Source organism: Pomacea canaliculata, linkage group LG14 (genome assembly GCF_003073045.1).
Source record: "Pomacea canaliculata isolate SZHN2017 linkage group LG14, ASM307304v1, whole genome shotgun sequence".
Lineage (NCBI taxonomy): Eukaryota > Metazoa > Mollusca > Gastropoda > Architaenioglossa > Ampullariidae > Pomacea > Pomacea canaliculata.
The window spans coordinates 6450154-6552118 of NC_037603.1; the positions used below are offsets into that span (position 1 = coordinate 6450154).

At 41.1% G+C, this 101965-nt stretch overlaps 9 protein-coding genes and 2 long non-coding RNA genes across 12 annotated transcripts; 6 read left to right on the forward strand and 5 right to left on the reverse strand.

Moving 5' to 3' along the window:
* Window positions 1–8314: 8314 nt before the first annotated feature.
* LOC112555385 lies at window positions 8315–9038 on the forward strand. Its single transcript, XR_003097461.1, has 2 exons — window positions 8315–8454; window positions 8791–9038. It is a non-coding gene; the product is annotated as an uncharacterized LOC112555385 (long non-coding RNA).
* Window positions 9039–13517: 4479 nt separating this feature from the next.
* Window positions 13518–14250, forward strand: LOC112555384. The gene is made up of 2 exons (XR_003097460.1): window positions 13518–13656; window positions 13998–14250. It is a non-coding gene; the product is annotated as an uncharacterized LOC112555384 (long non-coding RNA).
* A 7000-nt stretch (window positions 14251–21250) lies between these two features.
* On the reverse strand, window positions 21251–25166 carry LOC112555617. Its single transcript, XM_025224047.1, has 3 exons — window positions 23126–25166; window positions 22148–22452; window positions 21251–21461 (listed from the first exon to the last, which is right to left on the reverse strand). The coding sequence occupies exons 1-3, from the start codon at window positions 24924–24926 to the stop codon at window positions 21315–21317; spliced, it is 2253 nt and encodes a 750-aa protein (XP_025079832.1). The 5' UTR covers window positions 24927–25166; the 3' UTR covers window positions 21251–21314.
* Window positions 25167–25168: 2 nt separating this feature from the next.
* LOC112555565 (tropomyosin-like) lies at window positions 25169–25675 on the reverse strand. The gene has a single exon (XM_025224000.1). The coding sequence runs from the start codon at window positions 25673–25675 to the stop codon at window positions 25169–25171; it is 507 nt and encodes a 168-aa protein (XP_025079785.1).
* A 32-nt stretch (window positions 25676–25707) lies between these two features.
* LOC112555618 lies at window positions 25708–29741 on the reverse strand. The gene is made up of 9 exons (XM_025224048.1): window positions 29727–29741; window positions 29277–29398; window positions 28860–28894; window positions 28084–28140; window positions 27661–27733; window positions 27193–27223; window positions 26877–26951; window positions 26424–26502; window positions 25708–26053 (listed from the first exon to the last, which is right to left on the reverse strand). The coding sequence occupies exons 5-9, from the start codon at window positions 27690–27692 to the stop codon at window positions 25848–25850; spliced, it is 423 nt and encodes a 140-aa protein (XP_025079833.1). The 5' UTR covers window positions 27693–27733; window positions 28084–28140; window positions 28860–28894; window positions 29277–29398; window positions 29727–29741; the 3' UTR covers window positions 25708–25847.
* A 14995-nt stretch (window positions 29742–44736) lies between these two features.
* On the forward strand, window positions 44737–64043 carry LOC112555358. 2 transcript variants are annotated; one of them, XR_003097452.1, is made up of 3 exons: window positions 54565–54670; window positions 55572–59565; window positions 63904–64043. XR_003097452.1 is itself a non-coding variant. In XM_025223723.1 (2 exons), exon 2 carries the CDS (start codon window positions 56848–56850, stop codon window positions 58210–58212), a length of 1365 nt encoding a protein of 454 aa, XP_025079508.1. In that variant the 5' UTR covers window positions 44737–45184; window positions 55572–56847; the 3' UTR covers window positions 58213–60160. The 2 variants fall into 2 exon arrangements, 1 of the variants encoding a protein (XP_025079508.1); XM_025223723.1 differs by lacking the exons at window positions 54565–54670; window positions 63904–64043 and adding an exon at window positions 44737–45184 and having other exon boundaries at window positions 55572–60160.
* LOC112555359 lies at window positions 47710–53491 on the forward strand. Its single transcript, XM_025223724.1, is given in 3 exon segments — window positions 47710–47801; window positions 50532–51808; window positions 51810–53491. Coding segments are annotated over 2 exon segments (1827 nt in total). The 5' UTR covers window positions 47710–47801; window positions 50532–51043; the 3' UTR covers window positions 52872–53491.
* A 243-nt stretch (window positions 64044–64286) lies between the features above and the next one.
* LOC112555567 lies at window positions 64287–66199 on the forward strand (the record flags this gene model as incomplete). Its single annotated transcript, XM_025224001.1, is given in 3 exon segments — window positions 64287–64837; window positions 64840–65469; window positions 65471–66199. Coding segments are annotated over 3 exon segments (1764 nt in total), but the record flags the coding sequence as incomplete, so codon positions are not given.
* A 3608-nt stretch (window positions 66200–69807) lies between these two features.
* On the forward strand, window positions 69808–87162 carry LOC112555568 (filamin-B-like). The gene is given in 37 exon segments (XM_025224002.1): window positions 69808–70230; window positions 72184–72343; window positions 74024–74218; window positions 74442–74562; window positions 74745–74876; window positions 74997–75020; window positions 75022–75174; window positions 75489–75590; window positions 75810–75929; window positions 76042–76215; window positions 76587–76730; window positions 76843–76968; window positions 77130–77192; window positions 77195–77275; window positions 77546–77650; window positions 77840–77975; window positions 78293–78390; window positions 78658–78762; window positions 79114–79234; window positions 79526–79619; window positions 80356–80471; window positions 80656–80750; window positions 81009–81113; window positions 81472–81610; window positions 81964–82055; window positions 82425–82529; window positions 82959–82989; window positions 83384–83475; window positions 83710–83847; window positions 83930–84074; window positions 84213–84394; window positions 84515–84612; window positions 84835–84967; window positions 85427–85579; window positions 85977–86144; window positions 86356–86463; window positions 86466–87162. Coding segments are annotated over 36 exon segments (4251 nt in total). The 5' UTR covers window positions 69808–70230; window positions 72184–72238; the 3' UTR covers window positions 86618–87162.
* A 2038-nt stretch (window positions 87163–89200) lies between these two features.
* Window positions 89201–92895, reverse strand: LOC112555163. Its single transcript, XM_025223416.1, has 2 exons — window positions 92625–92895; window positions 89201–89993 (listed from the first exon to the last, which is right to left on the reverse strand). The coding sequence occupies exons 1-2, from the start codon at window positions 92680–92682 to the stop codon at window positions 89683–89685; spliced, it is 369 nt and encodes a 122-aa protein (XP_025079201.1). The 5' UTR covers window positions 92683–92895; the 3' UTR covers window positions 89201–89682.
* A 1984-nt stretch (window positions 92896–94879) lies between these two features.
* LOC112555614 lies at window positions 94880–99996 on the reverse strand. Its single transcript, XM_025224042.1, has 5 exons — window positions 99753–99996; window positions 97908–98270; window positions 97109–97254; window positions 96642–96966; window positions 94880–96281 (listed from the first exon to the last, which is right to left on the reverse strand). The coding sequence occupies exons 1-5, from the start codon at window positions 99799–99801 to the stop codon at window positions 96052–96054; spliced, it is 1113 nt and encodes a 370-aa protein (XP_025079827.1). The 5' UTR covers window positions 99802–99996; the 3' UTR covers window positions 94880–96051.
* Window positions 99997–101965: the final 1969 nt, after the last annotated feature.

Here is a 101965-nt window from a genome sequence, read left to right on the forward strand (position 1 = left end):
TATTATTTAACATTAACAACCACGTGTTTGTTGGCGTCTTTTGAATGTCTCGAATTTAATTATCTTGTCATGCGGTAGAATAAATTAATCTATATTAATGAAAAAATAAATATCAAGCATCCTGTAAAACACACAAATATTAAATGTAACCTAATTTTATAATGAGATGACGAAACATGTGGTAGTAATACCGCTGCAATAGAAAACAACAACAAAGGCTGAATATTGCAAAGTCTGTGTACAACAGTTGTGTTCATCGTGAGGCCGATGTGACTGTACATAATGTCTGTATACTGACACCGTGATAGGGGCGACTAATGAGAGGAAGAGGGGCTTTATGGTGAACAGCGGGATTTTAATTGTCTTTCAGTTCTTTGTAATATTAACCAGTAGTATTCCTAAAGGTGTATAATTATTCCAGCACCAGGCGATAATGAAATAAGATAATGAGACAGTCAACATCCCGCTGTGGTCACATGACAAGGACTTTACAATGCTACTGTTTACTTTAGGACAAAATGAATCCATAGCAGTCAAGGTGTAATTAAAAGTAAGAAGCATAAATGCTGCAGACCCTGGGAGTAACTGACATTGGACTTCCACAACGACCTGCAGGTTATCTACTAACATCGTTGTCGTCTTCGAAGAAAGATGAAGGCCAGTGTCTACGTCCTTCTGGCGCTCTTTAGCGTCGTCATGGTGACAGCAAATCTTGTGAGAAAAGGTAAAAGTCGACTATTCTAAAACTATTTGTCTACCTAGTTGCACTTAAATCCAATCCGAGACGGAAAACTTACAATGATATTCTAATGAGTAAGTAATTTCGTTCTGTATGTCTTGTGGGCGGCAAATACACGTGGGATGCATATTTTCTCTCGCGAACATAATAATGATGTAGAGTTTTGTTGTATCAGTATTTTTATTTCGAAAAAACTTTAAGTTTTTGTAAAGCAATCGTTTAATTCAGACACCGTCATAATTTGTGTGTATGTGTGTCGTTGAAGTTGTTTAACAGCGACTGGTGGTGGGATGATGGTCGGTAATGATGTGTTATTTCAGACAAGATTCCTGGATGGGTGTCAGAGCTGCAACAGTTGGGTCAGCGAGCAGCAGCCATCACAGGAAGCAGCAGTGAGAGGTCAGACCCCGCAGAACGTGCCCTCACCCCTGAGGATCTTCACACATATTTAATGTGGTTGCCTCTGTAGACAACTCTCAATCAATCCTCCTTCGCTAGAGTCGACGGCTGAACATCGTCCAATGGTGACATCACCAAATAAGTGAAAGAAATAAATACTTCTGAGAAATTGTATGTCAGTAGTTTGTAAAAGTGTCAGTAGTCTATGAATGATTTCTATGTGTGAATGATGAGTTTTCTACTGTGTAGTATGTCGATGTAGGGGAATAGCAGACTACAGGTAGAGGCGGAGAATCACACACTCGGTCAGTGACACATGGTAGGTGTCAGCAGGTAAACACTCAATGCAATCATATTATGTGTGTATTTTAAACAATACATTTCAGGAGTGATCTTTAATTTCAAGGAGGGACAACAAACTAGCCTTGGTACTTTTCCCCCAACCTTCTCGTATAGAAAACATTTTTATTGAAAAATCAGACCACATTGTATAAAACCCTTGCCACAACTGCTCCTGCAAGTATAGAACAGGGACTTACTAAGCACATGACACACAATTGAATCAATTTTATGTCAAATAATTAAAACATGTTTTTATATCTGGCTGACTGAACTGAACTCACGAGTAAGATCTTTTGTTCATCGTAGGAACTTAATCGTGGGAAAGATATTAGAGCTGAGTTTTATAACCCTGAAAATGTTACTATGTTATTTGTTTGTATGTTTCGTATCTTTCGAGCTCAGTTATCCTTTGATGCTATGGAATGAAGTGAACATCCAGGATTGGTAAGGCTACTTGAACAGTAATGTAATATAACCAATATCGTACTTGACAATTCTGTTTATTCGTTTATTTGTAACGGAAATGAAAAGTATGAAGGGCGTGAGCGGTCCTGTAAAAACACGTGAATAAAATGTCAGCTAATCTTCTGGTTAAATGAAGAAAAATTTGTTAGTAACACGTGGAAAATTAAAAGGAAACAATCGTCCTGCTGTACTTTTTAAAGACCCTACATGAATAACATTTTATTATAAACAGCAGACCTGATGGGACACAAAGTCTGTACAATAGGTCAGTGATAGGGGCGGCTGATGAAAGGTAGCGGCGCTTGATGATCAACACCTGGATGTTGACTGGCTGATTGTCTTGTTCCGGTATTTGGTTCTGGTGGACACAAGTGTTTGACTTGCACATAGACACCGCGAGTAGTAATGATATACCACTAGATACACTGTTAAACATTGAAACAAAAAGGATAAAGCCTTTTCAATGTTACTATTTAAGTTAGGGATTTGAAATTCATGGCAGTCAAACTATAATTAAAAGTCAGAGCTATAAATGCTGTAAGTTCTGGTAGTAACTGACATCGGACTTCAACAGCGACCTGAAGGTTATCTACTAACATCATTCTCCACTTTGAAGAGAGATGAAGGCCAGTGTCTATGTCCTTCTTGCACTCTTGGCCGTGGGCGTGGTGACAGGAAGTCTTGTTAAAAAAGGTAAATTTCCCCAATTTTAGTATTTTTTATCTAATTGTGTTAAACAGATATTTAAAACAGAAAACTTAGAAGTGCCATTGTTATGAGGAAATAATTCCGTTCTTTATGCTTTGGTGGAGCAAAGACAGATATAGCGCGTATTTCCTCTTGGTAAATCCTAGGTAAATAAAGAAGAAATGATGAAGGCCAGTGTCTACGTCTTCCTTGCGCTCCTGACCGTGGGCCTGGTGACGGGAAATCTTGGTAGGGAAGGTAAATGTCGACATTTTTAGAAGTTTTATCTAACTGAGTTTAAAAGAAATCTGAAACAGAAAACTTACAAATGATATTCTAATGGGGAAATAAGTTTGTTCTGAATGCTTTGGTTTGACAAACTACAGATATAGGGCATATTTCTTCTCGCTGAAGATTAATTATATAGAGTTTTGCTGTATCAATATTTTTAGTTTTGATTTTTTCAAATTTTTGTTGTTTTCTTCAGAAACTCTAATTTGTCTGTATGTGTCATGGACTTGTTGGAGGTCCACTGTTGCTGAGATGATGTTTGGTGATGATGTGGTTATTTCAGACACTGACCTTCATCTCTCTTCGAAGACGACAATGATGTTAGTAGATAACCTGCAGGTCGCTGTGGAAGTTCGATGTTAATTACTCCCAGGGTCTGTAGCATTTATAGCTCTTACTTTTAATTACACCTTGACTGCTTAAATTCATTTTGTTCAAAAATAAACAAAAACATTGAAAAGGCCTTGTCTTCTGATATACAGCAGAATGTTGATGGTCTCATTATCTTATTCCAGTATCACCTGCTGCTGGCTTCATTATACACATGTTGGAATACTACTGGCTAACATTACAACCAAAATGAGAGACAGTTAACATCCCGCTGTTCATCACAAAGCCACTCTTCCTTTCATTAGTCGCTCCTTGCAATTCTCCTTTGAAAACAAACATTTAGTTTCATCGGCGTTTTATGATGAAGCACAACTGTTGAATACAGTCTTTGCAATATGCAGCATTTGTTGTTGTCTTTTCATTGCCGCAGTATTCCAACAATATTATTTTTCATCTGATCAGTAGATTAGATTTTATTTAATATGTGTGTGTGTTTTCACAGGATGGCTGATATATTTTTTATTAATGCAGATTAATTCGTGCATACTAGGTATGGGATAGATTATTTCTATATTTTATGCAAACGTATTGTGAGACATTTTTTTTTTTTGAATAGACTTTAGCATTGAAAAATTACTTTTTTGTAATTCGCAGTTGTTTGACTACATGTATCGAACTGAGTAACCCGCAACCACTGCAAAACTGGCGCTAAGTCATCTTAAACTAAACTTTAATACTAATACTATTTTGAAGCATTAAAAAACACCTGATTGGTTCATATTTGTTCACCTGCTAAAGGGAAGTAATCAATGCTGAACAAAACCTGAATGTACCAGGAGTTTTTGCCCTTTCATATTTGTTCATTAAATCACAGCGCGATGTGTGGTACGACACGACACTAGTAGGACAGCTTCACACCTCCGCGAGGAGAGAGTGAGACGGACTCTGTGACAGACTGTGTGACAGGACAAATCACTGACACAAAACTCAGGTTGAGAGCAATTTTGGTAATTTCCCAGAAGAAACACCGATTTATGTCAGGTCTCTAGTATTCTGCTTCGTGTAACCCGGGTAGTCAATAGTCCCCTGACAGGTGAGAGGGAGGAAGGAAGAAAATGTAGTTCCACTGTGTCCGTGTGCTATGACAACTCTGTGCTGTATTTTAAGTGTTTCTTAAGCTAAGCAAAGTTCAAGTTGTGTTGTAAACAATCATGTGTTTGTTCTTTTATATTTGCGGACACCTCACAAACTTTATAAATATACATCAAAATGTTTGTCAATACGGATCTACGAAGTGTTAACTTGCATTGCTTAAATGATCAGTCAAGTTGGAAATACTTTTATATTTGTTGTAATGTCAATAGAAGAAGTATTAAAGAATAAAAATCACGATATTATCTTAAGGTGAACAACACAAATTATTGCACTAATACTATCCTGCAATTTTAACATAGATATTTTAAAGGTACCTGCAAAAACAATATTTTTTATTTAAGAAGGTTTGGATAAAAGTACCAACCCTTGTTTGCTGTCCCTTCTTGAAATTAAAGATCACTCCTGAGATGTGTTGTTTAAAATACACACATAATATGATTGTTTTGAGTGTTTTACTGCTGACACCTACCATGTGTCACTGACCGAGTGTGGGATTCTCCGCTTCTACCTGTAGTCTGCTATTCCCCTACATCGACATACTACACGGTAGAAAAATCATCATTCACACATAGAAACCATTCTTACACGACTGGCACTTTTAAAAACTACTGACATAGAATTTCTCAGAAGTATTTATTTCTCTCACTTATTTGGTGATATCACCATTGGACGACGTTCAGCCGTCGACTCAAGCGAAGGAGGATTGATTGAGAGTTGTCAACCCATCTGTATTATTGCCCACTCAAGACTATCATAGTCGATCGCACGTTCTGCGGGGTCTGACCCCTCAGCTGCTGCTTCCTGTGATGACTGCTGCTCGCTGACCAACTGTTTCAGCTTTGACACCCAACCAACATTCTCGTCTGAAATAACCACAGTATTACCGACCATCATCTCACCACGAGTCACTGTTAAACAACTTCAACGACACACATACAATTATTACGGTGTATGAATTAAACGTTTGCTTTACAACAAACATTTAAAAAAACTTTCGAAATTAGAAATACTTTTGCAACAAAACTGTACATCCTTATGATGTTAGCGCCAGGAAATATGCCCCACATCTGTACTTTGTCCCCCTCAAGACATACAGAACGAAATTACTTACTCATTAGAATAGCATTTGTAAGTTTTCCGTCTCAGATTGGATTTAATTGCAACTAGGTAGACAAATAGTTTTAGAATAGTCGACTTTTACCTTTTTTCTCACGATTTCCTGTCACCATGACGACGCTAAGGAGCGCCAGAAGGACGTAGACACTGGCCTTCATCTTTCTTCGAAGACGACAATGATGTTAGTAGATAACCGTCAGGTCGCTGTTGAAGTCCGATGTCAGATACTCTCAGGGTCTGCAGTATTTATACCTCCAACTTTTAATTACACCTTGATTTCCCTGGATTGCTATTGTTCTAAAATAAACAGTAGCATTGAAAGTCCTTGTCATGTGATATAAAGCGGGATGTTGACTGTCTCATTATCTTATTTCATTATTGCCCGGTGCTGGAATAATTATACACCTTTAAGAATACTACTGGTTAATATTACAAAATTACAGAAAAATTCTGATCAGAAGATTAGGGTCATTTAATATTTGTGGGTGTTTCACAGAATGGCTGATATATTTTTTATTTAAATGCAGATTAATTTATTCTACCGCATGACAAGATAATTGAATTCGAGAGATACAAAGACATCAACACACATGGTTTCAGGGTTAAATAATATTGATCAAAACTCTTTCTGAGTTGATAAATAAATAAAAGATGGTTAGTTCATAGAAAAATCGCTACAAGTTAATGGCAAGTCATCATGGTCAGTGCGGCAGAATTACTATCATTAATGTTGGTGTTAAAGAAAAGATGTATTCTCGCAGTGAATCAGACCGCTTTGAGAAAATGTAAGTATAAACAAGTCAGCAAGACACAAAACATGAAGCTTGATTTTTTTACGTTCAATGTCTTTCTTGTTTGTATGAAAAAGACTGATGAGAGGGCTATCATGTACCGAGACGATGTCTTGACCTGTGACCTGATCCTTTTTAACGTTTAAAATATCCACTCACACATACACACATATACGCAACAATAGCAATCGAGGGAAGGTTATCTACTAACATCATTGTCGTCTTCGAAGAAAGATTTCTGGAGAAAAGCACCAGCTGTCTGGTCTTTTAACTTGTACTTGGCGGATATATCTTAACCAAAATATATTATAGAATGTAGGACTACAGGACAATAACTGCAATGTAAACAAGAATACGAGGTTGTTGTCACACGCTTCTAAAAGGCAGTTGTCCTTGTCCTCAAATTTATTTCTTTTGTCCATTTGTTTTATTTCTTAAACTTTTACTACTTTTTTTCTATATACTTTTTTGTTTTCTGACTCTTATTAATAATTCTTCTTTTATTTTTTGTGCAATTCTGTTCATGTTACTTTCTTACTGTTCTGATGACGTGGTGTGTGTTGTAGCTAACAGAAATCTGTATACGGTCTTGCAGCATTGTCCTCCGGAATACAATATCTCACAAAAGCAATAAACTGCTCATCATAAAACAACGGTACCTGCTATCAACTGTCATCAGCACTGACTTATTGTACAGACATTGATATCCATGCTTGAATTTTAATAAAATTTGCATTCTAGCTGTCAGACTTTAGAAACACCAGCAGAATGTTCGTTGGCGCGTAACTGTTCTTGTTGACTTTTAATTTATCCGAAACTGAAACCAGCAGGTACAGCATCTGAATAGGTAGAAGCAAAGGTTTGTATAAAATATGCATATTTTTATCTGATAACTGATATATATATATATGCAATTTTTTAATATATCAAAGTGAATAGAACTGTATAGGCCATGACGAATGTTAAAAATTACGGAAAGAAAGATTCCCAGTTTACATAGTCCACATAAACCCATACAAAAACTCATACAAATTTTAAAAATGACAGAGAAAAACAGTTTGCTAGATCTTTCCCCATATTAATTAATAATTGTGTAGTTAAAAAGGATCAGGTCACAGGTCAAGACATCGTCTCGGTACATGATAACCCTCTCATCACTCTTTTTCAAACACAAGAGAAAGATATTGACTGTAAAAATTGAAAGTATCATGTTGTATGTCTTGCTGACTTGTTTATACCTACATTTTCTCAAAATCCATCTGATTCACTGCCAGAATACATTTTTCCTTTTACTCTTACATTAATAACAGTACTTCTGCCACACTGACCATTCTGATGACATGCCATTAGTTTGTAGCAATTTTTCTATGAACTCATCATCTTTTATCATAGAAACTAAGAGAGAGTATTGATCAATATTATTTAACACTAACAACCACGTGTTTGTTGGCGTCTTTTGAATGTCTCGAATTTAATTATCTCGTCATGCGGTAAAATATATTAATCTATATTAATAAAAAAATAAATATCAAGCATCCTGTAAAACACACAAATATTAAATGTAACCTAATTTTATAATGAGATGACGAAACATGTGGTAGTACTACCGCTGCAATAGAAAACAACAACAAAGGCTGAATATTGCAAAGTCTGTGTACAACAGTTGTGTTCATCATGAGGCCGATGTGACTGTACATAATGTCTGTATACTGACACCATGCTAGGGGCGACTAATGAGAGGAAGAGGGGCTTTATGGTGAACAGCGGGATTTTAATTGTCTTTTAGTTCTTTGTAATATTAAAAAGTAGTATTCCTAAGGTGTATAATTATTCCAGCACCAGGCGATAATGAAATAAGATAATGAGACAGTCAACATCCCGCTGTGGTCACATGACAAGGACTTTACAATGTTACTGTTTACTTTAGGACAAAATGAATCCATAGCAGTCAAGGTGTAATTAAAAGTAAGAAGCATAAATGCTGCAGACCCTGGGAGTAACTGACATTGGACTTCAACAGCGACCTGCAGGTTATCTACTAACATCATTGTCGTCTTCGAAGAAAGATGAAGGCCAGTGTCTACGTCCTTCTGGCGCTCTTTAGCGTCGTCATGGTGACAGCAAATCTTGTGAGAAAAGGTAAAAGTCGACTATTCTAAAACTATTTGTCTACCTAGTTGCACTTAAATCAAATCCGAGACGGAAAACTTACAAATGATATTCTAATGAGTAAGTAATTTCGTTCTGTATGCCTTGTGGGCGGCTAATACAGGTGGGATGCATATTTCCTCTCGCGAACATAATAATGATGTAGAGTTTTGTTGTATCAGTATTTTTTATTTCGAAAAAAACTTTTTTTTGTAAAGCAATCGTTTAATTCAGACACCGTCATAATTTGTGTGTATGTGTGTCGTTGAAGTTGTTTAACAGCGACTGGTGGTGAGATGATGGTTGGTAATAATGTGGTTATTTCAGACGAGATTCCTGGATGGGTGTCAGAGCTGGAACAGTTGGGCAGTGAGCAGCAGCCACCCCAGGAAGCAGCAGCTGAGGGGTCAGACCCAGCAGAACGTAACCTCACCCCTGAGGAAATTCACAATCTTTTATTGTGGTTGCCTGGGTAGACAACTCTCAATCAATCCTCCTTCGCTTAAGTCGACGGCTGAACATCGTCCAATGCTGACATCACCAAATAAGTGAAAGAAATAAATACTTCTGAGTAATTCTTTGTCAGTAGTTTGTAAAAGTGTCAGTAGTCTATGAATGGTTTCTATGTGTGAATGATGAGTTTTCTACTGTATAGCATGTCGATGTAGGGGAATAGCAGACTACAGGTAGAAGCTGAGAATCACACACTCAGTCAGTGACACATGGTAGGTGTCAGCAGTAAAACACTCAATGCAATCATATTATGTGTGTATTTTAAACGACACATAGCAGGAGTGATCTTTAATTTCAAGGAAGGACAGCAAACAATCATTGGTACTTTTATCCAAAGCTTCTTAAATAAAAAAATATTGTTTTTGCAGGTACCTTTAAAATATTTATTTTCAAATTGCAGGATAGTATTAGTGCAATAATTTGTGTTGTTCACCTTAAGATAATATCGTGATTGTTATTCTTTAATACTTTTTCTATTGACATTACTACAAATATAAAAGTATTTCCAACTTGACTGATCATTTAAGCAATGCAAGTTAACACTTCGTAGATCCGTATTGACAAACATACTGATGTATATTTATAAAGTTTGTGAGGTGTCCGCAAATATGAAAGAACAAACACATGATTGTGTACAACACAACTTGAACTTTGCCTAGCATAAGAAACACTTAAAATACAGCACAGAGTTGTCATAGCACACGGACACAGTGCAACTACATTTTCTTTCTTCCCCCCCCCCCACTGTCAGGTGACTATTCACTACCCGGGTTACACGAAGCAGACTACTAGAGAGACCTGACATAAATTAGTGTTTCTTCTGGGAAATTACCAAAATTTCTCTCAATCTGAGTGTTCTCTCGTTGATTTGTCCTGTCATACAGTCTGTCACAGAGTCCGTCTAACTCTCTCCTCGCGGAGGTGTGAAGCTGTCCTACTAGTGTCGTGTCGTACAGCACATCGCGCTGTGATTTAAGGAATAAATATGAAAGGGCAAAAACTCCTGGTACATTCAGGTTTTGTTCAGCATTGATTACTTCCCTTTAACCGCTGAACAAATATATAACAATCAGATGCTTTTTAATGCTTCAAAATAGTATTAGAATTAAAGTTTAGTTTAAGTTGACTTAGCGCCAGTTTTGCAGTAGTTGCGGGTTACTCAGTTCGATACATGTAGTCAAACAACTGCGAGTTACAAAAAAACTAATTTTTAATTGCTAACGTCTATTAAAAAAAATAATAATAAATAAATAAAAAATAAATGTCTCACAATACGTTTCCATAAAATATAGAAATAATTTTTTTTCAAAACTTTTTATTTTTCGACATATTTCCCGATTTTCTCTCTATCCCATACCTAGTATGCACGAATTAATCTGCATTAATAAAGAAATATATCAGCCATCCTGTGAAAACACACACATATTAAATAAAATCTAATCTACAGATGAAAAATAATATTGTAGTAATACTGCGGCAGTGAAAAGACAACAACAAATGCTGCATATTGCAAAGACTGTATTCAACAGTTGTGTTTCATCATAAAACGAGGATGAAACTAAATGTTTGTTTTCACGATTTGCTGTCACCATGACGACGCTAAAGAGCGCCAGAAGGACGTAGACACTGGCCTTCATCTTTCTTCGAAGACGACAATGATGTTAGTAGATAACCTGCAGGTCGCTGTGGAAGTCCGATGTCAGTTACTCCCAGGGTCTGCAGCATTTATACCTCTTACTTTTAATTACACCTTGACTGCTATGGATTCATTTTGTCCTAAAGTAAACAGTAACATTGTAAAGTCCTTGTCATGTGACCACAGCGGGATGTTGACTGTCTCATTATCTTATTTCATTATCGCCTGGTGCTGGAATAATTATACACCTTAGGAATACTACTTTTTAATATTACAAAGAACTAAAAGACAATTAAAATCCCGCTGTTCACCATAAAGCCCCTCTTCCCTTTATTAGTCGCCCCTAGCATGGTGTCAGTATACAGACATTATGTACAGTCACATCGGCCTCATGATGAACACAACTGTTGTAGACAGACTTTGCAATATGCAGCCTTTGTTGTTGTTTTCTATTGCAGCTGTAGTACTACCACATGTTTGGTCATCTCATTATAAAATTAGGTTACATTTAATATTTGTGTGTTTTACAGGATGTTTGATATTTATTTTTTTATTAATTTAGATTATTTTATTCTACCACATGACAAGATAATTAAATTCGAGACATTCAAAAGACGCCAACAAACACGTGGTTGTTAGTGTTAAATAATATTGATCAATACTCTCTCTTAGTTTCTATGATAAAAGATGATGAGTTCATAGAAAAATTGCTACAAACTAATGGCATGTCATCAGAATTGTCAGTGTGGCAGAAGTACTGTTATTAATGTACGAGTAAAAGAAAAAATGTATTCTGGCAGTGAATCAGATGGATTTTGAGAAAATGTAGGTATAAACAAGTCAGCAAGACGTACAACATGATGCTTGAATTTTTTACAGTCAATATCTTTCTCTTGTGTTTGAGTGATGAGAGGGTTATCATGTACCGAGACGATGTCTTGACCTGTGACCTGATCCTTTTTAACTACACAATTATTAATTAATATGGGGAAAGATCTAGCAAACTGTTTTTCTCTAAGGCTTGTTTATAAAATGTGTATGAGTTTTTGTATGGGTTTATGTGGACTATGTAAACTGGGAATCTTTCTTTCCGTAATTTTTAACATTCGTCATGGCATATACAGTTCTATTCACTTTGATATATTAAAAAATTGCATATATATATATATCAGTTATCAGATAAAAATATGCATATTTTATACAAACCTTTGCTTCTACCTATTCAGATGCTGTACCTGCTGGTTTCAGTTTCGGATAAATTAAAAGTCAACAAGAACAGTTACGCGCCAACAAACATTGTGCTGGTGTTTCTAAAGTCTGACAGCTAGAATGAAAATTTATTAAAATTCAAGCATGGATATCAATGTCTGTACAATAAGTCAGTGCTGATGACAGTTGATAGCAGGTACCGTTGTTTTATGATGAGCAGTTTATTGCTTTTGTTGACATATTGTATTCCGGAGGACAATGCTGCAATGCCGTATACAGATTTCTGTTCGCTACAATACACACCACGTCATCAGAACAGTAAGAAAGTAACATCAACAAAATTGCACAACAAAAATAAAAGAAGAATTCATTAACAAAGAGTCGGACAACAAAAAAAGTATAAAGAAAAAAAGTAGTAAAAGCTTAAGAAATAAAACAAATGGACAAAAGAAATAAATTTGAGGACAAGGACAACTGCCTTTTAGAAGCGTGTGCCAACAACCTCGTATTGGTGTTTAAATTGCAGTTATTGTCCTGTAGTCCTACATTGTATAATATATTTTGGTTAAGATATATCCGCCAAGTACAACTTAAAAAACCAGACAGCTGGTGATTTTCCCCAGAAATCTTTCTTCGAAGACGACAATGATGTTAGTAGATAACCATCGGGTGGCTGTGGAAGTCCGATGTCAGATACTCCCAGGGTCTGCAGCATTTATACCTCTTACTTTTACTTACACCTTGATTTCCTTTGATTGCTATTGTTGCGTATGTATGTGTATGTGTGTTAGTGGATTTTTTAAACGTTAAAAAGGATCAGGTCACAGGTCAAGACATGGTCTCCGTACATGATAACCCTCTCATCACTCTTTTTCAAACACAAGAGAAAGATATTGAATGTAAAAAAAATGAAAGCATCATGTTGTATGTCTGGCTGACTTGTTTATACTTACATTTTCTCTAAAACGGTCTGGTTCACTGCGAGAATACATCTTTTCCTTAACACCTACATTAATAATAGTAATTTTGCCCCACTGACCATACTGATGACTTGCCATTAACTTGTTGCAATTTTTCTATGAACTCATCATCTTGTATTTATTTATGAAAGTTTTGATCAATATTATTTAACCTGAAACCATGTGTGTTGGTGTCTTTTGTATCTCTCGAATTCAATTATCTTGTCATGCGGTAGAATAAATTAATCTCCATTTTAAAAAAAAAACCCAACATAGCCATCCTCTGAAAAACTCACAAATAGTAAATATAACCTAATCTACTGATCAGATGAAAAAACATATACCGCGGCAATAGAAAACAACAACAAAGGCTGCATATTGCAAAGTCTGTGTACAACAGTTGTGTTCATCATGAGGCCGATGTGACTGTACATAATGTCTGTACACTGACCCCATGCTAGGGGCGATTAATGAGAGGAAGAGGGGCTTTATGGTGAACAGCGGGATTTTAATTGTCTTTTAGTTCTTTGTAATATTAACCAGTAGTATTCCTAAGGTGTATAATTATTCCAGCACCAGGCGATAATGAAATAAGATAATGAGACAGTCAACATCCCGCTGTGGTCACATGACAAGGACTTTACAATGTTACTGTTTACTTTAGGACAAAATGAATCCATAGCAATCAAGGTGTAATTAAAAGTAAGAAGCATAAATGCTGCAGACCCTGGGAGTAACTGACATCAGACTTCCACAGCGACCTGCAGGTTATCTACTAACATCATTGTCGTCTTCGAAGAAAGATGAAGGCCAGTGTCTACGTCCTTCTGGCGCTCTTTAGCATCGTCATGGTGACATCAAATCCTGTGAGAAAAGGTAAAAGTCGACTATTCTAAAACTATTTGTCTACCTAGTTGCACTTAAATCCAATCCGAGACGGAAAACTTACCAATGATATTCTAATGAGTAAGTAATTTCGTTGTGTATGCCTTGTGGGAGGCTAATACAGGTGGGATGCATATTTTCTCTCGCGAACATAATAATGATGTAGAGTTTTGTTGTATAAGTATTTCTAATTTTGAAAAAAACTTTTTTAAGTGTTGGTTGTAAAGCAATCGTTTAATTCAGACACCGTCATAATTTGTATGTGTGTCGTTGAAGTTGTTTAACAGCGACTGGTGGTGAGATGATGGTCGGTAATGATGTGGTTATTTCAGACGAGATTCCTGGATGGGTGTCAGCGCTTAAAGGGTTGGTCAGCGAGCAGCAGTCATCACAGGAAGCAGCAGGTGAGGGGTCAGACCCCGCAGAACGTGCCCTCTCCCCTGAGGATCTTCACACAATTTTAATGTGGATACCTCTGTAGACAACTCTCAATCAATCCTCCTTCGCTTAAGTCGACGGCTGAACATCGTCGTCCAATGGTGATATCGCCAAATAAGTGAAAGAAATAAATACTTCTGAGAAATTGTATGTCAGTAGTTTGTAAAAGTGTCAGTAGTCTATGAATGATATCTGTGTGTGAATGATGAGTTTTCTACTGTATAGCATGTCGATGTAGGGGAATAGCAGACTACAGGTAGAAGCTGAGAATCACACACTCAGTCAGTGACACATGGTAGGTGTCAGCAGTCAAACACTCAATGCAATCATATTATGTGTGTATTTTAAACGACACATAGCAGGAGTGATCTTTAATTTCAAGGAAGGACAGCAAACAAGGGTTGGTACTTTTCTCCCTACCTTCTCGAATAGAAAACATTGTTTTTGCAGACACCTTGAAAAAAATCTTTTTTAATATTGCTGGATAGGCTTAGTGTAAAATGTTCTGTTGTCTGCTTTAAGCTAAACATTCTAAATTGCACAAAGTTGACTTGAAGTTATCATTAAAGTTTCAAATAAATGAAATTTTCAGCTAATGAGCAAAGTTTGGTTGGGTTGACATTGTGTTTAACGAAACTTTAACTTTGGTCAATGTTCATCTTTTGCAAAAATGTACAACAGCTCTACAACAATGTTGTAACAACATGTTATTTTATATATCATGATTGCGGAATGAAAACACAATTGAAAAGGAGGACAGTAATTTAATGTAAGCTCACATTTGAAAACGACTTTAAACATTTATTGTAATGGTATGCATATATGCAAAGATTATAAAATCGGACTACTTTATGTGAAAGACAAAAAATATATATCACATTTACCAAACACTAATGTATTTCACTGTCAGGAATACTGTTTGCTGTTCCCGTAGGACGTAGACACTGGCCTTCATCTCTCTTCAAAGTGGAGAATGATGTTAGTAGATAACCTGCAGGTCGCTGTTGAAGTCTGATATCAGTTATAACCAGAACCTGCAGCATTTATACCTCCTGCTTTTAATTATATTTTGACTGCCATGAATTTCAAAACCCTAACATAAACAGTCAGATTGAAAAGGCTTTATTCTTTTTGTTTTAATGTTCAACAGTAGATGTAGTGGAATGTCATCATTACGCGCAGCCACTACATACAAGTAATAAAACACTTGTGTCCACCACAAACACATGTACTTTTATCCACACCTTCTCAAATAAAAAACATTGTTTTTGCAGGTACCTTTAAAAAATCTTTTTTAGCATTGCAGGATAGGCTTAGTTTAAAATGTTCTGTTGTCTAACTTAAGTTAATGTCATGATTATTCTAAATACTTCTTCTATTGTTATTAATTTAAATATATTTCCATTTGGTTGATCCTCTAAGCAATGCATGTTAGAACTTGGTAGATCCTTAGTGACAAACATACTGATGTATATTTATAAAGTTTGTGAGGTGTCCGCAAATATAAAAGAACAAACACATGCTTGTGTACAAGACAACTTGAACTTTGCTTAGCTTAAGAAACACTTAAAATACAGCACAGAGTTGTCATAGCACACCGATATATTGTAACTACATGTTCTTCCATCCTCCCTGCCTCAGCTCTTACCTGTCAGGTGACTATTCGCTACCCGGGTTACAGAAAGCAGAGCAGCACGTATAATGTAGAAGAAAAATGTGTTAGTAACACTGGAAAATTAAAAGAAAACAATCGTGCTGCTGCACTTTTTAAATACCCTACATGAGTAACATTTTATTATAAACAGCAGACCTAGTGGTACACAAAGTCTGTACAATAGTCCAGTGATAGGGTTGCACTCCTGACCGTGGGCCTGGTGACAGAAAATCTTGTTAAAAAAGGTAAATTTCCACAATTTTAGAAGTTTTAACCCATATAACTGCGCTTAAAAAACTTTAAAACAGAAAACTTACAAATGGTATTCTAATAAAGAAATAATTTCGTTCTTTATGCTTTGGTTGAACAAAGCCTAGTTGTTTAAAGGTTAGTTAGAAAAGTATTTAAATTGCTGTGGTAAAACAATCGTTTAATTAAAAAATTACCATCTCTTGTTTGTCGTCTGTACTTTAAATTAAAGCTCACCTGATATGTGTTGTTTAAAATACACACATGATATGATAGTGATGAGTGCTTGACTGCTGACACCTACGATGTGTCGTTGAACGAAAGTGTAATTCTCTGGTAGTCAGGTAGTCCCGCTAGGTTATGTACTACAACTACAACTACATGCTACATGCTACACAGTAAAAAAATCATTTTTCACACATAGAGAACAAGCTTAGACAACTAGCACTTTTACAGACTGATCATATAAGCTTATTCTTCAGTATTTATTTATTACGGTTATTTGGTGACGTCACCATGAGAGGAGGTCCAATCGTCTACTCAAAGGAAGAAACTTTGCTTCAGAGTTGTCTACCCTCCCCTTAGATTTTTGAAGGGACGTGTGACTATAAGTTATAGGATGCCTGAAACCTCACCTGCTGCTTCCTGTGAATTCCAGGAATCTCATCTGAAAAAAAAAACATTATTACCAACAACTATCTCAGCAGGAGTGGCTCTCAAACAAATTCACACACATACAGACAAATTATTATGGTTTCTGAATTCATCGATTGCTTTACAACAAAAATTTAGCTATCAACATAATGAAAAATACTTATCCAAAAAACCTTTACATAACTAGGCTTTAGCAAGAGGCGCTATATTTGTAGTTTGCTCCACCAAAGTATACAGAACAAACTTATTACTTCATTAGAATACCATTTGTAAGTTTTCTGTTTTAAATTTATGTTAAGCGTAATTAGATAAAACTTCAATTGTTGATGTAGACACTAACCTTTATCTCTGTTCCAGGACGACAATGATGTTAGTAGATAACCTTCAGGTCGCTGTTGATGTCTGATGTCGGTTACTACCAGAACCTGCAGCATTTATACCTCCTGCTTTTAATTATATTTCGAGTGCTATGAATTTCCAAACCCTAACCTAAATAGTGACATTGAAAAGGCTTTATCCTCTTTGTTTTAATGTTCAACAGTAGATGTAGCGGTCTGTTATTATTACTCGCAGCGACTATGTGCAAGTAATTAAACACGTGTGTCCACCACAAGCCAATGTGGAACAAGACAATGAGACCATCAACATCCCGGTGTTCATCATCAAGAGCCTCTCCCTGTCATCTACCGCATCTATCACTGTCCTATTGTACAGACACTGAGTGCAGTAAGGTCTGCTTTTTATGATAAAATGACAGTAATAGACGGTCTTTGAAAAGTGAATCACGACGATTGTTGTTGCCTTTTAATTGTCCCGGTATTAATACTGTTCTTCATTTGATCAGAAGATTAGCTGACATTTTTATTCATGTGTTTTACAGGACGGCTGACGCGCTACATACATTTTATTTCGGTTCAAATAAACGAATAAATAGAATTGTCAAGTACGATATTGGTTATATTAAATTACTGTTTAGAGAGCCTTACGAATCCTGATGATTTTTTCATTTCACAGAACCAAATCGAAATTGAGCTCGAAAGATACAAAACATACAAACACATATCTTATCAACATTTTCAGGGTATAAAATTCGGCTCAAACATTTTTCTGAAGAATAAATTTCTAAGATAAGCAAAAGATCTTGCTCGTGAGTTCAGTTCAGTCAGCTAGATATAAAAACATGTGTTTGTCTGTGTGTACGTGCGCCTTTAAATTGTCTGTGTGTGTGAAGAGAAAGTGCGGGGAATGTGGGTACTTTTATACTTCTTTACATTCATTGCTATGTTTTTAATAAACATTGAAAACGAACAATTCCTACAGAAAGTATAACTGATAGGACACTTGTGACGACATAAGTGTTGAGTATTTGTGTCTGCGTCTGAAGGGTGGATGAGCCATCGCATCCCTGAGTTACAGGTCCACATATCGTCTGGGTACGTGACACACCCTTCAGTCAGATTTATTTCAAATGAATGAACATGTTTTTATATGTGGATGACTGAACTGAACTCACGAGCAAGATCTTTTGTTCATCTTACATTTTTGAGGCTTATTTTAAAGCCCTAAAAATCTTAATTAGTCGTGTGTTTGTATGTTTTGTATCTGTCGAACTTAATTATCATTTGTTTGTATGGAAGTTAAAAATCAGGATTGCTAAGGTTTTCTAAACAGTAATTTAATATAACCAATATCGTACTTGACAATTCTATTCATTCCTTTACTTTTAACGGAAATTAAATGTATGTAACTCGTTAGCCGTCCTGTAAAACACACGAAGGAAAATGTGTTAGTAATACCGGGACAATTAAAAGGCAACAACAATCGTCCTGCTGCACTTTTGAAAGACCGTATATTACTGTCGTTTTATCATAAACAGCAGACCTTACTGTACTCAGTGTCTGTACAATAGGACAGTAATACCCGGCTGATGACAGGGAGCGGTGCTTTATGATGAACAGCGGGATGTTGACTGGCTCATTGTCTTGTTCCAACAAGGGTTTGTGGTGGACACAAGTGTTTTATTACTTGTATATAGTGGCTGCCAGTAATGATGATATACCACTACATCTACTGTTGAACACTAAAACAAAAAGGAATAAAGCCTTTTCAATCTGACTGTTTATGTTAGAGTTCTGAAATTCATGGCAGTCAAAATATAATTAAAAGCAGGAGCTATAAATGCTGCAGGTTCTGGTAACCGACCTCGGACTTCAGCACCGACCTGAAGGTTATCTACTAACATCGTTGTCGTCTTCGAAGAAAGATGAAGGCCAGTGTCTATGTCATCCTTGCGCTCTTGACCGTGGGTCTGGTGACAGGAAATCTTGGGCAAAAAGGTAAATGTCCATAATTTTAGAAGTTTTTATCTAATTGTGCTTAACACAAATTAAAAACAGAAAACTTACAAATGGTATTCTAATGAGGAACAACTTTTGTTCTGTATGCTTTGGTGGAGCAAAGTACAGATACAGCGCATATTTCCTCGCGCTGAAGCCTAGTTATGTAAAGGTTTGTTGTGGATAAGTATTTGTGATTATGTTCATATTTACATTTTTGTTGTAAATCAGTCGATTAATTCAGAAACCATAATAATTTGTCTGTACTGTGTCAAAGAACGTGTTTGAGAGCCACTCCGTCTGATAAAATGATTGATAATAATGTGATTATTTCAGACGAGGTTCCTGGAGTGGTGTCAGAGCAGGAACAGTTGGGCAGCGAGCAGCAGGCATCACAGGAAGCAGCTGAGGCGTCAGGCCCTGGAAAACGTCTTTGGATCCCGAGTCCCTTTAAGACAACTGGGTAGACAACTCGCAAGCAAAGCTTCTTCCTTTGAGTCGACGTCTGGACCTTGTCTAATGGTGACGTCACCATATAAGCGAAATAAATAACTACTTCTGAATAAGCTATATTAGCGGTTTGAAAAATTTCTAGTTCTGTAAGCTTGTTCTCTATGTGTGAACGATGATTGATGTTTTCCTGTGTAGCATGTAGTTGTAGTTGTAGTACATAACCTAGCGGGACTACCTGACTACCAGAGAATTACACGTTCGCTCAACAACACATCGTAGGTGTCAGCAGTCAAGCACGCATTCACAATAATATCATGTGAGTATTTTAAACAACACATGTCAGGTGAGCTTTCATTTAAAGGAGAGATGACAAACAAAAGAAGTAATTTTATTCGTAAATAAAAAAAAACAAAACAACAGAATATTGTCTTTGCAGGTACATTTAAAATAATAGTGATACCATTAAAAATTATTCTTACTTAACAGGATAAACTGAGAATGATATGTTATATTGTCTTTCTGAAATTAATAATATTATTCGCTAATACTCCTTTGCTATTGATGTTACTACAATTATTTCAGTATTGTCATTTTGACTGATCCTTTAATCAAGGATGTTAGAACTTCGTAGATCCGTATTGTCAAAAAGTATTGATGAATATTTATGAAGTTTGTAAGGTTTCCGCTAACATAAAAGAAGAAACATGCGCGTGTTGAACAACACAGACTTTAAGTTTGCTAAACATAAGTAACACTTAAAATACAGCACAGAGGGTGATACCACAAGGACACTATGTAACTACATGTTCTTCCTTTCCTCTCTGTCTCAAATCTTACCTGTCAGGTGACCAGTCACTACCCGGGTTACACGAAGCAGAGCAGTACGTGCAATACTCAACACTAGAGAGACCTGACATAAACAGATGTTATTCTGGGAAATGTATAAAACCGGCTCTCAACCTGAGTTCTCCGTCGGTGACTTGTCCTCACACAGTCTTTCACAGAGTCCGTCTGACACTCTACTCAGATTCTCAAGTGTCCAGCGCCGCCCTTTCGCCGATGAATGACGAGCACTTCACACGTGACCTGCACGCGCTGACCTCACGCATTTCCCCGAATTTACGTTGATACACTTAAAAAATCCTACTCAAAAGCATAATATAAATTGAGAGTATAACCTCTTTAACTCAGACCTTTTAGAAGTTCACACGAGCACCACTTGCATCCGCACACCGTCCAGAACACATAACGGTCTTTGTGACAAGAATGTCTTCTTCACGTGAAGTGAGGTGAACCTTCTACCTTTACAAAAAGATCGCCGCCATTACACTTCCAGACAGATCCTACTGTCCACACCTGACACAACATCTCAAGTCTCTAAACCAGGTGACCGCATGTCTTTAACGGTCTTGGGTCCAGCAGACTTTGAGCACAGACATCTTCATCCTACGTCAACATTACAACAGACAAAAAAAAATTCAGATACAACCGATCCTGTCCTTCTTCGTCTAGCCCATAATTTGGACCCATGAAGATGTTGATGATGACGACGATTACTTAATAAAATTGTTTTAAAGCTTTCTTTCATTTTATAAACCGTTATTTTCATAGGTAATGATGTTTGTTGTAGCTGAGATCACGACATCGTGCATACATGATATAAAGCATATATCAGTCCTTTAAACATACTTAGTTTTACGATGCTCGAGGAGCTACATACGTAAAGGAAATAAACAAAATTAAGTACAATCTGCATTTTTACACACATTCCCGTGAGACCATTTGATTTTCAAACAAAACATTTCAGTTAAGTCGTTTTAATTTTCCTTGGTGTTACAGCTATCAATGGTTTTCATATATTTATCTTAGTTCTTGAAAGGCGGCAATTTAGGAGAAATTGTTCGTCGTTGAGATTTGGTTTTTCTATTTTTCTGAGGATTGGCGGTGTTTTCTGAAGAAGCGCTGTTGTAGAGAAACAGGAAGTTATCCTGGAGTCTGCGCACTTCCGGGATCTGCACCACGTGAGACAGAGAGACATCAGGAGACCCCAACACAGACATTGCTAATGAGCAATTACGAGTTTTATCAGACACAACTACCAGGACATACCACAGAAGGTCGACCACAGAGTTAATTGCATCCTAATAATTAACATTATTTTTAAAATCACAAACGACAGATTTACATCTGGAGAATTCACAGTTACATCATGTGACAATCGAACTCAAGTTGTAATCATCGGTGAAAGTCAGGAGACGCCAAAGGGTTGATGTTCAAGAAACATTTGCGTGACAAACCAACAAACAAAAACAGAGAACAATAAAAAGATGTTGATGACATCCTATTTATCAAAGTAGTGTAAACACTTCGATGTCTGATGGGAGCACTATCAGGCTCGAAAAAAACAACAACAGAGGTATAAACTGACGATTTAGAAAAAGAATTGAATGTGGAATTCCACGATATCTCTCCCGTCTCTCGTGTGTGTGTTTTAGGGGGTCAGTGGGTATATTACAGGTGACAGTAAGGGAGATAAGCCAGATAAGGGTCACATGGGTGCAGGAGCGCTGATGCTTAAAGCTAAATAGCTGATAAATAAATAAACTAATAAATATTGCCCCTGCCTGTCTAATCACCCTCATTAGATAACCCCGCTACAACCTTCTAGTATTCAGAGCCAGAAGCAAACGTCGCTTACCTGATACATCAGAATGTTCTGCACCAAGTCATCACAAGAAATCTCTAAATGCTCGGGATTCCAATTACTACACTGGTTAGCCAGATGAGAGCACTCGTCCTTAGAATTGCGACATTTACAATTGTCCACACATTGCTGTATCAAGTATTGTCCCTGTCGGAGGGGCGGTAAGAGTCCTCGGCTGACTATCTTCGGCGGCGTCTTCCTCCTGATGTAGGCCGAGGCTGGTTCGTGAGGATATTGGGATTCCAGTGGTAGCTGGTTTCGTTTGAGCTGCAGTAAGGTCCTCTTCCAAGGGTTAACAGCTTAAAAAACGACATTGTTTCTTCAGAATCACAAGCTTAAAAAGAAGACTGGGTTACGTGATGAGTGGAATGTCACTGAGTACCACAAATAAGGATACGGAATGGCAATGAGTTTGAAAACAGACAGCAAGCAGGCAAAAGAGTCCAAGTAACCAGATAGTAACAGGAAAGTTGTTTTGGGTAACAGCATTGAAAATTCTACAGTTAACATTTTCTGAGTATGGTTTGCTACAATGCCTTTCAAAAAAAATTCCCTTTTGGAAAAAATCTTAACAACGATTAGGAAGACGATACTCGTTTTGTGCAAACTAACGGTATATTATGCGCTTACTTCCACTTTTAGTGGACTTTAAAAAACGAGAAAAAGATAGTGGTCAGCATGGTATGGCATGACAAATATAATAGAAAGAAAAACTACAGAATACAACAAAAAGACGACAAATACAATACAAACATCCTCTACAAAGGTAAGGTGCAACATCTCCTTACAAACGTCTTATACCAAGTTTTGAGAAGTATGAGAATAAAATTGTTCCCGTAAAATTAATTGTGCGTGTGAGTGTCAAGACATCGCATGTTAGATCGTGTTATAGACGAGTTTAAAGTTTAAAGTCAAAACATGCCAATGTGAAATGTAAAAACTTTGAAAGGCAAGTCTTTTAGGTTTACTGACCAACTTTAGGATAAATGGGATCCTCTCGTTTTCTTGGTGAAGGCGACTTGTAGAGATGAGTGACACGTAAGGTGTTCTTCGGCTCATTTCTGTGTAGACGGGAACCAGTCAGGGCAAGTATAAACTGATGACTGTAGCCAAGGTTGCGGACAAGTTCGCGTATCTCGTCAATGTAAAGATGACTGGTGTCATCAAGCAAAGTTCTGGCAGCCGATGGTCTTGCTTTGGGCATAGTTTTCTTACCTTTGCCCCCATGGACACTTGGGAGCTTCACGCCATATTGCTGCTCTCGATTGTACTCAGAAGGGTCAATCTGGTCACAGGAGCTAGGGATCGTCGATGACGTCTGCACCGTACTATGTTCAGGTTCAGAGGTTGGTTCTTCGAGAGAACTTGTGAGTTCTTTTAAAACCTGACTTTCTATCTGGCGTCTAAAGCTCGAGAGTGAGTTGGACATCTCGATCCTCCCGCACACGTGCTCCTCGGTGTCTAGAATACAGGTTTCGCCTACACTTTGCCTCGGGGACTGTTGGGATGCTTCGGCACCTTCATGTTCTTTTCTGTGCCGTGATGCTTCAACGATACTTTCTCTTTGGTCTAATGTGGTTTCACTTTTCCTTGGGAAAGTCTGAGACTCCTCAATACTTGTATCGGATCTTATGCGGGTTAAGGTTTCATCTTGGAAACTTTGTGAAACAACAGTATATTGGTCTCCTCTTTGATCTGATGGCGTTTCACTGACACGTCTTGGGAAACCCTTTGGAACATCGGTGTCTACATCTTCTCTTTCATGTGGTAGTATTTCACGTGGACTATTACTCCAGGAACCTGAGGGTTGAGTATCTATGCCATCTCCTTTTCCTGTTGAGGTTTCGTCTAGAACTTCCAATGATACACCTTTCAACACATTGGAATCTTTTGATTCTTGTCGCTGTGTTGACGATGCCGAACTTTCTTTTTCTCCTTTGGTGTCGCCTTCCATTTCTTTGTCTTTTTCTTCAATGTCACTGGGACTTTCGGTCCCAGTTTCGGACCAAGGCATCTCTATGTACTGCTCGGCGTATTTTTCGTTTGACAATGCAACTTGATCCAACTCTTTGTTCCCTTCATCTTCGCCTTCACCCTTTCCCTCGATCATATGCTTCACTCTTCCCTCGTCTTCAGTTTCATATTCAGACTCGCCCTTAAATTTGTCTTCTTCACTTTTGATGTAAACCTCAGCTTCGTCATCGATCTTGCTCTCTCGATCTACTTCTCCTTTATAGCCGGGAATATCCTCGCTTTCCTCCTCTCCTTTGCCCTTAATCTCAGCCTCAGCCTCACTTTCGTCTTCACATTTCTCTTTGTCGATCAATTCGATCTCTTTTTCGATCTCACTTTTGAGACTGACTTTACTATCAGCATCACATTCGACGGGGATTGAATCCTCTTCTTGATTTTTCATCTTAACTTCGACATCTACCTCCTCCTCGACTTCGCTTCTAACCTCACCTTCGACTTCAACATCGTCTTGAACCTTACATTTTTTCTCCTCCTTATTCTCTTCGAACTCTCCCCCTTGGACGCTGTGGCCACTAATGCCCAATTTAATTTCAGATGCACCATTTGCCACTTGTCTGGCATCATCATCAATCTCGAACTCGCCTGAATCCTCGACTACAACGGTCAGATTGCTCACAACCTTCTTTCCTACTTCATGAATATATTCGAGCATTTCGTTTACCTCGTTCTGGATTTTGTCTTCAATCTCAGATTTCACTTCTATTTCTTCATCCACTTCGTTTTCTTCGTCAAATTTCATTTCGATGTCGTCTTTAACTTTCTGAGGTTCGCCCTCATAAACAAACACATCTTTGGCTTCAGTTTCGGTTTCACATTTTTCCTTCACGTCATCCTGGAATTTATCTTCCACCTCAGATGTTATCTCTCCTTCTGCTGCAACGTTGCGTTCATCATCACTCTTATTTTCTTGATTTTCTTTACCTTGGATATCGCTTTCAGTCTCAATCTCGTCTTCTGCTGCAGCTGTTCCTTCCTCATCTTTTACTTCAGCTCTTCCTTCCTCTGCATCCTTAGTTTCGAAATTTCTTTCACCTCCTCTTGGATATTGCTCCCAGTCTCAATCTCATCTTTTACTTCAGCTCTTCCTTCCTCTGCATCCTTAGTTTCGAGATCTTGAATTACTTCATCCTCAATGCCTTCAACCTCAGATTTTATCTCCGTTTCTTCTTCAATTCTTGTTTCATCTTCACCCTTTATTTCGAGGTCTTTCAATCTGAGTTTCACGTGAATTTTGGTCCAAATCTCAATTTCGTCTTCCACTTCAGTTCTTGCTTCCTCTGCATCCTTATTTTCAAGGTCTTCTATTTCTTCATCCTCAGATTTTATCTTCATTTCTTCTTCAGGTCTGGTTTCATCTTTAGCCTTATTTTCGAGGTCTTCTTTCACTTCATCTTGGATTTCGCTCTCAGTCTCAATATCGTTTTCTGCTTCAGCTCTTCCTTCTTCTGTGTCCTTTATTTCAAAGTCCTTTATTATTTCATCCATCATTTTGTCTGCTGTTTCGCTTTCAAATTTACCGTCTTCCTCGCTATGGATCTCACCTTCGCCCGTGTCCTCAATTTTTTCTTGGACGTCATCTTTGACATCCTCCCATGGTTCAGCCTCATTCTTTTCCTCGTTGAAAACTTTGAACTCATGCTGTTTATTTTTGCCTTCTTGATCACTCTCCATCATCTATTAGACCTTTGATATTGACTTCTAGTTCATCACCGAATAACTTCTGAAGATTCTCGTCAGTGTCGAACTCAACCTCCTTGCTTTTGTTTTTACCCACTTCCTCATCATTGTCTTGCCAATCGGAAGCTTCTTCAGTTTCGAACTCTAACTTGCCCTCAGCCTGTTCCTCAATTTCATCTTGGAATTCACCTTCCATGTAAAAAAAAGACATAGGACGAGAGTCAATGTCTGGCAGAATTATTGAGTAAATAATAACATTTCGACAGTTTAATAGGATTCCCGAAAGGACAATACGATGGCAAGGAGAATTAAATGCTTGGATTTTGATGTGTTGACATCTTGGCTGCACTTGAAGTGATGTGTAACATCAGTAACGACTGTTCAGGCAACACGACAATGACAGATGATGTGTTTAGTGGACTTCATACGTAAAGTGCATTACAGACAGACGCAGTTACTCATACACAGAGGAGCAGCCACACTCACACACACACACACACACTTCCACTATTGTTTATAAAATATGTCAGCCGTGGTCGAGGTTAAAGTCTCATCAGACCTTTACTCTTTGACGTCACGCAACTCGGACTACTGCACGCCGTCTCCTCGACCTCTTGCCTAGTGTCCTCCTGGTAAATCTGCAAGACAAGACATGCAGTGCAGTACGTCGTAATGACAAAACATTCTAGAAGCCACCCGTTTACCGAATCCCCCCCCGTAACGACGACGTCAAAGTCAAGTAAACGTCACCTGTAGAGTCATAAGACTTGCTGACCATGCAGTTCCACATTAACGTATGTTATTATGAGGGGCTAGGTTCTACTGGATGGTTAATGCGAAGCATCCATCAAAGCCGATGTTTAGTATCATCTAGCGACCTAGTGACCCGTCGTGCACCCGGCCCCTGACCACACTATCCTTACTTCAATGTTATATTACCCTCTACCCATACTCCTCTTTGATGACGCCACCTTGCCATCCTGTCTTACAGTACTTTTCCTGCTGCTCTTACCTCTTCTGTCGTTTCTATCGAGCACGGGGCTATCCTATCCTCAAGTCCATCTTTCTCTTTCATGAGATTCTCGACCTGCCCAGAAATACAGGAGACAGGTTGGAAACTTGACTCACGTGTCTTTATTTAAAGTTGTCTTATGTATTTCTACATCGCAAAGATTGAGATTTTAGAGATTACAATATCGTCTTTTATACTGATTCGCAATCATATGTTAAAAATTTTTTTTTAATCTTGGAAGGAGGGAGGGTAAATTCCAACAGAAATGAAAATGTTAAGTACAAAAATAATGTCAACAATCTTTATTATCACCTACCGATGACTGATGACTCTCATCCGTTTTCTTTCTGGTAAATACCAAGCAAACAAAAAAATTTTGTGATGTGACAGTTTTTGTTATTTGTCAGTCAAGTCAGTGATTCATCACGTGTCAGTCATAATTATAATGAGTGTCAAGTCTCAGACATGTCAATCGACCGAAAGATATCAGCTTTAGCTATGATGACGATTGTTAGTCAAGCGTGAGTCTTTTCAGTCATCAGTCAAGTGTCGGTAGCTTGTGAGTCATTAAATTTTATATAGTTTCTATTAAATAGCTTCAATTAAACATCCATCTTGTGAAAGGCTAGCGTTCTACTGTAGAAAAATAGAATATTCTTTACATTTAATAAGAGGGAGTGGACTTGTCTGTACTTTTCTGGCTTTGATATCTGTCACAGCCCTATACACTGCTCATGATAAACTGCAGTTTAGCCTGAATCTCAGACCTAAGTGGTAAACTTACTCTTCTACTTCTTCTTCCGGCCTCATCATCATCTTGGCCGGGTCCCTGACGCTGGCTGTGACGGAGCTGATCTCTACAGACAATTGTGAATAGAAAGGTTGAGAAATAGAAACTAGTCAACGGTCTTGCTAGTCTTCTACAAGCAGACAAAATACTTTATAATCTAATATTTTAAGCAGGTTGGAAATACGTCTATTGTATGATCTTGTACAGGGTCTCCCTCGAGGAAGGTAACGGTTCAGTCTTCTGAACAGACTTACATTGTCGTACATTCACCAAGATATTTTGAAGCCATTAACGGGTTAGTACCAGGGGTAGTGGTTGTGTTGATGATTGTAATTAAGCCAAAGGTCATTTCCTAGCCTTTTCAAGCCGTAAGAGAGTATGTTATTATAGATCTTACATTTCTCGGGGCCAGCTTACCTGTATGACTGGTCCTTTCCCCAGCTGCCTGACTACTCTGCTTTCGGCGCCATCTACCTAAATATATTCAAGACAATTAGTTGAGACCTCTAGAGATACCTTCCAACTCCAGGAAACCTTTTAAATATATATATATATATATATATATATTTTAACCATCACTTTTGTACATATCCACCTTCCTGTATGTTTACTACAAATTATTCTCATAATACTTAATTACTTCTTTTACTTAGTTAACTTTTTCTCCGTAAAGGGAGAGGGCTGAATGGGAAAAAGCCTTTTCTTGCTTATTTTACCTCTCGTTAATAAAGTATTGTCATTGTCATTGTCATTGTCACCTTGCCCGACGCTCTGTGGAGTCAGGTACCCATTCTTAACAGTTGGGACATAATAGATATTAACCGGCCTTATCTTTACTTAGGTATAATTCTTTGTGACTAATTTAAGTTTTTACCATATGATAAGACCAACCTGTTGTTTGCATTATTTGTTACAAATGTCTTCATTAACAAAAGACGATAAGTTGCTAATAAGTCCATTTGTTCTACCAAATCTGTCTTGGAAAGCGTTATGTGAACGTACACTGACATACACAAGCATACGCATACAGAAACTCGCGCACACATACCCACACGCACACAAACACATTGATAGCGGAGAAAGAAGACTATCAGACAGCACACACACACACAACATCACAAACACGCACGTTAAAGTGACGTCATGCTTAATGAAACAAGAAAACACTACGCACCTGTAAACAAACAACTTACATTTTTCACAATGGTCTTCATCTTCAGCAGTTTTACTGAAAGCATCATATTTCAGCTTTTAAGATACTTTGCGAGACCATAACTGTCCTAACAGCTCATCCTGGCTCTCCTACCCTCAATATTTTTCATCTTAGTCTAAAATCTCAAACTAAAGACGCAGACAAGAAGGGAGTTACACGAACAAACTTGCAAACAGCAAAAACTACTTGTGTCGCGATGAATGTTTTCACAGTCTCTGTCAGATGAATGGACTGTATATCTTGCCACTGCTATGACATATTAATGACATGCCACGGTTGGCTGCCTTGTGTGTTGTCTGTTAATCATAAACTGAAATATATTATGACTTCAACAAGTTCTGTTACTACCTGTGGTTACTACTCTATTTGATTATCACTCTGCAAATGAATAGGTTACCAATCACACTGTCGCTTTGATTTTTCAGCTGGACCTCGGGGGTTTTGATAGTCTCCATCGCTGAGTTGATCCACCTGATTCTGTCCAACATGTCTAAAATTTCCAGGTACATGAAGTTTTGTCTGAAGCACAAGTGCAGTAAAAAAAACTTATTTAAATCCTCTGAAATGTATGAACGTTCATATACGTAAAGTTTATAGGAAAATATCTCGAGCATGGTTGGAGTTCTGCAAGTATTTATCACATTTATTTATCGCCACCTCGTCATTATTAGTCATTGGTTTAAAGCAGATAGTCGTGCAACAAAGAATATTGTTCTTGTCTAGGAGTTGAAAGAACGGATGGATGGATGGATGGAGTTTTATGTGTTCGCGTTAAGACTAGGAGTGTAACTGAATGTCAATGTCTCAGGTGTGACATGAGGTGAAGTCCCCAGACAAAATTCCTCACCTCATTTCCTCCTCTGCTCCTTCTGTCACGTTACCATTGGGGCCAGCCACCCTCGGCTGAAATAAGGAGAGACCACCGTCGTCACTTTTATATTAATATAATTACATGTTCACAACATGTGGCTAGTGTTCTAAGTACACGGGATGCCGCACTTCAGGTAGTTGAAAAGAGTGCGTCAAGGAAACATACAAAAATGTAGACAGTTATGATAAATCTTAGCGTTCTTTGATGCGCCAAATACTCACAGAACCGGAATGGTCATCCGTGATCCACTGAAATTTTAAAACAGGCAAATAATTAATAATTTACCAAATTATGGCCGTAACAGACTTGTAGAGGTCAAATTTAAAACGATACAGGGTCCTTAGCTTAAATATTATTTTTTAGAAATCATTTATTCATTTCTTCCCCCACCCGCGTTCTCTACACTAATAAGAAAATAATAATGACAACCGTAAACATTCTCTACACCTGATTTTATAAGTACTATGTCGTGTTTGACAGTTTTATTTCAAAAGGGCATACAGCACGTCTCTGTATTAAAAAATATCGTATAGTTAAAATCTCATTCACTCAATCGTTTATAAATTACTAGAAGACTTAACGAACTTTGGCACATGACTCTAGAAAATATTGAAAAAATGGATAGCTGCAATTGTTTATCAGGGTATGTACAGTATGCAATGGCAAACTCGTGACTTACATTTTGTTCCAAAGCATCCCTGAAAATGGGAATCATACTCGAGTAGCTGTTAATGACGTTTGTGAGATTCTTGCAAGCTAATGAACAAGAGCAAAACAAATGTTTTAGTCATGCGCACACACAATTCTACCAAACAAGAATAAATAAGCCAGTCAAACTGAAACAACATTGAAAAATGGATGCAAATACATTTTATGACAAAGAAACTTCAGTCAACATCAATCTGCGATATTTTGCAGCAGCTTAAAATCACTTTGAGCATCACCTGCTCCTGTTGCACACAGAGGACGGGCAACCCTGATGGAAGACCATACTTAGTTTGCTTTTATTGCAGGGAAACCAGACAAAGCTGCTGCTGGCCAAGATCACATTATAGACTCCAAACAAAACTGTTTGTGACTTTAAAAACTTTCCTGTCATTTATTTTGCCTTTAATGATGATTTCGCTGCTCTTCTCCTAATTTTTCACCTTGAAGAAGATAGAAGAATTTCACGACCAATGCTAGTGAGTAATGACAGCAAATGGCATAGGGTTTCAAGAGAGAAAAGTCAGGTGTCCATTAGTCTTGACAATCCATTCCTCAAATAAGCATAATAGCTGAACTATGTTCCTGATAAACACAATTTTTCAATCCTGCTATAAAAGTTTTTGAGACAACAATAAAAATACTGTTGTAAGAGAGAAAGAAATTTTTGTGGTAGGATGACATGCCTTGGTTTGGAAGCTGGTGATGGTGGGTGGTGTGTCGACGCGTTTGTTTTCTTGTTTGCGTATCAAAGAACCTGCAAAATCCTCGACTTGTCCTTTGTGTTTAGGAACAGTCAATAATGAAAAAGAGTTGAGCTTTGAAAAGATTTTTTGTAGGTTTGAGGGACGAAATTCCATTTTTTGTTTTCTTCATGGCCTTTCTTAAACTCTTTATGCTGTTGAAATGCTGTTGGAGTCATCAGTCGTGTCCTTACTATATACTAGAATTATTTAACTTCCAAGTATATTAAAATAATTTTTCTAATGTTTAGGTAAAGATAATATCTTTGCAAGATACACGACTAAAATGATTACCAGAAGACGAGATCAACAACACAGACGTCAGGATTGTACATGAATATGTTCATGTTGTGAAGATGTCAGCCAATGGTAGAGTTGGAAACATGTAAATCATACATAAACATAGTTTTGACCTCTTTCTTTCCGTGGGGCAGAAGAAGAAGAAGAAGAAGAAGAAGAAGAAGAAGATGATGATGATGATGATGACGACGACGACGACGACGACGACGACGATGATGATGAGGATGAAGACGATGATTTACCTTCTTGAGGTGCATGTCGATGTCCAACATGTCTTCCATGACTACCTGCGTGCTGACATCAGTGCTCTTGACCTTGTCTTGTGACTGACTTCCGAAAGGTGGCGCCACCCCGCGCTGCAAGTCCTCCCCTAGGACGGCCCGGGTACCGTCGCTATCGCTCTTGTTGACGTCCTCCCGCGAAGGAACCCCAGCTTCCACCTCCTTCATGATGCCATCGGAGGTCATCTTGATCCCGGAGCTGGTGCTTCCTTATCTCGCAGCTTAGTATGGTTACGAGTCTCTGTCACGTGACTGAGAAAGAATTATTGTAACTGATTTTGAGACTATTTGTATTATTTTAGGGACGATGGTCAGTTGCTGTGGTAAAATTATTGAAAAGAACAGAAATTATAACAAAGTTTTCCCCAAATCCGTCCAAGTTAAATGTTATTACTTTACTTACTATTTAGTATTTAATAAAAAGAATTCTCTGGAATCTACATGACAGACCTGTTTTATTATTTTGAACTTTCTTCACAAACTCATTTAATTTGAAACTGGCTACCACTACACTATTTTGTTACTGTTATCATATTTTATTTGTATTCAGCTACAACTGGGGTTTTCAATAGTCAAACTTTACTGAGACTGTGAAATACTGATGATTAAAACATTTCGGAGTTACTTCTCGGCATGATTTTGAAAACCAGCATTCAGAGTTGCTCACCTGATAACTTGAATCAGAAGGATTGTTGCCGCCTCACCTGGATTCTTTACTCAGTTTGTTCGCCTCTCATTTCACGAGCTTGTAAAGCTGATGGAATAACGACAGGAGAACTGAAATGTTGCTTTCCCCCTTCCTACACAGCGACCATGTTGATACAGCCGTCTGCTGCGTGTGTCGGCTACCGCGACGTCAAAGCTCTCATGACGTCAGGGATATGACGCAATCCCTGAAGGATGACGAAAGCTGCTATAATTAATAACCACAGAATACATCAAAGACGCCGACAGATGGAGTCTATTTCTGGTGTGTGTCTATTTTAAAACTTTTCTTTCACATGGAATAAAAATATTTCTAATTACAAAGTTCATGGAGTTCAGTAGTTAATATTTTCGTAGATGTGCCGCTCCATTCTCCAAATAAAAGGCATGTTCGGGGATCTATGGAGTGGTTCACTATGCCTAAACAATTCATATAAGAGAGATCAGCTCTCTCTTTTTTCTCCGCTTTTTTTTCCTTATCCCCAATATATTCCACTCCATCCTAATCCCCAATGTTCAAATTTACCTGTAGGTAGAAGCACTTTCCCTACAAACGACTCGCGCGCATACACACTCAACTAACTCAAGCAACGCACTCAGAACATAATTCACTTGTCCTCCATCTTCAATAACAACAGTCTATCCACACTACCCCAGGCCTGTCTGAGAACCCGTTCTACAGAAGTGATGGCGGCTCAACTCTTGGCTAATGCTTCGTTGATTGTAGCGAGTGCTCCGATCCTCCATTCCTTGTCACCGCAGCTTTTGTCACGGATGCCGATGACGTCGAGTCTGTTGAAGAGTTCTTTTTATAGATCACTCGCTGGAGGTGCTCGAGTCTGGAACTTTCTGTGATTTGTTTTCCGAAGCCGATGGGAGGAAGAAGTCTGGGAAATGTGTTGACCTTAAGACCCGTCTGCTTGTTCTATTTGATGAGCGCGTGCAGATGTAAACGTTAAATTTATTACATTTCTCGATCAAAGGTCATGGAGACAAGACACGAGACAGTCTGGAGTGACCGCTGGGCATGCCGGGAACTGGTTGCCAATGACGTCAGAGAGGCGATAGTCGTTGAGTTCCTTCTAGAAGAGGGAGCAAAGTGATGAAGATTAGCTACCTTGATGAGAGAAGCATCGTCAGGAAAGCTGATGTACACAGGTCTGTCCTGGTTGTACCACCAATAACATTATAGCCCCCCCTTACCTTTCCCCCCAAATCCCCTTCCTTAGCTCTTCCACAAAAATATCTGCACTCATTATCGAGTGCGTGCAGATTTTCCCTCCTTTGATGATGATGAGGATTAATATTTCTTTGAGCAGTTTGCTTCTGGGTCCTCTTTCATGTGTGGACAAAACAACGCTGGACGGTCTGCCACTCCTCGTACTGCTTTCTTTCTCTTTCTTTCTCTCTCTAGCGGAAGTTGATCGACCAAACACTCCAGCAGCCTCCATCTAGATATAAATATTATTTTAAGAAGTTCCTGGGCTTGTTGCTTTAGTCGATCCACTCCCTTGAAGCTAACACATCTTTACCACTTGCGCAAGTTGTCAAAACTTAGGTTGTAGTAGCTTGGATAGTCAGCTGGGCTAGTTATCTGGGTTGGTCAGCTAGACTCCTTAGTTGTATTTAGTTGAGCTAGCCACATGTTTATCAGCGTTTGGGCTAGTCATTCCTGATGTCCTCTTTGTCAAAAGGTGATACTTCTGAAGTGATGATCTTGAACAAAGACGTATCCCTGCAAGCAATATTATGTTCGTGATTCCACGTGAAACTTATTATTTTCATCAGGAATGTAAAGGTTGATGATTTATCACATTTTTCTCCTTGTGAATGGAAACTCTGCGCAGAGTAGCAGTTCACTCTACTCACCATCTCTCCACGACCTAAACACATAAACTGACCGAGTTCGGTAAAATAAAAAACGATGGAGTGCTTTGTGGAACAATCATCGAGATAAGGACAGCTGCTGGGTAAAATAAAAACAACAATAAATTGAGCGATGTAATTCTAGTCGCCAATGTTGTGTTTATCATCTTTATTTAGTTTGTTACAGCTATTACAGACATTACGCCTCATTATCATTTCTGGAGAACAGGCAGATATGAGAAATTATCGATGTTCATAATTACCTTTCTGGGGTAATTAACGGTGCAACCAGCTCCCCCCCACCACCACCACCACCATCACCATTACCAGTTTCTATTCTCCTGACTTTATGTTTTTATTTTTTTGGATGCTTGCTCCTCATCATGCTCGATTTCCAGCCCAATTTCGAAAGAGGTTTTCATCCTCAATCGATAAGTCTGTCCCTTAAAGGACGAAAATGAGGGAAGAAGAGGAACTAGTTTCCATGGCTACTAGTGCATGTTAGGCAGTCAGCTCTCTACATGAATGTTGCTTACACTGAAGTAAGGACAGGGAGGGGTTGGGAAGAACAAAGAGGAGTACGGAAATAGAATGTTCTGGCACGCTCAGTTTTTTTCTTCCCAACAGCAAATAAATCAAGAAGGCCGTGCCCATTAATTCTGGCACGAACTGCCCTTTTTTATGGTAAAGGACATTCAGACACTAGCCTGTGGAGAAATCATCCTCTCCTTCTCTGTCTCTGGCACCAGCATTTTTATTTTAATGTTCCACTTCCCTTCTCCCCTCTATGTCGTTTTATTGGCTATCTATCTTTCTATTTGTCTATCTATCTAATTCCCAGTCCATCTATCTATCTTTCTATTTGTCTATCTATCTAATTCCCAGTCCATGCATGTATTAATGTATATGCCTGTCTGTCAATGTATCAGAGCGTCTGTCAGTGCCAGAGTGTCATCGTATGCATCCTTTCTTCCGACTATCCTCTCCTCTGCGTGTCTCTCTATTCTTCTGAATGTATATATGTCCTGGTAATAACTGAATGAACAGTTTGATCCTCGCTACGCTAATATCTTCAATTTATTTTTCATGAAGAAAAACTGTTTCGAGGAAGGGGTAGAGTTGCATGTGGACTACTTAAGCCAAACTTAGCAAAGTCGGCTTGCTTATTTTATGACTTATTTTATGACCTCGCATGCAACCCGGCCCTAGAGACACCGGTCTGGTGCGCGCGGCATGATGGGAGGACGTAAACTGTCGGCAGAACAAGAAGATGTCGGACCGCCTGGGGTCACGAGTGACGTATGACGGGAGGAGAAGTGTAATCACTTCTGTGTTTGCCGCGTGACAGTTGGGCAGACATGTTGTAATCATGCTCCTGGGTATAATGAAGACTAACATGTACATGTACACAGACACAATCGTACGTGTGTTCGTGTGTGTGTTAATTATGGATTATGAGTGTTGTCTACATCAGATACTTAGACTTCCAGCCTTCATTACTCTAGAAATACTTTACCTCACAACATAAAATCGTTTCCACAAAGTTACGGACACTTTCAGAAGCATTCCACTCTTGCTTGTGCCAGCCAAAGAAACAAAAATCACAGAAAAATATTTCTCATTAGTCTTTTAAAAATTTATTCCATTTCCCCAATAAACTTTGTTATGTTTCATGTTTTCCCACCGAACTCCATCTGCTCAAAAACTATAATTTTGTTTTGATTCTACCCAGCAATTGGCTATAAAACGAGATGACATTCGGCAAACTCCCGGAGGTCAGGAGGAGAAGATTTCTGAGGCTATAAATAAACCGGAGGACAGCCCCCACGTAGTCCCTGAAAGGCAATTTCTTGAAAGTGCTGAGGGTTTTAAAAACACCGCGCGAAGATCCATGAAAATTCATGGCCCTTGCAAAAAAACCTTTAAAAACACTTAAAGGAAAGAGGCTTTCTGCAAGACCTGATCTTTGCGCCAGGGGGCGCCACACGCTGCAGAGAGTGAGTGGTACAACGGTAAGCACCGGGCGACACTGCAGCTGTAAGCGCTTCGTGCGATCGATGGGCACGTCACCGAGGTCCCCCCAGCTGCGGGAGGAGACTTGATCACGTGTTCTCATTGTCCATGTATTCACGTGTGTGTGATTGTATTTTTTTGTTTGTTTGTTTGTGTGTGTGCGTTTGTTTCTACTTGTATTTTTTTAGTTTGTGTGTGTGTACGTTCGCGCGTGCGTATGTGTATGTGTCTGTTTTCCATACAAAAATAACTGCTTCTAAGAAAATGTAGATTAGAAACTGTCTTTAACTGTAACAAACCGTTTATCCTGTGTTTGGTTTTCGCTGCTTGCGTCTGACAGGATCACTGAGCCTCCGGCCTGACAATAACAGCTTCTAATGGAATGTTCTTCACGCCCTCGTGTTTGTCGTAGACTCGTGTCTCTAGTTCACTTCATGTCACCTTCGTCTGACTGGTCAGAAAAATCGAATCGTCCACTCATTGAGAGGCAGCCCCAAGGGTCAGGGTAAGATTCCCTCCCGTGTGCGAGAGAGAGAGAGAGAAAACAGAGAGAGAGTGGGTAAATGTGTTTAAGTGTGTGTGTGTTTAATACTAAAATGCAATATCTAAGATGTAAATAATATAGTATCTTGGATATCTAAGATATAATATTTGTCTACACTTATAAATGTTATCGTACCTAGTCATGTTTTTTGCTTAAACTTGAAACTGCTCCTAAATATTTTAACTCTTGAAGCTCCAAGAAGTAAAGTCAGACTGCTAATCAGTAAAGTCTGCTCCCATTGCAAGAAGTGAACGCACTGAGTTGTCTTCTCGAGATGAAGCCGAGACAAGATACCGACTTGTCGCTTTAGTACTACCGCTGTGACAGAGTCGTGAACTTTAATCAAGATGAAGATGCAAGAGATGCTGACTGATCGCCAGGTCTGTCACGGAAGGAGCGACATCTTTTTAACGCGACCTCTTCTCTGGATGCCTGGCTGCCTCCCTGGTCTCGGGGTGGAGAGTCTCGATTGCTATTTATAGCGACCGACGCAAGTTATTTTCCACCTGACAGCTTCTGTAATCTCGTTATCGACGCTCGAGACAAGACGCTGCTGCTGCTTCACCTCACGTGACCTTATCACATGCGCCATTTGCAGTCACGTGATCTGCTTAGTGTTCGGGACGGCCATGGCTATTGTATAGCATGATGTAGCAGGAGTACGTCTGCATGCAAACAACGACAAATAAGTAATCTCATCTTGTGGGCTTGTGTAGCAGACATAATAATAATAATTGAGGACATAAACTATGACTAAAAGACTACATCATCTGTTATACTTGGGCTGCTCCAACCAACCAACCAACCAACCAACCAACCAACCAACCAACCAACCAGCCAACCAACCAACCAACCAACCAACCAACCAACCAACCAACCAACCAACCAACCAACCAACCAACCAACCAACCAACCAACCAACCAACCAACCAACCAACCAACCAACCAACCAACCAAACCAACCAAAACCAAACCAAACCAAACCAAACCAACCAAACCAAACCAAACCAAACCAATCAAATGTAAAAGAAGAACGGTTTATGTCCTCAAAAACCAGACGTCAATCAAACGGACAATTTTAGGATTCAGCCCCATATTTTACTAAAATCTGACAAATCATATTCTGCTCATTTACTTTTATCAGAACTTACGTTAAGGCGCAAATAAAATGATAAAAATTCGTGAAAAGGCAGAAACAGTAAATTAAAAACGATGAACGATGAGAGGGTGATCTGTACTCAGTCGCAAATATCGCACTTAGTCCCTCATCTCAAAGTAATTGACTGTGAGTTTAGATGTTCATTCCAATAATTCAGCGGCTCTAAATTTTTGCAGTGATGGGATTGTTATCAAATTTGTAGAAATGTTATACATGACCGGCAGGACAAACCATTTAATAAGGCTTTTACTAGCAAATAAGCTCTTACGTTATGGAAAGCCAAAAATCAGAAGTAAATATGGATATAATATTTTTCTTTCTCTCTGCGTGCGTGTGCGTGAAAGAGAAGGTGAGTTGGTAAATGAGTCTACCAGTGCTACGGAGGAGACTCAGTGCTCAATTTAAGGATTCGTGAAACTTCCATTTTCGATCAATACCTCGTTGTGAGCGACTAAAAGGTTTTATGAACAACAACAACAACAATGATGCTTGCCACACATTTTGTCCTTGTCAGGCAGGGCCGCCGAGAGCCAGCCCGGGCCCCGGGAAAGACGACCTCTCCGGGCCCCTTGTACTTGTAATCGTAAATTATTTTCCCAGTATATAATGTATGTTTACAATTCAGATCTCAATATCTACACTTGAAACTCAACTTCTGCATGTTTGTCCTTAGACCTTTCTTTAAAAGAAAAAGAAAAGGAGAAGAAGAAAAAAAAATCCACTGACCAAGGCTGGGCCCCCTTGACAGCCGCGGGCCCGGGTACACCAGACCCCCCTGTCCCCCCCTCTCGTCAGGCCTGTTGTCAGGTTGACTTCGGGTGAAAAAATGAGTGTAATGCGCAAAAGCACAACACCCGCATCGTCTTGCCTGTCCACCCAGTGCAACTGTAGCTACCCAAGCAGCCCCTAAGCGTTGTTTATCCCAAATGTTGTCGAGAAACTTAAAAACTTGGAGAGCGTTGCGTGTGCTCCACGAGACTAATCAAATTACCTCCCCCAGTAGAGAGGGCCGTGCCAAAGAAAGGAGTGTTCATGAACTGCAATTTGTCTTGCTCCAGGGACCACAGGCAGCAATGCTGGCTTCCCTCCCCTGTTTGGAGCCTAGGGGCCGCTCCACTCTCCCCCGCCCTCACTCCCCATTCCTCTTCTCCCAAGTCCTTTCTGAGCTGAAAATGTATCCGAGGATGAAGAGCGTCTCGGATCAAAGGTTGGAGCTTGATCCTCCTGGAGACGAGCTCAGAGTGGTTCCCAGGCGGAGACAGGCTTCCTCCATTTCCCTCTACCCTCCCACCATCACACACACAAACACATGGACATGTTCTTCCTCACCAGCCTTCACTAATTCTTTCCTCTTCTCTTCACTTCTCCACGATGCTTCTAGTTTCGTCTTGTACATTTGAGAAAAGGCTGAGAGGGTTTTGGGGAGGTGGAAAGGAGAAAATGGAGAAGATGGATCGTGGAGGTAAAAAAAAAAAAAAGAGAAAAAAAGACAAATCTGACAATAGCTTCAGGTTGGTTCATGATGGACAGCGCCAGCCTTTGAAAGGTCCTATTCGCTTTCATTTGACCTCCTCACTATCGCCGGCGGAAATGTGATCCAATTACCAGCCTCGCCACTCAGCTCGGGTCCGGGTGCTCGGCGGCGACTGCTGTTGGACAATGTCGTCTCTGGTGGTCCATGGAGTCCTCCCACCGGCTCTTTCTTTGCACGGCGAGTTACTGGCCCTGGAGCCCTGGGGGGATGCGCCGTTGGATGCTGGATGACGTCAAAGGATGCTCGCGGCTGCAGCTGGTCTCCCTGGCGTGACCAGACGTCCCTAGTCGTTTCTCTGACAACGGAAGGGGGAGAGGGAGAGAAACTCAGTGACCTGTAGCAGAGGGACAGTTGGGATGTCAGTGATGTCGGTGATGACAAATCTCTGATATCAGTGATGATTCTTATCGTCAGATACATTGATGAAGTCAATTAATAAAATAAATGATTAATAAATCAACGTCCTTTGCGATTGACTTCTTGATGTGAAGTGCTAAAGTGAAGAATTGAAACATGAAAATGCAGACATTAATTCCTATTTATTTCTAGAAGTAATTGTTTTTGTCTTTTCTGAAACACGCAAATATACTATCTTCTCTTTTATCTTACATCTCCTTGATGGCAAGAAATCTCTTCAAAGTCCACCCTATGCACCGGCCAGAAACGGTCCCTGCTAAACATAGACACCACCATCAAGAACGGCAACAAAGACTGTGAGAAATGCTGGGTGACGCGAGGAGTGACCTCCCCATGTCCAGGACCATCGTGAATAAGATTGTGTCACACAAAATCGAAGTGTTGAGCCAACTATAAGCTCAGATACCGGCGGGTGGGTTGCACTTCCTTGGAAAACGCCTTTGCTTGAGTGACAGCTGAGGATAAAAGGAATGGCGTTATCTCCCTTGTTCTGTGTGCCCCAGACATCTTGCCGGGCCGCAGCCAACTCCAGTTTGAGAACGAGGCTGAGGACAAGAAACCGGTCCCTCGGTCTCTGCTACACGACCTTTTACTTTCTCTTCCTTTTTTTTTTTTCTTCGTCAATTCCGTAAAGAAGATTGGCTTGGAACATCGGTCTTGTCCTTGCGTCATGCAATTGGGGCATAAGCCCACAAGATGGAGATCTCACTGGATTCTTCGGTCAGCATCAGGCTTCGCGAGTGGCCGCCCAGTGAATCTGTCGCCAGAAAAAGCAATTCCATTCCCCGAGAAAGCAAGCAGCACGTCAATCAATCCTCGATGGATTTAGTCCTTTTTTCTTTCAATTTAATTTTCAGTGCGTCACATCGGGAGCCAGTAACGGTCTCTGTGTTCTGACCAAGGAGCTGTAAATAATCCGACAGGCATTGAAGTCCGAGAGATAATTATGGCTTGGTTGTTGAACTCGGACCAGCAGCAGTCACATTGCCATGGCGGTTTATTGTCGTGACCTTTTCAAAGGGCAGCCCCTTAGGGCATCGCAGGGATCGACTGGCATCGACGTTCGGTGTTAAAAGAAAACAAAGTCTGGCCTCGCTGTTGCCCCGAAGTCTGGAAGCCAGCCATCGAGACGGTGTGGAAGGACACGCTAACTCAGGGCTGCACTTCCACCCAATGATGAAGATGAGGCGAACTCGTGTTGCATGCACGCACGTGGTCAATGAAAGTTTTTTCCCTTTGGACATCTACTGCATAAACATGGCTTCCAAACTCGTGTCCCTGCCACCGCACTGAAGTTAAAAAAAAAAGAATTCTTTAATTTGCAAGCAAATCGATTACGACTCTCGAGATCCAGATAAAAATAGTTTCCGTGATGAGCTATTCTTCAGCCTCATCTGCCCCAGTGAATAGGAGAAATTGTGATTGGAAAGAGGAGAGTTAATCAAGGATTGGAATTTAAGAAGGTCACAGCGGGAACCCCATCTCTCTCTTATACACACACAAACGAGATGTTCCTGCTGGTTTCATCCTCCTTGTGTGTGTGGTGAGCGTGCTTTCTTTGTAAGGGAGCATAGAGAAGATTTGAAATATCAGGATGAGATGTCAGCGAGCCTGGAGAAGGTTCTCCCGAGGCAAACGAGACACAACGGTGGCAATGACGGAGACGAATTTAGTGGGTTGCTGATGGACCTCTTGCTGGAGCAGGACGAATGATTAAAGATTTTCTTGACAAACTAACGTGTAGATGCACCCATCAACCTTCCCACTAGTCTGAAGTGCGATTAATTTTTTTTTTTTTGCATCTGCGGTTTCATCCATAACGTTTTTACTGTTCGCTAGGCAACAAGAACGATAACTGGTGGAAATGTCTGCTGCTACCGCAAAGCCGCTGTTGGAATGACAAATGGAAATGAAAAGATAAAGAAAAAAGGAATAAATGGAGAAGGAGGACAAATTAAAAAAATGAATGAAGGGGAGACAACAGATATAAGGAAGAGAAACCGAATCGTAGTTTTATCATAGCTCCATACTTATTCACTGTCAAGGATTTATTTTCAATCAGCTCGTACCATCTGAGCACGAAGTCTAAAGCAGTCAGAGGTCAGAGTTTAAAGACACTGGGGCCACAAACACTTCCGGTATATGGAGGGCTGACTAGAACACATTCGTCTGGTACCTCCATCTAAAGGAACAGCTGAAGTGACGAAGAAGAAAATGAGATGCTTGATGACAGACACCACCGGGAAGGGGAGGAGAGATTGAACTGTGAGCTCTGGCAGTTAATTACTCGCAGACAGATTGAGATGCTGTCAATAGAACCAAGCAACTAGACACCTTTGTTTCCAGAAATCGTGACGGGATTATTCTTTAATTAGTCTAGAAACTTAGACACCCGCTTGTCCTGTTGTCACTACCTCAACCCTAGAAAGATGCGCGCGCATGTACTAGTCCCGTGACTGGTCACGTGACCACGACACCCGCGGTGTCACAACGAGGTCAACACCAAGCCGACGGCGTCTTTGATTTATTGATCAGCTCACTTCGAGCGAAAAAAAGAAAATAAAGACGGATTACTCGCTTCCTAATGACACGTGCATTATGGGAGCAGATGCCTGCCTGCGCGGAAAGGGTATTTAGCTGTCACCTCCCCCTGCCGTCCACCCGGCCCCCTTCAATAGTCGCTCATAAAACTTGCCTCATAAACGTTTCCTGCCAGCAACATGTGTGGATGGAGGGATGGATCCTGTCTGGTCCTTTCGATGACAGCGTCTGGCAGCTTCCATTAATCGCGTGTGTGCATAGTCTGAGCATCTGTTTGCGCACTCGTTCGCGCATGTGTGTAAGTGTGTATGTGTGTGTGTGGGTGTGTGTGAAAAGTGAAGCGCAGTAAGACTCCTTGTCAGCTCTCGTTCCTGTAGTCTGAGGATGCAATTACCGGAGGTTTCACACTCAAAGGGTGAAAAAAGAGCCAAAGCCGATCGGAGACCAGCTACTCTCACAAAAGGTCATCCTTGAGATGAGGAAACCAGATGCTCGTCGATTTCAGGTGTCCTTGGTGCTGATGGGGGAGGGATTCGATCCTCCGCACTGACTGCTGCTGCTTGTTCTGTTGTCAGAAGTTTTTAACAGTCTGACGTCCTCTCATACAACTAGTATGTACCTTTTGATATAACCTCCATCTTTCAATAATAAAAATAAGATAATGATAATGACGATGAAGAAGAAGAGAATGAAAAGGTATTTATATTACGCATATGCTTTTTTGATAGTGATTAAAATAATAAAAAATAATAACTCAATAACTTTTCAGAAGGACATCTTGTATCTACAAAAACCAATGTTGAGGAGGGGGAGGGTTAAGATAAAGATGATGAGTAAAGAGAGTTCATCAGCTGCTGGAAGTATCAAATTATCCCGGTCTTGAAATTCTCCAAAAGAAAATAAAAATCGCTGAGGACGGTCACTGTACATGGCGATAGGGCAAAGGTTCTCCCCACACTCGGGGCAGAGAAGGGAAAGCTCGGTACTCAGACTTGCTTTGTCAGATGGAGGCACAGACAGGAAGTCCTTGATTAGCAAACCTGAGCTCGCCATTCACTTGTCTGGTAGAACCATCGAGATCTCAGATCCTGGACCACAACAGGACGACGGAAGATGTTGACACACAGCACAAACTCTCGTCACGTGACCCTTACCGTCGTATTGAAGTGATTGGTCAGAGCCTCTTACTAATCTTTCTTTTATGGCGGTCCCCACCTTCACTTCTGACCCATTCCACAGCTTACAGGGGAGAGTATACTCTGGGTAACCAAATAGCGGGTACATCTCTGTGTTTAAACGCAGTAACTGTAACTTCATCTACCCGTGTACGTGTGCTTTCACAATAAACAAACCTGGGAAAAGAGTTGCTCCGAGCTAGGTCATTCTGGGAATCCTGTGGTAAGCGATGCACCTGCTTTCAGGACGCCTTAAAAAACAATTTTTTTCTTTTTTTTTCGATTGCTTTCGTCTCTCTTTCCTCCCGCTACATCGACTCTACTAGTGTTCACCTTATTGCCGCCAGACATGTCCAGCAGCGTCTGCCCCACACAAACAACAATAAAATAGCCGGCAGACAACTGGACGTTTATATCATCATGCACCAGGCGCTGGAATCCAAGGCAACCGACCGGCCCGCGCATCCTGCGCACGCATCGACGCAGGCGCCGGCTCCTACTCTGATGGCGGCATCCTCCTCCATCCCCCACATCCCACCTCCTCCAGAATCACACGCTGGTTCGCTCTATCTACCACGTAAAGCTCTCGAGAGCTTCCACCGCCAAACCCCATCGTCTGCGTCCTTCCAGTCTTGTCGGAAGCCACCGGCGGCACAGCGCGGACTGCATCTTATCGTTTCATCTAATGATGGTTATCAAGGGAACATCGCCGTGACTTTTTTTTGGCCCGTTGAGCAGATTCTTACGTGCCATTAAAGACGGTTGCCAGGAAATGAGGGATGAGAGATTCAGGTGGAGAGCTTACCTGCTCAAGGGAAAAATAATCGGCGCACAGTGTATGTGGAAAACAAGTCATGCGTGAAAAGTTGATTACGTGAAGACAACGTGGCCTTTCAGAAGATTCCAGACTGACACGAAGGCACAAAGATCTGATGCAAGAACATGAGCTGCTGCCACAGTGATAATAAACCAGTAATAATAAATAACAGTGACAAAGCACGTAATAGGATTACGTGATAAGTACGTGACACAGGAACAAGACAGGTAGTCTACCTTACAGAAACAACACGGCAGCAAAACACAGCTGGAAATCGTGTCAGCACATGTGTACGTGGCAGTTTACAGAAACTTATCAAGGGATAGCTGCCGAGAGACAAACCACACAAAATGCCGGCCGTGAAATGTTGGACGTCGACCGCCGAGAGACAGGTCCCGCCGCCATGCTGCCAACGCCGCGTCTTTGAAAGGCGAACGGGTTTCCTCCGCTGGAGGCAGGATGGCGGCGAGAGCGACTGAGTATAATAGGGTCTCACAGCATCCCCCACCCCCTGCCCCTCATCCCCCTGCCCTCACCCTCTGCCTCTCACCCCTCTGACCTCTGACCTGCTGGAGCTGTGCGCTGCCCACCCTCTGCCTTCTGCTCGGCGGTGTGGAGGGAGAGACTGCCGCAGGTAAGTGATTTACGTTCTTCTCGCACCGCTGAGCGATTTGCGCTGATGTCAGCAGCACTGGGAGGGGGAGGCTTCTGTTCTTCTCCTTTCTTCTCTGCGCTGAGCCATCCTTGGCCCCATTCTTTACTGTTTGGGCCACAGTCTCTGGAGAACAGGATCTGGTGGTACTAGGAACACGGGGAGGGTGTTGTTGTTCCCTGAGTCCACATACGTATCACACAGATTGCAGATCTGCGTCACCATTACCGTTGTAAAATCGTTGTGGCAGTTACTGGTGTTGTCAACAAAGCAACTATCCAAGCTTTAAGACCTCGGAGATTGTTGTTTAGAACCTGTTAAGCTGTGTGTGGCCGTTATTACGTGTGAATTATGTTTTCCGTTGTGTGGTATCAGAGAGTAATATGAGAAGAATAATTTTCTTTGATTAGCCGATTGATTGATTTTTAGGTGAGTGAGTAATTGTGGGGATGAATGATTAGCAGGACAGTTCTGCCAATGTGATTACAGATTTAAAAACATGCAGGAGGGAGGAGGGTGTGTGTGTGGGAGACAATGATGGGAAGACATTTTTATTGTGAAACAATCGACCATCTGCTTCCTCTCCAGCAGAAATTGGCTGTACAGAGTTCCGATCTCGTGGCAGGCACTCAATGGCTTCTCTGAATGTGGCACTTACTTGCTGGCTCGGCGTGAAACCTCCCTTCATTTCGCTCGATGACTTGGAAAGATAAAACTTTATTTTATTGCAGATTCTTTAAATTTCATAAAATATTTGACACTTTCTGAATAAAACTTGGTGCTCCGAGAACGTATAAGACAGACAAGGCAAAGTGAGGTAGGTTAGGTGTATTAAATGTATATTTTCGGCTTCCGATGTCTTTAACCTACGATGGATGTATCGGAGCGTATCACCGAGGTAACTCGAGGGGCAACCGTCCAGTACTTCGCAGAACTTTGGTCTTCCATATATCCAGTCACTGCTCCAGTTAATCATTTCTACATGACATTCATTCTCTCTCTCTCTCTTGATTTCTCATATCTGTGGTTGCATGACAGACGGCAATAGAATGGTAAATGAATAAATAAACAGCGATGGCCATCGACTAGTCCAATGAGTGGTGGACGCAGGGTACGGGCAGAGTGAGTCAACAAGTCTATGGCTGTCTAACTCTGACATTATAAATGTTGATCATCAAATCCTCTTCTCGTATTGAGTTTAGTCAGGACTAGATGATGTCATCTGTTTTGCTGACTGATGCTGTGATTAGCTGTTTATTGATGGTATTGCTCCAAGAAGGAGGGCTATGTCTGAGTTCAGTTGTAGATGTGAAGAGTATGTCTGTCCTGTCATTGATATTCGTCATCCGAGTTCTTTAGTCTGTCGTTCTCCTGCAGACCACTCTTGAGGATGTCTGAGAGAGATGATGTGGGTCACATGTCCAGTTACACAATGTTGCGACCTTATGACACTAAGGTCATCTGTAAGAGAAACGTTTTTATTACTTGTTTCATAATCTATTTTTAGCATGTCATTAGATTGGCATTTATTTAATGCGTTTAGCTTGCATCGCTGGATTGATGTTAACGACAGTCATTAATGTCATTAGAAAACTCATTTCTCTCTGTTGCTGACGTGTAAAAGCAGATATGCGCGCGCGTACGCACGCACGAACAGGAAGGCAGACGAGCAAACACGGAAAGTATTGATGTATGGAAAATAAATGTGATGCTTTCCAATTCATTACAGAAATTTATTCATTAATTTATCTTCTGTTTAAAAAAATGGTATTCATTTTTATTCAGGAAGAAAAGAGATCAAATGCCTTTAACACAGAATAACATGTTTGACATTTGCAGTCGTGATCATCTTTCGGTCTAAGTAGTAGGAGTTGTACATTTATTCTACTTTTCTTCCATAATTTACAAAATATTTTCACAAATCAAAATCCAGTGTTAGAATGAAACTAATAGAAGGAAACTGTCTCTGGATTCCATCGACTAAATCAAAAAAAAAAACTTATTATTGAATCAGTGTTCAATACAAAATTCGCACAGAGGAATAAAGGTTGTGCAGTGGACCGACATCCCAACGGTCACGCACTGTGGGAAACAGTTGCCTTCTTTCACCCACTTGGAGCGTTTATTGAGCCAAAGATAATTGTCTGCATGTTCCAGGAAGCATGAAAATAAGTCTCACGAAGCTAAAACAGAATTTACCGGTAAAAAAATTTTACACGGCAGAGAATTGGAAAAGCTGAAACTTAAAAATGTTCCGATTTAGAAAAGTTTTTTTTTTCTCTCAATCACATTTCTAGCAGGAAATACAGTTTTTCAAGTTTATTAAGCAGTAAATATCCACGCGTGTAACTCTATATATCGGATCCATCCTATCAAAATAAACAACTTTACAACATCTAGGGATACATTTCCCGACAATAAATCCTCCAAATGTCTGTGCCATTCAAACGATGTCCAGAAATATTTGCTCAGCGCCATGTTGTTTGTATTTTGACGGGATGACCTCTTGACCTGATCATGACGTCATCACTCCTGACGTCACCGATAAAACTGCTTGGAGACGAGCAGCCATTTTCTTGTACCTTGTAGGACCTGTCAGGTAAGTACAGCGACCTTTAGCTGCAAATTATTGTGAGGATTGTTGAAAAATAGTTGTGGGATGGTAAAGTTTGAACGCGTTTAAGTGAAGGTAGATTTTTGTTGTTGTCAGCTCAGCTTGATTTCTTGGAAACATCCAGAACAAAGCTGTAGATTTCACCACAAACTTATATCCATGATTTCACTATAAACAAGGATATGAAGAGTAGAAATTAGTCATAATTAATGGTTCTCAGCTATTACAGTCTTCATCGTCGATTTTTTTCTACCTACTTTGATAAATAAAAAATCGGAAATAAAATAAAATAATTTCGATGATCCTGCCTGGCAATCTCCAGATCTATTCGTGGCAATCGGACTGAAATAAATCTAAACTGATGATACATCGTTAAAATATTTTACACACACACACACACACTTTAAAATCAGGAAATGTTAGCAAAATACATGTATCTCAAACTAGTTTCAATAAATAATGACGAAATATTTGCTACAGTGTTGCAGTATAATCAGCCATCGGGAACGAATAGACTGACATTTTTCATTCGATTATTCAAATAATAACTCGTCTTCGCGTATTATTTACTGCGGACTGGATGTTTTTGTGCGACCCACTGACCTTTTAGAAATCATCAAACAAATGTGAAATGTCGTTTACCGTCTGAGGCAGTGTCTTTCATCCCGAGATGACTCATGGAACAACATGGATTATTAATAACATTGTCAGGAGATGCTCGCTACAGCGAACTAAGCAATTGGAAACCAACTCTCACAGTATGCAAGTGTAGCGCACACACACGAACGCACACACACACAAACACACAAACAAACAAATGCATTATTACATTCTTTGCCACCGATTCTCTATTTCCAACTCACCTTCATCTTCACCAAAAATATTTACACCTCCTAGATGACTTCAAATACTTTCTGGGAGGACCTTTACCCTTGAACTATTTTAATAAGAACTTTTTTTTTTGTAATCTATGAAAAATTGGACAAATAAGATGAAATGCCGACACCTAGGATACATAATGACTATAACTAATCCTGCCAGAAGTCAAGTCCACATCCTACTGACATGCGCAATGAAGACGAGTTGGCCATGTAGATTGAGAGCAGCAGTGATACACACTTTATATTTTTCTTTTTTCTGTTTTTCTCATCCCTAGCCAGGAACTGCATTGCTTTCACCCAGAGATCCATCTCCTGTTCGGTCTGCACTTATCGTAAAAGCCAAATTGTGACGATTTGTGTTCCTTGCAATTTTCTCTAACGTAATCCATTAGAGCATCAGCTTGTGTCCTCCTCCCTCCGAACCTGTGTCCACATGATGTAGCTATCTTTCTGTGTCTGTATCATGTTACTGTCTGTTTATTTTTTTCTTTCAGTGTTTGTCTCGTCAGACGGTGTCTGTCTCATGTTGCAGTTGGGGTCGCCTCTCGTATCGTTGTTTCCCTCTTTGTCTTCAGGTGTTTGTCTAGGGTACATGACTCCTGAAGTCGGTCTTGCGTTTGTTTTTGTGTGTTGTGTTTCAATGTTTTTCTCGACTGATGGCCAAGCTAACAGTCAGTAAGTTAATTTACATTCATGACGAGCCTCCCTTTGATGTTCTTCTGTCCATCAGAGACACCTCGTCCTTGTTATCACCCCCACCATAAACTCTTCCTGCCCTGGCAAACCCCTGTACCCGACTAGAAAATAGTGACGTCCCCTTCTGGTTTTAGCAAAATAGAAAACTTTTTTTTCTCTTTTCTCTCTGTACTTAATATGTGTCTGTGATGTCTTGTTAGACTATGAACGACTTCTGAAACAAACTCTTTAAAAAAATGTTCGCACTGTAAACGCATTGAAGTAAACAAAGACTGAATTTTATTTAAAATCCGAAATGAATTTATGTTAGGTAAGTTTTTATTTTAATCATAGCATATATTTATATTTACGAAAGAAGATGTTTCAATACTCAATATTTATCTAAATAATATGTAATGAAAATAAAAACAATTTGCACAGAAATATACTACTATACAGCAAATTTTAAACCAGTACTTTGCTCGCAGAAGTTGCTACCATATAAACAGCTTCTCCTTACACATTGAGTAAAGGAAACAAGGAGGGGAGGGAAAACGAAAAAAAAAAAGAGAGAGAAAGGATGGGGAGAAGGGAAAAAAGAGATTTAAAAAACAATACCAATGTTATTACAAATCGGTATTATTGAAAACGACAGCATGCACTGTATTCTCTGTAATTCCATGGTTATAATTTGATGTCTATGTAATAATGGCAGATCAGATAAAATTAATTCCTGTACGTAGGATTATTTAATGATTGTTTGTGTGTGTGTGTGTGTAAGTGTTTAGAGACAAAAGAAAAGTGAGAGCGGGAGAGAAAAATAAAGAGAGAATGCTTGTGGAGAGTGATATTGTAATAATTAGGATATTGCACAATTGTATTTGAGTCCTACACTGTAATGTGCTGTAATAAAGAAAGACTTTAGAAACAAGTCTTCTCCAAGAATAAGAAAAAAACAATCGCAGAATCAATAGATGTAGCAGAAGAAAATCCAATGGTCTGTGCCATTTGTAGAGGCGATTTCTTTGGAACCAGAATAGAAAGAATGTATATTACTAGAAGCAGAGACAGGTTCATTAATGTCTAAGGCAAGAGGTGAGAACTAGACAAGAAGAGCAAAGTTCAAAGTCTGTATATTCTCTTTATGTTATGGAATCAGTTTCAGACCCAGAGAGCACTCCATGACCTCAGTAGTGCTGATGGCTGCAGGAGACGTTTGACCAGGAATTCCAGGTCGCACTTCAATAATCTCTGCGTCGTCAAACAAACGAACATGAACCTTGGCTTGTGATCTGGTCTAGAGTGACAAAGGTCAGCAGGCATGATCAAGACTTTGGTAGTTGCCTCTTGATGTACAAGATTATAGGTCTCGAAGGACAAAGTTGCTCTACTTTAAAAAATGTTTCTCAGGTTGAAAAGGATAAAAGTGCTAGCTCGAGTCTTGTTCCTCATTTTAGTCTTCATTTTTAGCTTTTATTCTTTATTTACTTCCGACGAGGGAGAAGTCGGCGAGGACAGAGTCCTACTTAGAGAAAAGATAGCGAACAGAAATGGATGAAGGACATGCTCGTTCACATGAAACCCTCCAATCAAACGTGCCAAATTCCCGATCTTGACCCCTTTAACACGTCAGTCTCGGTTTTTTTCGAGCAGCAACTACCTGTATATTGCATGAGCATCGAGGAAGACTGGGTGTACACCGTCAACGGCACGTTTCGCATCTCAAAGAACGCGCTGCGCCTGCACAGGGACATTAAGTGTGAGTATATCCCACTCGAGCGTGCCGACGACTTCTCCGTCCGTGAAGGTCTGCACATCAAGCCCATGCTGGACGGCACACCGCTAACAACGGACTTCTTCAAGGTGGACTGCGAGGCAAGCACCTTTCAAAGGTACATGAACATCCACTCTGGGGTGGCCAGGAACAACGCCGTCTTCTCTCGGCAGGAGGAGTTGACCGCAAACAAAGAAGCCTCAGAGTCATCGCCGCCCTCTTTGGGAAACATCTCTTTCCCTCCGTTGACTCCGCCCTCCACGCAGTCATCGAAACATGATTCTCTTCCGTCATCCCCCCTTTTCAACTCTGCAAGTCTGCTTGGCCTCCGCTTGAATGTGTTTATCTTTGGTTTCGACTCCATGTCTCGCATGTCCTGGATGCGTTTGCTTCCCCGCACACGTTGGTACTTCCTGGAGACTCTTGGTGGACTTGAACTGGAAGGGTACAACATCGTTTGGCGGGACTTCAGCTGCTTTGCTCCCCATTCTGACTGGGCGTCAAGAAGAAGAACTGCCAGAGGCCAGACGGGGCGTACCCAGGGCACAGCCAGTCGACGGACATCCGTGGGTGTGGAAAGACTTCAAACGTCACGGGTACGTCACGGCTTACGCCGAAGACATGGCCAAATTCGGAACGTTTCAATTGGGCATGCTCGGATTCAATGAACAGCCTACTGACCACTACATGAGGCCGTTTTACCTGGAGGCCGAGAAGATGTATAAGAAAAATTTTCTTTATTGCCTGGGCACAACACCCCGCCACCGTATCTTTATGAACTGGTTCGAGGAATTGTTTGCTTATACGAGCCACCCTAAGTTCTTCTTCGGTTTTCACAGGGAGATGAGTCGCAACAACAACAACCCTGTGCAGGCTCTCGATGAGGATATGGTGTTATTTCTTGAAAGACTAGAGAAGAGTGGTCACCTCAATTCCACCCTCCTCATTCTCATGTCCGACCACGGAGAAAAGAATTCGAACGTTCGAGCCACACAGCAGGGAAAGCTAGAAGAGCGCATGCCTTATTTTGCTTTCCGATTCCCGCCATGGGTCGAACAAGTTCATCCTCAGCTTATCCGCAACATGGAGATAAACACCAAGAGGCTGACGACGCCGTTTGACATTCACGAGACCCTGCTGGAGGTGCTGACTTATACCGGGTCAGGGTTGGGGGACATCTCCAAGAGAGCCATCAGCCTTTTCAAGGAAATTCCAAAACATCGGAGCTGCAGCCACGCTGGGGTGACTCCTCACTGGTGTGCCTGCCTGAAGTGGGAAACCCTTAATAACACGGACTTTATCGTGATGTCGGCCGTGAAGTCGGTCTTAAATGAGATCAACTTGTACACAAATTCGCACCGAGAGACATGCGCACTGCTCCGTTTGAAGAGCATAACTTCCGCAGCACGGTACGTTCCCACTTACGAAGACTACGTGGCTGAGCACAAACTGCGGCAGTACATACGAAGTTTTAGTCAGCATAAGAACCAGGACCTTTTAGGTATAAGTAAAGAAGTCTATCAGGTGTCCTTCATCACTCAGCCAGGAAACGGCCATTTTGAAGTGACGTGCACTCTTGATACATTTACCGGAGAATTCTTTGTAGCGAGCACCGACATCAGCAGAGTAAACAAGAATGGCAAGCATGCGAACTGCATTGCAAAGACTCATCCTTACCTTCGTCCTTATTGCTACTGTAATTCATTTTGGTGGTGGTTTTGGTGATGAACTAAGCTTTTGTACACATTTAGGCTTGTGGTGACGTCATGCAACGTTTGCCATATATTACACATTTATACTTGCGTTTGTAATTACTGTATGGATTTATCTACCTATTTCCTAGGTGGAAGTAGAAAAAAATTCGCTGGTAAATATAACTGAATGGCTAAGACCTAGCTGTCAGCTAGAACACTCAGATATTAGCACGCTAGAGTTGTAACACAATATCCCTGCTTGTATTGATAAGATGGAAACTGCGAACCAGGCTTCTTTTTATTTGTTTTTTTCTTAACTGTCAGACATTAATCTATGATTTTTCTTTTATATATATATATTGTAATGAATTTGTATTGTATTCCCAGTGAACTCCTCTGCTCGATAGCTTGTAGTTCCCGGTTTTATCTGATGAAGGAAGTTCATTAGGCGGAGAGATGCTCCTGATTGTGTGTATGTGTGCAAATGTTTGAAGAGACTCCCCGATGTCATTACCTCTTGCTATTGCTCTTTCTGTCTCTCTTTTCTCAGTCTCTTATTTTGTCCACAAGGATGACTAATTTTCTACTCACAGAGCACATTATTTATACGAGCGAGGACAATATGAGTAATAAAAGACACAGTACCTTAAATACACTACGTCCCTGACTCACGCACTTTGAGTGTTTGCGTGTGTTTGTGTGTGTGTGTGTGTGTGTGTGTGTGTAATGTGTTTATGTGTGTAGTGTGTGTGTGTGTGTGAAGACCAAGGTCTTTCATTTTTTTCATTCTTTGCCTCTGTGTATGCCTGTCTATTGAAACATCACCTTGTGATGTCAAACGGAAGAAACTGCTTGCTAGCAATCATCCTGAAATGAAATTCCGCCAGCCACTATGGATCTCTGCATGAAACCTTAATCATGGATCTAGTTATGGATCCTACATTAGTACTATCTATGTCTCTTCTGACTAACACCGTTTATCATCGCCAGTAAAACTCATTTCATTGCCAGTCTCCTCGCCTAGTACTCAAGACAAGCTTCTTAGTCTGGTAGTCACGGCGAGGGCAAGCCTGGGGCAAAGGTTGGAGGCAAGTTCCCTCCATGCAATAGGTTGAGGCACGTGTCTGTCCCTGGGCAAAAGAGCGAAATAAATGGCGTGTGTGATCTCCACGAAGAACATTCATAAATAAAACAACGGGAACGCATCGTCTATTCAGCCACTGCCACCGTCGTTTATTGACGATGCGATGGTGGCGAAGCTTGCAGACAGAAGAGGGAGAAAGATTTCACAGCTAGGTGAGGCCGATACGACAAAAAATGTCAAAAAAGAAGATAAAGGCACTCCACTAATCAGCATGTCTTTGAAATGGTGTGTAAAAACTTTCTTTCAAACGGTTGACAAGCAGCCAGAGAGACAAATGACAAATGACAGATTTTTATTTACGAGGGTGACATAATAAACACAAGTTATGCATTTTCACATCGTGTGTGTGTGTGTATGTGTGTGTGTTTTTGTTCATGTGTTGAGTGTTGGTTCCTTGCCAATCTACATTTAATATTTATCTTGATGCAGATGTGTGTTTTTTTACAAAAATTTTCTCCAGTCATGACATGATGTTAATTAAAATGGCGCTAATAGATTTCGTTGATGGAATCCAGACACAGTCTCCGTGGGTTACTTCCCTCTTGACATTATATTATGGGAGGACATTTTGACGTCAGCACGACGTCATCGTTTCTAGATTTCTCCGAGACAACTGTTTGAATGTCTCCTTCCTCCATTGTTGTTCATTGTAAGGACAGCGACACTTAGCTGCAAACTATTGCAAGGTATGTTCAAAAATAATTGGATAGTGTTTAATTTTGGAGCGTTGTAATAGTAGTGAAGACATCTAGAACAAATCATTATCGTTGACATTTTAAGCAGCGATTAGAGGAGCAGAATCTTGTCATAATTATTGGGTCTCTGGTCTACTGCAGTCTTTCATGAGCGTTTTTCGTTGTGTCCGCCTCTTTCTCCTGTGTCGACATTATTTTTATATCGCCATCTTTCTGCATCCACATCCCTGTTTGGTGTCCTTGTTTACCTCTTCTCAAATGTGTCTGTCTCGTGTTAATAACAGTATGTGTTTGGTTGGTTTTTTTTTCCCTAAGTGTTTGTTCTGTGTTGTTGTCTCTGTCGTGTTTTTCTGTCTGGCTTATCTGTCTGTAAATGTGACGTCAGACTGTCTGCGCCATGTTGCAGTTTGTTTCGGTCTTGTGTCTAGTTTGTTGAGGTTGGATGTTTTTCTTGTCTGATGGCGGAGCTAATAGTCAGTAAGCTTATTGATCCTCACGACCAGCCTCCCTGTGGTGTCCTCCTGTCCATCAAAGACACCGCGTCCTTTTTATTATCCGCTATGCAACTTTCCCTGCTCCTGAAGCAACTCTCTACCTCACTTTCAAATTTAATCAAACTTTATTGTCTATCCAAGGAAGTCCAAGAAAAAAATTTTTCTTTTGCTCACAAGCCCAACCACATATACAAACATACTTTGAGCGTAACATAGTATGAGCATAACACAATTGTTGTACTAGTAAACTAGTCAACAAAAATCTAGAAAGGTGTTCATCCAATTGTTGAGAGAAGGAAAGTTGAGGCCGGTTCATTAATGTCTAAAGCATGAGAGGAAAACAAGGTAAGAAGAGATTTTTTTGAAGTGAGTATATTTTCTTCATATTCTGGAATCAGTTTCAGACCCAGGGGGCAGTCCGTGACCTCAGTAGTGCTGATGGTTGTAGCAGACGGTTGACCACTTGAAGGGTGGCCAGTGACGGCGACTGCAGTCTTTCCAGGTCGACAACATTTTTTTAAGGGCTTCATGAATATCCCTGCATCTTCAGACAAACGAAGAAGGACCCGATGTTGTGATGTAGTCAAGGGTGACCATAGACACCAAGTGTTGTGGTCGACCTGTCCAGCCTGCAGACGTCAAACATCAAAGGCTGTGTGTACTGGCACGTGAATGTCTACAAACTCTGTCTAGGAAAACATTTGCTCCGTCGACAGTGTCTATGTTTATTTGACTGTTAGGTATCATCTTTATCTGGTTCTTCTTCCTCTAACACTTAACACCTTTAACTTCCATCATGACCATTGAATATTTTTTTAGACGGCGTAACACTCGATAAACAAATAGCTTGCTCTGAGGGTAATACTCGCACCCTGGATTTTAAGATTTCCTACAGGCCGAACTGAGAGGTTAGCAGGCATTATTAATCCTGTCGGTATTGTACAAGATCACAGGACGCAAAGTATGTCTACTTAAAAGACGATGTTTCTCAGGTTAAGAAGGATAAAAGTACTAGCTCGGTCCTTTTGCTCCCTTTCAGTCTTTATTGTGATTCTTTATTATGTATTATTTGTTTCAAAAGAGCTTGACGCGGCAAGAACAGAGCCTTGTTTCGAAAAAGCACTAAGGACAACGAACTAACCCCTCAAACATGCGTACATCCCGATCTTAACCCCTTCAACCCGACAATCATACAATTCCATAAAAAGTACCCACCCGTGGATTGTAGCCCCGCCGAGGAAGACTGGGTGTACACCATCAACGGCACGTTTCGCATCTCAGAGCGCGCACGTCAACTGTACGGGAAGGTCACGTGCGAGTACATCCCACTCGAGCGTCCAGACGACTTCTCCGTCCGTGAAGGTCTGCATGTCAAGCCCATGCTGGACGGTGCACCGCTAACAACGGACTTCTTCAAGGTGGACTGCGTGTCAAGCACCGGAAAAAGATACGTGAACATCCACTGTGGAGTGGCAAGGAACGACGCCGTCTTCTCTCGGCTGAAGGAAATGGCCGCAAAGAAAAATATTTACGGTCCTCTCTACCGTCTTTGGGAAACACCTTGTCATTCCGCACGCAGACATCGAAACCAGATTCTGTTTCGTCGTCCCACTCCCTCATTCCAAGAGTCTGCCTGGCCTCAACTTGAGTGTGTTTATTTTGGGGTTCGATTCCATGTCTCGCATGTCCTGGATTCGTTTGCTTCCACGCTCACGTGCGTACTTTCTGAATAAACTTGGTGGCATTGAACTCGAAGGTTACAACATCGTGGGCGATGGGACGCCGGCCGCTTTGCTCCCCATATTAACGGGTTTCCACGAAGAGGAACTGCCAGAAGCGCGACGGGGCATGCCCAATGCACGTCCGGTTGACGGACACCCATGGGTGTGGAAAGAGTTCGAGAGTCATGGTTACGTGACGGCGTATGCAGAAGATATGCCAGGTCTTGGAGCCTTTCACTATCGCATGCTCGGCTTCAAAGAACAGCCCGCCGACCACAACATGAGGCTGTTCTTCTTGGCAGCTCAGAAAATGTTCAGTAAAAGTGCAAGTAACTGTCTGGGCTCTACACCACGTCACCGTATCTTCATGCGCTGGTTCGAGGATTTGTTTGCTACTTATACGAGCCACCCTAAGTTCTTCTTTGGATTTCATGGTGAGATGAGTCACGACGACAACAATCCTATACAGACCATCGATGAGGATCTGATGTTATTTCTTGAAAGACTAGACAAGAGTGGTCACCTCAATTCCACTCTTCTCATTCTCATGGCTGACCATGGAGCCAGATTCTCTTACATGAGAGCCACAAAGCAGGGAAAGCTAGAAGAGCGCATGCCTTATTTTTCCTTCCGTTTTCCGCCATGGGTCAAACAAGTTCATCCTCAGCTTATCCGCAACATGGAGATAAACACCAAGAGGCTGACGACGCCGTTTGACATTCACGAGACCCTGCTGGAGGTGCTGACTTATAGCGGGTCAGGGTTGGGGGACATCTCCAAGAGAGCCATCAGCCTTTTCAAGGAAATTCCAAAACATCGGAGCTGCAACCACGCTGGGGTGACTCCTCATTGGTGTGCCTGCCTGAAGTGGGACACCCTTAATAAGACTGACTTTATCGTGTTGTCGGCCGTGAAGTCGACAGTAAGTGTGATCAACTCGTACACAAAGTCCAACCGAAAGACATGCGCACTGCTCCGCCTAAAGAACATAACTTCCGCAGTACGGTACGTTCCCACGTACGAAGACTACGTGGCCGAGCACAAACTGCGGCAGTACATACAAAGTTTTAGTCAGCATAGGGAACGGGACTATCTAGATGTAAATCAAGAAGTCTATCAGGTGTCCTTCATCACTCAGCCAGGAAACGGCCATTTTGAAGTGACGTGCACTCTGGATACATCTACAGGAAAGTTCATAGTAGCGAGCACCGACATCAGCAGAGTCAACAGGTATGGAAAGGACGCGGACTGCATTGTAAAGACTTCTCCCCACCTCGGTCCTTATTGCTATTGTAAACCAGGTGCAGGAACGGTTTGAGAGGAGTTTCTAAGTTTTTATATACATTTAAGATTGTGGTGACTTTAGGAAACTTTTGCGCTATATATTTATATTACATTTATATTACTTTATCATAGCTTTTTATCACTGTATGTTGTATACATTTTGTGCAAGTTGGAAGTAGTTAAAAGTTTTTTGATAACTATTATTAACAAGAGCGGTGATTTAATATGAGTCCATAAAAGACAGTACTTTAAAGACACAATTGTCTCCTACAGTAAAACACATTTCATTGCTAGTAATCAAGCTAGTGTCGTAGCTATGTCACGTGACCTAACGGGATTCATCTCTACCTGTGGTTGCTGCTGAGGTTGGCCGCCGCCGTGTAAGCATCCCTCGTTCTTTGCGACCTTTCTTGAACTGTGCAAACATCTGGATGGACACACCGCGGTGTGAATGTGTACACGTCCGGCGGTGACATACGAGCGTGTGAACAGGTCGACAAACAATGCGGCGGTTGACAGACAACCGGAGGTAAACTGTAGCATCACAGACAGGCGGTGGAAACCAGGGCAACCGAGCGCCGCGCACAGCCAGCGCAGCATCTCTACAGGCGCCAGCTTCTATTCTGGTGTCGGCATCCCCCTCCTCCCCACCTTCTGTACCTCCGCTAGCTTCGTGCGGTGGTTCGCTCTTGCCAGCACGTAAAACCCTCGAGAGCATTCTCCGCCGAGCCTCGTCGTCTGCATCTTTTCAGTCTTCTGTTGGAAGCCACGCAACGGGCAAACTGCTGTCTGCATTTTACATTTTCTCTTTTTCTGTCTTCCACACCAGCGTTTTTGGTGTCCGCCTCGGGAATAAAATATTTGTGCAAGCGAATGAACTTATCAACGAATGAAAGTACCACCTGCATGGAAATGTAGCCACCGCTACCCCTCCAAGTAAAAATTACCTGCAGGTTAAGGGTGAAGGCTGCAGAAGGAGAAGAAACAGACTGCCGAGAGGTTAAGTGAACAAGTCAGGCGTGTCTGTGAGATAACGCGCAGGCTCGCAGGTTCCAGAGCCTGATGCTGGAAGAACAAGAAATGGATGATGCATGCTGCTGACATTGAAGCTCCGGATGCTAGTGTACATAGAAAAGAAAACACAGAGCTGTACAGAGATCAGACTTGCAGAAGCAAGATGCCTTCGTCAGGTGACGTCGGTGCAGATGCATCGAACGAACATCGCAGTGACGTGCAGCCCGTGTCCGCGCGCGCATCACATTCCGCCAGCCTCCGCCAAGGGTCGCAAGGAGCACGACGGTGCGTTCGTTAGTGCACGTGGACTGGCATCCCGAATCTGGCAAACTCCTGTTTCAGTGAGTGTTGCGCTGCTTGGCACCTGAGACAGGTAAGCGATTTACCTCTCCATTCTGCTTCTCGCCGACCTCAGTGTTTATGTACCGACGCTTCATGTTGCTGCAGGCCGCGGTGTGGATGTACATCACACAGTGCAGCATGAATGAATGGCGGAGGTGGGTGGGAATTTTTCCTAGAACTCTGTGAATTTATAAGAACCTGTAATGTATTATGTCACAGATTTTTTTTTTTAAATTTAGAAAGGTTTGTTAATATTTTTATGTGAAACGACAAATGTTGATACGCTATAAAAGTTTTAAAGTAAATAAGGTGAGAGATGTGATGTGTAATGAGACAGATGAGTAGAAAGTGTGATTGTGAAACAAAAGATGTGGGTGTTGAGAATGAAAGTCTGGTTGAAGAGCATTTGTGGGTACAGAACACGGAATGGCAGAAGAATACTAAAGGTTGGGTCTCTATATATTTTCACAATGTAGCTGTGAACACTAGTGAATGGATGTAGATCTACATTAGTATTTGCTGCTACTGCAGCTGACTCCGACTACACTACGACCTTCATCATAAATAGTACACCACCACCACCACCACCACCATCACCACATTCTGACTGCAGTGACCACTAACTTTAGCATCAATGCAGTTGCTTTCTAACACCGATAATCACTAGCATCACTAGTTTTAATAGCAATAATGTGATATCATCACTAATTTAAACAGCAATAATGATCATTACCACAAAAGATTTCACAACCATTAATTATTATTACTGTATCTTGTTGATTTTGGAAAGAGTTTGTCTTGATAGTGGGAAAAGGCACTAAAAAAAAAATTTCATCACCATCCTCCTCCTCCTCCTCCTCATCGTCATCATCATCCTCCTCATCACCATTACAGCTGGCTTCCTTTCTACCGCCTTCATATTTCTTGTTTGTTCTGAATTTATAATAGAAGCTTAATTAAGTGCGGACTATCGAAGCTATGCACCGTGACAATTATTCCACTGGACGGTAAATAAATAACGAGCAGAGACATTGTGTTGGTTGGTAAACTCGATGTACTGAAGGAAAAGAAAGACGCTCAGCCCTCCGCAAAGAAAGATACAGACAGAGATAACATTTTAATACGAAAAAGACTCGTCCTGCCAGCAAATAAAGCTTTGTTGAAATTTCTCTCAGATTCTTGATATCAATCTAAGATTGTTGTCTTTGACTGTTTTTTATTTTTCATTGTTTGATATCCACGTGAAAGTGTCCATGCTCGCACGTGCACACAAACAAACAAACTGAGACACACTCACCCACATAAACACACGCGTGCATGCCCAGTCACACACTCACACATTCACTGAAGGAAGCTGGCAGGACTGTAATGATAACAGACGAAGAGCAGACGGCCAGCATCACTCGCGACCACGAGCACCAGCAGCGCGAGTCAGGGTTTATCACACTCGGAGTAAACATCGCTCGTCTCGTCTTTCACCTCCTGTGGATCATCAGTGACGAATAGTGGCTCCCAGTCTCACCCCACAGTCGCCTTCTGTGACTACCTCCTGCAGGTGTGGGTGAGAGGCAGATGACTGGTTACTTGCACGTGGTGGGCATACCTTAGTTTATTTACACACATGCATCCACCAACGAAAGGAATGAAGGGGCGAGCCCCTGGTCCCCCATCTGTGATGTATCTGCTCTTGATGGTCATATTCATTTAGAGGAGGGACAAGGGAGGGGGACAGCTGTAAACAGTCTTCTCACACCGCCTTTTGATCTCCAACACGCATTACGGAATGGAGAAAAATCTATATCTGGTTAGGACACGGGGTTTCGAGTCGGGAACCTTCAGGTCAACTTTGAACTGTTTTCTGCTGCATGTCAGCCAAAGCCTCGCATGCCACCGTCCAGCCATGTTGATGTTTGCAGCATTGTTTACAAGGCAAAAACTCCTTCTTGGCAGCGGGATTCGAACCGGATTAGAACAGAGAAAATGTGTGCTTAGACAGCCCATTGTTTGCTTGTCCCGAGTTACAGCAAGCAGTAAGGGGTTTAAATGGGGTGGAAGGAAACACATTTATTTGTTCACGTTTCCTTCTTTCAAATATCATCGTCGTTTCGATCAACATTCACGGAGCCTCACAACTCTCTATACAGCATTCATTTTATGTCCCCCTTTGTTTGTTGTGTTCTTTGTATATTTATTTCATTTTATTGGGAGGTGTGTTGTTACCCAGAAAGAAGATATCTCCTTGAGATACCCCGGTAGAATCTGGTGACGATTTTAGTTATTTTAAAGTGTCATTTTCTGTAGAAATATTTTCAGTCATCCATCAGTTTCAGCTCGTCTTAATGAGAGGTCTGTGGTGTGTGGCCCTCTACAAGTGTTTGTCTCGTTCACCCAGCTGCCTGTTGATGCTTATCGCCATTATAACGTTTTTCTCGCCTGGTGCCGAGCTCATGGCCAGTGAAGTTATTGATCTCTACACGAGTCTCCCTGTGGTGTGTGCTCCTGACTGTCATGGACGCCAGGTCTTCATTCTCCCCTCCTCCCCTTCCTCCCATTCTCTCCCTGTTCCTCCCACTCCACCCCACCCCTGGCTCGTTCTGATGATTTCCGTGTGTCTGGGGACATTCGTGACGCCACGTGGGCTCTGGGGGTTGTCTGTTTATACACACTTGCATTTCAAAGGATAACGTACAACAGTGAGTGAAAGAAGGAGAAATAAAATGTTTATGTATGGGCGCCCTTAGGGAGATTGTATTCTAGCACATGATGGCTTTTTTTTTTTTAAAAAAAGGCACAACGAAAACAAAAGCAAAATTAAAGCTTAAGAAATTCTGTTTGTTTTCCCTACACACGCACACTTCATGCGCTACAGTTTTTTTTTCTTCTTTTTTCCGCGATTCTACACACTTTAGACTCAAGTGCATGCAGCTGTTGCAGCCTTTCGTGTTCTTATCTTTCTGGCACTCTCTACGAAAGAACGGTTTACAGAATTGTTCGTTGTTCTTAACAGCTTGAACCCACTTACTTGCATGTGCTGCAGAAAGTACAAACTGCTGCTGCAGCAGGACTTTGTGAATCATCATCATTTCTCACGGGACTGAGCTGCGCATGCGCTGTCTTGCTGTAGTATGTTGATGTGGTTGTGGCCGTTCGTTTGTGCTGTTTAGTCACAGTTTGTCGCCCGTTTCTCTGTGCATGTTAATACTAATTGTTACACATATGACATGGCAGATTTACCTTGAGCTTTGGGAGGTAGTGAAGTCAGCATCAGGTTTCTGTAGGATAGAAACACGTAATATCTTTTATTCGTGATTTTTCTATGACTTTTTAAAATTATTTTCCATAAGTTAAGGCCAAAAGTGGCAATTTATCAGAATCTATGCAGTGGACTATCTTTTTTCTTACGCGATATCCACATTTTCGACAAAATCTACATTATTGGACTAGCATTTCAAGGGACATAACACCTTAACTACAGACGGTTTGAAAGAGTTACGTTTCTTTGATACGTGCGCATTACTTTGCCGCGAACATTTCAAGTTGTAGTCGATAATTCTTTGTTATTGAGGAGGAGAAAAAGTATCGCTCCGTCATCAGCCACATTCAGACCACCAGCTTCACGATGATTAGCATCTTTTGAACTTTACAATCTGCCGGCTTCTGTCAATCAAATGAAAGGTGCACAAGTGCTTTTAATTACAGCTCCGCCTTCCTGCACGCGTGCACGAGAGAAAGAGAGAGTTTAGGAGAAATCAAAGAATTTGTATAAAAATATGACATTGCACTCGTACCGGCAGAACAGCGTTTTCTCTGATCAATGTCTAAAGCTAACCGTGTGAATAATAAAGAGTGTAATAAACAATAAAGTGTGTAGGTGTGAACGAAGAGAAGTGTTTGAATTTGAAATATATTATCTTGATTACTTTTGAAGTGGTATCATTGCCACTTACATGTTCATTCTTGTTAATTTTTTTTTTCTTTCATTATTCTGTTCATTTATTGATTTCTTTCTTTCTGTTATTTATTTCCTTTGATAGCTTCTTCGATCATATGATACAATCCGATGAAAGCTTATTAAGCTTTTGCGAGTGTAACATTGACTTTTCCCGATCTTTGTTTTAAAAGGCATTCTTATGTGTTAATGTATGCTGTTTGTGTGATTAAGTGCCACGCTCGAGTTTTTGGTCGTGTCAAACGCTGCTAATATTTATCTATTTTACAATGTTTTATAATAATAATAATAATAATAATAATAATAATAATAATAATAATAATAATAATAATAATAATGACAATAGGTGTTTGTTAGTAAGTACTATATTTTTATTTCTGTTGCTGGATTTAATGATATATATATATCAACTTGTTTCAGATCAGATGCAGCGAATTCTAAAAGCCTTTCGGAGTCTTCCCCATCAACGATTGGAAGCAGCTTCAGCGGCTTCACGACCGTGACTACATCCTGGTCCTCATAAACTTTAACCCGATCTTCCGTCTCTAAGCGGCGGCGCAAGAATTCTGACTGTCATGTTCTATTTATAGAAGCACGTCAGGGCAACGTTACATAATCACGTTCTTTGCATCACGTAACAAACACCAGTGAAACGCTTGTCAGATGGGGGGCGCCCGACTTTCAAGAGAAGAGCCGCTGTTCCATCTAGCCTGGCCACTCCCGGGGTGTAATCTTCAGCCAAGAAAGGGTCAAAGTTCAAGGAGTACACGCGCACAAGGCGAGAGGTGGGTGTTTGCAGATGATTACGATCCCCGCCAGTCCAGGAGGATGCGAAAGCATTGGATGAGACTGGGCCTGCGCATGCGCCGAGCACAAATCGTGAAAGTGCTGGCATTGAGCATCTGTTCCTTAACAATCGTCTGCTTCATCTTGCCTTCCCGCCAACATTCCGACCTAAGCCCGCATTTTCCCAATTTTCGGAATATCCCCAAGCAAGTCATGAAGGTAACGGACTGGGTGCAGAGATCTACAAGGTCCGGAAGTCGACGAACCAGACGTGTGTGCATCCTGACCTCGACCCCTTCGAGCCATCCATCATGCAGTTTTACCAGCTGAAGCCGCACGTGGACTGCAGTGCTGCCATGGACGACTGGGTGTACACCACCAACGGCACATTTCGCATCTCGCAGCGAGCTCGTCGTCTGCACGGAAAAATCACGTGCGAGTACGCTCCGTTGGTGCGTGTCGACGACTTCTCTGCACGGCACGCGCCGCACATCAAACCCATGATGGACGGCGCGCCGCTGCAGACGGACTTCTTCAAGGTGGCTTGTGTGTCGGCAGCGGCCGGCGATACATGAACATCCACTCGGGTGTGGCCTGGAATATGGAGCTCCTCTCTCGGCTGGAGCAGTTCCATACGAAGAAGACTGCTCCCATGTCGTCTGCGACAAGCCTTCAATCCTCACACTCCCCTCCGCCATCTTCTTTCCATTCTGCATCCATTTCACCAGGGGATTCAGTGTCACACAAAGAATCCTTGACATCTGTTAGGTCTGCCAGTCTGCCAGGTCTCAACTTGAGTGTGTTTATTTTTGGTTTCGACTCCATGTCTCGGATGTCCTGGATTCGCCTTCTTCCGCGCACACGTCAGTACTTCCTGGAGACTCTTGGCGGCCTCGAACTTGAAGGGTACAACATCGTTGGTGACGGGACTCCGGCTGCTTTGCTCCCCATTCTGACAGGGCATCAAGAGGAAGAGCTGCCAGAGGCCAGGCGAGGGGTGCCTGGGGCACAGCCAGTCGACGGACATCCGTGGGTGTGGAAAGACTTCAAACGTCACGGTTACGTCACGGCTTATGCGGAGGACATGGCCAGCATCGGAACATTTGAACTGCGCATGCTCGGCTTCAAAGAACAGCCTACCGACCACAACATGAGGCTGTTCTACCTGGCGGCCGAGAGGATGTACAAAATAATGTCCGTATTGCCTGGGTTCAACGCCCCGCCACCTCAACTTCATGCACTGGTTCGAGGAGTTATTCACCAGGTACAACCGTTATCCAAAGTTTTTCTTTGGGTTTCATTCCGAGTTGAGTCACGACTGCAACAATCCCGTACAGTCTCTCGACAAGGACCTCACGCTGTTCCTTCGTCGTCTCGAGGAGAACGGTCACCTCAATTCCACCATCCTCATTCTCATGGCTGACCACGGGGCCAGGTTCTCTCACATTCGAGCAACAACACAAGGGAAGCTAGAAGAGCGCATGCCTTACTTTGCCTTCCGTTTCCCGCCATGGGTCAAACAAGTTCATCCTCAGCTCATCCGCAACTTTGAGACAAACACTCAGAGGTTGACGACGCCGTTCGACATTCACGAGACCCTGATGGAGGTGCTGACCTACTCCGGGTCAGGGGTGGGGGACATCTCCAAGAGAGCCATCAGCCTCTTCAAGGAAATCCCGGAACATCGGAGCTGCAGCCATGCTGGGGTGACTCCTCACTGGTGTGCCTGTCTGAAGTGGGACACACCCTTAATATGTCGGATTCTACGGTGCTGTTGGCCGTGAAGTCGGCCATAAGTGAGATCAACTCGTACACAAAGTCCAACCGAAAGACATGCGCACTGCTCCACCTGAGTCACGTGACTCGCGCAGCGCGCTACACACCCAGCCTGGGAGATTTTATGGCAGAACAGTCTGTGTTGAATTACAGAGACACCTTTCGCCAACGTCCCTCTACACCAGAGTTTGTTACATCAGGCTCTTCAGACCCAATTTATGAGATTTATCAGGTGTCCTTCATCACTCAGCCAGGAAACGGACATTTTGAGGTCACGTGCACGCTTGATACGACTTCCAGAAAGTTCTCTGTGGCCAGCACCGACATTAGCAGAATCAACACATATGGAAAGGACCCGGATTGTGTTGCAGACAGCAGTCCACATCTACGCCCTTACTGTTACTGCATTTAGTCGTTGAGTTTTTTTTTGTTTTGTTTTGTTTTGTTTTGTTTTTTTTGTTATTACTTAAGATCATGTTTCTTGTTGTGTGGTTGTTGGGAGTACTCCCAGGTCGCACATCTGCTGCATTTAATCTTGTTATTTGAAAGAACCGTTACACTTATCATATCACATATCATAATCTGTTCCACAAATCAACATAGTTGTCAATAGTTGTGATCATAGTCAATTGATTAGTACACGTACTCGTCTTCCTCTGCAGACTTATGGCAGTCTGTCCTTATTGTTGGTCGCTGAGTCCTCTTTGTGTCCTCTGTCTTTCATTACTTGTGTGTATAACTATTCTTCCTTCCGTCCTTTGTATTCTGTCCATGTCTTTTACTTTTCTCAAGCGTTGAGAGTATGCTCCATCATGTTCGGGATCATGCACAAAATAAATGACATGTTTGTTATTATTAATATTCTGATATCTTACAAATGGTTAATGAAATATGAAGTACATTAGTGGACACTTGTATATATATACTCACTCATGTGTGCGCATGTGTTTGAGAGCGGATCTAATGTCTTCATTTACAGTATTTAATTTATAACAAAATCATTTCAGCATTGTAAATTTTATATTCCATAGTGGGTAAGAAAATAAATGACAATAAAAGTTGCAAAGGAAATATAAACTCGCTTGGCTGCAATTTCTTCGACTGACTGCGCGCTACCAGTGACCTGACCTCACGCGACCGAGACTGCCTCTGCTGCGGCGGCTTGCTGGTGACCCAGCGGAAGCAGTAAATGTGCGAACACCTTTGTTATTCAGCGAGAGTTAGTCGTTCTCACAGGACAAGATGGAGAACTCAAGGAAAAGCGTTTTGTTCGAGAAGTTATATAAAGGAATGCTGAGGCTCCGAGAATGTTACTTTTATGCCTCACACTGGCTTGACAACAAAAGCGAAACTAGAAAAGTGTGTCCTAATCATCCAATTGTTCAATCAGGTGGGATTAAAAAAAAGCTAACCCTCATTCTTACCTCTACGATATCAGTTCAATAAATTAAGTTTGATGAAACTTTCTAACAGCTTAGTTTACTTTACGAACTGCAGTCAAAGGGAGAGAACTCAAATAACAAAACTATCGCTTCGCTTATGAGCTCCCTTGTTACAGTAGCAAGACGAAAATTCTTTTTTCCACATTTTCGTACAAAAAAATTATTTTCAATCCTAACATGAGGTTTCCTATCGGATACCCAGAATGTAAGGCACAGGAATCTCTATGTTCAGTAAAATATGTTCAGTTTTCATTGGCCTTTCCTCCTCTGTCTCGACTCATTATGATAATTTTGAAGAGAGCATGAACTTACCTTAAAAACTCTCTCACAGTTTATAAGAAGTCATGTAAAACTATAATAAAAGGGCGATTATGGTCTGCTGGTTCAGATCTCACCTCTCGCACACATACAGGTGCTCAGAGTGCGGCGATTTTTTTTTTTTTTTTTTTAAAAACGGGAAAGATGAGGTTAAATGTCAAGCTGTGATGTGACTCTGTATAAGAGACTGACCATTTTGTGTGTAAGGTTGATGAAACACAAAGTAAAATTGGGAATATCAATGATGTTACAGGAAATATGGGAAAGTAAACAGCGAGTCCTACACAAGAAGTGGAGATGTTCACGTGGGTGAGAGGGCGCTGGTGTTTCTCACACATCGGTACCCCGGATCATCAGTGTGCACACATGTACAACACAAACATAAGTGTTCACACATTCGCAGACAGTAATATAACTTGGGCTGATTACAGACTACTTTTGTGACTCCAGACCGTCCACATAATACAGGTAAACGCTGGCTAACGGGCAAGTCCCCAGGTAGGAACGCACAGGGGGATCAACAAACACAAACACACATGTACATACACAAACACATCCGAATTCACAAGCATTAAAAATCAAACTTAACTAAAAAAATACATACACACACATTAAACAAAGAAACAAACGCATAAAAACGATATAAACTGAGATGTGTGTGCGTGTGTGAAGAGAGGGCGACATGGAAATTTGTGTTTTGACACCTGAGTTGAGGCGAGCGGCTGTCTGCATTTCATTATTCCCTGGTTAACCTGTCTGACCAGTTTCTACACCGCCACTACACCGCCTGTGACTGGCGTTGACAGCCACCTTGTCCTCACAACTTCTGTATGCGCTGAGTCGACACACAGGTGTGTCTGTACAGGTGTGTCGTGCGACTTACCGCCACTTAGTCGCCGCTCGCTCGCTTTGAGAGCTCCGTGTCACACCTACCTGGTGTCAACAGAAACTGTCAATCTGGAAGTTGTGGAGTAGAGGATGGTGGATGAGGGCTGCTGAAATTATCTTGCAGAAGTAGCTGACAAATTCTAAAGTAAACTTTGGTTGAGGATGGGGAGAGCTAGGTGAGGCTGATGAGTTTGGAATGAGGAGAGAATTCATTTACTCCTCTCATTAATGTCTACAACACAGTGTAATTATAATAATCATGATGCCAGTAGTTAGAATAAGGATCACATTGTCCAGAATTTCATCTTCATCTGTCTCACGACGTTCACGAGGATAGAGCATGTTTGATGTGCATCGAGTGCATGCAATCACTCTCCTAGGGATGTAATAAGTAATAATAGAATGGAATACGTCTGAGAGCCACTGCTACTACGTCACGGATAAGGGGAGGGCAAAGTATGAAGTTGAGAGTTGGTGAGGGGGAGAGTCGAGGAGTGGAGAGAGAATGTGTATGTAAGTGGAATGTGTGTAGGTGTGTCTGTGTGTAGGTGTGTCTGTGTAGGTGTGTCTGTGTGTAGGTATGTCTGTGTGGAGGCGTGTTGAGTTTGTTTTTTTCCTCGTCTGTTTTTTTTTTTGTTTTTTTTTATATCTGTAACACTCTATTCAGATAGAAAGCTGGTGGTGTTAGCGCTCCACCCGTGTCCGTTCGAGGGTAGGGGGAGTAGTATATAAACCACCCCGTAAGTCACGTAAGGTGAAAGTGAAAAGTATAAAGGTCTGTGTGTGAGTGAGTGGGAGGATAAGAATGAGACCCATAAACATGACCGCACTCTTTCGTTTCGTGTCAGGAGATTTCGCAGGGGCAAACTTTAGTCCCGATCTCGTGTTGACAAATCAGTTATTAACAGGCACGCACAAGGTTTTATCACAACCACGCAAGTGTGTTCCCATGGTAACAACAAACCACCACACGTCACATACAGTCACACGGAAACATCACCAGAAGACAAAAACACAAACACGCATCCGAAAAAAGCAAGACAACAGCAAAAAAAAAAAAAAAAATAAAATAAAAAAAAAAATAAAGAAAGAAAGAAAGAAAGAAACAACAAACGAAAGGTCATGCAAAATATAAATGAAAAAAGAGATCCTAACATTTATGAAGATGTCACTGAAGGATTCGTGACCAGTTTTCGAACAGAGAAAGGGTTAACCGGCAAGCCACCCACACACCCAGGGGCAACACCTCAGCCGGAACGGTGCAGCACAAGCACCCGCACCCCACACCTTCACCTGCAACTGTCTCTTGTTCTACCGGTCTCCCGCTCTCCTGTCAGACCTGTCACAACCGCCGACACGCTGACTGATCGCCGGCACCGGCTCTCTGAACGGTAACGTGTCGCCGGGTACACACCGAACACGTGTGTCTGACGTCACGGCGGCACAGCCTCTTCAAGTGACGTCACGCATGGAGGCCACCTACCCGACGACAGACTAGGTGACAAGTGGGTCGACGAGAAATCAGTCCTCGTTAGAGGTACGTACCTAATTTTCTTGCTTTGTAACTTAGTGATCAAGCGAGAAACTGCTGCTACTGTTGCTTCCATGATCTCATTTGTTTGTTTATCAGGAGGAAAAATCGGTTTGGTTGTTGTTGTTGTTGCCGGGCACACACCACTGTGGTTATGCAGGCTGATAATGTCGCCTTCATAAACTGTAGGCAAAACCGGTTTTCATTCAACGCCATGAGGTTCGGAAGGGACTGGGCAGGTGAAGATAGGTCGTTATAATCTGAACACGGCAAAGGCCATCGACCGAACTGGTGTGAACTGTTCACTTGTAGTTCACCCACGACTATGAGCTTTTATTCTAAAGATTTTGTCAGCACACGTGTGTTATACGAGGGTGTATGAGAATGTGTCCGCAGTGAAGTAGACTGGGTGGGTGGGAAATGAAGGAACATGCGCGGTAGGGCGGAAAATGGGAGAAATTGATTTTGATTGATTTGTTTATTTAAGAGTGTGCTCGTGTGTGTGCGTGTGAGCGTTTGTGAACGCATGAGAGATTGAGCGAGAGAAAGAGTAACAACGGAGTCAGAAACCGTTGAAAATGATTTCTGTATAGAAGTCCTCAAACTCGTTAATCCTCACTCTCCCGTTTGTCAGTAGTCCCGAACCCTCAGGTTGATTAAAAATATTTATTTACACAGATCTCACATATTTTCAAGTTCAGCCGACTTGGTAGTTTAGCTCCAGTAGCCTAGGTAAACACTGAGATGAGTGCTACAGGTAGGACAGGTGAGCTATTATCCATATGTCTATATATATAACATCAAGAGGCGGCGTGTTGGACAAACAGGTTATGTGAATAGAACAGAACGGGAGGAGGTTAGATGCTTGTGGGTTGGCACACAGTGGAGGGGGATACAGGTCTCGACACATTGTGTGTGTCATCTGTCATAGTCTCTACCTTCTGAACTCTAAATGACAGGTTTATCGAGAAAACGTCACGAGAGAGAGAGAGACGATAAGAAAGAAAAAAAAACATGGGAGTGTGTAGATTTTTGTTCCACCTTTCTTGCCTTTTTCTAACCACCTCTGTGTGTGTGTGTGTGCATGGGTTGGTGTGTCTGTGTGTGTGAGAAAGAGAAGAGACGACATGTAAGAAATGCGTGGGAGTGTGTGACATTGTGTTCCATCTGGTCTGTTTTTGTCTGTCTGTGTGTGTGTGTGTACGCGCGTTCACGCATGTGCGATCTATATGTTTGTGCCAATTCGTGCAATTACATACATTCAGTATGTTGCTGCTTCTAATAACGATGATAATTTGATGTACGTGTCAATGTACGATAATGACCAGACTTCATTGTTGCATAGAGTAGGTATGTATGCGTTTTGTCTGTGTGTGTGTGCACGCTCGCGCGTGCGTGTGAGAGAGACGCACGCGACAGCAAAAACAATAATGAAACTGATCATTAATTCTAGTAAACATTTTTCTCGCTTCGATTAACCAAACTCCAGCTTGTACTATGTAAAACATGACTGCAACTATTCCTTATCGCCCATCATTTAGTCCCACTGACTCTGGGGTCAAGTAAAGGTGAAGGTGCAGGGTCGGGTATGTGAAAAGCCGAGCCGCCTCTTACATTCCTGATGATCTGGATACCCAGGCCTTGCAGTTCTTGCCTCCAGCAAACATTAAAATAAGACACCTGCACCGAAGCCAAGTGCACTGAGTTCAAAGCTACACATGCAGCAGATCTTGCAACAGAAAAAAAATGAACCATTGAGACGGGAGGTAACACACCTGGTGGCACAAACAAACAAACAATGGCCTGGGTGATACTCCTCCACGGAATTTCACTGTCCCTCACCTCCATGCCTACATAGGGAATACATGTGTACGTGTGTGTGTATACGTGTGTGTGTGTGTAATGTGTGTATTGTGTCTCACCTGTACTAATAATTCGCATCTCTGGTTCTCTGGACAGGCTGAGGAACAGTGGAGGGAGAAGCGATTGAAGGAACAGCTAACAATCAAGCATCATGGCCTCCACAGCACAGTTCCTGGCACAGCCGTCACATCTACACAACAACTCCACACACGCCCACTACAACGGCTTTTTGAATGTCTCATTAATGAACAACCAGGTGAGGACAGTTGCTGCTCACCTCCGTCTCAAAATATTTGGACAATATTTTGGTCAAGTGAAGAAAATATTTTTTTCCTATTTTATCAGTGGTCCCATCTTTTATAACACATTAGCAGTGTTTGTCAAAACTTTCATCCAATCTTACTTTATTTATTTATTTATTTATTTATTTATTTATTTATTAAACTGCTGGTTATCTTTGTTCTGTTAAATTAATGTATCGTCATAGATTGTCTCAGCTGTTTAAAAATTCCTAATTTTGTCGAGCAGTTTCTTCCCCTCCTATCTTAATTTTAATGATAAAGTGATGGTTGAAGGGCTTGTCACACTGTACCACACCCAGCTGTTAACATTTTACGGAGGGACAGCCCCTTGTCTCCATGGTAAGCACGTGTCCTCGCCGAAACTAATCCCAGGACAGGAGTGGTCAAGTAAGACAAGAAGTCAGCAACGACTTAAATGTCGGTTTAATTACCTGGACACGCCCTCTGGCGACAGGCCAGGCCAGGCTGGTCCACATGCCTGACTGCAGCTCACGTTGATTGGGGAGACAACTCACCTGTCGTGGCTTCCAGCACACGGAGGGACAGCAAAGGAAGCTGGGGGACCTGTGTGAGTTCCGAGTGTCCAAGAAAAGGAATTATTTTCTCAAAAAGATTTCACCTGCACGCGCCATGGTGTCCACACCAAAGCAGTGTTTGAAGTTGTGCAAGCCATGGTGGTTTGTTGAGTTGACGGAGTTGTAGGATGTGCAAACCTTGAAGATGACGGTGAGCAAACTCCAGTCGTACGCTCGCGAGTTGAAGAAGTCCGCCACTTCCTACAAACGTCACGTGACGTTTTACGAGGTAACAAGTTTTCTCTCAACTCACAGGTGTGTTTGGCTTGCTTGAAGTCACAAGTCAAACCTTGGGACACTGTGAAGTAATCCTGTAACACTGGACTACTTTGTGACACAACACGTAGCACGTCACCTGCGAGAACGCGAGACGTAACATGCTGTTTAATCACGTGGTGAAGGTCACAGGTCGACGTCCTTGAATGAAACAATTTCCCTTCTTTTATCTGGTGTTACTAAGGTCTTCCCGCGGAAGTTTATTATTAATAAACTACTCACGATGCCTTCAGAAACTCGTGTTTCAATCGTCTTTAGTCCTGCATGAAGCAGACTTACTCTTGTTTGGGTTTCTTGCTTCAACTTATTACTGCGGATTAGTTTTTTCGTGGATGTTTCTTTTGCAGTTGAGGTTTATCCCGTGGAAATGTGTTTTTATAAACGGTTTCCATTATTGTCATGTTGGAGAACTTCTAACGCCTTCAGCATCCCTCATTAAAATCATCATTGATCAAGCAGATAAAATTCAAAACACTTGTAGTTCCTCATCTTCTCTTTCCTTTCCACCCATCACCTCCTTCTCTAGTTCGCTCTCATGCATAGACCAACACACAGACTCAAGCTAGCCCCAGAAAAACAGTTTCAGCTGCATCTCGAAACTTCACACTTCACTCTGTCACGTCACATTAGTATTAAACACACGTCATCACGCACACCAATCACACTGACACCAGGTGGCAGTCAGCAAACTACAGATACATGAGTTAGAATGCATGGTGTGGAGGTGTCGGACATGATGCCTGGAGCAAGGAGACAGGTCATGTCAGGAGTTTGTGGTTGCAGGAGACTGTACAGGATGACGATGCCGTCTCCGCGCGCACGGATTCCAATGCATCGACGTTCGCTTCCGCCGCCCGCGCCACCCCGACCTTTGAACTTGTGCGAAAGCCCTCCGTGACCTCGCAGACATTCCCGCTGTCGTCACAACACGATTACAAGATCGACATCTACTCCGTCGGCGTCATCATGGAGAGCAAAGTACATCCTCTTCTTACTCCAATATTCTTTTTTCTTTCTATCCGCTCTTTTGTTTTCTCTAGTTTACCTTTTCATTTTTGTTATCATTTCCTCCTTTTGTCTGCGTTAACCTTTAACTCTTCTTTCCCGTTGATGTTTGCTTCATCATCATCATCATCATCATCATCATCATCATCATCATCATCATCAGTCATCAATGAAATATACTCCTGTGTTTCTTCAGATCACTGGCACCCGATTTGACCCGGAGCTTTTTCGGGTGGAGGCTGAGGCGCCGAGCGGCCGGGTAGTGCGCATGACAGGACATGGTCACTACGCCGCGCAGTTCACACCTGACGAGATAGGTAAGCCACCTACCATTAATAGCTGCTAGAGGAGCCTGGGGCTTATCTTCAGTTTTTAAAAATTTTACAGTTCAGCAGCTGACAAGCTTTGCTTCAGTGAAGCGAGAAAGTAAACCATGTACTGTGCTGGACATGGAGATGCTTGTAGACATGTACTCACACCCAGGTCCACGTGTCGGCAGGTCGTTGGCGAGTGTCCATGTTCTACGACAACCGCTTCATGGACGGCTGTCCCATCGACGTCTGCGACCCTTCTCAAGTGCGCGTGCGCGACCTTCGCGGTGGTCACGTGGGCAAACAACAGGCGTTCCACGGTGAGAAAGTCTTTTGAATTGTTCACTGCTTTCTCAATGTTCACATTATCTTTTCAGAGTTTGTAATACGCAGATATTAAACATTTGACTTGTTAATGTGAACAAATGTCTCTTTGACAGTGGACTGCACGGGTGCGGGTGTGGGGGACCTGGGTGTAGACATTCACACACGCCGGCAAGCGGGTACCGGTGCACCTGACTGAGACATCCACCCCCCGCCTTTTCAAGGTCGCCTACACCCCGTACGATCCGGGTCCTTATGAGGTCAACGTGCACTTTAATCGTGCGGAGGTCAGAGGTGAGCCTAACGATAATGACCAGCGAGTGTTTTCATTTGCAGGAGGATTTGTAGGATGGTCATCTTAACGTCCTTCTATCTAACGTTAGACAAAGTGTTTATATGAAAGTCAGTATTTATTTGTACTTAAGCAGAGAGCTGTCTAGACACCTCAGCCCATCAAAACGATGCAGATCTGATGATGTCCCTTACCAGTCAGTAAAAGAGAGGACATTTTAAAAGATGGTTGATTGTGACAAGTGAAGGGAAGAAGGTTTGGACATCTTGATCAAAGAGGAAATTAATCACGATGGCAATTTATCTTTTTTTTTCAGATTCCGACTTCCACTCCACAGACCCTGAGGAGAGGCAACGAAGGGCTGTCTTCAACACGAAAGTGGACTACCAGAGGAACGTAGTCATGATCAGCGCCAGCTGTGAGTTTACATGTCACTGTGTCACGAACTGTGTCATGAACTGTCTCCGAACTGTGTCATGATGTGTCGTGAACTGTGTCGTGAACTGTGTCATAAAGTTCACCCTGGGGCTCATTACTTTCATTTTGTAGTCAGCAGCCTGTCGTCCTTACTGCGAACAAGTTAAATTTTCTTTCTCTTTCTTCCCTTCCCTGACACAGACCCTTTCGCTGGTTGCAGGTGACTGGGAAATAGACTACGTCACGGGAGGACCTTTTGTGGTGCACGTGACCGACTCATCCGACATCCTGGTGTATGGGATGAAGGACGGCACCGTGTGTAGCAGTCCAACGTTGATAGGTACGTCACTGTTACGTCACATTCTCACCTCAGCTTACTTCCAGCATCACCTGAGACTTATGTACCTGGTACTTAGAGAGAAATCATTCTTTTTTTTTCTCTCTCTCTCCAGCTGATTGCACGAAAGTAGGAGACGGGACCGTGACAGCGGATGTGACGTATAATGGTTTCCGTTTTCCATGTAAAGTGCGTAAAGATCGACCTTGTGTGTATCACGTGAGCTTCAAACCACGAGGTCCGGGCACATACAAAATCTGGATTTCTTATGACGGAGTTCCGGTGAAAGGCAAGTGGAGATATAAAACCAGTAGTCTGCTCAGAATTAAAAGCTAATTGTAGTCTGGACAGAAAGCTAAGATCGTGATGCCGGCATCTTGGAATCGTTTGTTATCCATGAAAGGACATGTTCTGCTTGCTGTTGAAACATTTCTGTTACATTGTAATTATAATTGTTATTATTCTTTTCCACCTTTATTAATTGGATGAATGTATGAATTGTTTGGTGTGTTAGTATTTTGTGTACGTGCAGATGCAGCAGCATGTACAAATAATAATGTAAGGTATGAAAAAATCTCAAAGAAGTGTGTTGCCTCCCCGTTGTGACGTGTGATTGAGTCTCACGATGTCTCGTCACATTTCATTTTACTTCTCCTCCAGGTTCTCCGTTCGTTCAGGAGATCGCAGAGCTTGGACGTCCCGTTGCCCATGGAGACGGTCTGTACCGCGGAGTCCCTGGACGACCCTTGACCTTCACAGTTGATCCCAGAGGGAACCCAGGCCCTGTAACCGTTGATATTGAAGGTAGGAACAAGCCTGTGTGATGATAGATCACATCACATCTGCTTTCCTTGCATCCACGAACTTTGTTCTCAGTATTGAACTATCAGTTTGCAAGTCACGTGTCATGTTGTAGGTCCCTCTAAGGACGTCCCCTGTCACCTGCAGCCCAAGTCGGACGGCACCGTGGAGGCCACGTACACCCCGTTTGAGAGAGGACAGCACCGGGTGGATGTGCGCGTGGAAGGCAAACCTGTTGAAGGTGAGAGGGTAAAACTCTATAAATAGTAGTGTGTAGTGTAGTCTGGTTTGCGTGTACACGCGCGTGCGTGAATGTGTATGAGACAGAAAGAATGCCTAAGAAAATACTGAACTGAGGCATTTTTCTCAGTCTAGGACTACTTATATATGACGTCATTACAGGAAGTCCATTCCAGCCTCTCATCGTTGACCCAGGAAGTGTACGTGTTTCCGGCGGCTGGCGCCCCTGGTGGACGACAAGGGTATTATTCCTCTGAGTGTCAACAAGGAAAAGCACCTGCCCTTTGACACGTCTGATGCTGGACCAGGTGAGTGCAAGATGAAAACAGAGACAGTCAATCTTTCATTTGATGTTTAGGCAGTCAGGGGAGTTAATCAGCACCTGTGATGAGGTAGCCGTATACTGAGAAAGAATCTCAGTGAATGTTTTCATAAATTGAAAGATGGAAAAGTTGTCTGCCTTGTCAGATTTATTTACCAACTTATTATGACATCAATGTGTCGATAGGTAGAGTGAGTGAGAAAAGGAGTGAATGTTATAGTAATTTTGTCCACACACCTTGTCCATGCTCTTACAGGGGAACTAACTGCTGAAGTCAGGGGTCCACCGGGAAAAATCCCGGTTACCATCGATGCCAGAAATGACGGGAAGCACACAGTCGTCTTCACACCCAGGGAGGAAGGTACACGTGACTTTTATAACACTTCTGTGCTGACTGTGGAGATGACTATATCTACAGCTGTTCTAAGGGTAGATGACTGGCTCGTCAGTGAGGATGGAGGATAGTGTTTCGTCTATTACTGTCTTGAGAGGAGTTATCTCTGATAATGAAACACACGCTGATGCATTGTTAATGATGACAAACTAACAGGTAAACACTACATCGATGTGAAGTGGAGCGGCTTCCCTCTCACCAATTCTCCCTTCGAGGGCTTCGCGACCTACGAACCAGAACCTCTCCTTGCTCCGGAACGCGAAATTGTCTCCCTTAGACAAATACCTCTCAGGTGATCCTCAGCTCCGTGCGTTCGTACTTTTTTTATAGTTGTATTTTATAACAATAGTATGTTCTTTCTATATAATATTTTTAATTATTCTTATATTTCATCATCCCAGTTTCCTTTTATTAATGCCGATATCAGACATGCGACAAGTCCATGCAAGTGCTAAAAGTTGTCGGTTGCTCTTGCAGTTGGACAATATATCGTTCAATCTCATTTAAAAATTGAAATTTTTGACTGTTAATAAATTCTATACTTTCACTCTTGTACTAGAAATATAATATGATGTCCGTATTTTGTTATTTATTTCGTATTTATTTAAGGAGCGGCCCGCATCAGGATCTGGCAGACAAGGACATTATTCCACTGAAGGTGGGGCAGCCGCGGGAACTTTCCTTCGACACCAGCCTGCAAGGACCAGGTGTGTGACGTCACGGGTGGTCATTGTAGTAAGGGGACTGGGGACTGAGGGACCACTGTCAGCCATGTCCAAGCTGCAAGTCATTGTACAATACCAAACATTTACCCTTCTTCGGTACATCAATCCCTAAATGCTTATTATTGAGGGACCTGAGAACTTCAAAGCCACTTACAAAAATGTTATGTAAGAGACCGGACTGCAGTGGCTGTGTAACAGATGACCTTTGATGCTATTGCCAGACACAGGACCTTTTCAATCTTTTTGCAGGAAAACTAACAGGAACTGTTCGAGGTCCCACCCGGCAGATTCCTGTGGCCGTTGACAGTCGAGTTGAAGGCAGACCAACACTAGTCTTCACGCCGGAAGAAGAAGGTTTGTTTCTTTGTTCTGTATTCCTTATCACCATTCTGTACGGAAACGATTATAAATGAACATCTTAAGACACGATACGTGTATCTCAACTGCTACATATAATAGAGGAATATAACATTTGACCTAAAAGTGTTACCGATGTCTTCCATCGAGAATTAGCAATTATTATAGTCTGAGACACACATGTCTATGGAATGGTGTCTGAAAATGTGACACTTAATATCTTTTTTAACACCCTTTTATGAAGAACATTATACGTGGTGGTGTGTGTATATATCTATTGTATGCAAAACAATATATATAAAACGAAGGACCGCTCAAGGAATATTTGCTGCTTACAACATCTCCCAGGAAAGCACCTGATTCATGTCAACTGGAACAACACTCCCCTGGCCCAGTCCCCGTTCGTTGGCTTCGCCTCCCACGACCCTGAGCAGCCACCTCCAGTGTACCTGTCGGGGCTGGCTCCCACGTAAGTACTGTATACCTGCCCTTGACCACGCCATCATGCGTTATCTCCCTTTAAGACATTGGGGGCCATAACTTTTCTCAGATGATAAGTTATGTGTATATCATATATTAGCAGCTTAATGGCGATTTCTTACGCGGTTATCCAAACTTACTGAGCCAGGCAAATTTAAAACAATTTCCCTTAGATTTCCAGAGATCGGGTTTGAGGTAGATATAGCATTAAAACAAATTTTGTATTTCGCGGTGACTTGTTCTCAAACGCAAACAAAAGCTATTTTGCTCTTTTCCACAGAAATAAGCGGTCATCTGGTGTGGACAAAGATATCATCCCTCTCCAAGTCACCAAGAAAAACAACTTCCGTTTGACGCCACTACGGCTGGACCAGGTAACAAGGGATAAACAATGGAGGAGGTGGTTAGTTAAATGTATAGTGTTATACAATGTGTAGGTTGAGTTATATATCTATATTAAATAGCTCGTTTGATAGATAAAAAGACATGTAGGCTTATCTATCTATATTCCTGTCTGTGTGTGTCACAGGTCAGCTGACTGCAACAGTCCATGGTCCCACCAGACCAGTTCCAGCTGCAATACAAGACCATGGTAACGGCCGGCATGTGCTACACTTCACACCTGAGGAGGAAGGTACTGGACAGGATATTGTATCCTGACTTGTACAATAGTGTCATAGTGTCTCATCGCATTGTCTGCACTAAAGTGAATTACATACCTCAGAACACCTTTGTTTGTTTATTTAGCAACAGACCGTTTGATTAACATGCAGCTGTTACCCTGCGAACTTTTTTATAGGCTTATATTTTCATCACATGACTTGTTTACCTGGTATAGGATTTTTTTGTATTCTTCCTTTTATTTTACCCAGTATAACTACCAGATTTGATACAATTTGCAAAAGATATTGCTGGATGTATTAGTAACAAGTCAAAGACAGGGATCATGGAAACGAAGGCGTTGATCTTTTTCCTGAGATAAAAATTATGTCTATAATTTTAATAAAGAGACTTTAACTCACCTCATTGCAACATTTGACAGAAGAAACAAATATAAGAGATATTAACACGAAGCTGTCTTTAACAGGTAAACATGATATACATGTTAAGTGGAACGGAGTACCCATACCCCAGTCTCCGTTAATCGGGTATGCCGCCCCAGCTCCCCAACATGGCGCATACCCAGGCGGAGTGGCACCTGTCTACCTGCTGGACCACACACCCAGGTAGATGTTTGTAACGAATTTATCATTGGACTATACTGATAGTTAATAATTATTATCAATATATAATTAAATTAAATTTAACACGACATTGAAATTGTCTGAAGCAAACAATGTACTTTGTCACGTGACAACGGTCACGTTCATTATCTAGAAGAACATTAATGATGATTTTTTTATTTGTCAGGAACAAGCGAGCATCTAATGGCGATGAAGACATCATCCCTCTTCAAGTTCATCAGGAGAAGCAACTTCATTTTGATGCCACTAAGGCAGGACCAGGTAACAGTGCATAATATTCTAAGATAGGAAAATAAAAACTTTGAACTTGAAAGGTTATTTTGTTTTAGGGATGGAGGGTAGTCGGGGTGGGAGTAGGGAGAAGTTCTGCTGGTAATAATGTAGTTAATTACCTTTCTTTCCTAACTTCAAAACTGTATTTTATGCTGAGGGAGTGTTTCAACAGGTATATATATTTGTTCTCCCACACACTGTTTATGTGAGCACGTGACTATATATATATACACGTGTGTGTTACAGGTCACATGACTGCGACAGTCCGGGGTCCCACCAGACCCATCCCCGCTGAAGTGCATGACCGTGGTGATGGCAAACCCACGCTACTCTTTACACCTGAGGAGAAAGGTGAGTTACCTGAAAATCTTGCCCTGAAGTGTTCAATAAAGTCTGATGTCCACAGGTTATCACCTTCACTTGCATGGACTCCCTTCCTTACTTACTTGCTTAGTACACATGGTGCGTTTGATTAATTTGAAGCTGTTTCCCCTCTGCTTCTGCCTCTGTAATACTAGGTAAATATATAGTATACTTCTATGAGTCTTTTGAATATTTATTTTGCCTTCTTGAAAAGCGGAAAAGTACCAGTTTAAAAGGACGAACTGAGGCTTCTCGACTTAGTTTTCTTTTCGAGATGTTAGATGTTATTTAAGAAAATCATGTTCATAATTTAAAGAAAAGGATACATGCCAGTCGTTTTCAACAGGTAAACATGATATACATGTTAAGTGGAACGGGATTCCTACAGTGCAGTCTCCATTAATCGGGTATGCCACCCCAGCTCCTCAAAATGGCGTTCGCCCAGGAGGAATGGCACCTGTCTACCTGTTGGGTCACATGCCAAGGTACCAGCGTCCTGGCTATCATTATTTTGTTGAAAGAAAAATATTACCACATTAATCAGACTAATAAATGTATAAATAAATTGATCGCACTGATCCTGTATAAAATTTACAAGTTCTGCAAGTGAAGACCTGTGGGACAAGTGGATGTCGATTATTAAACACTTGTTTCGTATCAATGTCAGACACATGTAGCTTACTTACTTACTTTGAAACGAAGGATCAAATGTTATCAACGTCGAAATGTTTATTACATTTATATCAATTGTTTTGAAATAAATAAACATTTGTGATAGTTGTTACACACATAGACATGTGTGAACTGTAGACATATGAATATATGATGACTTGATTAGCAGTGAGTCGCCAACGGACACCAAGGACATCATTCCACTCAAGGTGCAGGAGGAGAAGGAGTTGCCCTTTGACACTAGCGCCGCGGGACCTGGTGAGCTGCTCGCGCTTTATCTGACCCCTCATTTAGAGGGATGAACATTACTGTGTGTATTGTTGGATGGGGGGAAGAGGATGCTTTGTGTATATTTCGGTAGCTAGATGGTTGGGTGTGTCTGTTTGTGTGTGTGTGTGTGTGAGGAAACAGTAGGTAAACAAACAACTGACGCGAGCTCCAAAAGTAGTTACCGGCAAGACGCATTTTTAAACGGGTGATGCAGGTTTATTTCGGGTATCCACAACTAATCAACTCTGAATTAGGGAACTTGTAAGAACAAGCCAGACCAGTGTTAAAGCAAATTGCAGCAAATTATTGATGAATGGGCAGACTTCAGTCTGGACTTAATGACTTCTATGTCCTCAGGTGTTCTAACGGCCGCAGTCAGGGGCCCGAGCAGACCGATTCCAGTTAATGTCAGAGACAGAGGAGATGGCAAACCTAAAGTACATTTCACACCTGAGGAGGAAGGTAAAGGCCGTTCTTGAAAGGACAAAATACATAGATAAGTTGAACCACGTCTAACAGTTTTTTTAAAATGACAGTTTATGAAAGCTTTGTCAAATTGTTCAACGTTTATACCGGTTTGTGTAGTTGAGAATTGTCTGGTGGACAAGGAAGTGTCCAATGTCTGCATCAGTGATATGAACATCGTTGTCTTCATCACTTTTTATTGTTGGTTGTTTCTTATAAAGCTTCACAAAGCACAATTTTTTTACTGTCATGCCCTTAACTATCTTCTGATAAAATGTCGGATTGTCATCAATAGCCTCTGACAGTCCGGATAGTAAAAGTCTGTGTTGAGAAAAATGTATAAAGGTGTTTTGCTGATAGATAAACAGGACCACTCGTTAGACATCAGGTGTAGACATCATGTGTGCTACATGTGGTTGTTGACAGGTAAACACTACATTGATGTTAACTGGAATGGGTCTCCCATCCCGCAGTCACCTTTTATCGGGCTACGCCACCCGGGACCCGGGACATAAACACCGACCTCCACCCGTCTACCTTGCTGGCCATAAACCGAGGTTTATCCTTTATATATGTTTATGATAGGTTTACCTCTCAAGTATGCTTACAATAAATTACAGGCTCATCTATTATATATTGGCAAAAAAATAAGATGTATATTTATTGTGTATACCACCCATTAGTAAAAGTTCTATTCATCATTAACAAGTATTGACACCCGATAATTCTCCGTATATGCAATGTATTTGTGTATTTTTAGGTATCATCTCGAACTCTTTCATTTCGTCCATAGGCTGTGTTTACGGATTGAAACTGTTGTCATTTTTTTATGTGTTTCCTTCTGTCCTCAGGAACGGCCAGCCTGTAGATGACATCGACATCATTCCTCTCAAAGTCAACCAAGAGAAGCAGCTGCCGTTTGATGCGACTGATGCAGGCCCAGGTACAACATCTTTAAAAACCTTTCATAGACTTGTGTTAATTGTTACTGATGCTGGCGCACGTTTGTTAAATTATGCATCTTGTTGATCCCAGAAGGCTCATTAAGCTCTGGAACCAGGCTTTACACGTGACCGGGTGTGTAGGACACATTCGTTCGTCGTTGTTCTGAACTAGTATTTACCGTTGTTCGTCGTTTTTTTATTGTCCACTGTTGATGATGATGGGGTCCATGCAGGAAAGCTGACCGCAGCTGTGAAGGGTCCGACACGAAACATTCCTGTCCATGTTGATGACTTGAAAAATGGACGGCCCACTCTTCGCTTCACACCGGAAGAGGAAGGTGAGCTGGGTATCCTGGACATTTTACTGGAGCGTGAGTTTTAGAAAATATTTGTGCCGTGTACACTTACTTCATGTCCACACGTGTTTGTTAATGCCTGTTGTGTCTACTTTAGGCAAGCATCTTATTGATGTCAACTGGAATAACGTGCCGGTGCCCAAATCCCCTTTCGTGGGTTACGCTACCAGGGACCCGGAACTCATAGTCCCATCACTCACGCCACCTACCCTGATGCTGGAAGGCTACCCCAAGTCTTTACAGTAAGATGCACCTTGATAATCTTAAAGCCACCATCTTTTCTTTAATTTTATGAAAACTGCCCTTGTATCAAAGCTTTACTGTGATGACATACATGTTTGTGTGTGTGTTCGAGAAAGTTCGTGCGAGTGAGATTCTAGACAACAATTTTTTATGTATTTATTGGTATTTCAACGTTCCTATCACCACAGGTCTAGTCGGCCCTCGTCCATTCGCTCGGATCGGGAGCCACTAAAGGTCATCCTCAGGGGTCGAGGCCTGAAGGAGGCTGAGGTGGACAAGCCGGCCGTGTTCCATGTGGACGGCACTCAAGCAACTCCGGGTAAGAGTCTTTTATCTCCACTTACAAATCCTTGAACATTACTTTTGATGATTGTGGACAGGATGACAGACTGCTTCAGTGTCACCTGGAGTAATAACCTCTTTGTTTCCCTCCTGTCAGGTACACCACACGCACGGTTGGACGGCGTACGAACACAAATACCTGTGACAACCTCACCTGAAGGGCCGCAGTTATACAAGTGTACCTATGTGCCAAAGGTAAGAAGCACATCAGTATCCATGCACTGAAGATAAAGGTGACAGACAACACCTTTGCTAGGGTAACAAAAAGTCTAACAGTATTATGATGAGTATCACTACGCCAACGACTTTCCTCCTTCTGTGAATCTTAATCGTCAGGAACAAGGTATACAATACCCTTCCCGACAGCTTTCTCTCACAAACCTTTATAATCTCTAGTAACTAATGGATGATGTGCAGGTACCGGGAGCCTATCTACTCCACGTGACCTGGAATGACCATCCACTGCGAGGCTCGCCATTTAAGGTCAATGTCCGCGCGCCGGAGCAGCCGACCCTGGGTCGCGTCCACCGCCCGGAGACCGCCAAGCCAGGTCCGTGTGGGGTCACCCGTGGAGTTCAAGATTGACCACCCAGACCCCAGTAAGTTTTCTATGTCGTATGTTGAAACACGAGTCAGAGTCCATCAGTCGTCCACACGGACACAGCCATGAACCTCTTGTGAGCCCCCATCTGACCTGAGAATCGGGTGTCATCGCAGCTTTGCCTCCTTTTCTGTCCGCCATCGAATTTGGATTATTACTTTTAATGTGTAGTTTCTGAGTAGTTGGTGTTGAATTTTTCAGGTAACAGTCATGCTAAAGATTTGCTAGAACCAGCATCGTCACCATCATCGTCATCATTATCATTGTCTACCCCCAACCCCCATCCCGTCTGTCTTTCAGCTATAGAGTGAAGACTAATATAATTAACTGTTGGTTCTTTGTGACAGAATGTTACTTATCTTTAGTGATTGGAAGCTGCTAGTGACCTTTGTTTTCCTTTCTGCTCAGGTAAGCTGGTCGTCACGTGCACGGACCCTAAAGGCAACCTGATTCCCTGTCGTTTCCTTGACAACCTGGACGGCTCCAGCTCTTTGAAGATGACACCCAACATGCCAGGCCCACACATCGTGGACATTCAATTCAACAATCAGCACATCATGGGTCAGTGGTGTAGTACATCTGCTCTCCTTGTTACATCTGCGATCCTGAGTTGTTGGTTGAACATCAGTCTTCTGAATTGTTCGCATTAGTCTTTCGATTAGAGGAGCATCATCTGATATACACTTACCTTACTATCTTTTTATTAGGAGCATAAAAATTAAAATTCTTGACGGGAAACAATGTTTTAAAGAAAGTATACTTTTTAACCATTTATAGCAGGGAAATTCAGTTTTATGTGTGTCCCAACTGGAAAGGGAAGCCCAGAAGCGGGTTCGATGGCAGGGTGTGGTTCCTGCCCTATGCTCCACTGGGGGCGAATAGGAAAGAAGAAGTTTTATGTGCATATATATATAAGTATAAATTTAGACCTGTATGTGATACATCTGGATGTTTACAGGAAGTCCTTACATCGTGGACATCAAAGCTCCAGAACGACATGGTCGGGTGCGGGTTTGGGGCCCAGGGATAGAAAACGGGGTGCTGAACAACTTCCAGAGTAACTTCTGGGTAGACGCCACGGGTGCTGGAGCAGGCGAGCTGAGAGTGAGGCTCATGGGACCGAAAGGTGAGGCTAGATGCCTAGGTACACCTAGCTACACATTATTATTTTATTGCTGTTCTTATTTATTATTTTAATAGTAAAATCGTTCAGGTAAATAAGGACTAGAGATACACAGAGCAATGGCCTCCTGACCTACCTGGACTCGTATTCATGACTATGAATAGTTTACACAAAGCACGTGACCATGTGACCATGTGACCTTGTGCGTGTGCAGGTGCCTTCCACGTGAAGATGCGCAAGGCCAGCCAGAAAGAGAAGCTCTACCAATGCTTCTACGACCCTGTAGAGGCCGGCATCTACACCATCTACGTGCAGTGGTCCGGGCGCACGTGGACGGCTCGCCCTTCACTGTCCTGTTGGCCAACTCGGACCGCGAGCTGGACATGATGAGCGACATCGACCGCGCCTCCTCTCGTGGTGGGGCCAAGAAATCCAACTCACCACGTGACCCCGCTGTGCATGACTTCCTGTACTGAGTCCTGGACTCACTCACCTTTTCACCAAACACTTTTTCCTGCATTTACCGACCTGGTGGCGGCTGGGAAAAGCAGTTGTTTGAAAATATGCTCAAACGAAAATGGCGATGACATCAAAAGGAGCAATTATTTACAAACATACACTTCAGGAACAACATTGTGTAAACATGACTTTTTCAGAAACATGTTATATCTTGTACTTATGTATACGTTTATAAACAATAGGTTCTGCAGATGTCTACTCCAGAAACAACACCTTCCAGAGGTTTGTCTTCTCCAAGTACAACTATTAGTCTACAGATATTTTTGCTTCAATAAAACGTCTAATGCTGTAGACGGTTTACTTCAAGAACAACTTTGTTTCGAAGATAGACAAAGCATTTTATTGAGAAACACACTTTTCAGAAAAAATATCACAAACGAGCATCTGGTGCTGATGAACGTGCATAATTTTGTGTTTTCTCGATGTATCTTTGTTCTTGGTGAATTTTGGCTTTTATTTTGTACCTACCGCTTCGAGTATATATTAAAATAGTATACATAAAGATTGATGAATATACCTTTATAAAATTAAAATAAAGTTTTTATTTATCTGAATTGATGGTAATTGAAAACCCAGTGAACCAACGGATGGTACGAAACTGGTGATGATGATTGGTTCATCGTAAATGTTACCAAGTTTAGCTGTTATACCTCCGTTATAAACCGTTGACTGTAGCAATATGCTGTCCATGTGCAAGCTATGACTAGTTTAATATGGAATCAGTGAGAAGGATGAACTGCCCTGCTGTCTTTCGGTCCTTTGGTGCATTCATGAGCTGTACAGATGTGGGATAGAGTGGTACAGCGATTAAACTAAAAATATCGCCGACACTATTAAAAATATTTCAAACATTTTACCCAGTCTGTAGTCGATTTTAACTTATTACTAGTTTCTAGTGCATTGCATTTGTCAAAAAGCTTGCTGTAGTATTAGTTGTTGCTTTTTTTACCAAGATGCTATGAAGCTTACTCTCTTGCCACAAAAGCAAACCTTTAGCTAATTGTTTCCGCTAATTCTTTCCACTAATTGTTTCCGCTGATTGTTGATACAAATTGAGAAGGTAGACATATCTTCACTTTCGCTTTAATTACACTGGTTGCCCTGTTTTAATAAAAGTTAGATATCTTTAACAACTAATTCATAAAAGAGGTTGTTGAAGACATTTCAGGGATTTTTTTTTGTTGTTGTTGCCTTTCTTCGGTTTGGTTTGTTTTGTACCGCCATCTTGGCTGATTGATGTAATATTTCAAAACTTGAATTGTTGATATGTTCCTTGGCTTTAGAGAACTTACTATAAGCTGTTGTTTATTTTCAATAATTTTTTTTAGTTTCTCAGGAGTCGTGGGGGTCAATATTTGTGGGCTTTGTTTATTGTGATACCCGGGAATGTAAACAGTTGCTGCTTTGTCCGGGACCTTGTGAAAATAGTTGCGTGGCCTTCAGAGCTGTGTGTGTGTGTGTGTGAGTGTGTTGGTGTGTGTGTTATGTGTGTGTGTTCGTGCGTGTACGGCTTCGAGACCGTAACATAAAGAGAAAGTAGAGATAGATCAGAAAGGTAGATAAAGCAGGGTACTTCGAAGGTGTAAAAAACAAAACAAAACAAAGAAACAGTACACCATTCAAAATATACGAGATGTACTTTTATAGCTGGTATAGAATATGAATATTAGTTGTGCTGAATGTAATTATCTCGTGTATATATATGTTTGCTTAGGTCGTCACATCGTATGCAAAAATACAATTATAGGTTTGCTGGTGTATGTAGAGATGTGAATATCAGTCCTGTATAATTCTTTAAAGGAGATTATAGTAAATAAATATTTTCTGCAAGATGCGAGAGATTTTAAAATGAATTTTGTTTTCCTTCAGAGAAGCTTTGTTCGAGTCCATTATTTTACATTCTTTTTCTGTTTTTCTTCTCACACACACACTCTCTCTCTCTGCCTCTACCTGTCTATATCTCGGTGAGTTAGTGTATGTCTGTGTGTATGTAAAGTCAGTCATTTGTCATCATATTTTATCCCCAGGTTAAAGACGATAGACAAAGAGCTTCTAATAGATTAAGGCTTTTATCAACACCATCAACACCATCAACACCATCAACACCATCAACACCATCAAACACCATCATCGAGCCAGCTGTGGGGAATGGGAACCTGAGTTCAAAGGGTGTTATGGACGGTAAGGCAGCGAAAGAGAGGCAACAAGTATCATATTTACAAAATTCTGACCAAAGAAGTGAACTCTAACACATCCCCCATTCCCTATCCAAACTACCAAAAAGTGTTTGTTTACTTTGTTAACAACCGGTGATCAAGTTGATGTAAATGTCCGCCATTTGCGCGATAATTCGACATTTCGAGACCACCAGAAAGTTTATACGATAAAACTAAATATAAGTTTAAAAATTGTCTTGTGTTCCATACATCATTAATCACTGAACAAATGCCTTATATAAAAGTATTTAATGAGAAGATTCCCAGTTCGTGGCAACAACATATTACCATTGCTTTAAAATGAGAAGTAAATGGCGAATTTTGTTATTGGAAAAAAAATAATTTAAAAATTAAAAAATTAAAAATTAAAAAAAATAAAAAAACAACGAAAATATACGTCCAGTCAGAAGGTAAGTCAATAGTTCTTTTTAATTATTTTTCGTCTTCGTTGACTTGTTTGATGTCCGGCTGCGGGATATCGGGTGCGATGCCGCCTCAGACTTCTTGGTATCAGCTTGGCTGTCTGACCCACCCCCAGCTTCAGAGCCGCCATTGTTGCCACCGTTGTCGATACTGTTGTTGTTGTTACTGGTGTTGGACTCGTTGGCGGATCCTCCATTCTCGTCCCTTTACCCCCTGCAGCGTTGCCATCTTCCTTGTCGCTGGTCAGGTCGTTGGCGGAGGCAAGAGCTTCGGCTGCACCTGCAGCTTCCGCAGCGGCTTCGGCAGGACTCGGTCCAGCGTCGGGCGCCGAGACCTCACTTCCGGTACCAGCCTCCGATGCTGCCGCCACCTCTGCGGCAACCTCAGCAACATTGCCGTGGATGGATCCTGCCTGCGCCTCGATCGCCTCCTGCAACTCGCCCAGCTTCTCGCTGTAGGCGCCCAGGTCTCCTCCTCTCAGCTTGCGACAACTCCTCCAGCGTCTGCACCAACTCCTCCATCACCTCATCGTTGTCGTCCTCATCGCTGCTGTCCTCGTCCTCCACCGCTTGCACTGCATCGACTGCGGCAGTCTCCAGGCTGCGGATGTGTCTGGCACCTGCTGCGTCCTCCACACGCACGGCACGGGCTGAGTCTGCTGGCAGGTAAGCAGCCAGACAGCCGGTCAGCATGCCTGTGAACATTTCGCGAAAAAACATAGGGCAAAGGTTACTTACGGAAACAGCAGCCAAGATGGTCTCCACTCCTCTTTCATGTTTAGAGTACGAGCTACTCTTACGACTCGTTTAATGCTTGAAATTAGGGACAGGTAATCTTGGGGTCAAAGGTGAGCTCTAGGTGGGTTACTGTTTGCGACAGGACATGCAAAGGGTAGATACCTTCTTTATAATTTATGTTAATGTGCACCATGCATTCATCTGTCGTATCTTGTTCCTCTTTATGTTTTTTTTTTTTCGAGCCTGCTTGTTTCGTATTTGGACATTCTATTTTTTTCTAATTATTACGTGTCATTTCCTTACTACAGTCATAACCGTATGTCAACGTGCCAACGTGTTGTCATTTTTTTCAAAACAGAACCAGCTTTGTTCTGAGCAACATCCGGAAACATTAAATCTTGTGAGATGACTGAACTTGTCGCTTTTTTATGATGTTTGCACACATTCGAGGCCAACTTTTTAAAATGTCTTGAAGAAAACAGAAACAACAATTAATGTCCGGAAACTTGTCATTTCTCGACCTTGACATCAACCTCTGAGTATTCGGCCAGAGCGAGACAAAAGGAACAAGTGGAAGGACTATCTACATGATTGCTTAGCCCTGACCCAAGAACAGCTGGGTAGCAACATTGTGTCCTCCTCAGAGACAGGACTTGGGTAGCCTAACTGAAGTTGGATGAATGACATACTCTTGTCTTCGTATACTGTGAACTGGATGTCCGTAACATCTGATTCGATAAACAACACACGAAAATAAATCACAGTCTGTAAGTGACTTTCTCGTGCTTTACATTCCTCTGCTTATTGTTAGCATAAAGCTCAACTGACTGTGAACAGGTAGGTACAAATACATTCTTCAGCTTCTGTTTATCATAAATTGTTGTCTTCGTGTCCTGACGGGACAAGGACGACTCCACTGACGATGACGAATCTCCCGGCGAGGGGAGGGGCAGGAGACTGGCATTTATAAATAACAAACATGGCAACTTTGCTAGACACAAGGTCTATTGTTAGCAGTGTTCTTAATGTCTTGACCCAACAAACAAGTTTCATGTGACAGTTCTAAACAAATACGAGTCTTACTAACCGAGTTCCTTGGTTGTGAATGGAGTCTGTGACTTCTGCACGTACAACACTTGACAGGTTGAGCTCAGGGGGAATGTATGAGTACAAGTCATGAGTACAACTCGTGAGCAGTATAGATCACATGTACTATTATATATACACATAAGAAAATGAAAGAAAAAAATCCATCTCCTTGCGGATCAAACTTCTTCCACACATAAAACGCACACACATGAACATACACTTTGTAATACCTTACACACTGCTATATGTTGCATATAGATATAGTAAAGACATACAGCTGTATGCATGGACGCACTCTCAAACACACATACACACACAGACTTGAAGGAGATACATTCAACCCAGTGGATCTCAGGGTTTTACTAATTCGTCAAAGAAACTGTTCTCAGGTAGGGTGCTCTGGTCTGGCCATGTGTACACCTGTCTCCATGCGACTACAAATGGTAAGTGTCCAAAATGTGTCAGCCACAGTCTCACACGCCCTGGAGTGACCTGAGAAGATTTTACCGACAGACGGCAGGTGAGAGCCAACAGTTCTCACTAGATACACACACCGACAGGTGGAGTCAGACGTCCAGCTTCATGTTACTATTATCGCCAAAAGAATGAACCTTCTCTTTGCCTCCTGTTGGCTATTTGCACCATGTTGTGTAGTAAATAAACACGGCCAACTGCAATCTGTATACGTTTACTGGCCACAGTATTCCTTTACTATTCTCCTCTTCACCAAGGAACCGTCATTATAAACAAAAGCTAAAAAATAACCAATTTCTTATTAAGCAAATGTTTCGACTCCAGACTGGAAGAAAACAGCTTCGGACAACTTTTGGGAAACACGCTGCAGGGTGTGTCACATGGACGACTTTCAAAAAAGAAAAAAAAATTAAAACCATATTTGAAAAATAAATAATTTAAGAACGTAGCAAGTGTTGGGTCTTACAAGACTACATGGAATATTGGAGAAACAGAATGTTGTTTGAGTCAAGCCTCTGTCCGTGCAACAGAAGAATTTTTTTAAATACTTTTTTGGAAAGCGTTCAATGTGTATTTTTAACTCGTCCCTTACTGTCGACAGTAAAGACAAGACCCAAAAAACAACCAATAAGAAAAAGAACAGCGAACATTCTAAGATATATACATTTCTCTGCAGTTGTATTCGAGGTGGTATTCACTTTTAATGATGTCTGTCATTTGCACTCTTCAAAAAATCTCCTTTGCACTAAACATCCCTCCACCGAGCTTGTGCTCACATATCAGGTACACATAGAGTAAGAAAAATCTTTCTTTAAACAATCTTTTCTGCGTTTATAATCCTTTGTTGTCGGTGTTGGGATTTTTTTGTTTTTTTGTTTTTTTTTTTTTGACAATTGGTTCTCATGCAAGTAGTTCTTATAAAATGAGTTTTTTTTATTGTACTCCATCAATATAATAATTTCTGCATATAGATAAAACAGAAAGTGTTTTGAGTTTCATCAGATACATAGGAAGAAATAACTCACCAATGCCGACGAGAACAAGCGAGACTTTGCGAGACGTGAAGCACTGTAGGACTGTCATGGACTACTGTCAGCAGGCGTATGACTCGCGTCCTTGTGGAGAACTGGAGAATTTCTGGTCCACTGTGCTTCTTATAGTTGTTTTCTGTTTCAGGAATTCACAAAACTGTTAAATTACAGAAGCAGACCTTTGTTTCAGAGAGTTATTTGTCCTCAACCGACGACAACTCACATCAATCATCCTCGTGTTTTATTTGTCACACACCTCCCACCAAGACACAACATATCCTCAGGTCTCTTCCTGGAAGCATCACCAAGGACGGTCTTAAAGTCCAATTGGAAGCAAATTTAATGTGATGTCGAGCAGGACTTTCTGCATAACGGGACAAAGGTTTGATAAAGTTGTAGGACACAGGACTTTGCATTCCTCCACACATCCATCCAGTCTGATTATATTAAAAAAAAATATCTGCACGAAACACAACTGCTTTAGTTTCACATAAGCAACTTTCCCACGTTTGAACAGTAGTAGTACGTATTACATGAGTAAACACAAACATTATCTTGTATAGTTTCTTGCTAAGCTTTTGTAGAAGTGCTGTGTGAAAACAAAAAAATTCGCAATGCTCCCTCAAAAATTTTAATAACAGCAGCCCAGTAACTTTTTGTCACGTGATAATTTAATGGCGGCCTCAAACATCGCCCACGATGACAGGTGTAGACTAACCCTGTCCCAGCCTGAGACCACCTGTAATTAAAAGTCTAACAACAAGCTGTTTTTTAATTGAAGAGGCAGTGAGCAATACAGAAATGTGCACACATCGCTTGCAAGTACCCAGGGTACATTCCCTGTGTCTCTACAGACACCTCGAAATAATAATTACCTGCTTTTAAAAAGATTAGAGTTTTAGGATATGGTGAAGGGCTTAACTCTGTGGCTGGCAGGTGTTATTATCCTGTAAATGTTGTCGCCACACCTGAGCAATTATCTGCCCCTGCTTGTGTCCAAAGCATCGCTCCTGTTATTTTATCTCCCTTGTTGAGGTACAACAATGGGGTGTGTGTTTCTTTCTTGGCAAAGTCTAGGTCATGGAGCAGCTGGAGCGTGTGAAAAAATAAGGCTGAGTGTCTCATGTCTATCAGATGTTTCTCTCCTTGCACATTTCATTGTCAACATTATCATTGTCAACTTTTTATAAAGGCAAACAACTTTTAAAAAATATCTAAAGACCTCAGCATATTTTTCCCTTAGAGCAGTGTTTTTCTATTACTAGTAACCTTTGGTTCACATGTAGATTGTGCAGAAGTCAACACAAATAAAGCATTGAGCGACTTGCAGCTGCGTTGTTTCGTTTACGGGTCTTCTAAAGAAAACTCAAATCGAAACTAAAACCAGCTGGCTTCCAGGAAGGACGATGATTTAAGGTCAGGCTAAAGTGTTTCCTCTCGTGAAAAGTGCGGATGTTGACATCTGAATGGAGTGAACTCTCTTCTATTTTCATCTAAGACGATTTTCAAGTAATTAGTCTCATAAATTCTTCCTCACCACCTAATGTCTTTGTTTTTGTAACATAAACCACTTTTAGGGAGGCTCTAACAATCCATTGACACCTGTGCACTAGGTGTATTAAGGTAAATTAGTCTATCAGTGTACAAAGTGTGTTAGAGAAGACGAGCAATGGGAACGCCGTAGTTTGTTTTTATTATTATATTATTTATTATTTAAAACTTTTAACATTCTGTGAACTTTAGAAATCTGAATGCATTCGCTAATTTTACTTTCAATTCAAAAGCTGTAATGTTTTACTTTGAAAATAGGATATATTATAGCACTCATACTTTATTGGGAGCCATGCCCCAAATGTTGTTGTGGGATTGACAGCAATAACAACAAATAACAACAATATTAAATTAGCACAGCACTTCAACCCATTACTATCATGGTCTTAGCGCTAATACACTAAGCAGCAAACAATGGGGTTGAAATACTTCCCAAAATGCAGAGTTGAATAATATTATCTTAGTTTTTTCAAACACATTTGCAATATACCTGATATTGTATGGTATGTATAATGATGAAAGTCGTGGTAATGAGAAGTATTAAATTAATGTTTATTTAATGCAATATAAAACAACTTTTAAACCATCATTTTCATGAGAATGAATATCTCTGGCAAAACATACTCAGCAGAATTCCAGATATATACTTAACAAATTTTGTCTTTCAATACACAAGCAACAGATGACACACACAATAATGAATTTGCAAATCAAAATGGTTTAATTCAAATAATCTGTATAACAATGTAATATAATCCCTTGCATCAAGTGCAAATGTGAAGATAATATTATTGAAAACTGTACTGATGAATACCAAAATTAAAAAAGACAGCACTCAGTTTTTACAGCACAGATTTTTTTTGTTGAAACTGCCTATTTGGATTATTAAAGATGGTCATTTGGTGTGTGTGTGTAAAAGTCTGCCATCTAAACTTCAAACATTCTGATTCACAGAAACATGATAAACCTCATGGTTATATTGATACATAAGTCCGTACATATTTCTTTCACAATTATTATGTGGAGACTCTGTAGACAGGTTACAAAACTCAATAATAACCACAAAACACATAACTTGGATGCTATTTATACTGGCAGTATTATGAACATGTTCTTAAGCTATGTTTTATCTGTAATCATTGTGTAAGGGATGATGCCATGGTCTTAATAAATCTTACAACTGTCAGAAGGGTGCTGGCTGTTGATAAACTAAACAAACTTGCATGTGTTCTTTTTTAGGTCTTTTATTACTTTACTCAGGTCGTTTGTATCTTACATACTACTTAAAATCGTTTGTATGCCTACCTTTACCGTTTGTTTTAATTGCAGCAATTAATTTTGTATTTGACAGGGTTTTGTCTTGATACAGTGATATATCAAAGACTTTTCCCTCCGACCATTTACTTCCGTTCTAACTGAAGTTTTCTTTCAAGCCAGTTCAACCCTACCCCTAACTCAAGCAAGTCTACTTAATCCTATTTCCAATCTGAGAATAACTAAATATATATTAAAAGCTGGCTATTTCTCGAAAAAAAGCAGATATTCAAAACATTTATTTTGCCCTCAGATTCAGCATTTGGACACAATTTCAGTCGTCATCGAACCACAGCCGGTAATTTGTTGTTTGTTTCGGTTTTTTTAAGGAAAAAGAGTCCTGCAGTGATTATTCAGAACAAGGTCAAGTCTCTATTATGGGAGGTCAGCCTGCAAGGAAACGCCGACGAAAGAACAGTAAGGACCATATAATGTAGAGCCTCCAGAACTACTCACCCACACCTGTTCTCCCTGTGCTCTGTACACTGTGGCTACACAGCTTACTGCAACATTTGAGTTTGAGTTTGCACTTGACAGAATGTGGAGCGATTGTCACTTAAAGACAATAATGCTGTTGATGATGACGAGCCATAATAGCTGGCTGTGTGGGCTGCGGTGAGCACAAAGAAGTAAGTCGCATTAAAGGGGGCAGTAAACACTCCTGTAGCTGTATTGTAGGCATTTCCTTCATTTCTCTAGCTTGAGAAAACACCACGCGCTGTCCGGAATTAATATATAAATTGCCACTTAGACGGCCTTCAAACATGACATTCTTGGAGCCAAGTTCTAGAAACACAAAAGGGCAATAAAAAAAAAAGATTATTTTTCAGCATCAACCTAGTGTTAGACATTACATTTTAAATATCAATAACATGCTAATATAGAAAGGCCACAAAAGACTAAATTGCCTTAAGAATAGTTATTTAATAATTAAAGAAATAAATATCTTGCAATACATTTCCAAGAATAAGTAGTAAAGGTAAAACAGAGTTGTACATCAACATAACAAATAATGTATACAAGCTAGTTACACACAGTGTGAATTTTGTTAAACGGTGATTTTGACCTCATGATTTTCTTGAAAGAGCTTTATGGTTTGTCATTAGTTTTACTAAAATTCTGTTCTTAAGAATACTTTCATCATACCAAGGAAGTATCTCTGTTGAGAGTTGATGATTTCCGTGAGGTTCTGGTTCTCCTCTCTCAGTCGGTCCATTTCTGTCATCATCTCTTGTTTATCTGTCTTTATAATCTCCTGCTCGCCTTCCAGCAGTGACAGCCTCACCTTCACCTCGTCCACAGTCACTGAAGAGACTTCAAGCACACTGGCATTGTGGGGTAGGCACGACACGGGCGGTAACTTGGAGGACAGGCGACACGTGTAGTTACCTCCCTCCACGGGGTTGGGCAAGGTCAGAAAAAATTTACCGTCGATGTGCGTTGAGACAAGTTGTGTTTCACCAGAAGGAAACTGTCCAACAAATAAGAATCATTATTAATAATACTGAATATTACTGCCAATTCGAAGTTTACTTACTGTATTAATGACTTCTTATCTACAACACCATAATCTGTCTACTCATTCATCCATCCATTTATCCAGTTATACACACCGTCCATTCCACAGAGACAGGCGGGTGTCCAGTGATGATGTAATCTCCACACGACAGCTGCACGTGCAGCTGGCCAGTCTTGTTGTCGTGGACCGTCAAACGCTCCTGTTGTGCTTTCAGAGCCTTGCTGTGGTCAACCAGGGCCTCTTAAATAAATGATTAGAACACAGTAAATACAAAATATGAACATCATACGAACTGGCTAATACTGTATTTTAGGGTCCCTTTAGGTGCTTTTTTTATTCTGCTGATTTCCTACACTTAGTTTAGTTTTATTGAATTGTATAATGTTTGATATTGTTTTGGGTTTTTTAAAAATATTTGTGTCTGATATCAACATATTACATCTCGTGTTATCAGGGTACACACTTAACAACAAAAGGGTCAATATTTTGTTATCGATATTTTAAATCAACAGAAACAATGAATATGAATCACACGTATGCTTTATGAAGTTGTATTTAGAGAAAAAAATAATTAATTGAAAATACACTAAGGAAAGAAAAAAAGAGAAACACCCACTAAAACATACACACTAAAAGATAGCTTGCATATATGTACTAGTGAGAAAACATAATGCATTTAAACGTGTACATTTCACTATAAACTTGTAAATTTCACTAAAATATGTAATTAATACAATCAAAAGGTTGGAGAAATAGTTCAGAAGGACTGAAAGAAATAGGAGATACGACAGAGAGATAAAAGAGAATACATTGAAGGCATTAACACTGAGATTAACGGTAAAAAAAAGATGGAGAGAGAGAAATGTTAGACACCAAGGACTACAAGTTCTTGCCTTCTGCTACTACAAGAGACACAGTGCGCATGTGCGTGGCGAAACATGATGAGTTGAGGACAGTCACCGCCACCGAGTATTGTCCGCTGTCTCTTCCGGTGACAAGGGTCAGTGTAATTCCTTCTTCCGGTGCATAGTATAGTCTGTTAGAGTAAGAGGAGGACAGAGGGAAAAAGAGATTTTCGACGATGGCGGCGATAGCTGTACGGCTGTTGTTTCCTGGGTCAAAGTACCACTTGACATCCTCAACCACTTCTCCCTCCTGTACCGCGTACCGCCAGCTCATGGTGACTGTGTCGTCTACACACGCGTAGATGTCAGCGCCATCTTGGAGGTCAGAGATCCACTCAAAAGAGTTTACTCCTGAATGAGAAAAAAGTTACAAAATGTATTTTAATATTTAACTCTTCTAGTCCCACTACCATAGAGCTCTCAAGCTGAAGTATTATTGTAAATGTGTTCATAATTAGGGACATTAATGTCATTAAACAACAAAGACAAAGACTGTTACTAATATTAGGATCATTACCATTAAATAAAAACCACACATCACCATCGTTGATTTGAAATGTGCAATAGTACTGATAGAGCAAAGTTATTTTCTTATTAGGAATACATCGAAAGTCATAACGCTTCGAAACTTACTTTTCTCTAAGTTATTAAGGAGTTTTTTTGTTGTTGGTTTTTTTTTTTTGTTGTGTTTTTTTTTTTTTATAGACTAGCTCTTACTCATCGGGTGTGCTACCTACCCTCATTTTTCTCTCGTCATGGTTTTTGTGCTAGTTTTAAATCTAGTACACACCCGCAAATAACCGACCTTGGACAAAAGACCTTGTTTATCTGTCAAATGTGAATAACAAAAGTTGTTCCTGGGGTGAGTCGCTGAGCCACAGGTTAGCTCACCACCCGGTCTCACTCATCCTGTATACACCGTGTGTCACACCTGCTTTGTTCGTGTGTTTGGTGCGGAGGATAAGACAGGTTTCATTCACACTAAGAAGTTCATGAATATTTTAAAAGGATTTATTTACACTATTTACACATGCATACCAACCTAAGAGACCTAGGGCGACATATCTGCCAGCTGTCTACAACAGTCTTAATCAGTCAGATGCCCTGAGTTGTCTCAGCATGAGGTGCACCGAGTGCGCTGGTCATTTCGCGTTTAGTTGCTGAGGAAAGCATGTGGATATATCTACCGCAAGTGTGTACTACTTTCTTCCTTTAGCAAAAATCTTGGATGTTATTTCTACAATTCTATTCTTTTCTACTCATTCCTAGCGACTCCTCATGCATACTCCTATCATCTTTTTCACTAACACCTAATCCTTTTGGATGAACGAACTAAATCCAACTGTATTCTGAGAAAGATGGAGGGAAAGAGTACTCATTAGGTTATTTTAAATAAATACTATCTAGACTCTGCTTTATGAACAATTTTACGCCTTACTAGTTCTTTACATTTATCTTTCGTATTAGGTAAGCAAAAGTCTCTATTCTGTCAGACTTCAGGTATGAGAAGATTTGAAATTCTAACATCATAGATAAGATGAACTTCTACATTGCATTCTTCCAGCTATTCATCTACATTTATGGATCACTCGCAAAACTGTTGAACCTCATAGTCTTATAAAGTGCAAGAACATCTGAAAAGTATAAAATACTGTCTCATAGAGTGCGACTTCTTGGTGACCAATGCCGATCTGATAAAGCTTGCCATATTAAAGGGTTAAAAAAATTGTTTTGAGCTAACGGAACTTGACATGTTTACAATTAGCCCGAGTGGAATAATAATAATAATTGAGTTGCTTTTCTCTAACAATGTAATAGTGTGTCTTCTCTTACCTCGACAGAAAATCAAAAGAACAATGGTCGTCAACAATGTTCGCCTCATGATCTTGCCGGGTCTCCGAGCAAGAAACTGTCTTGACTCTTAAACACAAACTTCCCTCTGAAAGCGGTTGAAATTAATGTCAGTTTTTGTCAGTGCTTGAAGGTTCTGAACAACAGACCTCTAAGGCAAAGAGGCAGACACCACAAACAACCAAGGGTTATTCCAATGCGCAATGTTCACGAGACTATATAAACTCAAACAGAAAGTAAAACTGTCTTTTTTTTTCCAAGAAAGACGATTGTTTAACTTTGTGAAGGACCTGTCGTGGCATGCAGGGGAGTGAGTGAGATCACAATGAACCTTGCACCTAGTGGTTGGAAGCTTTCCTGTATTATAAAGCTGTCATTGTTGGTATTATGCTGTGACTCATGTCCCTCTGGTGGAGTGGAATACCCGGCTTGGGGTCATGGGAGGCAACTCAACAGGGGGCGCAGCAGGTTACAAGCCGCTGACTTGTAATCTGAGTCTTGTTAATGATAATTGTCATTGTTTGTCACTTCAGCTACCGGCGATGGGTTGTGAACCTGTAAATGTTTGCTTTCTTGACTTTCCTCACCTTGATAACATGGGTGGATTGATGACAGTTCTTGTGAATGATTTAGTGATGGCGACATGTCAGCATGATGGAAGATAAAAGGGCTGTATAATGATTACCAGGAAAGAACTGCCATTATTAAAACATTCACAATTGCCTAAAATAAAAGCTTTATGTAATGTTTTGTGCATTTTCTTCACTTTACTCTGTTTTCCATAGAAAAATTCATTTGCTACAATTTTCTTAATATTACACTATATTCAGTGATGATTTCTTATGAAAATACTGTCAGAAATCACCTTTAATAAAAGTGCTTTTAATAAAACTGTTAACTGCTTATTCATCCGCCTTTCCCATTACAGCATGGCAAGGGACGTAACCGAGATAAAAGACGTATGACATGCACAGTAGGCTCCCTTCTTAAAGATTTTACACATCACACTTTTAATAGTCTTTAAAATAAGTTGTGCACCTTTAGAGGGGAAATAAAAAAATGATAATTCGCTAGTCTCGTTCCAGATTAAAAATTTCTTTTAATAGAAATCTTAATTTAGCAATAAACGGACTTTGGTGTTGAAGATACAAATCGTTTGGTGCTCCACATGGGTCGCAGAGTGTGGAATGCAAGCTTTGACTTTTTTAAAATATTCTTTATCTTCACCACCATCTTTGCTGACTATGCTGCCAAGCTAGGGCAAGCTGTCAGAACTTGTAAAATAATTAAAAGAACACAACGATTAATATCTTTGTTGATTTTTGAAAGTTCGGCCTGTATTGGTTTTAGAAACGCACAAACAATTAATTGATACCTGTGCACTCAGTGTATATACATTTAATCAAGAAAGAAATGACGATAAATTAACATGTCAGTGTATGGAGGTGTGTTAGAGAAAACAAGCGATAGATAACTACAGTAACAAGCAAAATAAAACATACATGCTCTTAGCCGGCGACTGTTGTGTAAATAAAATAAGGAGTATAAATTCTAGAGATTTTCAATATTTTATAACAGTAAGACTTAACAAGCATTGAAGCGTGTCAACATTTTTTAGCCTGAATGATACAGTAGTAAACAATAATAAATAATTACAGTTATACTCCGGAAATTAGTATTCGCTATGTTTTATGGGTAAAAGTAAATAAAATTAGATTTCTCTTAGTTTAGTCAGTAGGTAGTTGAGAAATTAACACAAAGAGTGCAGAGTAGAACTTTTGTTTGTGTATCTTGTTTACAGATATCAGAAACATAGTTGATGTTATACAGCAAAATAATAACAAACTTTTATAATCATTTTCATGAAATGAGCATGTCAGGCAAAAAATATGTGCAGAATTTAAGTTATATAAACAGATTGTCTTCCAACACATATGCAACATATGAGACACAAAATGGAGTTTGAGAAATATAAATGGTTTAATACAAATAAGCTAATTACGAAAATAATATAAAGACGCGTTTGCACCAAAATCATATGTGATAATAATGTAAAAGAAAATTTTCTTTATGTAATCTAACCTTTAAAAAAACTTACAAACCTGAAAGTGATATGCAGAGATAAATATTAAAACTTTAAATTCAGTGCTTACATAGATTATGAAAAGTGTACAATGTTTTATTAACAGAAAAAA

Excerpts from the sequence above, each read along its gene's own strand:
- LOC112555565 (XM_025224000.1), bottom strand. The coding sequence starts at position 25,675 with ATGATGGATGAAATAATAAAGGACTTTGAAATAAAGGACACAGAAGAA.
- LOC112555618 (XM_025224048.1), bottom strand. The coding sequence starts at position 27,692 with ATGATGATGAGGCCGGAAGAAGAAGTAGAAGA. Across the intron at positions 26,952-27,192 it reads ATGAGAGTCATCAGTCATCG|GTCGAGAATCTCATGAAAGA; the intron begins GTAGGTGATAAT and ends ATTTCTGGGCAG. Across the intron at positions 26,503-26,876 it reads CGATAGAAACGACAGAAGAG|ATTTACCAGGAGGACACTAG; the intron begins GTAAGAGCAGCA and ends CTTGTCTTGCAG.
- LOC112555617 (XM_025224047.1), bottom strand. The coding sequence starts at position 24,926 with ATGAAATTTGACGAAGAAAACGAAGTGGATGAAGAAATAGAAGTGAAA. Across the intron at positions 22,453-23,125 it reads TCCCATTTATCCTAAAGTTG|CTGTTAACCCTTGGAAGAGG; the intron begins GTCAGTAAACCT and ends TCGTTTTTTAAG. Across the intron at positions 21,462-22,147 it reads AGAACATTCTGATGTATCAG|ATCCCGGAAGTGCGCAGACT; the intron begins GTAAGCGACGTT and ends CACGTGGTGCAG.
- LOC112555614 (XM_025224042.1), bottom strand. The coding sequence starts at position 99,801 with ATGAGGCGAACATTGTTGACGACCATTGTTCTTTTGATTTTCTGTCGA. Across the intron at positions 97,255-97,907 it reads GTCTCTTGTAGTAGCAGAAG|AGGCCCTGGTTGACCACAGC; the intron begins GCAAGAACTTGT and ends CATTTATTTAAG. Across the intron at positions 96,967-97,108 it reads CTGTCTCTGTGGAATGGACG|TTTCCTTCTGGTGAAACACA; the intron begins GTGTGTATAACT and ends TTTGTTGGACAG.
- LOC112555358 (XM_025223723.1), top strand. The coding sequence starts at position 56,848 with ATGTCTCGCATGTCCTGGATTCGTTTGCTTCCACGCTCACGTGCGTAC.
- LOC112555163 (XM_025223416.1), bottom strand. The coding sequence starts at position 92,682 with ATGACAGTCCTACAGTGCTTCACGTCTCGCAAAGTCTCGCTTGTTCTC. Across the intron at positions 89,994-92,624 it reads GCTTGTTCTCGTCGGCATTG|GCATGCTGACCGGCTGTCTG; the intron begins GTGAGTTATTTC and ends AAATGTTCACAG.